The following is a 144,179-nucleotide window of genomic DNA, read 5'->3' as shown; positions in this document are numbered from 1 at the left end:
CAAATTTATCAACCTTTGATCATCATTGATAAATAATCACAATCCATAAATATTACCATTCTAGTCCACTAGCTAATTGTATCTTAACATGGACGAAATCATGCAAAAACCTCAACAAGATCATAATACTAACATGTACACTACATCACCAATTCAATAGAGAGTAGAGAAACAAAGATCACTTACCAATCTCCCTTGCTTTGATCCTCAATGATTAACACACAATTAATTAATAATATAAATATAATGCAGTATCCAAAGAGATTATAACCTAACAAAATCCTACTTCAAATTGCCATAGAATTGAGATCACATTGAAACTACATTAGCAATCTATACAAGATAGAAGAACATAAGTCCATACTACATACTTGTCAACACTTGATCCACATTGGATCCATTACCTCTAATTCATTATCAATATTTCATAATAGGCAATAGATATAAGCAATTCAACATGCTAGATTCGCCAATCAATTATCATATACTCAAGATCACAATGCCCATAACATAGGCTACTTTGAGAATCGGAAGGCACATGGGTTCATCATGTATTTAAATTGAATTCTACTTTGAAATTAGTACATTAGCATCAATTCATAATAGACAAACCTTTGAAAACATTTTGAGAAAGAACCCATTGCTAGATTGAAAGATATAGAGTTTGATGATGAATTTTCTTTGAAAACATTGAAAGGAACTCTCCAGATGAAAGGTTATCTAGATATCACGGATCAACATACCTTTATTAGATGAATAAAACACGAAAACTTGATGAAGAACCCATGGGAATCCAAGCTCCAAGTTGTTCTTGAGCTTCATCTCCAATGGAGGCTACAAGAGAGGATATTTTTTGAGAGGGAAGTCTAATTTTGAATCCCTGATTGGGATTGTGGTTTTAATGTTTTAACCAACTTAATATACCCAAAAATAACCAAATAAAACGCCTATGGTAAGGCTATGACGTGGGGTGAATTTCCCATTCACCCCTTCACTTAATAGTACGCCTGGAAGCATAACACATGTTGCATCGACAGACCCATTGAAGCCCAGTATGTCCAACAACGGAGTGTACTACTGGACGTCATTTGGATCTGAGGCTTGTTAAAAGGCTTGATCCTTCACCAGGATAAGTTCCGAACACCCACAATATACGGGGCATTGGTGCAATGACGATGTGTTATTTGGGCTCATCGATTGACACTGCCAAGACAATGTCTCAACAACCTTTGGGTCCTCATTGATGGCCTCTTGCTGGACCTTTTGGGACTCATATAAAGATGTTTTCCAACATAAATACACACCTTAACATGTTAAAGACCTTCCATACCAGTTTGAGCATCAAAAAAAATACTCTCAACACATCCAAATAGGCTAGGCACGCTCAAGTCACACATGCACGTCTCAAGGGCTAACTTTCGAACGTCTAGGACGTACTTAGACATTTGACTTCCAAATGAATTTAAATCAATTATACATCCTTTCAAACACTTTATAAACATTTTAAAAATATTATTAGGAACATTATAGACTCTAGACACCCTATCTCATTTTGGGGGTCTTACAAATGATATGAAGATAGATATAGCAAATTTTGTGGCTATGTGTCCTAATTATCAACATGTTAAAATAGAACATCAGAAACTATGAGGTATGACTCAAGAGACTAACATTCCTATCTAGAAGTGAAAATCTATAAACGTAGACTTCATTATAGGTTTACCTCGTACTCGAAGACAACATGATTCCATTTGGGTAATAGTAGAAAGAGTTACTAAGTCCTCTCACTTCTTGGCTATCTAGACTACAATTTCAGCGTATTCAGCGGAGGACTACGCTAAACTCTACATTAATAAGATAGTCAGGTTGCATGGGTTTCTTTGTCTATCATCTCAAATAGAGATCCACAATTTACCTCTCAATTCTGGAAATTATTTTAGAAAGGTCTAGGTACTCAAGTAAATATTAGCACAACATTTCATCCAAAGACAGTTAGTCAGGTAGAGCGTGCCATTCATACCTTAGAGGACATGTTGAGAGATAGCGTAATTGATTTCAGGGGAAAATGAGATGACCACCTACCACTTATATAGTTCACCTACAACAATAGTTACAATTTTAGTATAAGATCTCCAATTGGTTGGTTCGAAGTAAGTGAAGTAGCCTTGATTGGGAAAGATTCAGTTCATGGGGCTATCGAAAAATTTTATATCATTAAATATAGACTTAAGACACCTTAGAGTCGTCAGAAGTCTTATAAGAATGTAAGGATAAGGGACTTAGAGTTTGAAATTGATGATTGGAATTTCCTGAAAGTGTCAACTATGAAGGGATGATGAGATTTAGCAAAAAAGGAAAGCTCAGTTCAAGATATGTAGGTCCTTATAAGATTCTAATAAGGGTAGGTAAAGTGGATTATTAGTTAGAGTTGCTAGCAGAACTAGCAGCGGTTCATCCAGTCTTTCACATTTCCTTCTTAAAAAAATGTATGAGTGATCCAACATAGATAGTGCCATTAAAGAGTGTAGTCGTGAAAATAGCCTCACCTATAAAGATGAACCAATTGAGTTCCTTGATTGTTTAATTCTTAGGTTGAGAAATAAAGAAGTCACTTCAGTGACGATTTTGTGGAGGAGTCAGTTTGTAAAGGAGGTACTTAGGAAGCAAAAGAAGCCATGAAGGCCGAGCATCCTCATCTTTTTCCTTCCGATCTTGTTTCAGCTTGAGGTAATAGTTCCTCTCCAGTCTATAAGATTACTCTTGTGAAAATTTCGTCTTAGTATCATATTCCTTAAGTTGTTCTTACATTATTTGCATGTTCTTCGAACTTTGTCTAGTCAAAAAATAGGTTTTAGTTTTTGTGGTAGGGATTTGAGCTCCTTTCCTCCATACCCAACTAGTTTTGCCTTGATTGGAGGATGAATGTTCCAAGGGGGAGATATTGTAACACCTAGGAAATAATACATAGACTTTGCGGTTGAAAACAAAAGAAAAAGGTGAACCATAGCTCGTGAACCATTTAATAAGGTGAACCGCGCCCCGTGAACCACCTCAAAAGGTGAACCAGGATCCATCACCCTAATTATTGTTCACACACTCTAATTAGTTATGGATAATGGAGCCCCCCATGGCCCGTGAACCACCTCACAAGTTGTGGGCTGGCTCATGGAGGATAGACTGGACTCACCAAGCCTATGCATCAGACCTTGGATCTCTCTATGTGTCATGGTCTTGATGATAGGTCGCAGTGGCATCTAACCTCCTCCACCACAACACCTAGCCTAAGAGAAGAACCATAATACCCTTCATGGTCTGTGGTCTTTCACACGGGTCTTGGTAAGGCTCATGGTTGGACCACCCAGAAACCAGCAGCTAGAGGTGAATAGAACAAGACCCAGTTGACCAATCGTGGTCCTAGTGAACGTGCGTCACTGGGGATGTGGTCGACTTCCACAGATTCATAAGTGGGTCATTTTGGTCTTTTCCCTTATGCGTTGGACACCTAAACTACATCATTTATCCCCTAAACTACGTAGTTTTTTCTGTTAATTTAAGCCTGGTAACTTAATCAGAACCTACCAGACTCGATCATTCTCCTTAATTCATGAAAAACTTAGAGTAAGAAAACTAGAGACAACCGACCAAACTTTCTCCAAGAATGGAATACGTTTTCCACAGTTCCAACCATGAAATCAAAAGATTTCTTTATGAATTTTGCCACCAGGTAGGTGGTAATTCACTAATGCGTGCCTTTCATCCACCAGGTCCCTAAAATTCATTTAATTTCTCGATTCCCCATATATTTTTTAGACATAGGGTTTCTAGAACCTTAGATATGGTTGTGATTTTATTGTTATAGTGTTCTTAATCATATTATGCTTAGATGCCACTGCGACCCATCATATTAGTTTCTTGCATTAAACTCATAACCCTAGTTGTGTGGATTCATTTAGGTCATGAATTACACTAGCTAGGTTAGATAAACAAATATTCATGCCTCACATATTGAATATGTCATTATCATTACTTAAATGTCACATTCTAGTTAGCATGTCAGAATATTGAGCTATCTAGTATATTTTAGTTATGTTGTATTGTAAAAATTTCTAGGAGGATTAGTCTTAACACCAAGTTGGACTAGGGTTCAGGGTACCCATATAGTCCCAAAACTACGTGCCCCCATAGGAGTCTCTTTGTTAGGCATCAAATTTAGTGATCACGTCAATCATGTATCTTTACCCTTGGTAAGGTATATTAGGTCATCTCGATGGGGCGTATACATTGGAATCCACGCTTAGCTCACATGGTTTTATATCGGTTATTAGTATCTCCCTCACTCAGACTTTAGTGCATTTGACTAGGTTTTCAGGTTATACTTTGGTATTCAATTAGCATGTCCTATTCATGATTTATTACTTGGTCATTGCATTTAGTTTAGCTTTTTTAGCATATTATAGCATTTACCTTCATATTCAGTTATGTCATTGCTCAGTTACGCTTTGTTCAGTTTATATTTTTTTCAACTATATTTTATATCCTTCATACTCAGTACATTCCAAGTACTCATGCATACTCTGGCCTACATCCTTTAATGATGTAGGTTCAAGTACTCAACATTCAAATTAGACATAGATTGATTCCCGATCTCCATTTCAGTAGTGTCAGTGGTGAGTCCTCATACTTCAAGGACAATAGACTTGTTTTTTGAATTCAGTCTTTTATTTTATGTTTCAGTTTTTGCTAGAGTAAGCTGGGGATATGTCCCAACAACTCTAATCAGTGAGAGGCTTTTTCAAATATAATATTAGTTTCTGTTTTAAATTTGAGTTTAATCTTTCAGTGTTATTGAACTTTTAGTATATTTAATACAGGGATAATGCCCAAGTACCCCCTAACCTATGCCCAAAATCTCAGAGACACACTTATACTATACTAAGGTCCTATTACCCCCCTGAACTTATTTTATTAATAATTTTCTACCCCTTTTTAGCCTACGTGGCACTATCTTGTGGGCCCAATGATGGTTGACTTTTTTTTCAAACTATTGCCACGTAGGCTAAAAAGGGGTAGAAAATTACTTATAAAATAAGTTCAGGGGGGTAATAGGCCCTAAGTATAGTATAAGTGTGTCTCTGGGATTTCGGGCATAGGTTGAGGGGATACTTGTGCATTTTCCCTTTAATATATTCAAACTAGTATTAGGTATTCCCCACTTTCATTTAATTATTGTTTTAAGCTTTTGCATAGTATATCTATATTGTTTAGAATGCTTATGTTATGCCAACTTCAAGGTTATCTTGGGGTCACTCGTAATCCTAGGTTCTGTGTTTACGTCAAGGGAGTAACCTCAGGGCATGACAACAAATATTAAATAATTTTCATTTAAAATAAACACACTTAATTATTATAGATGTTAATTAGATAAGTAAAATAATTATTTCAAATTTAGAGGCTAATAATGATAAAATTATATAAATAATAATAATAACTTAATAATTTATAAATATTAAATGTATATGAAAATTTAAACATGTAACAAAATCAGTTTTAAAATACATATTTAATCACATAACAATTCAAAATGGGTTATACGTCGAAGGATGAATTGATGGGCAAAGACGTTGAATGATTAGCTAATTTTTTCGACTACTAGATGATGTTAGTGTAGCCAGATGGAATGATATGGGATTATGAAAATGGTAGGTCCGATACTTTATTTTCAAGTCACCTACATATCTCTAGTTTTACAAAAATTAGGTCGTGTTTAGTTCTAGATTTAGGAACAGACTAAGCTCCTTAAAGAAAATAATGGCATGAGACTTGAATATAAGAAATAACAACTTAAATATAAGATGGTATTAGAAGTGATAGAATGAATGTTATGAGAGAAAAAGATCATATGAGTAGTGTGAAAAGATGTGAAGTCCTTTATTGCGATAGATATATAAGTATATAAGACATATTTGGAAGTGTAAAACCCCGGAAACTAGTAGATAAACTAGGGATAAGGGTAGGGCAACAATCCAAGGGTGAGGGCAAGAGCCAAGGGAAAGGGCCAAGGCCACTCAAGTTCCCTATGCACTGTCCACCTTTCCATGAGAGCCTTCACGACTTGTGTTGATCACCACATCCTGTGGGACCACCTGTGATGGTGAGGAAGTAGCTCCCTAAGGATTCCCCGAGTTTCCCTCCACCACACGAGACACTTCTCAACTCGTAAAGACTTACACGACTCATAGGAGGGGTCATGGAGATAACTTAGTTTTTAGGGGTTAAGGGGAGGTTTCCTAGCTACTGGATCATGACTACGAGAGGCACCACGACTCGTGGAGTTTCACGTGAAGGTCTTTGCAATAGAATTATATTTTAGGAACAACTTCAATTGATCATATCTATTAGCTCAAAATGAATTAGGTGAGCCATGACCTATAAAATTAAAGGTATCCAAGTCTTCTTTCCAACGCCACTAAGTTAGCCTAATTTCCATCTCAAAATAAAAGTTTATGCCCACAATAGTGAAGAATTATCAGACTAAAATTCACCACGACTCATTTGATGGGACGTGGTGATGATGAAGACCCGTTTCGGCCTCTATCATTCCATTTCAACATTTTCTAGTCAATGCACTTATTGTATCTTTTCCCAAATTTTTAACTCAAAGCTATGTTGGTTTTCCCAAGCCTAGGACCTCTATATAAATTATTCTAACCCCAAACCTCACCCAATTAAGTCGTTTATTCCAAAACCCAAAATAATTTCCAAAGTACATGCTCTCCAAAATATTTCTCTCCATAAATTTGAAGAATAAGAAGAATAAGAAGAATGAGATGGAGATTTAAGCTAGGTTTCAAGAGCAAGCTTTTGTACATTAATTATTTGGTCTTTGATAGTAAGGTATGATAGTTTTCATCCATGGAATCCCTTCGAAATCTCAATTTCAAAAGTGATAGAAATCCCTAATTGTTAGGGTTTGATTCAAAATTCATGGGTCCCTTTCAAACTGGATTCTAATGGTTGAATTATGTTATATTAAGCATGAATTGATAATCTCATATAGGTTTTATGATATATCCCCAAAAATCCATAAATTTCTATATTTTCCAATTATGATGATGTAATGTGGGTTTTGATTATGAAAGAAGCTTTTCATGAAATCAAGCATGAATTGCTGAATTACAATGATTTTATGATGTTTCCTCGTGAACCCATGAAATTTTCATATTTCTCAATTGTGATCTTATGATGTGGGTCTTTTTTGATGAAAGAGAATGTTATGAATTTATGCATGAAGTGACAGAATCACATGAATAATGATGATATCCATGCATAATGTTTTAATTCTAGATGTGTTGATTGAAAGTAACCTTTGAACCTTGAAAGGGCAAAGTAAGAGATTATACATATTTTATGAAATCTATGCAAATGATTTAAGAATACTTTGAGAGTGAAGTGTCAATGATTACTGTATTGTCGTTGTGTTGATTGAAATTTTATTCTCATGAACACATATGAACATGATGTGAAATGTTTACTCACATAATGAAGATTCTTCATTGAAATGCTTTCTCACCCAAATGTAATACTTACATGTAGACATGAACGGTGAAAGGTTTTCTCACACGTGATCTAAGAGCTATACATACATTAATGAAACATGAGTTAAGTCAAGACTTAATAAGTACTCCGTGGGAGTAGTGCCTAGCACTGAGTGAATATTGATTTGATATGGGATCCCTCACATTAGTTGAGGCTGGGTTTCTAAAAGAAAGCTCTTCAGATGGAAGACCACACTTCAGTCAAAGCCAGGTTTCTAGAAACAATACCCTTATCCCATAAACTACGTGCCCCCATAGGATATTTAGCTAGTGGATCCACCTAATATAACAATTCATGGTTCTACCGTCGGCAAATAGGACAACCCTTTTCGGTGTGGGTAACACCGGGTGATCATGTTACAACTCACATTGTCTCATGTATATTAGGATTATTACCGTACAAGAACATGAATAATTAACTATGTTTACTCAAGAATCTTTGTATATGACTTCAATGGTTTTTTAGCATTTTGTATGGGCATCCCAATTTTATTCAATACTGTAATAGATGGATATGTTGAGACAAATTGTCTAGACTTCCGCTTTCTTTTATGAAAATTTTTTAGACTTGAAATGTGCTTTTTTCTTATTATTCTATTTTCTTATGTTATAAGGACTAAGTGGTTTGTATTAAGTCTTTAGAGATTCTATACGCCATGTTACATCTTGGATCATGACAAACTTGGTAATTTGAGTACAAGGTTTAGAACGATCCTAGGATGATGTCTCGTAAGCCACATCTAGTAGAGTATACTTCTTGAGTGTGAAGCACACCATAGTTATGAATGAGAGAATATAAGATGTTAAGGAAAATTCCACTTCTTTTATTACTCTTAAGTCGTGCGATAAGAATTTAACACTATAAGGTCTTTCTCCTAATTCATACCCAGTGGTCTAGAGGACATGACTACAGAAGGAGCTTTCACTAGTGAAATTAAGGGAGACAATGTTATAACATAAGCAGAAGTTGACCTTGTTTGCAATCGACTAGTCTATGCAAACCCGGATCTTTTGACATGACTAAATAAAGTGAATAGGGCATATATAAAAGTTAAATGTAAAATAATTTATAAACATGATGTGATTTTCCATTTAGACAATGGTATTTTTCTTAACACGGTATGGATGACGTCTTAGTCTATGACATCTTAGGGACATAATACACTAGAATTTAATTCTTAGCTCATGGTATGACGTCCCCAAGCCATGTAAGATGATTTCTTTAGACCATGACACCTTCAGAATATGATTAGTAGAAATTAAATTCATAGACCATGAGATGACATCTTTACACCATGAAATGTTGCCTTTAAACTATGACGTCTTCAAGATATTAAATGATAATTACAGCTAATACAAACAAGATAATTTATTAGTCAAATATAGTAGCCAACATAATTTAGAAGGAAAATATATAGGCTATGGTAAGCAACACATTTTAGTAGGCAAATATAATATGTTTGATGAAATGTAAAAGGCATAAATATATTAGGCTCAATAGTAGGTGTCACACCCCGAGCTACCCCTGAGACGCGGACACGTAACCTAGGACCACAAGTGGATAACCCTGCTAGCATGATGATGAGCATACTAAAGATAATAAACTTATGCGGAAGCTAAATCATAATCAAATCTTAAAAGATTGGGAATACCCATATTCTATAACTGAGATATTTGAAAAAAATGAGTTTAATACAAAGGAAATATTAACTAAATACTAAGCTGAATCTAACTATGTCTGAAATAAGCCTTTAAACTAGACTAGAAATATTGGGACAAGCCTCCAGCTAAATCTAGCAAAAATTGAAACTAAATGACTAAAGAATGAAATGACACTCATGACTGTTGTCCTCGAAGAATGAGGACTCACCATTGAATCGGCTGAACAGGAGATCAAAAATCAATCTATGCATGATCTAAATGTTGAGAACCAAATCCTACATCACGAGAAGATGTAGCACACGTATGCGTCAGTATTTGAAAGGTACTGAGCATGTAGGATAGAGTAAAGCTGAAATAAAACATAATTGAACAAGCATAAAAGCAAGTATAATAATTTGACATGATAAACTGAATTATGAGATAACTGGATGCGATGACCAATTTATAACATGCTGAAACTAAATACTGAATAAACTGATAAATGGTCAATGCAGAGAGTCTGAATGAACTGTGGGAGCTACTAATAACCGATAATAAAACCACAAGAGCTAAATGTGTAGTATGATGTATACGCCCCATTGAGAGAACCCAATATACCCTGACAAAGGTATAAAGGTTTGATAGCGTGATCACTTAACTGATTGCCCACAAAAAGGAGTTACAACTTACTTGACTAATAGTTCTTGGACTATTTGGGTTCCTCGTCCAGCTCGATATTATGCTACTCCCAATGAATTTCTGTAAATTTAATGTTTATGTCTTAATATCTGTAAATAGTGGATAGCTCAAAACTGAATATGCAAACTGAGAATACAATAATTAGTTTTGTAATTATGCATTTTATAACTGAGGTATGTATATCTGAAGTGGCTGAAATATCTAATCTAGCATGTGTAATTCAAGAACTAAAGTAATACATAGCTAAGGTTTTGAAATTCATGCGATAATTTGAGTAATAACATGATAATCTGATTTGGAAAATATATTTAACTAAATCATGAAAATCTATCAAAGTTCTAGAAACCCTAGGTTTAATCATGATAAGAAAATCAAGAATGTCACTTAAAACTAGGGATCCAATGGGTGAAAGGAACCCACTAGTGAAATCATACATACATGGTGATGAAATCCATGGAAAAATACTTAAGTTTCGAGGCTGGAACTAGTGGAGCTTGTGGCGTTCTTGAACTAAGGTTCTTGAGCTTTTTCTCTTCTCTTGCTTCTAATTTTCTAAGTTTGATTTAATGATTTGACGTCGATACGTTTTAATTATGTTTTTAGGCTTTAATATGATGATTTAGGGTCAAAACGACGTAACTTAGGGTTTAAACAGAGTGGGAAAGGTCCAAAAGACCATTGGGAAAGCTGCTGTCGGGACAAACGATGGCCAGGACTGACGGTACGTTGTCTGCCTAACGCCCCATCGTTGGGTCCGTCATCAGGGCCTGTTCAACAGACCTTTACTAAAACGGGCATAACTTTTTACTTGGAGGTCTGATTTTATCAAGGTTGGTGGCTATGGAAAGATAATTAAACTATCTATCTGTGGGAATGTAGTGGGACAACTAATTCATTTTGTGATAACAATTATTATCATTTGAAGTTGACCCAACTGCATATTCCCCTTAACTGTCTAGAAATTTTCCACCTTCGGTTAGACCTACGGACCGTAGGTCCACTTACAGACCGTGCTGGTCATCTGTAGCTCTTTTAAGAAAGTGGGTGAAGGGAGTATTGATCGACCGTCACGTACTACGGACCGTCATCTAACCTACGAAGCATAAGTCCGTACGTCATCCAAGACTTAACCAATTTTTCTTGGATGAAATTTTTGGGAGTTTCTGATCCTATCGATGATTGTGTAGGACGGACTGTGGTTTAGGATACGGTCCATCGATGCCACCGTTGGTTGCGCCTGTTTTTTTTGTAAATCTAGTTTTTGGTCTATTTTGGCTATGGGTGTTACATTATCTTCCCCTTGGGAACATTCGTCCTCGAATGAAGACTAAACTAGCTAAATTAGAGGGAAAGAGCTGCAAACCCTACTACTAAACACTGAGAATGGAGTTTCTGACTGAATTGAGTTCCAAGTACATGCAATTACGTTGAAAATGCAAGTACACACTGAGGGAACATTATTATAAAAGTGAATTTATGCATGAATGAATGGAAAACTGAAGAGGAACTATTACCTCAAGCTGGAATGGAATCGGAAGGAAAGGGGTGAGGATCATTGGCTTTTATGGCTGCTTCTGCTTCCCAAGTAGCTCCCGCTACAAACTGACTCTTCCACAAGACCTTGACTGAAGCGACTTCTTTGTTTCTCAACCTTCTGACCTGATGGTCAAGATTCTCGATAAGTACATCCTCATAAGAAAGACTATCTTTCACCGCCACACTCTCTAATGGCATTACAGAGGCTGGATCACCCAGACACTTCTTCAAGAGTGAGATGTGGAAGACCGGATGCACTGCTGCTAATTCTGCTGTTAACTCTAACTCATATGCCACCTTGCTAACCCTTTTCAAGATCTTGTAAGGGCCTACATATCTTGGACTGGGCTTTCCTTCCTTTCCAAATCTCATAACCCCTTTCATAGGTGAGACCTTCAGAAAAACCCAATCATCATTTTGGAAATCTCGTTTCCTTCTCCTTACATCTGCATAAGACTTATGACGACTTTGGGTTGTCTTTAGTCTATCTCTAATGAGTTGCACTTTCTCCATAGCATAAAGGACAAAATATAGCCCTATCAAAGTTGCTTTACCTACTTCAAACCAACCAACAGGAGATCTACATATACACTCATATAAAGCCTCATAAGGGGCCATCTGAATGTTGGAATGGTAGATATTATTGTAGGCAAACTCAATAAAAGGAAGGTGATCATCCCAGCTACCTTTGAAATTGATCACACAAGCTCTCAAGATATCCTCTAAGGTCTGAATGGTACGTCTGCCTACCCATCCGTCTATGGATGAAATGTTGTACTAAGGTTAACTTGAGTACCAAGACCGTTGTGAAATGACTTCAAGAAATGAGAGGGAAATTGAGAACCTCTATCTGAGATGATAGACAAAGAAACCCCATGCACTCTCAGAATTTCAGTAATGTAAAGCTTGACATAGTCCTCTGCCAAATCTATAGTCTTGACCGCCAAAAAGCGAGAAGACTTAGTAATCCTATCAACTATCACTCAAATGGAGCCACGTTGTCTGCGAGTATGCGGTAAATATGTGATGAAGGACATATTGATCACATCCCACTTCCAAGTAGGAATATCTATCTCTTGAGTCATACCCCTTGGTTTTTGATGTTCTACCTTGACTTGCTGGCAATTGGCGCACTTACTCACAAAGTCTGCTATATCCCTCTTCATGCCATTCCACCAATAGACTTCCCGTAGATCGTGGTACATCTTAGTGGAACCTGGATGAATAGAATACCAAGAGTTATGGGCTGCTGCAAGAATATGTTTTCTAAACTCGCCCACATCGGGAACACACAATCTACCCTGGTAGCAAAGTACATCATCTCCTCCTGGGAGAAAACCTCCACTATCTGATAATGAACTACACCCTTAAGTTCAAGCAAGATTGGATCACTGTCTTGCTTTTCCTTAACCTCCACTACCAAAGACGATTCTTCCCCATTCTAAACTGTTACACTATTGTCAGATATGCTCATAAGGCAAACTTCCAAGCGATAAATCCTATGAACATCCTTCACTAGCTCCATCTTTTCGTCCTCAACATGGGCTACACTACCCATAGATAATCTACTAAAAGCATCTTTTACTACATTAGCCTTACCCGAATGATAATGCACACTCAGATTCCTTAAGGAACTCAAGCCTTGTCCTCTGGCAAAGATTCAACTCCTTCTGGGTGAACACATACTGAAGGCTCTTATGGCCAGTGAACACATCTACATGAACACCATACAAGTAGTGTCTCCATATATTGAGTGCAAACACCAGTGCTGCAAGCTCTAGGTCATGAGCGGGATAGTTATTCTCATGAACCTTAAATTGTAGAGGCATAAGTTATCACCTTACCTCACTGCATCAACACATAACCTAGGCCAACTCCGGATGAATCACAATAGATCACATAACCATTTTAACCCTATGGTAGAGTCAAGATAGGAGTTGTAGTCAATCTAGTTTTCAATTCTAAGAAGCTTTTCTCACAATCATCTGACTACAATTGTAACTTGACCATCTTATGAGTCAACTTAGTCAATGGTGAGGCTATGGATGAAAATTCTTCCACGAACCTTCTGTAGTAACCTACTAGACCTAAGAAACTTCTGAGATCTGTAGCAGAGGTAAGTCTGGTCCACCTTTTCACTACTTCTATCTTCTGTTAATCCACTCGGATCCCTTAACTTGATACAATGTGACCAAGAAAAGCAACTAATTTCAACCAAAACTCACATTTGCTGAACTTAGAAAATAATTGGCGATCTTTGAGAGTCTACAGAACAACTCTCAAATGACTTGCATGTTCTTCCTCACTCCAAGAGTAAATGAGGATATCATCAATGAAGACGATAACAAACAAGTCTAAATACTATTTCAACACTCTGTTCATCAAATCCATTAAAGTTGCAGGAGCATTGGTTAGTCCAAATGACATAACTATAAATTCATAATGATCATACTGAGTTGTGAAGGCTATTTTCGGAATGTCACTATCTTTGACTCTGAGCTGATGATAACCCGATCTGAGGTCTATCTTTGAGAAATGACTAGCACCCTGAAGTTGGTCAAACAAGTCATCAATCCACGGGATGGGATACTTATTCTTGATTGTGACCTTGTTCAACTGTCTATGGTCAACGCATATTCTGAGAGAACCATTTTTCTTCTTTATGAATAATACTGGTGCACCCCATGGTGTAATACTAGGTTTGATGAAACCCTTATCTAAAAGGTCTTTCAACTACTCTTTCAATTCCTTAAGCTCTCATGGATCCATTTTGTAATGAGGAATATAAATAGGCTAGGTATCTGGAAGGTTATCGATTCCAAAGACAATTTTGCCTTTCAAGAGGAACTCCGGGAAGATCTTATGGAAATACATCTGTAATCTCACAAACTACTAGAATAGACTCAAGAGTTCGGGTTTCAAGGATAGAATCCTTAACCCGAACTAGATGATAGATATAACCCTTAGATATCATTTTTCATTCCTTGAGGTAAGAAATAAATCGACTCATAGGCGCTAAGTTACTACCCTTCCATTCTAAGATTGGTTCGTTTTAAAACTGAAAAGAACAATTCTAGTACTACAATCGACTAAGGCATAACATGAGTGTAACCAATCAATGCCTAGAATGAAATCGAAGTCTACCATTTCTAACTCTATTAGATCTACTAAGGTGACTTTCTGAGAGACTGTGACAGAGCAATTTTTGTATACCCATCTAGCTATAATTGGTTTACCGAATATAGTAGAGACTGTCACGACCCAAACTTTTGCAAGTCGTGATGGCACCTATGTTCCCAACCAATAGGTAAGCCAACCCAACATATTAACCCGACTAACCAACAAATGAGTAAAAAGACCAACGCTTAGCAAGAATCTCCAATATGAGTTCCTTATAAGTACGAAATGCGGAAGATAAAATATATCACCCCAAGAATTGGTGTCTTAAGTACAAGAGCTTCTAAAATTCGAAGCAAGTCTGAAACTAAATGACAAATCTAACATAAGGGATATCCTGTTTGAATACTAATAAAAGAATAAATAAAAGATAGAGGGAGGTGTGGGCCACGGAATAGCCAAGTAGCTCACCACAACTCCAAGAACTTCAAGCCGGACTCAATTTGCTCTACGAGATGTGCTCCTACTCGGAATCGAATCTGCACCACAAAGAGTGCAACAAGCGTAGTATGAGTACGAAACCACGTGTACCCAGTATGTCTCATTGACCGACAACGAAGAAGTAGTGACGGGAGTTATATAAGAAAATAAATTCTTAGATTGTACAAGTATATATATATATATATATATATATATTACACTTACTATTTAAGTTTCATCAATAAAGGAAATCAACATTTAATATTTTCCAAACACCAAACGAAACATATAGTCATCAAGAATGAATGATGGGATGAAATGCAATGCAATATGATGCCATGTAATGATATGTCTCAGAAAACCCAGTACTCACTCAACCGTATATACATGATACTCCTCGGAAATACATCGAGAGTTCATGACCCATGGGGGACTCGCGAGGTCCATATACCAACACGGACGATCTCCACGTGTCTGTGCGGACGATCTCAACGCACTATCATAATATCAAACAATTTTCGCACGGACGGTCTCCACGTGCCCAAATTACAATCTTAACATCTCATCATCCCTAGCACGGACGATCTCCACGTGCCCAACTTATACTCAGTCTCATGTCTATGCATGTGCACAATATTATTTCAATAGAGGGGATGATGATGCATCTCAATCAATCAATATGAATATAATACATAACCACCTCAATTATCACAACTATACGGGTGAATTAAATAAAACACAATCACACAAGGAATCCAAGTCAATAATATATCAGCTAATGCCCATATGCTTTGGCATTCTCAAATTCTAATCCACATTCTATAATAGAAATTTTCCTTTTTATAACACCGGTACTCGTACCAATGCCCATCACACCATTGATACGAGACCACCACTTTTCCCCCTTACTCCATTGTCTATTTTCATTTTTAATCTTTAATTAGGAAAACGTCCTTCAACAAGTCTAAAAAGTCTTAACATACCTTAGATGCCGAACTTGTGCCACGAATCTTTTAAGATCTTTCCTTTCCTTTTCGCAAGGTTTCAGAACGTTCCCAATCTACCAATTTTGCAATATTCGTAAGTAAGCAATTTTTGTAGACATTCAAATTATTATATGTCTATCATAGACGCTAAGACTCACTCATATTTTCAACCAAACTCCAAATCTTGATACATATTGGTATGACAAATTTTTCAAAATTGCTAAATTTCAAGTCAAGAACTTAACTTTAATCCCTCCAACAAGGTTGAATCATATAATATACACCTAATAATTAATTACCCATCTCAATCTATTAAAAACTAGTATCTTAATTTGTAAACGAATACCGTAAGAACAAATGCCCACCCATTGGAATGTGACCATTCTTTCTAACTATTCTGCAACCTGCCATTCTTTTTCTTTTTCTTTTTTTTTTCCAACTAAATACTCTTAGTCTTCGAATAGTTTAAAAATACCCCTTTTAAATTTTCAAAAGGAGTCAAACTAGTCCTAGTTCTAAAAACGACCTAGCGGGTCGTTACATCACCTACCACTTAAACAAACGTTCGTCCTCGAACGGGAAAATAAAAGAGCTAACCTGAATGATAAAAAAGATGAGGATATTTAATCCTCATGTCTGACTCTGTCTCCCATGTAGCCTCCTCCACTGGACGATGCTTCCACTGAACCTTTACTGAAGCAATCTCCTTGGACCTTAGCTTCCGAATTTGCCTATCCAAAATGGTGATCGGCTCTTCCTCAAAAGTCAAATTCTGATCAAGTAACACTGAATCCCATTGAATCACATGATCACCACCCTGATGATACTTCTTAAGCATTGAAATATGAAATACAGGATGGACACCTGACAACCCAGGTGGCAAAGCCAACGGATATGCCACCTCACCAATACGCTCCACAACCTCGAAAGGACCAATGTACCTTGGACTCAACTTGCCCTTCTTTCCAAATCTCATCACACCCTTCATGGGTGAAACCTTAAGTAAAACCCTCTCTCCAACCATAAACTCCAAATCACGAACCTTCCTATCTGCGTAACTCTTTTGCCTGCTCTGAGCCATGAGAAGTCTATCTTGGATCAACTTGACCTTGTCCAAGGACTCCCTCAACAAATCCGTACCCCATGATCTAACCTCAAATGCATCAAACAAGCCAATTGGAGATCGACATCTCCTGCCATACAGAGCCTCAAATGGTGCCATCTCAATGCTCGAGTGATAACTATTATTATAAGCAAACTCCGCTAGAGGAAAGAACTGGTCCCACTGACCACCAAAGTCAATCACACATGCCCGCAACATATCCTCAAGAACCTGAATAGTTCGCTCAGATTGACCATCAGTCTGAGGGTGAAAGGCTGTACTAAGATCCACTCGAGTGCCCAACTCTTTCTGCATAGACCGCCAGAAATGAGATGTAAATTGGGTTCCACGATCTGAAATAATAGATATAGGAACCTCATGCAAACGAACTATCTCTCGAATATAGATCTTGGCTAACTTCTCTGAGTTATAGGTAGTCTGAACTGGTAGAAAGTGTGCAGACTTAGTCAGTCGATCCACGATGACCCATATAACATCAAACTTACCCACGCTACGTGGCAACCCTACCACAAAGTCCATAGCAATGCGCTCCCACTTCCACTCAGGTATGGGCATCCTCTGAGTCATACCTCCAGGCTTTTGGTGTTCATACTTCACTTGCTGACAATTTAAACATCGAGATACAAAATCTACTATGTCCCTCTTCATACGACACCACCAATAGTGTTGCTTCAAGTCACGATACATCTTAGTAGCCCCCGGATGAATAGAGTACCTCGAACTATGAGCCTCCTCCATGATCAATCTAGTCAAATCACCTGTACGAGGAACACATATACCACCCTTAATCCTCAAAACTCCCTCACTATCAAGAATTGCAGCCTTGGCTTCTCCTTTTAAAACCTTATCCCTAATCTTACATAAATCACCATCATCAAACTGTTGAGCCCGAATCTGCTCCAACAAGGATGACCTAGCCTCCATATAAGCCAACACCTTACCAGATTTTGAAATATCAAGTCTCACAAAGCTATTGGCCAAGGATTGGACATCCCTAGCTAAAGGACGCTCGCCAACCTGTAACATGGATAGACTACCCATACTTACCGCCTTCCGACTCAAGGCATCTGCTACAACATTTGCTTTGCCTGGGTGATAAAGAATAGTCATATCGTAGTCTTTGAGAAACTCCAACCATCTCCTCTGCCTCAAATTTAGATCCCTCTGATTGAATATATACTGGAGACTACGATGATCCGTGAACACCTCACAATGCACACCATAAAGATAATGCCTCCAAATCTTTAATGCAAACACAACAGCCGCCAACTCTAAATCATGAATAGGGTAGTTCTTCTCATGAACCTTTAACTTCCTTGAAGCATAAGCTATCACCCTTCCCTTCTGCATCAACACACAACCAAGACCAATCCGAGAAGCATCACAATATACAACAAAACCCTCTCCCTCCACGGGTAGGGTCAAAATTGGAGCAGTAGTCAATAAAGTCTTGAGCTTTTGGAAACTAACCTCACATTCGTCAGACCACTGAAAAGTCACCTCCTTCTGTGTCAATCTAGTTAATGGAAATGCAATGGATGAGAAACCCTCAACAAACCGTCGATAATAACCTGCAAGGCCCTAGAAACTCCGAATCTCAGTAACTGAAGTAGGTCTGACCCAATCTCTGACCGCCTCAATCTTCTTAGGATCCACCATGATACCCTCCTTGGACACTACATGTCCCAAGAATGCTACCGAACTAAGCCAAAACTCACACTTTGAAAACTTTGCATAAAGCTTCTTCTCCTTTAGAATCCCAAGAACAATCCTCAAATGATGCTCATGTTCCTCCTTAGTGCGTGAGTATATCAATATGTCATCTATGAAGACAATAACAAAGGAATCTAAATACGGTCTGAACACTCCATTCATCAAGTCCATAAAAGCTGCTGGGGCATTAGTCAGTCCGAAGGACATCACCAAAAACTTGTAATGACCATAACGTGTTCGAAAAGCCATCTTAGGGATATCCTCCGCCCTAACCTTCAGCTGATGATAGCCAGATCTCAAGTCAATTTTGGAGAAAACTGAAGCACCCTGCAACTGATCAAATAAATCATCAATACGAGGTATCGGATACTTATTTCTGATGGTTACCTTGTTCAACTGCCGATAGTCAATACACATACGCATAGATCCCTCTTTCTTCTTCACAAATGACACTGGAGCACCCCAAGGAGATACACTTGGTCTGATAAAACCTTTGCTCAACAAATCCTGCAACTGCTCCTTCAACTCTTTCAATTCAGCCGGTGCCATACGATAAAAAGGAATAGAAATAGGCCGAGTGCCTGGCTCTACATCGATACAAAAATCAATATCACGATCTGGTGGAAGACCTGGCAAATCGGTCGGGAATACCTCTGAAAATTCACTCACCACTGGAATAGACTCAAGCATAGGAGTCTCAATACTAGTATCTCGAATATGGGCCAAGTAAGCCAAACATCCTCTCTGTACCAACTGACGAGCCTTAAGGAATGATATCACACCCTTAGAAGGATGACTAAGAGTACCTCTCCATTCTACTATAGGAATTCCAGGCATAGCTAAAGTGATGGTCTTGGCATGACAATTTAAAATTGCGTGGTAAGAAGATAACCAATCCATACCAAGAATCACATCAAAATCTATCATTTCTAAGACCTTTAGATCTGCATGAGTGTCATACCCCATCAAAGTAACAGTACATAAATGATACACTTGATCTACAACTACAGAATCCCCGACAGGAGTAGAAACACGTATGGGCAAATCAAGAGACTCACACCATATATCAAGACTAGGAGCAAAATATGTGGACACATAAGAATAAGTAGAGCCTGGATCAAATAATACAGTAGCTGGTCGATGACAAACCGGAATAATACCTGTGATACCAGCATCTGAGGCTTCAGCCTCTGGCCTACCTGGAAAAGCATAACAGTGAGAACGACTTCCATCAGATTGTGGACCTCCACGACCACCACCTCAACCAGAAGGAGAACCACCTTTACCTGAATGAGAACCACCTCTACCATTCTGTGCACCACCCCTAGCTGGAGGTTGTACAGCCCTGGAAGTCGAAACCTGAGAACCCTGATGTAAGCCACCACGTCTGGTCCTAGGGCAGTCTCTCACAAAGTGTCCCATATCACCACACTCAAAGCAACCCCTACGAGACGCCGGCTGATGAGAGGAACCGGAATGACCAGAATGCCCTCCACGAACAACAGGTCTAGAAGATGAACCCTGCAAAGTATGTACCGAGCTCGAAGAGTTATGCCCAGCGTAACCAGCCTCAGACGCTGGTATGGCAGCATGAATGGGTCTGCTGGACTGAGGGTGATAACCTCTGCCCAAGTAACCCCGACTCCTGGACGGAGCACCACCATAGTAACCTGAATAACGAGTCCTCTTGCCCTCTCGCTGCTCAAATCCCTCACGTCGAATCATCTCCAACTCCTTAGCAGCATCTACCACTTTCTGGAATGGAACACCAAAAGCAGCAACCTGAGAAACTCCTAGACGAATTGAAATAATCAGCCCCTTAACAAACCTCCTCACTCTCTCAGCCTCTGTGGGAAGTATCATCGAAGCATGCCTAGACAAGGCATGAAATTTACCCTCATACTCTGCAACTGACATACCATTTTGCTGCAAACCCTCAAACTCGGCCCTCTTGCGCTCCCTCTCACTGCGTGGAACAAATTTGGATAGAAATACCTGAGTAAACTCAGTCCAGGATAGTGGATGAGATCCAGCTGGCCTACTAGTAATATAATCCCTCCACCACTGCTTAGTAGATCCAGTCATTTGAAACGCTGTGTAGTCAACTCCATGAGACTCCACTAATCCAAGATTATGCAACCTCTCATGACAACTAACTATAAACTCATATGCATCCTCAGCTAAGTCACCAGTATAAGTAGGAGGATTCATTAGTCTGAACCTCCCAAACATCTTTTGCTCATCAAATAGTCATAGAAGGCCTGTTCACCAAAAGTGATGTCATATCTGGAAACTCCATACTATCCAAACGAGGAGCTACAGCGGCAGCTGGCTGAGTCTTGGGAGTCTGAGAATCTGGAGCAACTATCGGATCTGGAGTTTGACCTCCTACACGGGTCTGTGAGACATCAGAAGTGACAGGCAAAGCTCCTGCCTGGGCCATCCCCTCTAGGATTCCTAACATTCGAGCCAGGGTATCTTGAAGCACTGGGGGGACAATAGTACTGGTTGGAGCCTGAGCTGGCCCATCCCCCTCGACACGATCTTGCACATCCCCATGAATAACCTCTGCATCAGGAGGTACAGCCCTATCACGACCCTGGGTAGCTACTGGTACTTGAACATCCACAGGTGCTGCAACACGGCCCCTACCCCGACCTCGAGCTCGTCCCCTACCTCTACCTCAGATAGGGTTCCCAGAAGCAGGCGCAGGATTAGGATCCTGACCACCATTTGCAGACGTACGATTCCTCGCCATCTGAGAGAGAATGAGATATCAAGATTAGAATTTCTACAAGGTCAAGTGTGCACAATAAGGAATAAAAGAACAAAATATTTCCTAAATGTACTATAGCCTCTCGAAGATAGGTATGGACGTCTTCATACCGATCCGCAAGACTCTACTAGACATTGCTCTTGTACTTTTGAGACCGATGAACCTAGCGCTCTGATACCAAATTTGTCACGACCCAAATTTTTGCAAGTCGTGATGGCACCTATGTTCCCAACCAATAGGTAAGCCAACCCAACATATTAACCCGACTAACCAAAAAATGAGTAAAAAGACCAACGCTTAGCAAGAATCTCCAACATGAGTTCCTTATAAGTACGAAATGCGGAAGATAAAATATATCACCCCAAGAATTGGTGTCTTAAGTACAAGAGCTTCTAAAATTCGAAGCAATTCTGAAACTAAATGACAAATCTAACATAAGGGATATCCTGTTTGAATACTAATAACAGAATAAATAAAAGATAGAGGGAGGTGTGGGCCACGGAACAGCCAAGTAGCTCACCACAACTCCAAGAACTTCAAGCCGGACTCAATTTGCTCCACGAGATGTGCTCCTACTCGGAATCGAATCTGCACCACAAAGAGTGCAACAAGCGTAGTATGAGTACGAAACCACGTGTACCCAGTATGTCTCATTGACCGGCAACGAAGAAGTAGTGATGAGAGTTATATAAGAAAATAAATTCTTAGATTGTACAAGTATATATATATATATATATATATTACACTTACTATTTAAGTTTCATCAATGAAGGAAATCAACATTTAATATTTTCCAAACACCAAACGAAACATATAGTCATCAAGAATGAATGATGGGATGAAATGCAATGCAATATGATGCCATGTAATGATATGTCTTAGAATACCCAGTACTCACTCAACCGTATATACATGATACTCCTCGGAAATACATCGAGAGTTCATGACCCATGGGGGACTCGCGAGGTCCATATACCGACACGGACGATCTCCACGTGTCTGTGCGGACGATCTCAACGCACTATCATAATATCAAACAATTTTCGCACGGACGGTCTCCACGTGCCCAAATTAAAATCTTAACATCTCACCATCCCCAGCACGGACGATCTCCACGTGCCCAACTTATACTCAGTCTCATGTCTATGCATGTGCACAATATTATTTCAATAGAGGGGATGATGATGCATCTCAATCAATCAATATGAACATAATACATAACCACCTCAATTATCACAACTATACGGATGAATTAAATAAAACATAATCACACAAGGAATCCAAGTCAATAATATATCAGCTAATGCCCATATGCTTTGGCATTCTCAAATTCTAATCCACATTCTATAATAGAAATTTTCCTTTTTATAACATCAGTACTCGTACCAATGCCCGTCACACCATTGATACGAGACCACCACTTTTTCCCCTTACTCCATTGTCTATTTTCATTTTTAATCTTTAATTAGGAAAACGTCGTTCAACAAGTCTAAAAAGTCTTAACATACCTTAGATGCCGAACTTGTGCCACGAATCTTTTAAGATCTTTCCTTTCCTTTTCGCAAGGTTTCAGAACGTTCCCAATCTACCAATTTTTCAATATTCATAAGTAAGCAATTTTTGTAGACATTCAAATTATTATATGTCTATCATAGACGCTAAAACTTACTCATATTTTCAACCAAACTCCAAATCTTGATACATATTGGTATGCCAAAATTTTCAAAATTGCTACATTTCAAGTCAAGAACTTAACTTTAATCCCTCCAACAAGGTTGAATCATATAATATACACCTAATAATTAATTACCCATCTCAATCTATTAAAAACTAGTATCTTAATTTGTAAACGAATACCGTAAGAACAAATGCCCACCCATTGGAATGTGACCATTCTTTCTAACTATTTTGCAACCTGCCATTCTTTTTCTTTTTCTTTTTTTTTCCAACTAAATACTCTTAGTCTTCGAATAGTTTAAAAATACCCCTTTTAAATTTTCAAAAGGAGTCAAACTAGTCCTAGTTCTAAAAACGACCTAGCGGGTCGTTACATCTGAGAAAGGTTTTGAGAGAGTTCCTGGACTAACACTGAATTGTACTGTTATGCTGAGTTACAAAGGAAAAAGTCATCCCTATTGTCTATCCACTTGGTGAATTTAACCATATGTGAGTCACATCCTTATGCTGGTAGGATGCCAATTTCACCTATGAATAACAGTTACTTGCATCACACCAAATATTTTCTTGACCTCATCAATGAACTTCATGTGTCCTTACCAACTTGTGACCCTAAAAACTTAGGCGGATTCATCCTAAAAAAATCACAAAATCTGGCTGCCACTAATCAGTCATTTCTATTAGTAGGAACTAGAACCTTCTGATTGTTCCACGTTCTCATACTTTGAGCCTACAACTGAATTGACATTCTTAAACTGTGCATTTGAACTTCCTAATTTGGTACTCGAGGAACTACGTTAGCATTGCGTGCATTAGCATTCCATGCCTAAGCTCTATGAGAAGGCATGATCTTAAGCACTCAACGTCGAGTTAGAATGGAATTAGATCATACCTTACGCACGATAAGAGTAACGAGAAAGTGAAGTTTTTCCTAAAAACACTTTGTAGCCTCCTTCTCATTTGATGTAGTGCAGTTCACTCCCATGAAAATGACTCTACTTAGAGCGGCTTTTCAGATATCCTAGGACTCTTGAACCTAGTACTTTGATACCAAGTTTTGTCACGCCCCAGCTATCCCCGAGACGCGAACACCGAACATAGGACCACAAGTGATCCCAAGATAACCCTGTTAGCATGATCATGATCATACTAAAGATAATAAACTGATGCAGAATCTAAATCATAATTGAATATGAAAAGATGGGGAATACCCATATTCTATAACTGAGATATTTAAAAACAATGAGTTTTATACAAAGGAAATATTAACTCAATACTGAGCTGAATCTAACTATGTCTAAATTAAGCCTCTAAATTAAACTAGAAATACTGGGACAAGCCCCCAACTAAATCTAGCAAAAACTGAAACTAAATGACTAAAGAATGAAATGACACTCATGATTGTTGTCCTTGAAGAATGAGGACTCACCACTGAATCTGCTGAACTGGAGATCGGATGTCTATCTATGCGTGATCTAGATGTTGAGAACCAAAACCTACATCACGAGAAGATGTATCACACGTATGCATCAGTACTTGAAAGGTATTGAGTATGTAAGATAGAGTAAAGCTGAAATAAAACATAATTGAACAAGCATAAAAGCAAGTATAATAATTTGACATGATAAACTGAATTATGAGATAACTGAATGAAATGACCAATTTATAACATGTTGAAACTGAATACTTAATATATTGATAAATGGTCAATGTAGAGATCTGATTGAACTGTGGGAGCTACTAATTACCAATAATACAACCACATAAGATAATTGTGGAGTCTGATGTATACGCCTCATCGAGAGGACCTAATATACCTAACCAAAGGTATAAAGGCATGCTGGCGTGATCATTAAACTGATTGCCTATAGAGGGGACTTACAACCTACTCAGATAGTAGTTCTGGGACTATTTGGGTACGCTAAACTCTAGTCCAACTCGGTATTATGGTACTCTCGATGAATTTCATAAAATTATTATTTATGTCTGAATTTTTGTATATACTGGATAGCTCAAAACTGAACATGAAAACTGAGAATTCAACTATTAATCTTGTAATTATGCATTTATAATTGAGGTATGTATATCTGAAGTGTCTGAAATATCTGACCTAGCATGTGTAGTTCAAGAACTAAAGAAATACATTGCTAAGGTTTTGAAATTCATGCGATAATCTGAGTAATAACATGATAATCTCATTTGGAACACTTATTTAACTAAATCATGAAGTTCTATCCAAGTTCTAGAAAACCTAGGTTTAATCATGATAAGAGAATAAAGAATCTGACTGAAAACTAGGGACCCAATGCGTGAAAGGAACCTACTAGTGAAATCCCACATACCTGGTGATGATATCCATGGAAAAATACTTAAATTTTGAGGCTGGAACTGCTGGAGCTTGTGGCATTCTTGAACTAGGGTTTTGAGCTTTTTCTCCTCTCTTGCTTCTAATTTTCTAAGTTTGATTTAATGATTTGACTTGGATATGTTTTAATTATGTTTCTAGGCTTTAAACTGACTAAAATCTGATGATTTAGGGTCAAAACGACATAACTTAGGGTTTAAACAGAGTGGAAAAGGTCCAAAAGACCCCCTGGGAAAGTTGCTGTCGGGCCAAAAAATGGCCAGGACTGACGGTTCGTCGTTTGCCCGACGCCCCATCGTTGGGTCCGTCGTCAGGGCCAGTTCTACAGGCCTTTACTAAAATGGGCATTATGTTTTACTCGGAGGTATGATTTTAGCAAAGTCAGTGGCTATGGAAAGATAATTCAATTATCTATCTATGATTAGGTCATGAGACAACTAATTCATTTTGTGATAAGAGTTATTAACATTTGAAGTTGACCCAACTGCATTTCCCCTTAACTGTCTACAAATTTTCCACCTACGGACCGTGCTGGTCATCCATAGCTCTTGTCAGAGAGTGGGTGAAGGGAGTATTTATCGACGGTCATGAACTACGGACCATCGTCTGACATACGGACCATTAGTCCGTCCGTCATCCAAGACTTAAGCAATTTTTTTGAGCCGAAATTTTTGGGAGTTTCTGATCCCATCGACGGGTGTGCAGGACGGACCGTGGTTCAGGCTACGGTGCGTCGATTCCACCATTGGTTGCATCTATAGATATATTTTCTGTATAGCTAGTTTTTGGTCTATTTTGTCTAGGGGGTGTCACAGTAGGCAACACAATGTCATGGGCAATGCAAATTTTTGTAGAAAATGTAATATAGTAGGTCAAATGCAATATAGCAGGCAATATAATTTCAGTATGTAAATGCAATTTAGCATGCCGAATATTATGCATTAAGCAAATGGAAATCTGAGTAAGTGATGCAACATAATAGACTAAATATAATTTAGTATGAAAGACAATATAAGGGGCAACTATGTAATTTTGAGTAGGCAATGCAATAAAGTAGACAAATAATGTAATTTTTAGAAAAAAAGACGATATAGTAGGAAAATTGTATCTTTAAATAGGCAATGTAATACAGTATAAACCAAACACAATTTGCAAGCAATCCACAATTAATGTATAACTTCAGTAGGCAATGCAAAATTTAGTAGGCAACTGATATTTTTATTAGATAATGCAAATTAATTAGACAGTGAAATTTTCAGTAGATAATACGCTTTTAAAAATATTTGTTAGACCATGCTAATTAGTGAACACTATAATATAATAGGGAAATTCAATATGGTAGGTAAAAAATTTTAGTAAGCTAAATGTATACAACAAGTCAAATACAAATTTTATCAGGCCAAATGTGATATAGTAAGCCAAATGCAATTTAATAGGACAATATATATAGTAGAAAAATGCAATTTTGAGTAGAAAATGCAATTTATTTGGTGAAATGCAATTAATAGGTAATGCAAATTCAGTAGGCCAAAGCCAATTAGTAGGCAATGCAACTTTTAGAAGGCAATGCAATGCAACTTTTAGAAGGCAATGCAATGCAATTTTAAGTAGACAATGCAACATAGTAGGTCAAAATAATTTAGTACACAATGCAGTATAGTAGATCAATAATGCATTTTCTACTATACCAATACAAACTAGTATGCAAACAAGAAATAGTATAAAAATGAAAAGTAGTGGACCGTGCGATCAAAGTTGAGGAGATAAAGTAGCTTAGATCTTCGTCTCACTGAAAGGGGAGGGGAACGGTTACTCATGCAAAGATTTATTTTGACATACATACCTGCATTTTCTACATTTGAAGACAAATTATAAGCTTATAAAAAGGATGGTTGATTTATGTCTATGCTCTGGTCCACATGTTTCATTCTTGATGTATAATTGAAGGTCAATCTTCTATTCTGCAAGTATTTTTGTCAAAATCTATCCCAATGTAGATATTTTGATTCTTTAACCCTTCTTTGTAGAATGAAACAACTTGTCATAATTGTTTGAGGCTCTCTCAGTAATTATGTCCTAGTCTCATGAATGACAAAAGAATGCTTGTTTATTTTTTTGGGTCCTTTTAAAAAATTTTACTCAGTTATATGCTCATAGGGAAAATGAGAATTTTATTATGATAAGATCAAACTCCATATCAGAGCATATATATCCCTCTTAATTGGGAATCATGATAATCATAGTTCTACTACAAAGCAAAAAAATCATAAACAAATACATCATATAAAATACTTCTCAATAGAATTTGAAATGATAAGCTTGGACTAAAATTTGTCATTCATTTTAAAGAATGAAGGAATACACCTTGTAAAAAACTCTCAACTTTCAAATCATTCACTGGTGATTTGAAAGTGGATTATTGGATACATTTGGCATAGGATCCTCCAAGTGTATTGCCTTGGTATTAATAAAGTTTTCAATTTTATCTATAAGAGAATGAAAAGTTTCAATAGTGTTTCCTTTGATCCTTGAATGATAGTCATAAATCTTGTTGGGGTCATACCATTTGGTTTGAGTATCTCTTTAGCAGTAATAAGTGTTACATAGCCAACCACCTTTAGCCTTTCATAGATTTGGACTATAGGGCTATAGTATTGTTCTTGATAGGATTATTTTCAAATTTGGGCCTATTTCGTAGTTTTGTAGTTTGAGTGAAGGAGTTTGAAAATATGCAGGTTGGATGTTATAACAAGGGTATGTATGTCTTGTTTTATTTGAGTAAAGACTTTGTATAAGACTTGTATCTTTCTTTTAATGTAAGGATCGTGACCCTATGATAATGAGATGTGTCGAAGATGGCTTGTGATGAGACTTAGTTCTTCTTATATTTTATAAAAGAGTTTCCTTATTGACTTTATTGCGAAAAGTTATTAATTCCGCACTACTTTTCATACATATGTTATGAATGAATGATAAGAGTATTGTATAAGACCTCTTCGGGGTTATATACTTTAGTTATGACTAGGGGGTTCTCTCGGGTTGTAACACATATAACGAAAAATGGAACATAGATAACTTTCATATTCAAAAACATATTTATAGTCGCCAAAAATGTGTTACGAATGACCATTATCTGTAATTAGTTAGGTCCACTCGATGATCAACCCTTTGGTTAGTTCCATCACCTTTTTGCTTTGTACCTAAGCATCTTCAAGTTCGTAACTTTGGGCGATCTAGCACTGCATCGCGGAACCATTCAGAGACACATCGACTTCTCATTTCAATCACCAACTTCATTTTCTCCTTCAGGCCTAGGCACACTAGAACTTTATGCAAGATCATGGCCATTCAGAGACACGCCCAATGGGTTAGGCGATTATCTGTCCTTCTTTTCTTCGTTCTTTCAGCTTTCTTGATCCTTTTTTCTCATTAGTATCCATGCTTTGTTCCTCATTCCAAATACATGAAAATAAAGGATTTACATTAGTTATTGGCAAAAACATGCATTTCAGGACACTAAATCCATTAAAATGAATCCCTAACTGAGTCCAGATTGTGGACTCATTAAAATCATTACACAAGGCATTGACACCAATGTCAAACAAGACTCCACACTTTTTCTAGTGCGAAATGTTCATCACAAGAGATTCAATTTGATACGTGAATAGTCACAACGAGATACAAGAAGAAGTTCACATATTGTCTATGCAACTTCAGTTGGCCTCATCATAGCCGCAAATTCATTTTTGTTCAATTTTGAGCACTACTCGGGTACTCAGTTTAGATCAAGACTGATACTCAAATTTGCAATATAAAAACCAATTCAAGCACAAGCAAAGGTGGAAATTATTTTTCGAATAAGTACAAAAATCATTTAGAATTTTAGAAAAGGATCCACAAGCTCAATCATCCACAAAAACAGTGCAAAATGCAATTTATAGCTCAAAATCCCAAATAAAATTAAATAATCAAAAGTCACAAAAGGTGTTCCTTACCCCACCTCAAATAAAACAATTTTTGCTCAAATGCAAACAAAATAATATCCACAAGCCAATAAAATAAAGGCAGAGATAGAGGTAAAACGGGTTTATGTCTAATAGTTGCTCCGTATGTCGGGACGGAGTAGTGCTCAAAACATGGGCATCAGTGCCTAGAGTCACCTAAGAAGAAAAAAATCCATTGGACCCACCCATGGATGTCTTATTCAGTGATGTATCGATCCCAGCTGCACAACCTCCTCTACAAGATTCGACAAATCTCCATATATAATCTCCTCCCATATCTCTATCATCTCCTCATCAATCTCTACCTCTGACTCATCAAATGTTGTAACATCCATATGTTCATCTCTGGTAGTATTCGGAGGAATCTCTGAAGTCACAAAAGCGTCCACATCATTAGTAAACTCTAGTAATGAAGTGACGTCACTAGACTTTAGATATTTTACGTTCTTCCTTAAATCTACTACTTCGACTTTCAAAGTCGTCACCTTAGAGGTCTCCCCATGTATTCTCTCCCAAGCCTCAATTCTTGGAGCGAGAGTCTCAATGAAAGTTCTAAGGGGAGTCACTGCAGTAAGAATTGTGCTCAATTACTCTATGGGACTACAGCCTCTAACAGAGTGGCTCTCATATCAGCTGAATAGGTTAGGGGCCCCATCTCCAAGATCATCGCTTGGGTAATCCTGGTAGGCTGGACAGATATGGAGGCACCCAGAGCCTGTGTAGAATAAGAGTTGGAGTAGATATACCTGAAGGCCCGGACGCTAAAGTAGGCAAAGATGCCTCTGTAGGTATAGAATCAACGTCCATATCTGGAGAAGTATCTGTCGGAGTTGGTCTCTTCCCATCAGCCTCTTCTCGTGTGTAATTGGCCTCAATACACAACATATAAGTGGAAGAAGAAATGGTAATCTCAATATCTCTCATACCATCCTAGGGTACTCCAACACACTGGCACAACTCTGTAACCAAAACCGGGAATGGCTAGGAGGTCTGACTCTTCTTAGTCCACATTGACATATCTTTATCTATGAGGAATCCCGGGTTGATTCTCCTCCAGGATATGATAGCTTCAAGGAAATTCGTCTTAGGGAATCGCAAAATGGACTTATTTTGCAATGGCATTATGGTGCTTATAATGAAGTCAAACCAGAACCCAACAGAATACTTCTCTTCTCTATAGTACCTTGCTTCTATCTAACTCGGGGTAGTATCGAAAATTAATGAATCCAACCAGACCTTCAAGTCATCCAAGGATTGCGTAACTACAAACCCTTATATGCCTATGTAGCTCCAACACCCCCAGCCAAGTACAATATAGATGTCATCGCTATTCCATCCAACTTCTTTACACCGGTGAATGACCAACATAACCGGAACTCGTTGGCCTTCTTCTTGTTCTTCAAAACAAATTTACCAAACGCTGAATAGAACTCCTGGATCTATGAAGGAACATAGGGGCCTCGAGGTCTAGTAAACTTCTCAAAGTGGTAAAAATGGAGGGTATCCCTCACCCTAGAGTATCTACCCTCAAGGACCTCTATAGAAAATAGTTTCTCCTCGAGGATAGTTCGCAATCCCTCACCCTTCTACCTATTTAGAAGCCTTGGAGGAGGGGCTATTGGTGGCAATGGAGCCACAGAATGTACCGAAGCTGTCACTGAGTCTGCTGGGTAGAAATTGGAGGGACTCTAGTTGAGTCAGGGAGAGATCTAGCAAGGATCTCAGCCCGCCGAGACTGTAAGGTTTGGTCATCGTCCATCAAAATAGAAAAACCCAGGAGTCAACATCCACTCTTTTGATTGTCCGCCTCATGCCTCTGCTCTGATCTGCAGTTGGAGGATCTTTCCTTCCCTTTTTGGGATTATTTGATCCCTCTTCGTTATTCTTAATGCATGTGCTCTTTTACTGGGTGGCATGTTGATGATAGTCCTTCACATATCTCCAAAACATCAAGAAAAGTTAGAAATAATTCAACCAAATGCATAGAAAATAGTTGCATATAGACTCACTAAACCGATCGACAAGTAACTAAATCACTTTAGTGAGCTAGATCCAGCTCACCGAAAAGATTGGCTCAAAATTCTTAGAAAAATTGGGCATGTCGGTGATGTAACGGACTTGTGGTGAATTGGTGACAACATTCATCGAACAAGGATTATCTCACCAAAAGCTACTATGTAATTACGATTTAGGGGTGCAACTCAAGAAAGACTTTCGACGAGTCGCTGAATGCATTCGAAAAACTCAGGCTTCTCGCTAAAATTCACATTTAGCATGAAATAAAAGGTGAGATGGGGAACTTCGCCGAACCACCGAGTGGTTCAGCGAGCTCGACCCAACTCGCCAAACGACCTAATATGCCTACTTTCAACCCAACTTCTCAAATTAAACCCCAAAACCCTTGGAAAAAATATTAAAACACATATTCTTCTAATTAAGCTCAGACCCAATACATCCATGCTCTCGACATACTCAACTTCTCCCGTTTTGGCCAAATTTGGCCATTGGATGAGTTTTTCCATTGATAATGACATTAACCACTCTATCATTAGACAAAATTCGTCATTTGGCACAAATACGGGCTACTTGGACTTCACCCAACTAGACCCAACAACATGAAAGCACAACTTAACAAATTTTAACCAATTTTAAGGCACAAAATTATGGGAATTCAACAATACAAACATTATGTGTAATATTATCGAATTAATACATGCACGGACATTACAATTAAGATAAGAGAGGCCCAACACATATCACTAAGATCAAATTACTAACAAATGAGTACCAATTGCTAAAAATAAACTTGGGGTTTGTAAAACCAATCTTAGATGATGAATAGTAAAGATTGAAATGATAGATGGAAAAGTAATCCACTCCCAACAAACAATCAACAACTCAAATATAATAAATTTAAGAAATATAGGAAATAATTTGCGAGTGTGAGTTTTGAAAGATAAAAAGTGAGGAAATGTGAAAGAGTTTAAAAGTTTAAACCTTTGGCGTTTAAAAAATATGTCCAGTTCTCGCCCATTCGGTGACATTAGTTTGATCACCGACCCACTTGGCGACATGCCGACTCGGCACTTACCTCGCTGAATTTCATAGGACCTCTAGTTAATATGTGGATCCAAATAATAACTATATTGTGATCGCTGACCTGGTCGGCGATTTTAAAAATTTCTCTTGGGCTTGCCAAATTTTATGAATCAAAATTTCAAATTATCTTGAGTCCAACGGTGGTCTAAGTCAATCTTGCCGACCTCTTCGGTGATGTTACACCAGACTTTTAGCTCGCCAATCTGCACTTTTCAAACACTTTCCACAATTTAACCTGCACACTCAACACACAATTATTTCAAACATAAAAACAAAACTAATAAAAACTTGGGTTGCCTCCCAAGCAATGCCTTAGTTAACATCGTGGCATGACACAAGTCCACACTCAAACCTCATTCTTAGGATTAGGTATAATATCACTAGGGAAATCACCTTTTTGTCTCGACTTCAAATGATAAAAGATATGACCAATTTGGGTCTCCAACTACTTGATTGATATATAATGGGAGGTAACCTTCTTGGCTAAGGGTTGATAAATCTTCCTTCATATCTTTCAAGATCTTTTCCGACTCTTAAACTTTACTGATGATATGAGAAAGCATATCCTCCGACCGACCTCCCTCGAAATCCTTTGGCTTTTGGTGCTCATGGGGATGAACATATATATCCTTCTCCTGATCTCTCTCTTTCCAAGTGGGGTTACTCTCCCTCCACTCTCAATCACGATCCTTCAAACTTTCATCCATGTTCCACCCTTGGTTACTACCCTTCCTCGGATAGTTTGAACGATAACCACCACCTTGGTTGGCTAGGAAATTCACCTCTTCATTGTAGAAATCCTCAAACTTTGCCTTATTAGGATTAGCACACCCGACACCCACATCATAAACACTTTGAGCACCAGCTCCCATGACAATTATGGATTAAATTTCAAGTTGTTTCATGATCTTGTCCAAGTTCTGGTCCCTGTCTTGGTATTTCTCTTTGGTTAGTTTAAACATGAGAGGGGACACTTGATCCTCGCGACTATACCAAGCTCGATTAGTGGTAGTCGTGCCATCCAAAAGTTGAGCTTCTATCACATAAGGTTGATATGTCAAACCTCCAAGAGAAATTTTGTCAGCAAAACCCTTATTTACCAAGTCAAGACTTCAGTAAAATTACTGTTGCAACATGTTGTAAGGCAAGCCATAAGTTGTGAAATATAGCACCAACTCCTTGAACTGTATCCAAGTTTCATGAATTGTATCGCCTTCTAGACGCTTGAAGCTCTGAATGTTGTCCCAAAGAATAATCATCTTTGAAGGAGGGAAAATTGCACTTAAAATGTGGTGACAAAATCCTTCAACGAAGTGACTAATTCAGGTGCCAATTCAGCCAGCCACTTACACATTTCTCCCATTAAGGAGAGCGGTAACACTTTTAGACGTACCGACTCTTAGGATTCTTCTTGAAAGAGAAGTATCCGCGAATATCCACAAAATTTGTAATATGCTCATGGGGATTCTCATGATCCAGATCATCAAAACACTCCTTCAATGGCAATAGCTGAAACATAGTGCTAGTAATATGGAACACAACATTCCCTACAATAGGCGGCAAGCGAATGACACCAATTCCATCCATAAGATGGGGGTCACTAGCATTAGGCTCGTTGATATTGATAAGGTTACCGATGTCATCTTGGTGGCCTACTTGGCTACCATTGCTGCAATTAGAATTCATACTTAATGTTTTAAAACACAAACAAGAAAAACAAATCTAAAATTAGTAAGTTCAACTATGACTAACAAGAACAAAATCCAACTTAACTAAAAATTCTCAAATAACACCATTCCCCGGCAACGACACCATTTTGATTTCACATATCAAGACATTTCATCCAATTCAAAATGCCAATGATTGTTAGTCAGTAATATAACCCAACTAAGTGAGTTGGGTTTGAATCCCACAAGAATTTGTACGCATCTGAGAATCAAGAGCTAAGAATTAATATGCTCAAGTAAACCATAGGATATAGATATTTACAAATAAAAATATACTTCAAATTAAGGGTGACACAAATGTCAAACAACATGGGATTTTAATTTCAACTATCAAGTACAACAGTAAAAAAGACGAAAACAACAACTATAAAGACAGGTTCTTAGGATGTGATTTGATTATGGGATAATGTAGACAAATGGGTGATTGAAATTAATACATAGACGTAAGTCAGTGAATAATGTAGACTTTAGTGGGGATAAACTTTATCTCAAACAATTTACCCCGAATCAAGTTTGTTTCTCTCGAACACCAACTAGAAGCAAATAAGAACAACCTATGCTTTAGTCTATTTACTCTCTCGAGCTCAATGTCTGGAAAAGGGTTAGAATTCACTCTCTCTAGATGAACCCATGATAACCCAATACCCATAGACTATCAATTCAATAATCTTCATTTTAAAACCTCTATCGAGTAATCCAAAAACATCAAGGTAGAGTTACATTTGCAACTACAACCCTTTAGATTAAGCCACAATAACTGAATGAAATCACATGTAAACGGCATTTAAACTATCAATTAGCAATACTCAACAACTAAATCAACCTATCATCACATAATCACACCCTAATAATTTATGATTTGCTAGACATCATAAAAAAATAAAAAAATCATTACCAAATTGTGTTTCCATCAACTAGGTAAGATTAGTTTCGTCTTAACAAAGGTGAACGTTAAAGAATCTCAAAGACCCACTTCTAATTTCTCAAAAATGAAAATCTTCGAATCTTCAAAACGAAGGATAAATTTGTCGCAATACTCCCAATTCTAAAAGTCTAAAACTTAGATTGTAATATGATCGATAGATACAAAGATAGATTCAAAAATGTGTTGCATAGGACCATTCGGCACAGTAAGTTGGGATCACTAGTTCACTCGGTGATTCACCTTTTGGTCCATTTCATCGCCATTTTGCTTTTTCCTTCAGCATCTTCAAGTTCTATAACTTAGGGTGATCTAGCATGCATCGCAGAACCATTCGACGACATGTCGACTACTCCTTTCTATTACCAACTTGATATTCTCCTTTAGGTCTTGGAACAGTAGAACGTTAAGTGAGATCATGTCCATTCAACGATTCGCCGAATGGGTTAAGCGATCATCAGGCCTTCTTTTCTTTGTTTTTTTAGCTACCTTATTATTATTTTTTGTTTATTAGTGTACATGCTTTGTTCCTTAATACAAATACCTGAAAATCAAGGATTTACGTCATTTATTAGCACAATATGAATGCTAAATCTATTAAAATAAATCCCTTACTGAGTCCATATCGTGGACTCATCACTCCTCATAAAAAATTTCATTCTAACTTTGTAGCACCCCATAATTCAATGATTGATATTAGATCCTCGTATGTTGAATAATGATGTTTTAGACCCAAAATAAAACTAATAAACTTAATTTGGATGTTGTAAATTCATAACGTCAAGGGACGACCACGACGTCTGGAGACTAGTGAAATTGGGCTAGTGTGCCTTAGCATGTCAGGGGGTTTGAAGTGTCAGATTTAAGTCAAAATTGGTGAAAATATTGGGGACACATGTTAGAGTGGTTTTAGGATCAAAACTTCCAGGTACAACTCCCCAAGGACAACCCTAAGGGTCCTTGAGGAGGACCCATCCATTGACCCTCAAAATTGCCATTTCGCGGTGTGCAACCATGAGACCAAATGGCGAGCCTTTATTTGAACAATGAGACATCGTTGTGGCTTGTGGGTTGACACTTATAAAATCCACCAAAGTCCCTAAAAATCCATCCTCTGGTTGAAACCACAGTTGACCAGCACGGGCCGTGGTTGGATCGACGGGGCGTAGATGGGGGTTTGTCGATTGGGGGATTGTTTCACTATCCATTTTGGTCAAGGTAGGGCTAGTTAGTTAATTAGTTAATTAATTAAATAGGTTTAAAGGGGTGTTTAATTAAGTTAGAGACGATATAAGGGTTCCAACTCATTAAATTAACCTAAATCCTCTAAATTCCCAAAACCTCTTTAGCTCCTACTTCTCTTTACTTTCTCTCTCCCCAACTCAAACCTCCATTGAAGAAACACTAGAGCTTCAAGAAGGAGCCTAATTCACCAATGAATCTAACCCAAATTCTTGGAAAATCATCACCAAGGTATGGTTTATTTCACTCTTGCTATTCATTTCCCCAAGGGTCCTCGAAAAGATGATTTCTAAATTCCCCAAGACTAGGGTTTCAATCTATACGTGGGTCCTCTTTTCAAAATTAAATTGTAATTCAATTGTGATTAATTAGGATAATTTATTGTTTTTTAACTATGTAATTATGGTTAATTGTTGGTCATCACTTGAGATTTCCCCTTGGACCCTTGTTCTTCCCTATACTTGTTATACCTTGAAAGTTCTATGGTAATTGTGGAAAATGATGAGTTTATACATTGTGTAGAATTATGATTTCTATGTATAAATTATTTAATTTACCTTAATTATGTCTTAGATATCTGTTCTTGGTAATGAAAGTATGAAGGTTTATGAAAGGGAAAGAAGGTATATTGATTGGTTCTTTCTTGAATTCAATTATGCAAGGTGAGTTACTTAGATAGTAATGATCCTATGTCTAATGTGTTGTTGTGGTGTTGATGATAAGTATTCCTCATTCTTAACCCTAGACACATGATTTAATAATGGAATATGTATGCATGTTATGATATGATTATTATATGATTGAAAGTAGTTTCTTATGACTATAATAAAGTGTTAAGTAAAAGGTTTACTCATTTGTGAAGTGGTTTCTAAAGTGAAAGGATTGTTCTCACTTATTATACCTATGAGATAATATGAAAAGGTGTTCACATAGGGGTCTAGAAGAGACTAATGCAAACTTGTATGATGAACTAAGATGCTTACTAAAGGGAATAAATTCTTAGAACAAAAAGGGAATGTAAATGAGATGGAGGTCTCACGTTTAGTAAGTACGGCTTCTTACATGGGTCTCTTCACGTTTAGCAAGTCCGGATTCTCAAGATATGTGTTTTTTCATGGTATGGGAACCCCCATGTTAGTATGTTAGGATTTCTAGTAAAACAATCTCTTTGACCATTAACTATGTGCTCACATAGGACTCTAGCTTAGTGGATCCACCTAGATAGCTATGTATGAAAGGATACAGCTTAGGCAAGTGTTAACCCGCTCTTTTAGGTGTGGGAGTAGAACACGGGATTCCATGTAGCTCACATGGTCTAATGTAGATTATTCCACTTTATTCCCTAATGTAAAAGTAAACGAACAAGTTAGGTATATGAACTCTTATTAGGGCTTTCTTTAAGGTTTCTACATAGTGTGAGGGAGGGTATGTGACTTCTCTTACACATTGCACTTGTGGGATCCTACAGGATGGTTCTAGTAGTGTTGTTTTTTATTATGGGTGTTATGAATATATTGATATGAGATGAGTAATCTTTATGAAACAAGCATGTCAAGATGTGATAACAGAGTATGTTATATGTATGAAGTGGGTTGCTTAATGTGATACTTAGCTTTGAATAGGGTTATGAAAGTTTATTATTGGCATTGCATAAGTGTTGCTTGAGTTGCTTACATGTTGGGTGGATGCTATGATTGAGTTTGGCTTATGATATTACTATATGTGCATGTTGAGTTAAATTGATGGAAAGCATGATTTTGACTAAATGTTCCTTTTTCATACATTGATGATTTTTACGCATAAAAGTCATACTTAGTACGTATGATGTACTAACCCATATTTCTCCCTTTTTCCCAAACAATGTAGGTTCAGTCCGTTGAGGAGTTTTAGGCCATTTGAAAGAAGAGTTGAACATCTTTCTCAAGTTTTTGGTGAGTCCTCAATGTTCGAGGATGGGCCACTTATCTAGCTTAGTAGGATTGTTATTTGGAAAGACATTTGTTGTTTCCTTATTCTTAAGACTATTGTTGTAAACCTATATGTGGCATATTGTACTTGTAAGGGTTATGTCCAAATGTTGTAATTCTCTTTAGATGGTTTATATGTGATACGAAGTATTAGAATACTTAATTGGTGTTACGACCCGAGCGTAAGCCTTAGAAGTTATGGTATCCTCAAATCGTCACACGGCGTACTCAACCTCTTGGAGGTCTTATGCAATCCCTTAGACATCTTTCATTGCATAATCGTAAAAATAGCAGAAAATTTAAAACTTTTCATAGTACTTCATATGCTAGAAAACACTTCTCATATGTGTGTGTGTGTGTATATATATATATATATATATATATATATATATATATATTAATACTTCATAATACATAGTAAAACCCTAAGTTTCTTTTCCATCTTAGACTCAACATTATGAAAGTAGATTAGGGACACTACCCTTACAACATAAAATATTAACTAGGCTAACACATAACTTAAAGAAATATGTTGACATAGGCAACCCTTGAATCATTAGGGTCCCTTTACTTGAAGTTGGTAAATCTATCCAAGCTCTTCACTTAGGAGAAATCCTTTAGCCATCACCACCTACATTTTTCATGTGGGAAGTTGGACTTACTAACGTGAAGGTTCTCTTTGTTGGAAGCCGGACTTACTAACGTAAAGCTCCTACTCTCATTTGTCATGTTCACTTGATGCTAAGCTTAAACTCCCTTTTTAAACATCATTAAGCCTTTATATAACATTAGTTCATAAAGATTAGGCCTTAGGGACTTAGTCCTTCATACGTTATATAGATCAAAGGTTAAAGGTATCTAAGATGAGAATGTTCATTCATTATAGAACCTACATTATGTGAGAATCTCGTTTCACATAATCATATCATATTCATACTATAATCTAGTTTAGAGTACAATTGAGTAATACCTTTCATGAGATTCACTTATTCATTAGACTACCATTAACATACTTCATTCATACATGCATGTGTGTCTATATATATATGTGAGATATACCTTCACATAAACACCTTTAGGCACACATGTTCATAACTTTATTAATCATATACTTTACATGCATAGAAATAGGTAACGATGCATAGGAGAACTATCCTTTACTTAGTCATCATGAATCTACCCTACTCATAGATATGCATGAAGTGTGTGTGTACATTAGTCAACATTATCACATAACGGCTATCACAGAGCATTGAGTAAGCCACCCTCTAAAGATCACAACACATGTACAACATTCTTTCCAGTATTGAGTCAAAAACATCTAGAGTATTTAAGACTATAGACTATACACACTCACATTATATCATAGGAGGCAAGTACATATTTAACAATAGAATAGAAGACTCCTAGCATACTTTGATTACATATTTATATAGGGTTCATATAGGTAAGGGTCATGTTATAAGGATATTCTTCATCATTAGCCATATAGACAACCCTAACCCTAACATAATCATAACACGTATACACATAACATCATCCCCACATCAAAATCATGCAACTAGTGTGGAATGTTATTGATACACTTTACATAACATCAATTCACTTACAACATGACATTTGAATCAAGGATAAATCCTTCAAATTCCTAACAATGGAAATCATCATAATAATTCATCTTATATCTAATGCCTTCCATGATCATAACTCATAAACATGTACAAGAATGTAAACACTGCTACCATAAGTAGACCATATACATTCTAAGATAAGTAGATTAAATAGGTTAACTTACTGAATCCCCAAGCTAATGATCATATTTGATCATTCATACATAATTTATATTCAATTGATATAGATATTAATAGAAATAAGCAATTCAATACAATCTAATCACAATTCTATAAACATGAAATCAAGATCACAAGACCAACATTATAGGACAATTTGAGAAATTAGGATGATCATTGGTTTTTTATAAAATTGGATTGAAATTAATAATTAAAACAACAATTAAACATAAATCCATCATTAAAATGACTTTGAAATCAATTTGACAATGAACCATGGATAGATTGAAATTTGGGAATTTTGGTCTTTGAATCACTTTTGAAAATCATTGATTGAACTCCTTAGATGGAAGATTAACTAAGTATCAACTATTATCAAACCTTATTGATTGAATACCCAAGAAAATTTTGAGAAGAAACTATAGAAATTCAGCCCCTAGCTTGAACTTGTGTTTTGGTCTCCAATGGAGTTTTTGGGGTTTTCGAAGAGAAGAAGTTTTTGGGATTTTTGATTTTCTTGTTGGGTATTAGGGCTTTGACTTGGGAAGGGGTTAAATAGGTCATAGAAATTTTATACCGTCACCCAAAGTTACCAAAACACCCCCATACTTATTTGACACTTTTAGACAAGTCTAACGTAACTTCAATTTTCGAAATTATAGTCGAGGAGCAAGTCCGGGACATGGAGTTGTTCCCGCATTATTTTTGGAAAAAGATTTTCGAACAAGCCATTCTGTGTTGTGTCCGCCAAACAGACCAAAATTTTGGCCATGGGAGACCCTAGTCCGCGACGCTGACCAACTTCATCTATGAACAAGCTTTGAAAAGGTTAAAGTTGGTAAATAGCAGGACCATAGGCCTAAAATAAGTCAAGGACCCTTTACTGAACCCTAACCAACCTATGAAAATGTTGCATTGGCCATTTCGGGTGGTGGTCTAACTGTTAAAGGATTCCAAGAAGCTGAGGGTCTTGGATGATTCCCTAAAGGAGTTGTAAATACCTACACAAACCATTTAAGGGTCCTTCTATAACGCCCATCAACTTTCAAGTAGGGCTATTTCAGATCTTTACCTTGTGTGTTAGGTACCTAAGTTATGTCGTTTTAAGCCTTATATTGAACCCTATATAAGTGAATTAATTCCTAAAACTACTCATTCTAAACCATTCACCTAAATTCCCATTTCGCTTCAAGTTCATCCAAAAAATTCTCTCTTTAAAGCTAAGGAAGAAAAAGCTAGGGTTTCACTTCAAGATTCTCAATTCACCATAGATTTTGTTCATTGATTAATAAGGTATGTCAATATTAACCTATGGATTCATTCCTTCATGGGTGTCACATTCCGAACTTAAAGGGTGCAATTGGCTCTTAAGGCAAGAACAAAGGCCCGAGTCAAGCCTACTGAACCATTTACTTTTAGTGCATGGAAGCCACACTCAATCAAGAAAACAATCAAGTATATTTTTGCTTAAAATTAAGACCTCAGCTAGCAAGGCCACTGTCAACAGATCGATAAAAAAGACAGATACTCCCAAGACTTCATATACAAAAATAGCAAAGAAGCATAAAATTCTTGATTGGGCCGTCGAGGTCACCATGATCTCCATACAGGAACTGGAGGCAGGTATATATCAAGACAATACATTAAATATTTAAGAAGCTTCAACAAACCAACAAACTAGGATATAGTTGCCATAACGTAGTTATAAACCCCAAACATTAGTCTTCAAGCGTCTAAGAGTATTAAATATTGTTGCAAATGAGGTATATTGGGTATCTATTGGGACCTGCACGCATGATGTAGTACCCCCAGGAATAGGGCATCAGTACGAAATAATATACCAACTATAGAAGGAAATAGAATATCAGTTTGTATCTTAACATACCGAGAGTAATCCTATAAATAAATCAAGGATAAGATGAGTGTACTAAACTGCTCCTAAATCTAAAATTATCAAAAACAATAAAACAATAACCTAACAAAGCCCCCATAAGTTTGGCAGGTACAAACAACACCCAAGACCACCTACTTAGGTAACTCATAACCTTCTAAGCATCAATATAGACCCGTAGGAAATTCATAGCCCTTCAAGGCATCAATATAGACCCGTAGGTATAACATAGCCCTTTTAGGCATAGATCACATTCCTACAGCTAACCACAATTGCCCCCAAGGGCTACAATAACAATCCAATAGGCTAAAAGTAAGAAATTTAGATATAAGCAACCAATACAAACACACTCTAAGTCATGTACAACATAGGTACGCTATTAATTGAATAAGAATCCCGACAAGAGAGGATTATATCAACTCGAGTAACGAACAATCAACAGTAATGGAAACAAGGATAACAACCCAATTACATTTCTCCTAAGCTATAAGGAAATATGTCATAATTAGGGAATAGCCTTAACACATCCTTTTCGTTGAATTCACATGGCCTAATGAATTTTACTCACAACCCCTTCGATACTACAACAAGAAAGGACCATAATCAAAACACAAGAATAGGTATACCAGGATAATCCGATAAAAGATATTTATTTTTGTCATAAATTGATATTTGCAGCTTACTAAAGACAAAACATATGAAAGAAAGGTCTTACCTTGACATTAAGTTTGTCATACATCTCAAACTTTCAAATATGTCCAAACCCTTGTTGTTCCAACACCAAATTATGATATGCTACGAAATTGATAAAATAAATTATACCATGTTGATGAGATAATGGATATAGATAGTGATCAAATCTAACAATATAATCCAATCCAAATACAATTCATTAACATAAAATCATATTTACAAAGACTAGCATTATAAGGCCAATTTTGAAAATTAGGAGGATCATGGATTATTTAATAAATTCCATAGGAAATCATCATAAAAACACTAATGCATAATTTATTCATCATTGGAATGACTTAGAAAATTGTTTGACAAGGAAACCATGCTTCGATTGGAAATTGGGAAATTCGATCGTAGAAACGCTTTGAAAATCTTTGATAGAACTCCTTGAATGAAAGGTTATTCAAGAACGAGGGTTACCACACCTTATTGATTGAATATGCGTGAAAATTATAGAATCAGTGGAAACCCATCTCCTAGCTTGGTCTCAAGCTTGGCCTCCGATGTAGTTTCAAGAGAATATATTTTGGGAGGGAAGGGTTCTGCTTTATAGAATGAATTCAAATTTTGGTTTTTCCATGATTTAACCCACTTAAAATACCCTAAAATAGGTATAATAACCGTTTGTAACAAATCCCCAAAGTAACAAAAACACCCCTATACTTAAAATTGAACTTTTAGAAATGTCCAACTTGACTTTTAAATGATGCAACCAAATTCAGGCAGCCACTGCGCGACGCGCTGGCACCTCCCAGATTTGTTACTCAAAACAATTTTGAGGCAAAGGGATAAGTGACAATCCCATGATGTGAGGCCAATTTTTTTCCTTTAAAAGGCAGGCGCACGATGTGCCACCGTCCCTAAAAGCTGCTGGTCACGCTGCCCATGACAGCTTTCTTGGCCGACGTAAGGGTCCTCCTCAAGGACCCCTAGGGTGGTCCTTGGGGAGTTGTACCTATATTTTTTTACTCTAAACATAATAATTAAGACACTAGGTTCACCTCCACTTATTTTAGACTCCAAACGACACTTCAAAACTAGGAAAACATACTAGAACACACGACCACACAAAAGACTAGTTTCCGAACGTCTTGGTCGTCCCTTGAAGTTCGAATTCCACTATTTAAAACTGAACGCAAAGGCTGTATTTCATTATTTTAACAAGTTATTTACTCGTAAAACTCATGTGAGGCTCTAGTTCATCCTATTTCATTTCGAGGGTCATTACAATGCCTAAGACTACCAATTCAAGATACATCAATCAACATTACTTTCATTTACACAACAATAGGATGCCTAAGACTACCAATTCAAGATGTACATTATATTTTTTAAAAAAACCTTAAGAATTTATCATTATGATCATTCATGAGTGTTAATTGAGAACAAGCTTTCAATAGTAACACAAGTACATTATATTCATGATCATAATGCTTTTACTGAAACCACATCCATATACTTTTTATCATGTTCATACATATATATCCTTCATGAAATTGACCTCCAAGGATATGAATCAATATCAATCCAAACCACTAAAACACTACATTACATGAGGGGAATATCATAATTCAATAACTTATTCAATATAGACATAAACAATTCCACATGCATCCTTGATCATTCAATCCAAATCATAACACATAATTTAGTTCTTTGGGGGAATCATGGAATCATAGAGTAAAATCATAATAATTCATCACTAATTCATTAATTCATTCAGTATTCATCAAATATAAATCTTTGAAAACGTTTTGCAAAACACATGCTTAGACTGAATTCTAGCTTTTTGGGGAATTTAGGAAACTTTAAATCATCTTTTGAAAGGGCTCCTTGAATGAAATTTAATCAAGGATGATGACTATCATTCCTTTATTTATGAAACTCTAAGAAAATTGGTGAGAAAGGTGAAATTTTGAGCTTCAATCCTTGACTCCTTCTTCTCTAGTGGTGGTTTGTAGAGATAGAACATTTGGAGAGGAGGGTAATTTCTAATTTTGTGTTTTGAGAATAATGAATTGAAAAAGTATGTTCACTAGTTTTAAAAGCCTTAAATAACTCCAATTAATCAAAATAAACCATCCCCAATACATAACCAATTAATTAGGAATTTACCATTTAACCTCTCACTTGGCCGAGATTGGGCAGATTGCCTATGTGAGACTCACGCCCTAGACGATAATAGATGTAAAGTGAATTGTTATTATGATGAATATAAGTATGAATGTGTTCCATGAAGGTTATGTTTGCAGTCCTCAATGTCAATATCATGACTAAGGTGTATTGATAATGTAAAATATAATGTGTATGAGAATGTTAGGGAAAGGTAAGGTTTACATGCTTGATTGTGATAAGTTCTAGTGTAGAATGACCCCTACCTATATGATCCCTATGTGAATGTGTGATATTATACATGTTAGAAGTTATATATTCAAATGTTGAATGTGCTCTTGTCTTCAATGATGAAATGTGAGTGTGTGGTCAATAATCCCTATAATGCTCTATATGTGAGCTGTTCATGACTTGAGGGATATGGTGAATGTGTTGTGATCCTTGAAGGAAAGTTTTCCTCAATACCAATGTGGTTGTTATTGTGTCATAATAAGGACCAATATGTACACACATACAAACCTCATGCATAATTATGAGTATGGTATATTTAGGGTAATGATTGAAAGAATAATTCTCATATGTACCTTTATATCTTCTTATGCATGAAAATTATATGACCAGTGAAGTATGAACATGTGTTGTATAAAAGGTGTTTATGTGAAAGACGTTTTCTCATGTATGTATACACACATGTATGTATGAATGAATAAGGTTTATGATGATCCAATGAAAGTGAGTCACTTGAAAGGTTTCTCAATTGAACTCTAAACTAGACTATGTTATGAATATGATATGATTATGTGAAGGACATTCTCACATAATTGTAGGTTATATGATGAAAGGTCATTCTCATCTTAGTAACCCTTGAGATATATGATGTATGCGGGAAATAAGTCACTAAAGCATACTTTATGAACAAATGTTAAATAAAGTCTTAAGATATTTAAAAAGAGAGTTTGAGCTTAGCACCGAGTGAAAATGAAATATGAGAATGGGAGCTTCACGTCTAGCGAGTATGGCTTCCCATAAAAGAACCTTCACGTTTAGCAAGTCGGGTTCCCAACATAGATGTTGTCTCATGAGATGAAAACCTCCATGTCTAGGAAGTCAAGGTTTCTAATAGCAATCTTCTTGTTACATAACTACGTGCCCCCGTAGGTCATAGATTAGTAGATCCACTAGATAGATATTATGTATCAAGGTCCTACCTCAACAAGTAGTACCCTCTCTTTTCGGTGTGAGAGTAGGACTCCGAATTCCATGTAGCTCACATGGTCTATGTCGGTTATGGCTATGTCTCTGAAAGTTAAGAAATGAACTAAGATAAGAATATGAACTCTATTCATGATTCCTTGAGAAGTTTACTTAGTATAGGTAGGACTATGGACCCTACCCATGCATTGCACAAGTGGACTTTAAGAGAAGATAGGATTAGAGTCTCTTATGAAAGAAAGACTTATGTTTATATACGATTAGTATGAATGCATGCAAAATTTGACTTTGCTTATGTCAAGATATGAAGTATGATTATGCATGTGAATTACATTTATGACTTCTTAACGGGTTTGCTTAGTATATGTAGAGGAATGTGACTCCGTGTATACATTGCACAAGTGAACTTGTGAAAGGGTTATGAGGGTGGTTTACCTATGATATTAACTATTATGAATAATAGGTAATGAATGAAGGAGTTCTTATGTGAACATTAATGAAGTATATTTGTCTTATGTCTAATGATAAATGAACATGTTTTTACTTGTTGAATATGATGTGACTAGTCTAGGGTGGCTTCCTAGGATCACTTGGTATGAGTAGTATTGTCGGATGCTACTTGCACATTGCACTAGTGTAACTTAGGGGTTGACTTAGGTGATGGTTCTTATGTGAAGATTATGCCTTATGATGTGCTTATGACTTTATGAATATATGTGGTTGGGTTGATGAGGCCTATATGAAAGTTCATCTTTGGTGACCTTAAGGTGATACATTGTACTACGTATTACTTAAGGGTTGCTTAAGGAAATGACTTAAGATAAAAAGGAAGGTAATGTATGGTGTGTATTGAATATCCTCAATGGTGATAAATGGATTCCATGTGTATGATGATGTATGTGGTCTATGTTGTGCCTATTGTATCAAGGTTCATGAAGTTTTCTAGAAAGGCATATTGCATGGTTTCCAACCAAATGTCCCTCTTAAAGAATGTTTTGCATGGTTATCATACTTAGTGCATTCTTATACTAACACCATTCTTCTTCATCTTTTACACAAGTGTAGGTGGTTGTAACTTATGGACCTTTGCTAGAATGAACAATTTGGATTATTATTCCCATGTTCGGGTGTGTCCTTAAAGATTCAAGTATCTTTATGTCAAGAGTTTTCTTTAAGTTCATGTACTAGATAGTAGTTGTTGTCGCATTATAAGGGTCGTGTCCCTATTGTATTGTAGTCGTGTTGTAAGATGGCCACATCAAGACTTAGTACTTCCATTTTTAAAAAGGTTCTAAATGAGATGACTTTAAGTCTTGTGTCATGGTATGAAAAAAAATTTAACTTTCCACTATTTTATGTCTATGTGATGAAAGATGTCTAAGGGCTTGTATAAGACCTTCGAGAGGTCGAGTACTCCGTGTTACGACTAGGGTATGCTCCTGGATCGTTAGATGCATCCTCTTTTTGTATAAATTAAAGTATTTTTGATTGTTTTACCTTGAAATTGTAGGCTTAGGCATCCTCTTCTTATGTAATGAATGTGTATTGACTTAATGAATATGAATCAATAAGTCTTTGACATTCCTGTCATAAATGAACTAATGTAATGTCGACTCTTGAATTGATAGGCCAAGGGCATTTCTTTCATAATGAGTCAATGGAATAATGTCCCACAAATTAATAGGCCAATGATATTCCTATCATATGTATAATAATGTAATGATGAATCTTGAATCGATAGGCCAATGGCATTCCTTTCATGAGGATTCAATGAGCTAACCTAATAATGTAGCATTAATCAATAGTCCAATAATATTCCTTTCGTGTGTGTAATGATGTACTTTGAGTCGATAGGCCAATCGCATTCTTGTCAAGTACAATAACGTAATGTGAATGAACTACTCTGTGGGAGTGTAGGCTAAGTACCGAGTGAATATGGTAAGATGGAAGCTTTCCCTATGTTAGGTTGGTTTCGGTGAACGTACTTCTTATTCCATAATCATGTGCCCACAGAGGTTATGAGCTAGTGGATCCACCTAGGCTAAAATGTTATCGGTTATACCTAAGGCAAGTAGACCACCTCTTTACGATGTGGGGTCAAGACACCGGACTCCATGTTAAGCTCACCATTATTTCCATAATTTGAGATACATACTATGGTTACTTGAGAGGTTCTATGAAGTGTGGATGGTAGTATGGGATGTCATTCATACATTGCACGAGTATGATTTGAAAAGTCTATGGTGTGATTCTCCAATGTCTTATTGTGTAATAAACGAATGTGCTCATAATGAAGCTAATGAAGAATGTTGACTTAAATGCTTAATGTAATAAGTATGCCTTACTCGGATTGTATTAAGAGTTTTTCCTTGTGATGACTTATGAAATGTTTATGTTCCTTGTGTATCATTATTGTCTATATATGAAAAGGAAGCATGATAAGTTCACGTTGGATTGCCTCAAAGTGGTACTTAGTATGGATGGTGGTACGGGACACTATTTATACATTGCACAAGTATAGCTTGGGATTACTTAAGGTGAATGTTCTAATGTGATTAAATGACTTGTATGTTAGTTATGTTTGTATGTTATGCCTCTTATACTTATGTTCATGATGTTTCTCCAGATTGACATATAGCATAAACCCATGCATAACCCTATGTTTTCTAAGCAATGTTGATATAATGTGGGTCTTGAACCATGAAAGATGAATTTATGAAAATATGCATGTCCTCTCTTTATGAAATAGATGTAAATGAATTTAAAGATGCACTGACTTTGAATACATGATGAAGTTTATGAATTATTGAAAAGAATGCATGTTCATAAAAGTATCTATGACTCAAGAAAGCTTATAGATGAGATTGTTAATATGTTCTATGAATCTTAGCCACACGACATGAATGAAATCTAAATTTCTCTCAACAGATATCGGGTTATTTTTCTAAATTAGGTATTAATTAGTATGATATCCGAATATTCCATTAATGGTTAGAGTACTACAATTTCAAAACTAATTCTATTAGTATGAGGGGCATATCTAGCATGAAGTGAATGACTATGGGCCTTAAAAGGTATTATGAAAGATCATGGAGGGTGAAAAGTTTTTCACACATGTCCTAAGTAGTTATTCTATGATAAGACAAGTGGAGGTACCCAAGTCTTTTAAAGATAAGACAAGTTAAGATTAAAAATTACTTTGTGGGATTTATGCTTTGTACTTAGAGGATATTGAGATGAAAGTTTCTCGTGTTGAGGTCAGGTTTCTAGTAGCAATCTCATTATCTCTTACCTATGTGTCCCCATAGAATAATGGTATAGATAGACATTAGCTAGTGGATCCATTTTATCTCATATTCATGGTTCTACCTTCGAAAGTAGGGCAACCCTTTTCAATGTGAGAGACATCGAGGATCATGTTATAGCTCACATGGTCTTTATATAGATTAAGGCTAATTTTCACAATAATAATGAACTAAGGTTACTTCAAGAAGCATTTTACATGTGTCTAAAGACTGTTTTACTTGCATAAATCATAATTACATTTTATGTTTTCTAACCCTTTTGTCATATGTTTTAACTTGGTCTTCACATATCACAAAAATATCATTTTTAGCATGATTTGATATTTTTATGCATGGCAATCATATTTAGTGCATTTTTTATCAACACATAATCTTGGCTACATTTTCCCAAATGTAGGGTCCAACAATTCCAGTTCACACTTCCGTGGCTAGATATCTTAGTAGTTGAAGACTAAAGATTGGTGAGGCCTTATGCTTTGACAACCAAACCTTTATTTCGTTGTGTCTTTTCATTTTGGTTTTAAACTAAATACACGTGCTACGGCAGATAAACTCTTATGTACTAGATGACTTTGAGACAATGTTTAGATTTTTTGACTTTCTTTATAAAACTTCCATATGTTGAAATTGTCTTTTTTAATTTTTTAAACTCTATCATCTTGTATGATATATGATAAGTGTCTTATATGGGACTTTTCGGGGTCTTGTATTCCATGTTACACTTAGGAACACCCACAACATTAATTTTTTGAACTCTATTTTTTTCTTATAATTATTTTATAGGTTCAAGAAAACAGAATTTTGAGGCACTTTTCAAATATCAAATTTTGATACTCCCTCCGTTTCAAAAAGAATGACCTCCTTTCCTTTTTAGTATGTTTAAAAAAGAATGACTTTTTTCTTCTTATGGTAACAACTTTCCACGTGGCATATTTAAGGCCACAAGATCAAATGGCAATTTTGTACATTTAACCTAACTTTAATTTAAGACCACAAGATTCAAAGTCTTTTTTATACTCTTAAACTCCCTGCCAAGTCAAACTAGGTTATTCTTTGTAAAATGGGAGTAATAAAAACTGATATTATTTCCCATTTTAAATAAGTGTGGTCATCAAACTGCAAATAAAAGAGATTAGTTGATAGTTGAAGAGTCCAATTTTTTTGTTTTAAAAAAAATTGAAATGTGAGAGTAGTTGAGCATTAGTATGGGAGGTTTCAATTTGTGAAATTGAATACTATCCTGCCCTTTAATTCTCATTTACTTATATATACATACAGTAATAATATATGTCAACATTCATGGGATTTTTAAAAAATGGTGACGTTAAGGTTTCAAGATAAATGGATGGTGACATAAGTCTTAAGTATTGGGTGTAGGTGAAAATTATGTGATTAATGATTAAGGATTATGGAGTTGTCCTCAAGTTTATAAGTTGACATTTTGGTCCACTTAATTAAATGAAGGGTAAAAGGGTAATTTCATAATAATTTGACCAACTTTTGTGGGAATTAAATGAGGGGTAAAAGGGTAAATTGACTACACCAAACCTACTTTAACCAATTTTGTTGGAAAATATCGATCCAAAAAGGGAAATAAAAGATCCCCCCCGCCTCCAGCCGTTATATTCTTCCTCTTTTTCTTCTTATTCTTCTTCGTCGTCTTCTTCTTCTACTGTCGTCTTTACTTGTTTGCTTGCTTTTATTCCCGCTCTCTTCATCTTATTTTTCTTGTTCTTCTTTTCGTATATTGTGGGTCTTGGTCCTAGTGCTTGAATCAGATTACCTAATCTGTAATTTGTGGACCAAATTTCATTTTATTTTGATTGGAATTACTTCATAAGAGATTGGGTCACACGCCATTTTTTCTGGTATGTAAAATTAATAGTTATTAAATCAATTCATTATCATCTGATCTGGGTACCTACAATTTTTTTAATAATTTGCATTCGCGTTTACAACATATTGTTATATATGTTGTGACAGTTTACTATTATAAATAATTATAGTCATATGTTGCAACATAAATGTTATTTCAGTCGCAACTGAACAGTAATATGTAGCAACATATGACTTACATTTCGCAAATGAAAAGTCATATGTGGCAACATATGATATAACATAAAAATGTTGTGATATGTGATTTGTCTGTCACAACAGAACAGTCATGTGTAGCAATATATTAATTACATACCACAACAGAAAAACCATATTGTGGTAACATATTATATAACATAAAAATGTTGTCACATGTGATTTATTTTTCACAATAAAACAGTCATATGTAGCAACATATGACTTACATCTCAACACAGAATAGTCATATGTTGCAACATATAATAAAATATAAACATGTTGGCACATGTGATTTATAGTCACAACATAACAGTCATATGTAGCAACATATAAGTTACATTTCACAATAGAAAATCCATAAGTTACAACATATGATATAGCATAAAAATGTTGCCACATGTGATTTATTTTTCACAATAGAACAGTCAACATATAACTTACATCTCGCGACAGAATAGTCATATGTTGCGACATATACTTATTCTTCATAATTACTAATTGGTTTTTTAATTAATTTCTACAGGTACAATGTCATTATTTATAGGGATTGATTGTCGTGGTGAATGGGTTGAGAAGTAAAATCAATTCATATGGCGTTGGGAGGATTGTAAAAAATGAGGAGCCGGTTCAGTAGGGATGTATGTCAAAAAAAACATTTTGTATGATGATTTATTCAATTTAGTCATGCGAAATATTAGATACAATTGTAAACCGCAAGATCTTGTTATGAGTTACATTCCCCATTTTTTTCATAATGAGAAGGTTTTACCTTTTAGAATAACTTATCAATCCAGTTAGCTTGTTTTTTTGGGAGGATCATAGAAACCGACCATATTAAGAGTCAACGTGGAAGAAAATCCTATCGAAGAGGATCATAATGTAGACGAAAGGGCAACAAGATATGTTTAATGAAGAATTTCATCCTGCGGACATGAATAATCCTGATGATGGAATTGGAATAGGTGAAGGTGAAGGTGGAGGTGAAGATCAAGATAAAGGGCCGGACCTTGAGAGCAAGTTTCCTCCTACACCTTTAGTTGGCAGCAACAATCCATGTGCTTCTCAAACTTCACGTGTGAATAATGTTCGAGATGATGAAACGGGTTTTTATAAGGGAATGACATTGAAGAACAAGCTAGAAACTGACAAATTTATTGAAAATTACTTGCTTGAAAAAAGATTTTAGACTAAAAAAGGTTATCAAATCTCGTAATATTTTTTCCTTTAAATGTCCATATCCGGATTGCAATTGGTGGCTGAGGGCTGTGAAATTTACAAGTAGTGAAAGGTTTACCATTAGAATTTATGAAAAGTACCATACGTGTGGTTCAGAGCATCGTATAGGCCATAATCCCAACGCCACGGAAAAAGTCATAGATAAGTACTTTGAAAATAGGTATCCCAATGGTAAAGGCCCATCCACAAGAGACATGTCAAATCAACTTCGTACAGAATTGGGTTGTAAGGTAAGCTATTGGAAGATTTTTAAGGGCATGGAGCATGCTAAGTCTAATGTTAGGGGAACATATGCAATGCTTAATGCATACCATTATATGCTTCAAGTTGTGAATCCAGGAAGCAAGACGACATTGTCGCTCGATGAAAATGGGAGGTTCTAGTACTTCTTTGTATCATATGATGCCTGGATGATTGATTTTCAAGAAATGAGAAATGTAATAGTTGTTGATGGCACATTCCCAAGGAGCAAGTATGGAGGAGTTTTGCTATCAGCAATGGCACAAGATGCCGAGAATCATATATTTCCAGTGCTTTTCTATGTCGTAGAAATTTGGTGCCTCGTATGAATATTTTATTCAAAATATGAGAAGCTTTGTAAATTATACCGATGAGTTGTGCATTATCTATGATAGGCATTCAAGCATTGGAAAGATGGTTTCGAGAATTGATGTTGCATCTCATTATGGTTGTTGCATAAGACACCTTGGGGAAAATATTTGAAATATATTTCACAATTCGAAGGTAGTGTCCCATTTTTATAAAGCATCAAAGGCGTACGATATATGTGAGTAAAATTACCATTTCAATCAAATAAGAGATTTGGTACAAAAGGCAGTTGAAGCTCTTGAACTTATTGGATTCCACACATGGAGTAGGGCATTTTACCCAGGAAATAGGTACCATCTCATTTGAGTTTATTTTTACTTTATATGATTTGTTTGATTTTTATCTTTTGTTATGTAGATATAACATTATGACGTCAAACATTGATGAATCGGTGAATGCTATGTTTGATGTTGAAAGAGAATTTCCCATTGTCACTCTATTTGATGAAATAAACATGAGATTTGCATTGTTATTTCACCAGAGGTGTATGGAACTGGTGCACTCTGAAAATAGATTTGTTCCTTCAATTGAAAAAGACATATCGGAGTATGTCAACGTGGGCAACAAGTTGTTGGATCATCAAATCGCTAACTACAAGTTTAATGTCACTGGGCATGGAGATGTTGCTACTGTGGATCTACAAAGAAGAACTTGTACTTGTAGAATTTTTTACTTGGACAAAATACGTTGTCCACATGCCAAGGTAGCGCTTCGATCCCAACATGGTGTCGATTTTGGAATCAGATTTACCGGTACTCCTCTCCATATTATTCGATGGAAAAATACATATGACATATTGTCAGAAAATTCACCCGATGCCACCTGAAGATTCTAGGATTATCCCTTTGGATAGCATACCGAGAGAAATACTTCCTCCATATGTTGATCCAAGTAAAGCTAGAAGAAGGACATATAAGAGATGGCGTAGAGTTGGTTAATCATTTTCAACAAGAAAAAATAAGTGTTCCGCATGTAGGGACTTTGGACACAAAATAACTACATGCCCAAATCGAAATGCCCCATAATAAGTGTTGTGTTGTTTAATTTTAATGAATGTTCTTTCTTATTTGAGGATGATCCATATTATATAATCTTATTTATAATCAATTTATATGATTTTATTTATATATAATGCGTGATTTATTTAATTATGTATTGTTAATTATAACAAAATATGCATAATAGTGTATCTGTGGCAACATATGCCGATTATATGTCAGAATAGTGCATATGTGGCAACATATGCCACTTATGTGTTAGATCTTACAAAATAAAATTGTATATGTTCCAACATATGTCAATTATGTCTAACAAGTACCAAAAAAATAAATATGTGGAAACATATGCCACTTATGTGTTAGATGTTACAATATAAAATTGCAAATGTGCCAACATATGTCAATTATGTCCAACAAGTGTGTATGTGATGATATCATTACTGTTATTGGATCAACTTTCAAGAAAAAAACTTTAATGATGTGACTCTTCAATTTTTACCGTTTTTCAAAAAAAAATATACATGCATTTGAAGTCAACTTTTACTTGTCTATTTATCTTCTCTTCCAACATTTCATATTTCACAGAATTCTCAATATGAATAACAAATCTTCCAAAAACAATATGATTAAAAAAAATTCATTGAATCCTTCCGAGTGTCACGACCAAAACCGGGTTGCGACTGGCACCCACACTTACCCTCCTATGTGAGCGAACCAACCAATCTAAACCTTAACATTTCAACGTATATCAACAGAAAGTAATGCGGAAGACTTAAACTCATTAATAAAAACAATTCAAAACTATTATTATCATCCCCAAAATCTGGAAGTCATCATCACAAGAACATCTACAATCAAATGACTAAACTAAGAGTATTCTAAAAGCTAAAAATACATAAGAAGCTAGTCCATGCCGGAAGTTCAAGGCATCAAGACTTGAAGAAGAAGATCCAGTCCAAGCTAGAAGCATTAGCTCACCCTGAATTTCCGATGTAGTAAGACTGGCTTGAATTACTGTTGAGTTGAAGACGATGGCACGTTTGTTGTACTCCACAAATAAACAAGAAGAAAACATAAAAGTAGGGGTCAGTACAAAACACGGGTACTGAGTATATATCATCGGCCAACTCAAAATAGGGAACAGTATATATCAATATTATCGTAAATCAACTATAAAACTCAACATGTAGCCACAACAAGTATTATAATCATCAATAAGTACCATCAAGTTCACCCATGAGGGCTCAAGCCTCAACACCATACTCATTTGGGAATTATGTTCGTTAGATTGAGTATATTAACATCTTTCAAGATTCATTATCTTTAATTCTCTGGTGTCGGTATGTGACACTCCGATCCCTCATATTCATTATTCCTCTTGTGTCGGTACGTGACACTCCGATCCCCTATATCTATGTGTCGGTTCGTGACACCCGATCCCCTAATTCTACGTGTCGGTTCGTGACACCCGATCCCCTAATTCTACGTGTCGGTTCGTGACACCCGATCCCCTAATTCTACGTGTCGGTTCATGACACCCGATCCCCTAATTCTACGTGTCGGTTTGTGACACCCAATCCCCTAATTCTACGTGTCGGTTCGTGACACCCGATCCCCTACATGTGTCGGTACGTGACACTCCGATCCACTAATATCATTCTGTAAATCATCAGGCCTTCTCTATACCAAGGCATCATCAATCCCATTACTTTAATTCATCAAGTCTTCTTCTATACCAAGGCATCATCATTAATAATGTATATTAAAGTTTCCTTTCAAGATTTGGGATTCAATATTTTCATCATGCTTATCTTATCACAATCACATAATCATATTCACGCAAACATACAATTAAGCATATAGTAGGGTTTACAATACTACCAATACATATCATTCTCTATTAAGAGTTTACTATGAAAGCATGAAAACCATAACCTACCTCCACCGAAGAATTGGAATCAACAAGCAATCTCCCAAGCTTTGATATTCTTCTTCCTCGTTCGACTCTTTCTCTCTCAATCGATCAATCTATCTCTCGCTTTTCTTTTCTCTTTTCTTATTCAAAACCCTCTTTCTTTTACCCCAAATTAACATATAATTAAGAATAAAAGATGGTAATAATACCCCACTAATTAACTTAGGGTTACCTCTTTTAACCCCCAAGAATTTGAGTTATTAATATAAACCCACGAAATCTATAATTAAGGAAAGAATAGTACCAAACGTCCCTTAAAACGTGTAAGAAAATCCGATTCTGCCTGGGATTTGCGCAACCTGTGACGGGCCGTCGTGCCTGCGACGGTCCGTCCTGCAGGTCGTCACAGAGTTCAGAGACCCAAATTTCCACCAAGGGTCTGTGACGGTCCGTCACACCTGTGACGGTCCGTCCTGCCATTCCGTCACAAAGTTCAGAGAGTCGATTTTTAGTACCCAATTTCAGATTTTCTAAGTGTTTTGAAACGAGACCCTGCGACGGTCCGTCGTGCCCATGACGGTCCGTCGTGGGGTCCGTCGCTTCTGCCAGTTTTTCCAGAAATAAAGTCTGCTGCTCAAAACAACTAAACGGGTCGTTACACAGAGGGAACTAGTAATTCTCATAGTTGAGAGGGTTCCTTCCTACTCCCTACAAGATTTAATGAGTGTTAAATTTTGGTATGTATTAATCAATTTTCCGCTACTTAATTTCATTTTCTAATCATTTTGTTTCATTTCTCTGCTCCAGATTTCTCATTGAAGTAGCTAATGAACATTCTGTATATCAAAAGGTAAATTTGTTCATGTTTCATTATCGTTGATGATCAATTGTTCAACAAGTCATTTATTTCCTAGATTTCTGCAGAAGCCTTATATAGAAAAGGCGTGGTAATTTTTAATATTTTTTTATTTTCTTCACTTTTTTTTTTAATTTTGCATTTTAAATGTTATATTTGTTTTGTAGTATGATGTTTTCAATTGTAGAGATCCAATTGCATTGGAAATGATTATTCAAGCAGCAGACGATGGTCACACGGGATTGAGTATCTGCTTTCCATTATATCAATCTTCAAATGGTGGTGAAAACAATGAGTGAAGGCTTAATGTTCATTTCCAACATGAAAAAAACTAAGCCAGATGTAGTGAGAAAATGTCGAAATCATCTGCGAAATATTTTAAGTGGAATATATGTCCAGGACCTCGTTTGTTGGGAGGAAGACCCATTTGTTGCACTGTTCATCAATATGAGCGAATCGGTCGCACGATTGATTATCGCTGGAGACGACACCCAAGACAGTACAACAAAGATAATATTCATTGTGATTTATGCAGGTGCGATATAAAACTAGATTATCTAGTCAATTTTCTACCTCATACAAGGGATTAATTAAATTGTCATATGTGGCAACATAAGTAACAAACTTGCAAATTAATGGTGAAAAATATTGGCCTTCTTTGTTTTGTATATGTTGAGACATATGTCAATTATGTGTTGGATATTACAACAAAATATTTTAGATTTGGCAACATATGTCAATTAAGTGATTTATAATACACCATAACGTATCTATGTCAAATATGTTTTAGATATTACAACAGAATATTTTAGATGTGGCAACATATATAAATCATGACTTATGTATTACAATATAAAGTATCTATTTCAACATATGTCAATTATGTGTTGGCTATTATAATAGAATATTTTAGATGTGGCAACATATGTCAATTACACATTTAAAACCTAATTACGAATATGTTCCAATATACTTTTAAATAATGATTACGTGTAAGTGTTGTGTGGTGATCAATAAAATCTAATAATTATTTATATATTGAAACATGTTTGGTTTAATAATTACAACTCTTCAATTATTTTACTTTGTTGAAACGTCATGTTTTACAACTTTTCAAATTTCTTGGCCTTTTATAAGAACATAATAAAAGGGAGGGATAAGTCAAAAGTTGTCTTCTATTCGTCTTCATTCTCAAAAATGGTTTCAACTAGGAAAAACTTCATTGAATCCCTCCCGATTGAACTAGTAATTTTCATCGTTTAAAGGGTTGTTTTCTACTCCCTACAAGATTTAGTGAGTGTTAAATTATGTTCCAGGTTCCTCAATGAAGTCGCTAATAAACGTTCTCTATATCAGAAGGTTACATTGGCAAGATTTCCCCCTGAAACTTCATGGACGATGAATCAACATGCCATCTCTTTCATGAAAATTTGCATAGCATCGGAGAACTTAGAAGTATTATACAAAAAAGGCGTGGTAATTTTAATATTTTTCATTTTTCACGTTTTCATCAATGTATTTTGTATTCTTAATGTGTTGTTTCTTTTATAGTTTGATTTTTTCAATCGTAATGATCCAGCTGCATTAGGAATGGTTAAAAAAGCAGTAGAAGGTGGCCATCGTGGTGCAGAGTATGTGTTTTTCATAAGTTCAATCTTTGAAGGCGGTATATCCATGAGAGAAGGATTGATGTGCATTGCCAACATGAAAAAAAAAACATGTCAGTAATAGTGAGAAGATGTCGACACCAGTTGCGATACATTTTAAATAAAATGTCGGTGCGAGAACCTACTATTTTGGTAAAAAGACTCATTTGTTGCATTGTGCATCAACCCTATCAAATCGCCCGCAGGAATGGTTGGCCCAGCAGAAGTGACGATGAAGACGATATTCGCTGCGAATTGTGTAGTTGTGATTTAGAACTAAATTATCTAGTTAAATTTCTTCTTCATACGAATCTGTGGGATTAATTTAATTTGTACCAATATATGTCATATGGTGGAAATCTTGTCTTTTTTGTTTTTTGTACTTATTTTGAAATTAAATATGTGGCAACACATGCCATCTAGTGAAAATATTGCCTTTTTGTTTTTTGTACTTATTTTCGAATTATGATATAACATATGTACTTATACCTTATTTTTATTGCTTAATTATGGTCTAAATTACTAAAAGGTCCAACTTTTCATTTTTCCAATCCTAAATCGGTCAATTTGTCTATTAGTGCCTCCTTGATGTTTCATCTGTACCAATATATGAAGAATATGTTGTTGAAAATGCAACATATAGTGAACTTGTGTCAACATATAACTATAAAAAAATAGGACTTTGGGGATTAATTCAATTAAATTGTCACCTAATTAAATATGTAACACCAATATATCGTCCAACGACATGTCTAAGTAACAAATTATGCTCCTATACAACACCCTTCATTAAATTCTAGCAATTATATTTAGAAAGATTATCATCCCACTAGTTCATCATTCAATGACTTAGTAAATCCATATGATAGTTATATAACACCCTTCTATATCGATGTTCCAAATGTTACACCTTATTTTTATCGCTTAATTATAGTCTAAATCACTAAGATTTGGTCCAACTTTTTATTTTTCAATTCCTAAATCAATCAATTCATCGATTAGTGCCTCCTTGATGTTTCATCTGTGCCAACATATGAAGAATCTATTGTTGAAAATGCAACATGTATTGAATCTGTGTCAACATATAACTATAAAAATTGGGTACTTTTTAAAACTAGCCAATGATAGGCAAAGCCCATTCTGTTAAACTAAAATTAAAATTGAATCCTATATATATATATATATATGATTTTCATTTTCATTTCAAGAATAGGATTTTCAAAAAATTTCATCAATGAGCTTCGGTTTTGGCGCTTTTTCCCCCAAACTTTATCTATCAGTCTTTTCTATTCATTTTTAAAGACGCAACTTAATTTGATTGGCTTTTCATTAAATCAAATTTCGGGACTCACATATGCAATACTAAATTGATATGCAATACTAAATCGAATTTGAGATGATGAAAATGATACCATGTTTGGTGTGAAAATCTATTGCAAACATGGACACTTACTTTCAATGCAAACTTCATGGTCAAAGGATACTCCAGGTCAAAAAATTTGGTCTTGTCCGTGCTATCGTGTATCTTCATTTCTACAGTCTTTGGAGATTTCAGATCTTTTTATTTTCTATTTTTTAAAATTTAAATTTCTTCTTTGTGGTGTATATTTTAGGAGAATGCATGCAACTTCTCTAGATGGAGGGATCGTGAATATGTAGATATACGATCCAAGTTCGTTATTCTCATATTTGCGAACAAAAAATGAGTTGAAAATTGTTGATGAAATTCATATTAAAAGAAGTACCGAATATGGGATGAAGGATAAGAACAAGATCAAATATTGTAGCATGTGAAAGTTAATTTTGGTGTTGTTTTTTTTTCTTGTATTATTATGCATTACCAAAAAGAATATTATAGTGGATAGAAAATTCTTATGTAGTTGTGTACAACCATTAAAACTATCATAGTTGTGAAAATAAATAAACGTAGTTCTGCACTCGTGATCAAATGTTTGTTTGACAGCTGACACTTTGAGGCTAATGTTCGATCATTTGAGGCGTATGTTGCTATATATGGGTCCTATAAAATAGCAATTGAACACATATATGTCATTTGTTGCTACATATGCCTCAAATGCTGTCACATATGTGTCATATGTTGTTGAAGATGTGTGATAGGTTGAGACATCTGTTGCAACATTTGTGTCACATATTCCGACAGACGAATCATTTATAGCAACATATGCATCAAATGTTGCTACAGATGACCATATGTGGCAGGATCTAGGATTTTCCAAGAAAGGGTTCAAAATTTAAAAAACTAGACATAGGAAATAATCAAAAGAGTTCAACATCTAGTTTATAAGATAAAATAAAACAACATAATTGATAAAATAAAATATTATCTATAATTACAAATACATTGTCAAGGCTTCAAGCTCCGAGATATTTCGCATAAGACCAAACATATTGCATCCGTTCAACTAGATTGTAACACAACATGGTATTGGGAGGTTTGATTTCTGTCCCGCTAACCAAATGCTCAATGAATGCAAGGGAATATGACCCGCATGCCGCTCCAGTTAGAATTTTTACCATGGGTTCTATTCAACCTGTAAATTCCCATGGTTCATTGAGCAACTTTTCTGGCAAATGTTCCATTAGTCCACTCTACTTCAACAATTTAGGCAGCAACCCGAAGACATGTTGTATGTATGTCAAAAACTTGGCATGTTCTGTAAACATCAGGTTGCAGTCATAAACATTCATGCGACCCTCGTGCAAGAGAATCTCGAGAGTGACCAAATGGATATTGTCCATGTTCATGATAGTCACAATTCTTTTTGCATCAATCCAGTACATTCCTACAGGATATGGCCTAGTACCCCTGACATAGTCAATCATATCTTCATCACATACAAATTCATCTACTAACTGTTTAATGCTTCTGCCACCAATAGTTGTTGCATCATCACTCATTTCATTATATATTTTTTGGAAGTTGGTATAGAAGTTGAGATCCAGGATTCTATCTCTGGGATCATAGTAATTCGAGTATGTCACATGCCTCTAACGCATGAGGTTAAGGATTTTGTCAATATACTAAAATAAAAAATAAGATTAAAGAAGAGTAGTCATTGAAAATATAGGAGAAACGCGCATTATAAATTGTAGGATTACCCAGTCTTCCCATAAAACTTTTCTGTTTGTCAAGTTCCTGAAATCTTGTCCTTAAAAAATATGCATGTCGTATTCTATTCGAATATCCTTTGCACTTATCAGACTCAATACTTCGATTTTTTCCGCTACAGTCGCACGCTTATAAATATTCAAGTTTTTGTACTCCTTTACTTTCTCTATTACGACCCTTGGAATTTCTCCAAACATCTTCTTCTTCAAATTTTGTATTTCCTTGGCAAATAATTCGTTCCTCCTCTTGGCCTGTGGAGTATATGGATGCCAAACATTCTTTGATAGAATGCCCTTGAACCCCCCCCCCCCTCTTGTTTTTGAACTCATTGATAGCTTGACTCAAAGTTTGAAGATACATAATAGAATCTTCATCATGTTTTTTGCACTTCTCATAAAGAAAGCCACAACATCTTCTACAAGAGGTAGTCCCTTGGTCTTGCCCAGCACCTGCGGCAGCAGCAACACTAGCAGCAACACCAACACCAGCACTAGCACCGACACCATAAAAAATAGCTACTTTATTAAAGACTTCATTAACAACTCTGTCTCTTTTGATGGTTGTTGCTCCAATCAACTCCATTTTAACTCTATTCACAACAAGATCAAAAACTGTTTCAACCAACCCTAGAGTAATTAGATATGGCTTTTGTAATTCCTCTTTTGTTGGGGTAATCCATGGATACACAACCTAAAATTATAAAAATGAGTCATCAGTAAGAATATTTGGGTCATATGTTGCCACAGAAATGTCATTTGTTGCTACAGATGGGTAGTATGTTAAGGCGAATAAAGACTCATCTTCTTTCATATCATATGTGTTAGAAGCATCAAATGATGGCCACATATGTTTCATATGTTGCTACAGATGTGTGATAAATTGACACATATGGGCATCTGTAGCAATATATGTGTCACATGTTGCAACAGACGGTTCATTTGTTGTGTAACATATTGCAACAGACGAATCATTTGTAGCAATATATGTGTCACATGTTGCAACAGACGAATCATATGTAGCATTATTTGTGTCACATGTTGCAACATATGAATCATCTGTAGTAACATAAGAGTCATTTATAGTAATATAAGAGCGTAATATACTAATAATAACTTACTGCATCAAGAGGAGGGTTAAAAAGATCTACAATATGCCCTTCCTTGGTAGTTTTTGTTCTTGGTCTCAACCATCTTAAATATCCTTGGAGATGATTTTTGTTCTTCTGCAATTACTTGATGGGTTAAATAAGGAATGACTTCAAATGCCCACGCCTGTAAAAATGAAAAATATGTCACTAATCAAATTTTGAATTACTTAATATAAAATAAAAATATTAAGAACATTTAGTTTTACCATGAAAGCCCATAAAAAGCCAAAGAATTTATTGGTCTTTTCTCCTAAAGGTTGTAACATATATTTGAGAGTTAATTCAAAGTTGTCATGTCCCCAAGGGTAGTTGTTGAATGCCTCAATATCCTGATAGAAATTCACCCATTTAAATTGTATGTTGTTGTAGAGATCTTTCGGCAAAAGTATATTATGTATAAACAAAAGTAAGTACAATGGCTCTTTGTGCTTCCTTGGTGTATCCTCGTGTTCCAACAAATTTACTAAGTCAGAATTTTTGAATCTTTCGCCAACAAGGGACATCAAGTCCTGCTTCTCAGATGGCAGTCACTGTTGTCCTGCTTCTGCTACTTCTTTAACTCCTTTCTTTCTTCTTCGTGGTTCTTTTTTGACAATGTATTCAGGGAAGAACTCAAGAGAAGGATGACATTTTAACCCTGTAACTATGACAAACTCTCTTTTGCCAAAGAAAACTAGCATGCCATAATAATTTATTACAATCTCATTCTTCTTTTTGAGATTTTCAAGAATAAACATTCTTTTCAGAAGTTCATACACAATGGTCATTTGAAAACGTGTAGTTGTATCGATGGGTAAATCAAGAAAATGACCGAAACAACTATATCTGAAAAAATCTTCCAAATGATTTCTCTTGAGGAAATCCCTGAATATTATGAAAGGTTTTCTAGGACTGGCCTAATAATGCTATCACCATTAGCATTAGGCTATAGATGCACAGGAAAAGTGCCTACATGGATGATATTAATCCCATCATCACCAGTAGCATTGAAAACTTCATGAAGTTTTTGTTCTTCTTAATCTACTTCATTTAATTTTTGTTCTTGTGCCTGAACTACTACTCTATTAACTACTTCTATATTTCCCCTTGTTCTTCCTCAACTTCATTTATTTTTTCTTCTTGTGGCTGAACTACTTCTCTATTAACTACTTCTATATCTTTCCCTTGTTCTTCCTCAACTTCTTTTTGTTTTTCCTCTTCTTCCTCCACTTCTTCTCTTTCTTCATATTCTTTTTGACAAAATTCTACTTTTACTTAAGAAGAAGAAACTGCTTCAGATGCAAGATCTTCTAAAAGAGTGGTACTTTCATTCCTCTTCCTAGCAATTTTAGAACTAGCCTTCTTCTTGATCTTTGTTGTGTCAGATGTATCAAATTTTCTTTTGATAGGAGCCATTATATTTGTATATGCAACCACAAAAATAAAATATTTGAATGCCACACATGACCTACAAATGAAGTTTTATGAAATACACAACACAATACACAACAAACAAAAAAAATCCTCCCTAAACAATATACAACGTACTACAATGAAGTTTTTTGAAATCAGAAAATATTCAAAAAAATAACAACTACAAAATCAACCAAAAAATTGATAAAACAAGTCAAAACAGTGCATTAGGTAAGCAATATAAGCACATGCATTTCAAACCCTAATAAAATAATATCTGAGAAGATATATCAACGATAAAATAGAAAGATAAGGACAACATTGCCTTGGTGTAGAAGAGGATCGCAACAGATGACGACTAATGTTTTAGAAAATATCACCAGAGCAATAATCTGTGAAGGCAGGAACAATGAAACTATAGAAAAGAAAACTGAAATTAATTAGTAAAAGTAAATAAAATTTAGATTATGAAACGACTTTTACAGAAGAGAAGAGAGAGGAGAGAGAGGAGAGGAGAGAGGGAAAATAAAAATGAAAATTCAAGTCATTTTAATTTTATTTTAATTATGACAATTCAAACTGACATATGTTGTCACATAATACTTTTTGTTGGGACACACATATGCTATATATATAGTACAATGTTGCAACATATTTCATTTATGTGTCATATCTTACCACATATCTCTTTTCTATGTTATATTTTGCCACATGACCCCTTTCTGTTGGTACACATGCGGAGAAGCAATGATTAATATTATCACCAAGCAAATTGAAATTAGTAAAAATAAATAAAATTGAAATATGAAACTACTTTTATAGGAGCGAGGAGAAAAGGAAAATGAAGGGAGGATTATATTAAAACCATTTAATTTTTTTTTATAATTTTGAGCATTAAAACTTTGACATATGTTGCCACATATATACATTCTTTTTCGTCACTTAACACCTTTTCTGTGACATGTTATATAGTATAATATTGCCACATATATTTTTTCTGTGACATATCTTACTATATATCACCATTCTGTGAAATATGTTACAACATGTATCCATTCTGTTTGTACACATGCAGATAATTATGTGGTGTTTTTTACAACAGAAGTTACATATGTTGCCACAGACAATACCTTTGATCCTTTCCATCATAATTGTTTGTTCCAATAAAATTGAAATAATCATAAAAAAACATTTATATTAACACTTCATTAATTGTTTTATACAACTTATCAACAAAAAGGTAATTCACAATGATATGATATACATAACCACCTATCTAATCAATGGTTGTAAACACAACATTTTCATCGATCTTTGCTTTTTTAGGTTTAGGCATCTTTGGGTCTTCTTTATTACTAACATAACCATTTCGAGCCTTTATAATTCCATGCTTCCATAGGAGTGAAGCATATCTCAAGCGAAGGGTGTCAGCACTAATTTTACATGATGATACTTGTAATCTTTCACTCAAAAACTCAGTCTATGCATCAACAAAAAGTCCACAATCTTTGCATGGTATATCATCAATCAGAAAATATAATAACATCGCATTTCGATAGTCGTAAAACAAAAAAAATAATGTGATAGTTACAATCTACTGCTTTCTTGTTGGGCAATACCAGTGATATATCTTATTGCCACAGATTAATCATATGTTGACACAGATAAATCTTATATTGCCACAGGTGAATCTTATGTTGCCACAGATGAATCATAAATTGTCACAGATGAATCTTATGTTGCCTTAGATGAATCCTAAGATGCCACAGGTGAATCTTATGTTGCCACAGATGAATCTTAAGTTGCCACAAATGAATCTTATGTCGCCATAGATTACCATTTTGTTGCCTAACGCATAAGTGAGATGTTACAACGTACGATGAATGTTGGAATATGCACCAATATATTACTAAAATGTGGCAACATACGATACATCTTCAACCAATGAAATATATATTGGACAACTCAGCAAGACTATATTTCTAAAATCATATCAACAAAATGGACACAAAAAGAACAAGAAAAGCAAAAAAAACGACTTTTCATTGAAAAGTTAACAATATAATACATATACATTTCCTCAAAATTAGGATTTTTTAGGGTTGATTGATTTTCTTTCAAAAAAAATAAATAATAGGCACCATACATCATTATTCAATTTTTACATCTATAGAACGTTTTATTGTTCATTAATCTAAGAAAAAAACTTCAAAAATTATAAAAACTTTCAAAATAATAATTTACTCATTTTAAGACGAACACGATTTCAGTTCAAAAAGAGGACCGAGTAGCGACTCGAGATGAGGAGGAAAAAAATGAAGATCGAGATAGTCGGAGAGGAATATAGTGGAGGAGAGATAGTCGGATTTTCGGATTTCTAAGGAAAAAGAAGAAGAACAATCTCAAAGGAGAAGAGAGAGAACGCTGGGAGAAGAAGATGAAAAGATTTTTTTTAAAAAAAATAATTTGATTTGAAATGCTTTTTGGTATTTTATAAACAGAAAAGGGTCAAAATTGCCCCTGAACTATGCAAATAGACCACGTATACCTTTTATTACATTTTGGGATAAAAAATACCCCCGTTGTTATCCTGAGACCACAAATACCTTCAAGAGTTAACACCCCAATTTTTTAGTGACATGGCATGCCACATTGGACTAATCCCTCCACCTAAGCGTTGTCAACTAAGATTCACTACAAAAGAACTTGATCTTCAATGGCGATAAAGTTGCCACAAAATCTCAAAATATTGCCACTAAAGGTTATGAGTTATTTTTAGCGAAGACTAATAATAAAATCTATTTTTCAACAAAAAATATGATAATTAATTTTCGATTGCAACCTAATTTTCTAAAATAAATTACTTGCATTATTAATATTAAAAACACCTAATATTATTACAAAAAAATCATGAAAATTACTTCTCGATTCACCTCTCCTACTATATAATGCATCATTGTACATTTTATACATTTTCATATAACATAAAAATAAAACAATGTCTTCAAACTCCTACTGAATCGATATTCATTTTCGTTTTTTAAAAACTAATGAAGAAAAAAAACACAAAATTAGAATTTAATGTTAAAAACTTTTAGTGACGATTTTTGGGTTCTTGTGGCGACTATTGTCACCACTAAAGGTCTAATTCTTTTGTAATGAATCCTAGTTGACAATGCTTAGAAGGAAGGATTAGTCCCACATAGCTTGCCAAGTCAATAAAAATATGAAGTGTCAATTTTTGAGGGTAAATGTGGTCTCTTAGGATAATAACATGGATATTTTTTATCCCAAAATATAACGAGAGTATAAATGATCTATTTTAGATAGTTCAGACACAATTTTGATCCTTTTTCATTTTACAAAAATTAAAAAAAAATTAAAAATGTTAATTTTGATAGCATATTTACTTAATTATATTTAAGAAAAATTGATCCAACTCTTGGTTATGTGTCACCAAAAACAAAAACAAACTTCCTTTCCCTTAATTTTCTCAACATTCTTTCAATGGCAATGACATCTGAGATCTCAATCGCTGGAATCCTCGCTAGTAGCGCTATCTCTGCTTGTTTTGCTGAGGTATTTTCTGTGAAGTGAAGTGATTGATATTGTTAATTTAGAAGATAGTTGATTAGATCTTGAATTTGCAGTTGTGTACTTTACCTCTAGACACCGCTAAAGTTAGACTACAGTTACAAAAGAGAGCAGCGGAAGGTTCCGGCAAGTACAAGGGATTATTAGGTACAGTTGCTACAATTGCTAGGGAAGAAGGTTTATTAGCTCTTTGGAAAGGCATTATACCCGGCTTACATCGACAATGTATATATGGAGGCCTAAGGATTGGGTTGTATGAGCCTGTTAGTATTCATTTGGAATTTATGCTCCTATTTCCTTAAAATTGAAACAGTTTTTGATTCATCCCAATTCCATCAGGTCAAGGCCTTCCTTGCACGTAGCTATTATGTTGAAGATGGTTCCTTATTCACTAAAGTGTTTGCTGCTCTTGTTACTGGTGAGATAAACTTCATATTAGCATCTTCATCACACTTATGATGATTGTATTGACGTCCACGTCTTCTTTCCAAATTTGCAAAGGTGCAATCGCAATTGCTCTGGCTAATCCAACTGATCTTGTAAAAGTTCGGCTCCAGGCTGAAGGTAAAGCTGGTACACTTAGGCGTTATGATGGTGCTTTCAATGCATACTATACCATAGTGAAACAGGTGATTGAGGATCTAACATGCACAACAAATTTATTCATGCACAATCATTTAATATTTTAGTTGATCAAATTATAGGAAGGGCTGGCAGCTTTGTGGACAGGAATTGTGCCAAATATTGCACGGAATGCTATTATTAATGCTGCTGAACTGGCCAGTTATGATCATCTCAAAGAGGTACATTCTAATCATATTTTGATTCACCTGATGTTCGCCTACTTTTCTGCAACTATTTCATACACTGTTTCTCTGAAATTATATCATGTGCAGATAATTTTAAAACTTCCAGGATTTACCGACACTGTTTTAACTCATCTCATAGCTGGTTTAGGTGCTGGATTCTTTGCAGTTTCTATTGGTTCTCCAGTTGATGTGGTAAAATTCCCTGTTCCTCAGTATGTTAAATGTGTTGTTAAGTGAATTAAAAATAACAGATTATCTATCTATGGGACCTGCATTTTCTTTTTGGCTTTATCTGTTTTAAATTGTTGAACCTGCATTTTCTATTTGATTCTATCTGTTTTAAATTGTTTTTTCGGAGAAATTACTCTTTTTTCTAATCATGGAAATTCTTATCATTTTGAGACCAGAATTTTTTTAGATAAGATATAGGAAATGCACCAAAATGTGGCATAGCTGGTGCTTGCGTTCCACTATTGTAAAAGAAAAGAAAAGAAGGTTTAAAGGACTGGTGTCGCAACTTAATTATCTATACCTTTTCGTTCCTAGCTAGTTACAGTCAGTTTACATATTCTCAATATTCAGTTCGCTCTAGTGGGTCTCAATTTGAGTTTGGTGACTAAAGGATTTATCAATACTAGACTATGTTTATGTTGATTGTTAAACTACTACAAGCTCCGCCTTTATCCGAACGTCAGACCAGCTATGTTTTTTGTAGCTCATATAGGCAGAGTTGATATAAACCCTTGGGCACTGTTAGTATGGAAGAATAAAGGAAACCATAAAGTACGGTAGAACTGATACAAGTGTTTGTGTTGTATATTGCCTAGCTAGATATCAGTGCATTTTATCTTTCAAGCAATTGATTTTAGAAGAAAGTGAGTGACTAAGTAAGTTGTAGTTGAGATCATGTGTCTATTGCTATCATACTCTTAGGGCTTAGCTATATCTATCATATTTAGTTGCATGTTCGAATTCCATTAGGTTCTCGTAAACCATACCAAAAGTTTTTGTTTGAATCAGAGAGTGGAAATCCCCTTCGAACTGACTTAAAATCCAATCAAGCTTAATTCCATGTTATTGTTGATATTTATGTTATTCTTACTCTTTGTTTTTCGAAAAAATGAAGTTCTTGCTGAAATTTTTTAGTATGGAGGTATGGAAAACATCATAGAGAAATTTGAGAAGAAGTTGGCTTTATGGCAGATGCAATACCTTTCTTGAGGGGGCAGGCTTACAGTCACAAGCAATGTCCTAGATAATATTCCCTCACACTACATGTCTCTCGACCCTATGCCAGACATAGCTACAGCTAGACACAATTAGAAGGAACTTCCTATGCAAAGGAAACACCAAGTTCCATAAATTCTATTTGGTCAAGTGGCCCAAAAGTCATACTCCTACCTAAGCACCTAGGTGGTTTAGGCATCAAGAACTTGACTATCCAAAACAGATGTCTGATTATGAAATGGTTATGGAGGTTCAATAGGGACATAGCATTATGGAACAGGTGGTCTCTGAAAAACATGGAATCCAGTCACACTGGTGCACCAAAATCTCCAGAGCAGCATTTGGTTGGCCCTTGGAAGTACATTGCTAAACTCTGGGAAGAATTCAACCAGCATCGTAAATACCAAGCTGGCTGTGGTTACATGTTAAGTTCTGGAAAGACAGATGGATTGGTAACACCACTCTCCAGAATGATCCAGCTCTCTACTCTATATCAAGCAACCTCAATTCCTTATCTCCCAGAGCAGAGACAACAACAGTTGAGCTCCAATCTCCAGAAGACACTTCGAAGACTAGGAACTTGAAGACTTATTAACATGCTTTCTAGATTGGAGAATTGCAACAATGAGCAAGATGCAGACAAAATCAGATAGGAAGGAAAGTCAGATGCCAAATATACAGTGAAGGCAGGATATACAACTTTGTGTGCCCAAAATCAAATGGACACTTGGCCATGGAAACTGATCTGGAAAAATTAAAGCAACCCCAAAGTGTTAAGTTTTAGCTGGATAGTACTGCATGAGGCCTGGCTGACTCAAGAAATCTTAGTAGGAAGATAATCACTGTTAAGCTATGTGTGTAACAGAACATAGAAACCAATAGACATCTCCTCCAACTGTCATGCCCCAAAATGGATCGTGACTTGGCCGACACCCAGTGCCTATTAGCTTGCATCAAGAGAACCATTATAATGTATTACATACTCAACTCATATCCATGTAGCTCAATACATTGTGCAATGGTTGCTTATATTTGGAACATGTTCATGACAATCTTATGCTTAAGATGGGTCATGCCTGACAGTATCAAGAATGTTACACTGGTCGGATTTCATGGCAAGTTGATAAATCCATAGGAGAAGTCTGGAAAATGATTCCTGCTTGAATTTTCTTTGGTGTGTTTAGATGAGAGGAACAAAAGATGTTCTGAAGGAATATCAACTCCAAACCATTCCCTTAAGGCTAGATGTCTTTTAGATTTGTTTAGCTGGGATAGTTTATTTCCCGTAGAATCTCATTTGAAGTTGTTGGACTTCGTAAGCTGTTTATCCTTAGCATAGATCTCAATTCTCATTGTAACAGAGCTATCAATCTCACTCTTTTGTAACTATTTTTCCATATGCACCGTCTTGATGCCATTTATAAAACTACTTACTTCATCAAAATATAACTTCTAAAACTGTGTTGCTTATTAAATATTTTTTTATAAATGAAAAGGTTTTTGCTTGCTGTCTTTTAGGTCAAGTCAAGAATGATGGGAGATTCAGTATACAGGAACACCTTCGATTGCTTTTTCAGAACATTGAAGTACGAGGTAATTTTGTTAAGTCATTCATTTTCTGTTTCAGAACGCATGGTCATTTGTCAGCATAACATATTTATTGTAGGTAGAAAAGTATTAGTAAGACGTACTTCAGTAGTTTGACACAGAATTGTCGCAAGTCTAAATTAAAGTGTTCCATTCAGTAATTGTATTTTGAATATACGTCAAAGTATGAAACAATACTCATGCTTGAAATAGCTGAAAACGTCGAATTTCAGCTTGAACATCACACATAAGATTGTTTTATTTTTATTTGGAGAATCCAGAAGTTGAAGTTGAAATCACTCATTTGTATTTTTGCCATGCATCTTCTTGATGCTTTTTAGTGAAAGAATCGTATTTCATAAAAAATAATCAGAAGTTGAAATATGCTTCTGCAAGCAATGAGAAGTGGATTCCTCCCACTGATCATAAAGAAAAAGAAAGAAAGAAAAGAAGAAAAAAAGTGGTAGGAGTAGGTAGCGAGAGAGATAACAAATAGCGGATGACCGATACGACCTATTTTTGTCTAATTGCTAAATTATGTATGAGGAAAAATATTGCTATAGATGAACTGTTTTTTATAACACAGAAAACAGCTATACAATCAACCAAATATTTTGCTCCTATTTCTATCTTCTTTCTATGAATTCCTCCTGTCTAGACCTATACTTCTTAATCCCTTGGTGTATCAACTGGTATCAATGGGGAGCTTAGAGCAGTGGATACCCTTTAGTTACTAGTTGACAAACTGCTTGCTGGGGATCCTGTATTTTCAACTTGCATTGTGTTGCATCACTGATCTCAAATTTACCCTGATAATATCAAGAAAAGTTGGTTTTCGGATTAGTAGATATTAATATAAAATGCTTATGTAGCTTAACATGGCTAATGCAGGGACCACTTGCTTTTTATAAGGGTTTCCTCCCCAATTTTTTTCGACTAGGATCGTGGAACGTTATCATGTTTTTGACTCTTGAGCAAGTAAGTACAACTCCTACTCTGGAGCTAAAACTATGACTATAGATGTTGAGCATAATACTTACATTCCGATGAGTTTTGAGAAAATAATTTGTCCATTATTGTTATATATGTTGAGCTGAACCAACTCTCATTTAACCAATACACCTCTTTATCCTTTATATAGTTTGTTTTTACCATGGAAGGCAATTATTGCGAGAGTAGAGATTGTGCATTGTCAAGTATTTGTGAGGGAACCAACATTTGCATGCTAACTTTTATGTTTTTAGATGATAAAGGAACGGAAAAGTGGTGTCAAGATTCAAGAAAAGTGAGAGTATCCCTGATAACATTTTTTGTGGTATAGATTGACCGTAAAAGAGTTTAAATTGCCATGAACGTATTGAAAATTGATTAAAAAAATAACCTCCCTTCGACCTAATGAGCCATAATTCCCTTTAACGTTATCTCTAAGCACCAAATTGCCCCTCATTTTAACCGGATATAGAATATGTGGGCCTATTAGTTAAACACGTGACACAATTTATTGGTCCACATGGCAAAAAGACCAGTCCAAAACCCATGCTCGTATATACGGTAAACCTAACCCCCAATTTCACCATTGGAAATAATCACACAAAACTTTTGTTCTGCTTTCATTTCTTCTTTCCAAAGGGATTACCTATTGATTTGATATCATCCATGGCCAATGCCAAGTTATATTGCAGAGATTCTTGGATTTTTCTTGTGATATCATAAACTTCACGTGCTAGACCACTTCTTTCATGATGGCTTTTTATCACGTGAATCTTCTTATAGTATTGTTGATAAGAAATAAGAATCAGGTAATTTGAATAGAAAGAAGAAAATAGTGTAGAAGCAAAGATACAAAGATTAAAGACAATTTTTTGAAGTATTCAAAATTTGAGAATAAAATTCCTAAATTTCAAGATTAACAACTCTAACTGATCTTAGTAGTGAAAATTAGCGGATTAAAACTAAATATGATATAAATAGAGTCAATCAAGAACTTAGATACAAAAGTAATCTAGACCCCTATTTGGACGAAATTAGAGAGAATAATTAGTATACAACTAATAACCATTCTTGATTTATGAATAAGAACCAAATATATCAAGTTAAGATTACTCTTAATTCTTAAAAAATTGTTCGTATAAGGTTGTAAAATAAATCTATAATCACATCCCACAAAGGTGTAAAAAAGAGAAATCTCTCAAATAATATGTATCATGCCTAATGAAATATAACAAAGTCCAACCATAATATAGGAAAAGCCTATCCAAAATTGCAAGAGATTTGAATCCTAGTTTATGGAAATAGTAAATACTAAAACCAAACTAGACAACTTTTAATTAGGAAATTTTCAACTAGGAAAGCATGTAAAAAATAATACCAAACTTCTTCCTAAAATTAGCGTAAAAATGAAAGAAAAGAGTGGCCAAATTTCCTCCAATTCACATGCCTAAATTCAGCCCTACTTTGGGCGTGAATTTCAACCATTTTGGGGGCTTTAACTTTCAGCACTTCAGGGATGCAATAACCCCCTTGTTGGGCACTCCTTTGGGCCCATGTGGGCCCTTTCTCTTGGGCTTCATGTGACTCCAATCTTTCTCTTCTTGGACTTGGATCATGAAGTACGTGTTGCACTTAGTCTCATCTCTTTATAATTCTTGAGTTCTTGTGCCACGATAAACATCTTCTTGCTTCCCATTGAAATCTATCAACTTAAATGGAGGTATACTACCGTGGATGCTAAAAAATAATTCTTCCTCGAATTTGAATCTTGCAAAATAAGAAGACATGCATTAGTAAACAACATCCATTAATTGAAAGTAACAATGGTAGGAAAAGCAAGATAGTGACCACATGCCCACTTGACCAAATTAAGCCTAGCATGTATAAATACATCCTTATAAAGCACGAGGACATCATCATCCGAGTAGAAAATTCTCTTCCTTATATAAGCACAACAAAATTCCCGTCTAGATGCAATGATACATGGAACTCCAATTTAGTTCTATCAATTAAGTATTTCAATGGGCATGCAAAAAACGGCACAAGATCCCTAAAACAATCATCAAATTGAACACTTTAATGATATAGCCAAGTATCCTTTATTACACTACTCACATACTCTTCCACATAAAAACTATTCATATAAGCACATGAGTTTTCAAGAAGGTTAAAAGAATTTTTGAATTTTCAAATAGAAACTCACAATTTCTAAGTAATTACTCTTAAAACAAGGTCCGACAAAAGTATTTGATCACTAGTATCATAGTAGCCATGTATCTCTCATCACTAGTTATCAACCTTTTAAGCTCACAATCATCAAGACTTGAAGAATAATGTCTTATCCCACGGAAATAATCATATTTCAAGAAGTTATCACACAAAAACTCAATTCAACTAGTGAAGAATAAGAGAGGAGGAAATAGGAATCATCTAACTCATTCACATGTCCCCTCCCACAAACATCATGCCTAATCAAAATGATGTCATGCTCAATTTTTAAAAGGAAAAAATTACTCTTATGCTTGAACTTACAGGTAATAGGTAATGACTTATTTTATAGTGAAATATCATCATCCTCAAAATTAATATAATCACCAATATAAGAAAATAAAAGTGTAGTCCATTACTTCCAGAAAAACTTAGGTATTTTAGGAATACCAAAAATATGAATAAATTAATTATAGATATTGTACTTGGTCTTGTTTAGCAAAGGAACACCATCACCTTGTTTTTTCTTGTTCATTAGTGTTAGGTCCACATCTATCTTGTTGGACTTCTTGTCACGAGTCTTATTTTGGACAAATCCAAAATAATTCTCTTTACCTTTATCCTTCTCATCAACATGCACTTGCGCAATGGTGTATCTAGTTTTGACCCTCTTAGGATTAAGTTTATCTAATGATGGTTCTTCAATGCAAACTTTCCCATGAGTACCTACAAGAGAGTCGAAACAACTAGAAAGAGAGCAAGAATGTTGGATTTAGTATAAGAAATAGCCTCACTCAAGCTCTTGTTTTTCTCTCTTTATCTCACGACCTTCCCCCTCTTATTTTACTCTTGTGATCATGATCTCAGTTTTCTTTTCTCTTGATATCACTTTTTTCCTCATTTGACATCCCATTCTCTTCACACAACACATCCTCTCATTTTTCCTCTTTTGGAATGTTAACATGCACTCCCTTACTCCTCTAATCTTTTCTCTCTCATCATCATCTATCATCTATAAAAAAATTATATCCTCATGAATTTGTAAAAAGGAGTCAAAGATGCGAGACCAAATCTCTCCCTATTCATCTTGAGGGAATATTTATTATTTTCTTTGTAGTATGAAGCTCTGCTATTAGCATACCATACCATGATTTTCCCATTTAGATATGACAAATTATACATGAGAACAACATCATTCCAAACCTTGTCGTCATAACTTCCAATAGTGAACGACAATAACACCCTTTTATTTTTCTTTACTCCTTTCCACTTGCAGGGTGCAATAATCTCCATACAAGGTAAGTTCAATCTCTCAACCATATAAGTGCTAATTAAGTCATATCCAAACTCTGTCATTTCTCATGGCACATAGCTTAGACAACATATTAACTCTAGTTAGAAAAATAACTCTACCCTTGGTCCACCTCATTCTTGCCAAGTTGTACATTCATTTGGGTTGTCCTTCTTTACTTAACTATGATGGTGGCATCTATCGCACCAAATCAGACAATACTCATTCAGAACACCTTGGCTAGGATTTTGTTGTTTTGAGTTCCTTACCTATTTGAGAAATCTCAAGAAAATATCAAAGAAACAAGTATGTCTCACCCCCCCCCCCCTTTTGATCTTGTACTCTCTAGCCTTTTTTCACTCAAATTACTACCTTTAACTGAATCCTTTAGAGATTATATATAAACCCTAATAATAACAACCATTTAGAAGTAAGATGTAGAAAGCAAAATAATTTACCAAAACTCAAATGAATTGGGTGATGAAAGAAGAAAAAATCAATAATTTGTGTGACAGAATTATTTTTAATTTTCCCCCTCTTCTTGATTTGGCTCGAGTCTTACGAAACCAAGAATCAGAACAAATCTGAATTGTCTTGAAACTATCTTAATTCTCAAGCAATTTCTTTTGGCTATATATGTAGCTTACCCTTTTTTTGGTGGATCAAGAACCTCCCAAGATTATTCAATTGATAAGAACCATTGTAATGCCACTTCATAAAAATCGAGTTTACTTGAATAAAAACAAAAAATAATACGATACAAAGATTAAAGACAAAATTTAAAGATATGTGAAAATCGAGAATAAAATCCTCAAATTTCAAGATTAAGTGCTAAGAACTCTAATTGATCTTAATATTCAAATTAGTGCATCAAAAACAACTATTGATACTAATAAAGTCAATTCAAGAAGATCAAAAGGTAATCTAAACCCATATATTAAAGAAATTAAAGACAATAAATAGTTTGAGACTGATTACCTTCTTTAATTTGTACTAATAAAAACCAAAGATATCAAATTAAGAATTAAGCTTATCTCTTAAAAAAATCATTCTTATAGGGTTGTAAGATAAATTTATATCCACCATACAGAATGTTATGGTTCCCTGATATGGATCTGGTTATGGGGCTTGTAGTGTGAAATCGAATGTTTTCTTCCTACGACCTATGATGTTGATTCGTTAAGACAGAACCTGCAATCTCTTGAGTTGAAGTACTCAAAGACTTAGTAATTTTCTGCATAACAGTTCACTATATTCAAATACATCACCGAAACAAAGAAACAGTTTCCCATGATGCAGTGGAGGAATGAGACAGTGGAGGAATAACCTCCTTACTGCAATAGCTGCTACACAAAAAATGAAAACATAAACACTTAAAAGCTTTACTACAGTGATCAACTAAATAACTTATAAGCTGAAGTAATCTACTTTTTAAATTTCCTTAAATCTCCCATGTGTAAACCGTTGGTAGACTAAAGGGGTGCTAACATTACTCCCCCTTTTCAAATCACGCTTGTCCTCAAGCGGGAAGTGTGGAAAGCTGTGCTGCATAGAAGAAACAGTTTCCCATCATGTCTCAGCTGGAGAAGTATGCTGCCAATGTATCAAGACTTCATGTCCATTACGAACAACCCGATGTTCAAGCACAGTTATAGGATGGGGTGAGAGAGTTTCTGGCGAACTTGAAGGAAGAGTAGCAGCTGCTGGAAAGTCCCCTTTCATGAAAAAGCTTCAATTTAGAGACATGAAAACCGGATGAAGTTTTATACCCTATGGAAACTCTAGTTTATAAGCCACAGGCCCAATACGCTGCTCAATTTTGTAAGGACCATAAAACTTGGGCAACAATTTCTGGTGACGACGAGTACCCACAGAAAGCTGTTTATATGGTTGTAGCTTCAACAAAAGTCTATCCTTCACCTGATACTCAACATGTGGATGTTTGGAATAAAAAATAACCTTCATTCTCTGTTGAGCATCCAATAAATTCAGTCTTAAGGACTGCAGAATTTGATCCCGAGGACGTAACGCTATATCCACTGCATCCCGGGGAATAAGGCAAAAGACGTGGTGGACGCCCAGACACCACTTCAAAGAGTGTCGTTTTCAAGGAAGAAAGAAAACTGGTGTTGTATGAATATTCTCCCCGGACAACCAGTCCATCCATTTGGTAGGATGTGCACTGGTAAAACACCTCAAGTACATCTCCACATACCGGTTGACAACTTCAGTTTGGCCATCAGATTGAGGGTGATACGTTGAACTTAAACACAACTTTGTACACTCAGGCGGAAGAGTTCTCTCCAAAAAGCACTTGTGAAAGTTACATCCCGATCTTTAACCATGCTTACTGGTAAGCCATGTGATTTGAAAATTGTTAAAGAAGAGTCGGGCAATACTTACTGCAGAGTATAGATGAACAGTAATTTCTTGAAAGTAGTAATTTGACTGCGGGAAGGCCTACTAAGGTCCGCTGTGACAATAAGTGGCAATATTTAGAGAAACGATCTACCACCACTAAGATTACATTTTTCCCACGTGAAGTAGGTAAGCCTTTCACAAAATCCAATGGAATATTTGACTATATTTTCTAGGGAACTGATAGAGGATGAAGAAGACCAGCAGGTTGCAAAGTTTCTGTTTATGTCACTGGCAAACACCACAAGCACGAACAAAGTCCCGAATATGACGCTTCATACCTATCTAATGGGAAATCCTTGCAATCTGAAAAAGTGTTTTTTGGTACCCCTTAGGAAGTCATGACTGTCTGAATGGAAGGAGAGTTTGATGCCAAGAATGTTTGGTGTTTATACAGAAGCAACCCATTCTTGACGCTCCACTGTTCTGATGCAGTACCATCATGGACAGCAGATATTAACTGCTGGACATCAGGAGAGTTTTGTTGTTCATTTCTGATGTCATAAAAAAGGCTTAATTAAGGCATGAAAATGGCAAGAAGCATAGCCCTGTCAAGTTGGAAGAAAGACTTGACAGATTTCTTGTGGAAAGGGAATAAAGAAGGGAAGGGTTTGCATTTAGTCAAATGACAGACTGCAGAGTTACATAAACAATCTGGTAGACTTGGAATCAGAAACTTGGGGTTGCGGAATAGATGTCTTTTGTCAAAATGTCTATATGGAGGTTCAACACTGAGGAAGAAGCACTGTGGAGGGAGGTGATAGTCAACAAGTATGGGTTGAATGGATATTGGGTCTGCAACTCTTGAATAGCACTTATGGGGTGTTACCTTGGAGAACAATAAGAAATTTGTGGCCTGATCTAAGTAGAAACATAGTCTACAAGGTGGGAATGGGACGAAAAAACCTATTCTGGAAAGAGAATTGGAATGGAAATGAAGCACTGATGGTCTTATTTCCTGATCTATTCTCCTTGTGTACCAATCCGAAAGAAACAGTGGCTGAGGTATGGTCTATTCATGGATGGAATATTGTGTTTAGAAGGTATTCAAATGACTGGGAGATTGGCAGAGTGGCTGAGCTATTACATGTTCTCAATGGGTTATCGACAGAAATAGATTCTATCATATGAAACACTCTAGAGATGGTAGCCTTTCTATTAATAAGTTATATATTAAGGAGGTGAAAGAGCATCCAGGTGGTAAAATTGGCCTCTGGAAGCAGATTTGGAGGATCAAGGTGCCAACCAAGGTAAAGTGTTTCTCTTGGTTGGTTTCCAGAAGAGCATGCTCCACACATGAGAAATTGAAAAGGAGGGGTTTCTATATTGCCTCTTGGTGCTCTCTCTGTAATGAGACTGAGGAAACCAACAACCATTTGTTCCTCCATTGCAAAATGACAATACAATTGTGGAACCTCTTTTTGGGACTAACACATACAGAATGGATTATGCCTTAGCATACAACAAATCTACTTAGTTGCTGAATCAGCAGAGGGGGGAGAAAATCTAAGAAAAAGTGGTGGAGTATAATACCATCATGCATTTGGTGGTGTATTTGGAAAGAAAGAAATAGCAGATGCTATGATAACAAATTCAATAGAGAGTCAAATGGAACTGCTTGACTACTTTTTATTTTTGGTGTAAAGAGGAAGGAATAGAAGAAGCTGCACAAATTTTGGATTTTATAGGCACATTGTAATCTATTAGCCTTTTTGTTTTCTCTCTTGTTGGAAACCAATTTTTGGAGGTCTCCAGCATATCCTTAATGCTGATTGAATACACCATTACCTTTATTAAAAAAAAAGATAAGTCATCAGAGACGCAGTGTTTAAACAACCAGCGTTGTATTCAACCTTGGCCAACCTGCAGAGGAGTTGGTGCCTTTTGTTCCAACAAAAACTTCAAATTGTAGTGATTAGTATGAACTATGAAGTGTTGCCCCCACAAATAAGAATGCCAATGTCTAATAGCTTTCGCTAGACCTAGCAATTCTTTTTAGTAAGCAGGCAGTGGCTGGTGTCTTCAGCCAATACTCTGCTAAAAAAGGCAAATTATGCAATAAAACAACCCCAATACCTAGATCTGAGGCATCACATTCAATAACAAAAGGTTGAGAAATATCTGGAAGTGCCAATACATGTGTAGTTATCATAGCAACCTTGAGTTTTTTTCGTAAGCTTGTGTGGATTGATCTGTCCATATAAATGAATTCATGCGGAGCATGGCTGTTAATGGTTCAGCTATGGATCCATAATTTTCCACAAACTTACGGTAACATCCTCTGAGGCCTAGGAAACCTCGCAACCCCCTTAAGAGTTATAGGTTTGGACCATTTAGTCATGGTTGAAATTTTGTTGGAATCTGCCGAAACTCCATCAACAGCAATGAAGTGGCCCAAATAAGCAATTTCAGTTTGGGCAAATGAACACTTTGATTGCTTAAGAAAAATATGATGATTGGAGAGTAACTTGAAGACAAGTTGCAGATGATACATATGTTCGACAAGAGTGTGACTATACACAAGAATATCATCAAAAACACCAAAATAAATTTTCTCAAGTGAAGCTGAAATACCTCATTCATTAATGATTGAAAGGTAGATGGATCGTTGGTTAGGCCAAAGGGCATGACCAAAAACTCAAAGTGCCCATGGTGAGTACGAAAACCAGTTTTCTCCACATCATCCTCTTTCATCCAAACTTGATTATAACCTTTGCGTAAGTCTAATTTAGAGAAATATTTAGCCCCAAACAACTCCAACAATTCTTTAGTTACTGGAATAAGAAATTTATCTTTGATTGTTTTTGCATTTAACTCACGCTAATCAATGCACATATGCCAAAAACCATCAGATTTAAGAACAAAAGCACTGGGGAAGAGAATGGAGACTGACTTGGCTAAATTATTCCCTTCTTCAACATCTCTGAGCATTGTCTTTCAATTTAATCCTTTTTATTATGTGGATATCTGTATGGTCGAACTACAACATGTTTTGTTCCTGGTTTCATAACAATTTTGTGGTCGCAATCACGTTTAGCAGGGAACCCTACTGGTTCATGAAAGAGGCAAGCAAAATCTTTTACCTGATTATCTTTGTCAGCCAGCATAACATGAGTTGTTGCTCCTTGAGTTTGATCAGACCGGCAAAACACCATTAGCTACAGAAATGATTTTGAGATTATTCAGGAATACACATTGAATGCTAAAATTACGCATTGAATTTCTGGTAGTAGATCCATAATAAAAAAAGTGTTTGTGATTGTTCCAGAAGAAATGAAATGTCCAATCCATTTATTTTTCTGGTATTCAAGTAGGTTAGCATATGTATTAGCATAATAATGGTAGAAATGGAATCATTTTTCTTTTTATATTCTATGCAAAATCTTATAACTTCATTAATTAGTCTAAGAAGCAGAAGTAGGTTTCTAAGGATGTTTTATCAATTTCTTTCCATTTGTATATGTTAACACCTTGTAACTCCACTTGTTTTCCATTTTTGAAGAATGACATCCACATATCTGTAAAGTCCCACGGTACGGGTCCTAAAGTTTTAAGCCAATTCACACCTAAAACCACGTCAAATCCACTTAGGTTGAGGACATATAAATCAATACGGAAAGCATAATTACCAAACCATATCGAAACTCTTCGCATTTTCCCGGACTTCTGACTCGCTCTCCATTTGCCACCACTACTCGTAACCCTTCCTGCCTCTCAACTTGAAGGTTGAATTATGACACGAATTTAGAGGTCACAAAGCTATGAGTACTTCCAGAATTGTAACCGTGTATTTTGTTGAGCTGTGACACCAATGATGGCTTGCAAAGAAATTCAGGTTGATCTATATTAGGATTTGTCTCCTGTTTCAGAGATTCTTCCTCTTCGTCTATGGAATCAATCCAGAATAATTTCTTGCACTGATGGCCCCGAGTGAAGACTTCATCACAGTTGAAGCAGAGATCCTTAAGTCTCCTTTCATCGATCTCAAATCTTATTAATTTCCTTACAAATTTGATGTGCTCTGGAGGTGATAAATCATATGTTTTGGATATGCGATCATCTAACAGTTGGAAATGGAAAGGTTGTCCCTTGCGTTCATAAAATCGGGATAAACTCATCGCCGTAGACAAATCTTGAAGAATTATGCAACTCAACCTCAATTGCTATGTAATCCACAAGACCACTAATATAAAGTTATTTTTTTTGCACCTTGTGTGAGTGTGCCAGCCCGGGAAACTAACTGCTCAAACTTTTCTTGGTAATCTTCCACGGACCCATCCCAAGACAGTTTAGGCAAATCTGTCTCTAGTTGAAGAAACCAAAGTTGGCATTTCCTCTAAATGAAAAGAAGCAAGACTAACTTTTTCTTCATTTGGAGTTTGTTGGTGTCGAAAAAAGTGATCACATCTTCTTAGCCATCCCAAAGGGTCCCCTTGGCCAATAACAGTGGAAAATCCAACTTTATATACCTGTGAATGAAAGAACTTCCTCCTGCATCTGATTTTGACCCTCCTGCCACTACGTTTTTACCCTTTGTTGATTAAAAATCAACCTTAAAAATTCGTGAGATCCTTTGTGAGCGCATCTAAGCGAGAATTTATTGCTTCCTGTCTCGCTATATTGGCTGCACGTTCTTCTTGAAATAAGTTTACTAATTGTGCCAGTTGATGTTGAATTTGATATCCCATAATACCCGTCTCTAATACCAAGTTGTTATGGTCCCTTGATATGGATCTAGTTATGGGGCGTTGTAGTGTGAAATCAAATGTTTTCTCCCTACGACCTATGATGCTGGTTCGTTAAGAGAGAACCTGCAATCACTTGAGTTTAAGTACTCAAAGGCTTAGTAATTTTCTGCATAACATTTCACTGAATTCAAATACATTGAATACAATACTATCAAATACAACACTACAACAACGAAAGTAACCGCCTACTGCCCATTGCAACTGAATGAGAAAGTGGAGGAATAATCTCCTTACTGCAACTACTACACAGGAAATGAAAACATAAATACTTAAAAGTTGTAGTAATCTACTACGAACAACTAAATAACTTATAAGCTAAAGTAATCTACTTCCTAATTTCTTTAAAAATCTCCTGTGTAAGCCGTTAGTAGACTAAAGGGGTGCAAACACAGAATGGTGGAAATGAGATAAACCACTCAAATGTTCATCACGTCTACTAAAAAATATTGAAATTCATCCCTATATGTATAGAAGAAACCTACCCCAAATAGCATGAGATTCATCAAATCCTATTTCTATGGAAATAATAAATACTAAAACCAAACTAGGAAACTTTTAAATTAGAAAATTCTAAACTAGAAAAGCATGTAAACTTTCAACATTTTACTAAACTTCTGCCTAGAATAACCTAATAAAATGAAAGGAAAGTGGCCAAATTCCCTCCATTTCACACGCCTAATTTCAGCCCTACTTTGGGCATGATTTCAGGGTTTTAACTTTCAACATTTTAGGCATGCCAATAAGCCTCTTGTTGGGCACTCCTTTGGGCTTCTCTTGGGGTCCATGTGGGCCTTCTCTTGGGCTTAATGCGACCCCAATCTTCCTCCTCTTGGACTTGAATCATGAAATACATGTAGCACGTAGTTCATTCTCTTTATAATTCTTGGGTTCTTCATCCATGATAAGCATCTCCTTGATTTTCCATTGAAACCCATCAAACTTTCATTGAGGTAAGCCACCGTGGATACTATCAATCGTACTTCTAGCTGAGGCCAATTTCGTTCACCAATTTTCAGTTGGAACATGAGAAATTTTCTTGTATAAGATGACATCTGAGAGTTATGTTTATTTGTTCATGATATATACAAGCATTGGTCTTTTACAATGGGGTCAGAGCACAATAGGGTCAGGTAGTTTTGGGCTGGGTCTTATAGCCATTAGGATCAATAAATTTGTGCCATGTGTTCAATTAAAAGCTCCACATATTCCATACCAGCTTCTGTCAAAACGAGGGGCAATTTTGTGCTTAAAATGACGGGAAGGGAAATTATGGTCCAATAGGTGAAAGTAAAGTATTTTGATCCATTTTCAATACGCTCAGGGAAATTGTGTCCCTTTTCTGTAAAATGATCAATACCTTCCTTTCAAAGGAACATGGACACCGTTTTGGTATTGAGCAAAATGGGAAGTTGGACTACTTTTTCAAACAGAGGAAGTAGGATTCAGGAACCTGTTAAATTTTGTTGTGTTCCTAGGATGCCACCTAATATTCAGTTTTGTTCTGTTTTGGGGCTAGCTTTACACTCCACCCATTTGAACATCAAGGGTGTGTTTGGTTTGAAGGAAAATATTTTATCATACAAAATATTTCAATTGAAAATGTTCTCCTGCAAAATACATGGCTTTCTTACTTATTTCTTGTGTACTATTTTCTCAAGTGTACTATTATCTCAAAAGTATTTGTGTGTAATATAGAAAAATATTATGGGAGGTGAGGGTGGAAATATAGGGGTAGGGGTAGGGCGCGGTGGGCTACTGAAGTGTGGGGATGAGGTGTGTTTATTGTGGAATGTCACTTCTGGAATTTGTTTTCCCTATTTTTATCAGGAAAGTCATTTTCCTCATTTTAAGGAACTTGCTTTTATTCAGAAACATTTTCCAAAGGTTTTGACCAACCAGACATGGAAATATTGAAAAATTTCCTCCATCCCTAAGCACTCTTCGACCTTGAACTTTAGCTTGACTTCAGCCATGTGAAAATCCATGTTTGATAGTAATGGAAACCCAAAATTAACTGTTCTGCCCTGATTACTTTGCTAGCCTCTCTCAGGTCCCTTAGACCATCCTTTCAGATCCCTTCCCCAGTCTGCTTTTCTCTCCGCCTGCCTTCCCTTCCAGTTGGGCATCTTCCCCCATTCCTACCTTGGTAAAGACACCGTTTCTTTTGTATATATCTGCAGTTCGTACCTTGCAGAACCGTGTTATGTTACACATGGTTAATTATTTTACTTACATTCTTTTGTTTTATGCGTTAAATTTCTTAATTAAAGGAAAATAGCTGCATCTTTTTTTAAAAATAGATTATTGTGTTGTTCTTATAATTGAACTTTCTTATTGACTAAGCAAACAAAATCACAATTCTTTCAACAAATCATCTGGGTTTGATTCTAGAATTTGTAAAAGTTCAATTGCTGTGGTGCTTGAAATTTGACAAAAAGATGTGTCCTTCAAGTATCGCAACTCTTCACTTTTCTATTCTAAGATTGGGATTCAATGTTTTAATGGATGAGGGGTATATTTGGCTCAAAGTACAACGGTAAGGGTGTAATGGCCCAAAAGTATACCGAAGGGCATATTTAAAGTATTTCTGATAGTATAGGGGTAAATATGACCCTTTGCCCCTTTATCTTTTCAAACTAGAGCTAGCTCTGTTTATGGTGCTGACTTGAGTGCTTTGAGGCTGAGATGATTTTGTTGGTCTCATCTAACCTAAACACAAAATATCAAGTTGATACACTATTTCTTACGTTGTGTAATATTTGTGTGATAGGTCAAGAGATGGTTGGGATGATAAATAAATTTAATTGGCCATTGAGTATCTGCCAGCAGAAAGTGTTATTGAATTTGTGCATCTGCAATTGCTTTCTGAAGAGGTAAGAGGTAACCAGTGTGATGCGGTTGTTTCGATCCAGATATCACACAAGTAACATGGGAGTTCTACTTATTCTGAGGGTCTTTATTGTGGCCAAGGGTTGCCTTTGTCTTCTCTCCAGTTACTAGTGGAAAAAATGGCATGCTATATAAACTTATACATGAAATTTATACTAAATAGCCCTATTATACCTTCTCCTGATTTCCTTATTTATGTGTATATATCTCTTTGAAATAATAATTCTGATTTTGAAGAATCTCCCCGCCAACAACACGTGCAATTTCACTTTTGTATTAAAGTCTATGAAAAGTTTGATTCTTATTTAATGTGAAACATCAACTTGATTGAGGCATAACTCTGTAGTACTTTGATGTATACGTTTTCAAATAATGTATATGCAATCAATGGCGGATCCATGTTGCGCATGCTCATTTAGCTACCAATCACAAACTATAAGTGTACAAATTTAGCACTAGCACTTGTCATAAGAAAGACAATCATACATAAATTCAATAAAAATTATTTTGGGGTAAAAAAATGAAGATGACAGTTTTTTTCTATAAAATTTTGTTATGGAATATTCAACAAAAGACAAATTTGTGAGACGAAAAAGAAAAGCATAACCCAAGTAATTTTTTTATTGTACTCTTCATCTTCACCAGTTCCTTTTTATTTGGAAGTTTTGAGTTTTTTTGTTTCAAATAGTCAAATCACAATATCGTTGATTTACGAAACGGAATATCAAAACTATAGAATTGATGGAATACTTTTGAGAGATAATGCAACGTACAATAATCTAGTAGAAGGTTTCTCAACTTTAGGATACATGTATCTCGCTATTAATCGTATATGTATATCAGAGCCTAATTTGTAAAATAGTTACGGAAAAGGGTCAAAAATACCCTTAGACTATTTGAAAAGGTTCAAAAATATCTCTCATCCACCTATTGGGTTAAAATACCCCTCAATTCACTTTTTTGGTCTATTTTTACCCTTAAAACTAACAATCTTTTAAATATGTATATATTATTATTATCACTTATTAGGTGTCAATTTCTTATTGGATAAATTGAATCCAACCTATTTAATGTTTTTCTACCCACTCATTTTAGTGTCCATGACTCAAACTCAATTTAAATATTCATTAAATATTTCTCTGTTCTTATTTAAAAAAATTCAAGACTTTTTCCAGTCAAATGTTACAATTTTCAGCGCAAAACAATTTCGTGTGTGCTGTTTTTGCACTGATGTGAAGAAAATCTTACTTGAAATTATATTTAGTTTGCAAAAAACTAAAAAAAAAACAATCTAGATCTCTCTAAGTGCAATTAACTCAGAAGAACTCCAAACTTCAATCGTTCACCAAGTATTTATACTTCGCAGCTAGGTGGACGTAAATCCATAAGTTAATAGGAAATTTGGACAGGCTAATTGATCTACATTTGCATGGTCTCAAAAGGCTTATGGGTCTTTTGCTAAAATCTCTTAAATTAGGAGTTAATTTTCAATATAAACACTACGAATTGCCCTCGGAGATATGCGGAATGTACTTGCATGAGTATGAAATAATGGTTGTACCTATTGAAAAGCTAAGACATAGAAATTTTGAATAGGGCATTTTTTCGAAATTCCGTCATTTGCAATACAAATTTGATAAGCAATTTTGATAAAGGAACTTATCAGATTCATACGAATATAAGAAGTATAGTACTGAAAATTGCATCATTTGACTGAAAATCATTTTGAAAGTATTGGATAATAAAAGAAGAAAGAAGAAAGAGACTTAGAGTTAGAGGGAGAAAAAATCAATCAATCAATTTATTTTTGGAAAAATTAGTAAATTAGTCAAAATAAATAACATATTTAGTAAAAATATCCATACTTTATAAATATTAGCAATAATGTCAAAAATGTCATTATTTTAAAAAAAATTATGTGTCCCAATTTTCTTCCTATTTTATCTCTCTTTTTCAATTAATTCTATATATCTTTTTTTTTAAAAAAAAATCATTCTCTCTCATATTTATCTTTTCAAATTGTAATTTTTTTTCTCTCTCATGGTTATCTTTTCTGATTTTCCTCCAACATTCAAGTTGCAAATATTTTTTTGCCATATATTTTGGTTGTTTTTTAATCCAAAATTGAATCAACAAAAATCTCTTTGATTAAGGTATCTCTAATCTTTATCCTATTTTCAGATTTCTTTTCTAATTTTATTTTTGTTTAAATTTTAAAAAAATGTTGTTTGTATTTTGTAATTTCCGTTATGATTTACTCTCCAATGGCTGAATCCAAGAGGTTTACTAGAGGTATTCATCTTAATCAACCAATTTCTGGTGATTTTTCATCCTTTAATTTATTTATTACTTAACAAATAGTGTATAATGTATGATCCGCTGCTAAAATGAGGGAAGAAAGAGGATAAGAACATTTACAAGACTCATTGGTGTGCAAAACCTTCCTCAAATTTAGAACGGAAATGTGGAATCTTTGTCTACTCGTGAAGATCTTGAAAAAGACGACGAAGATCGGATAGTTGTCGAACAATTTTCTATTAGTTTGTTTTGTATTTATAGTTCTTTTTTAGAATTTGGTATGCTTTCTTAATTTGTATTCAAATCACTATGTATACTATCAATATTTGTATTTATTAAAAATTTCATGTTGCATGGTTTATGAATCTTGTATTTGTCCCTAATTTGTATTCATCCAAATGTATGTCAACTAGTTATGTATTTTATTTATAAGAAGAACAACTTTCTATTAGTTTATTTATATTCGAATACAAATACAAATAATAGACATATTGGAATGAATACGACTTAGAAAAGGAAACAAGATTTTGAAAAGAAAAATAAATACACAATGAAAAATATATACGAATACAAATGTATTGATTAAATAGCTACATTTTATTCGACATACATATTGGAATGAATACAAACTAATAAAGGTATGTCAACTGAATTTGACATTTTTTTCTAATTTGTATTTATTATAAAGGTATGTCAACTAGTTATGTATTTTATTTAAGAATGAATACACCAAATATTCAATTATTTCTTTTCAAATTTTATATTTCATTCACTTTTTCATCTTACTAATTTTTTGTATTTTATATATTATTATACAAAATTCTAAATAAAAACTAGAATAAATAGAAATACAAATAAAATACATATTGAAATGAATACATATAAGATTTTTGAAGAAGAAAAAACTATATAGGGAAAAAATATATGAAAATAAAAATATATTTCTTAAATGACTATATAGATAAATTCGGCATTCCTATTGGAATGAATACAAACTAATAAAAAACTATAATAAATATAAATAGAATATATTGTGGAATGAATATAATTTTAAAAAGGTAAAAATTTTGGAGAAAAGAAACAAAATTTAAATTTTATTTGAAATTGTAACTGATGAGAAAATTAAGGATGCTTGCCTTTTTTGAAATATTCCCCCCTTAATTTTCTCCTTTTTGTTATTAAATAATTATATTCTTTAAATAAAAATAAATAATAAAAACATAAATAAGGTACATAACAAACTAAATGACATTTTTACTAAATATTGAAATTGTTGCTAATGAGTCCTCTTAAATGCTAAAATATTGACATTTTGAAAAATTTTCCTTTATTTTTTTAATGGGTCCTCTAAAGAGTTTAGGTCATGGACACTAAAATGGGTGGGTAGAAAAAATGGATTGGGGTTCAATTTGTTCAATAAGAAATTGACACCTAATAAGTGATAATAATAATATATACATATTTACAAAATTGTTAGTTTTAAGGGTATAAATAGACCAAATAGGTGGATTGAGGGGTATTTTTAATCCAATAGGTGGATTGAGGGGTATTTTATTCCAATAGGTGGATGAGGGGTAGTTTTGAACCTTTTCATATATTATAAGGGTATTTCTGGCCCCTTTCCCTTTTATACAATCAAACCTTAGAGAAACATGAACTTTATCTCACATACATGAATTGGACGTAAATAAAAAAAATTATGATTATCAAGATTTAATTTTGTATTTCGGACATGCAAACAAGTATTGAGAGGATTAAGAAAGAAGTATTTGAGAGGATTAAGAAAGGAAGATGATAAAGATGTTTAAAGATGGTGGGGGTGGGGGTGAGAGAACCAAAAGTTAATTGAATTGGGGGAGGGGAAGGACAGAGGTGAGGAAAAAGAATTTGAATTGATATAATTAACTAAGGATTTTAAATTTTAACATAATTATTCAATATCATATTTAAGGAATTTGTGGATCTGATTAAGTATTTTAAAATATATGGTATAAATATTAAAAGTGGTATTGTGTGTAATCATAGTACTAAAGTATGTCTAATTGAGTAGTTTTTTCAGAATTAATCAACATAGGAAGAGGAAAAAATAAACAATAAGTAATGCCCCTAGGGGGAATCGATGTCTGACATACAATCAAGATACGACCTTGAACGTCCACCTATAACCATCAGACCAACCAAACCATTTGTTTCATGGATCCTCACCTTTAAATTTTATGCGATTCTTCTTGGGGAAACTTGCATAAATGTGTTATAATAAAAAAATATTTACCATTTATAGCAATACCATTTTTTTCACTTGATCATTTTCAATTCATTTATAATACAAGTTTAATACATATTACAAAGAACAATTTATTATTCACATATAATACAAGTTTTAATGATGGATAATACATTTATGCATTTTAATACACTTATAATACAATGTCACCATTTTTTACCAAACAAACACAATATATTTCATAAACAATTATAATTCAAATATATTGCATAAATAATTCACTTTTAATACATATTATAGATTTATCACAATATTGCTATAAATGGTAATAAACAAAAAGTAAGTAATTATTTTTTAAAATGTATTAATTCATGTAATTTTTCCTTCTTCTTAATTTCTACATAAATATATAGTTCAATACGAAATTAATGGGTAGTCGAGCACCCGAAAGGTACAGGTGGATTCGCCCTAGTATGTAATGAGTATTATGTATACATATTTGGTTGTATATGCAAAATTGATTATATGTATCAAAATTTACTGAAAGAAGTAATATATCTATCATTAATTGCACAATATATTTATGTATACTAATAATATTATGTACAAAATGTATGTAGTATATACATATGACATTTATCATGTCACAATCAATCTATACAATAAATTTGAATGAAATAAAAAAAGTATACATTAAATTTTCAACACGTTAAATAAATGTATACAATGATAATTTGTAATATAGTTTAATGTGTGTGTGTGCATATATATATATATATATATATATATATATATATATATATATATATATATATATATATATACGTCAAATTTTCATTAAATAAATGTATTCAATGATAATTTGTAATATAGTTTAATGTGTGTGTGTGTGTATATATATATATATATATATAGACACAGAGAGAGAGAGAGAGAGTGTGTTTCATTCATTAAAAAGTAATCTTAGGAATCTCATAATGTATGTAGCAAATTACATTATATTTCTATTTTTTTAATTTACAAAAATCTCTTAACATTGTTATCATTCGGATACAACACATTTGATACATTATTCAATTAGTTTATTGAGATTATAAAGGAAATCAAATATAATATTTATTGTCAGTTCCCTAAATTATGCAAATCAAACTGATCTAATCTCTCCCAAATAACAACTCCAAATAATTCAAATTTCAAAATTTTCTCTCTGAAATCTTTCCAAAATCGTTATAGATTACAAAAAGCCTCTACAATTTTACATAGTTATGTATCATATTAAAAAAAATTATGAATATGATACACATTGATGTTGTTATAAAATAGTGTTGCGATACTTAACAACATGTGATACATTACAACATCAAATACTTATGTGTCATAATATGATACAAACTGATTTTGTTATAAAACATTAGTGTTTATGTATGAACAACAATATTTTGATAGCGTCTACATATACATAGCCTTCTAGTTGAGTAATGTTGGTATATGAATCTGGTAGTAAAAGATAAAAAAAATTATAATAGTTGTGTATCCAATACATAACTATGAACATGATACACACTAGTTTATATTATGTATCAAAACTAATATTCAAAAACGATATATTGTACAAGATAAAATTGTTATGTATCATAAAGGTGAAACGAACGAATGATTCATTAATTTAAGAATCAAAATCAACTAAATATACTAAAAGATCTGATGAAAGCAACAAAAAGTCAAATAAAAATACAACAATTTGATCTGCTAAAAGCAAAAAGAAAAAAAAATGATGAAATCCTTCCACACTTTCTTATTTGCTCTATATCAACTCTTGTAATTTGTTTTTTCACTTTCAACAATGGCGTTACCACGGATCTCGACCCGAAGCCCTTATGGGATCCTGCAACAACTCTTGATAAAACTGTAATATATAATAATATTGAAACGAATGAATTACATATTAATTTAAGAAACAAAAACAACTAGATATATTAAAAAACTAAACCCATTGTGTTACAAAAAGATGAACCAAAAATTGAAAAAAAAATCAACAATTTGATCTACTGAAAGCAAAAAAAAAATAAAATGATGAAGATATCCTTCTACACTTTCTCTTTTGATTTGTATCAACTCGCGTAGCTTTTTTTAACTTTCAACAATGACATCACCCATGAATCTCGACCCATAGCTCTTACCAGAAACACCATCAACTTGACTTTCCCCCATTTTTGAAAATTTTTTCCACAATCAATTTTGAAGTTGAAATGCATCCTTCTTCAACTAAATTTATAGATGAAAAAGCTAAGAGAATAAAAATAAATCGATACCTGATGAAATGGAGAGAAAAAAATGAGAGATGAAGAACTACCTCTCAATAACTTGCAATCGATAAATCGGAAAGAGAGAAAAAAATGAAATTGAAAATAGAGTGATGGAGATAATTGGTGATACCATTGAGTGGTTTTAGGTGTGAATAAAATAGGAAAAAAATCGTGGCGGGTGATAGTATATAGTGATATATCCAGAAAATTGTAAAAACGAGGGATTTTTGTATTTCTTTAAATGGTAGGTAATAATAAAAAATAAGGTAAAAAGGATGTATAGCTAGTTAATTTTCCTTAAAAAGGGGAAAACTTCACAAATTAGGCGCATTATGCAAAATATTTATCCAAATTGGACCGAATCGAATATATTCACCCTAATTGGATCCACAACCTAAACTATTTACGTGACTACCCCATTATATATATACACGCACACACACACTCTAATGGTAGCAAGGAGTAATTGAGAGATTTTTTCACTGAAGTATTTTCCTCTTTGATATCATTGGAACATACATATATTTTGATAGTGTCGAGAGTAAATGCAAATTAGTAGTTAAAATAAGGGGTATGCAAATAAGGGATAGCTACTTGTACATAGTTTTCCTTTTGAGGTTTAAATGCTCTTTTATTTATTTTATTTTTTACAAAAGGATCATATATGTCCCTGAACTTTACCTAAATGTCTAATATATTGTTTAAAGTTAGTTTCAATTGTTGTCCCCGTCCAAATTGAATATATATGCAATAGGTATTATTTACACTAATTTGATCGTATGTATGCAAACTTGATTATATGCATCATATTTTGACGGAATGTAGTATATCTATAGATAGCTACACAAATTGTTTATGTATACTAAAAATGTATACAAATAAAATATAAGTAATATATACGTACTGCATTTATCATGTCATAATCAATATATACAATAATTTTGAATGAAATAAAAAAAGTATACATCAAATAATCAACACGTTAAATAAATGTATACAACGATAATTTGCAATATACTTTAATGTATATATAAAAAAAGTTTAATATGCCACATATATCCATTACATTTCATTCATTAAAAAAAAGGATCATATATGCCCATAAACTTTGTCAAATTGTTTAGATGTATCATCTATTTGAAGTTTGTCTCACATGTTTTCTCGTTGTCTAACTTCTTGCATATTAATACCCTTGTATATGTTAGTTTGCTAGAATTAACTATCCTTTTCTTCTTCTTATTCCTCTTCTTTTCTCTAAATAATTGGAGTTGTCACATCTTCTTTTAATTGCCACATCATGTTACATTAAAATTTGAATACAATTTTTATAATACTCGAGTAATACTCAATCCACAAATTTTACCTGACTTAAAATTCATCTCTTTAAACTCATTGTTGAAGCCTAAACAATGACATGAACCTCTTTCCTTACGATAAAAAAACACGTCACTAGGTTTTATTTTTCTTTGAAGATTTATAGCCTGAAGGAAGACTGATCTCATTTATACAAGGTAGGTATTGATTTATTCGGCGAAGGTAAGTCTCATATATTCAACTAGATAACTTATACACACTTCGCGCGATAATTTATTACCTCATTAAGATTTTGAATGATTATTTTCTGATATCTAAATGTTGGAAATCTAGTATTGTCACATATGTTAAGAACTTGAAAGATTGTAAATTCTTATTCTTTAATGAATTTTATCTTCTATATATTTTCAATTATATATCTGTTCTTTGATATAATTGACAAAAGAAGGTCTTATATCTAAGCTCCATTTTAAAATCAAAATTCTACTAGGGGGCTCAAAATTGACCAAACGCTCAGGGATTCGCGCAAAATGGCATTCTAGACCAAACTCCACATTTCAGAGCTAACATCATTATCAAAATCATATTCAGATATTGTTTTTCTATTTCACTGAAGTCAACTATTCAAATTTTAGGAGCTTGAAAACAAAGAAACTTTCACAAAAAAAAAAACAAATGAAGGACTAGGTGACTGACCTATCAGTCCCAACAAGTCATAAATGACTCAGATCGCTACACAATTGCTCTAAATGATAAAAAGAAGGACTCTTTCACAAAAAAAAAAAGACAAATGAAGGACTAGGTAACCAAACTATCAGTCCCAACAAGTCATAAATGACTTGGGGTCGCTATAGAATTTCTCTAAATGATTAAAAAAATGCATTTATAGTGAAATAACATGAAGGGTTATTAACAACATACACTGCTAAAAACGATTTTCATCCACAAAAGTAAGAATTAGGAATTAGCTTGAGTCTCTGACAAGTCGGGAAACTAATGATGCGTCTCATGCTTGGTCGCCCAAGTAGCCTACTTAATCGGATGATGCTTCCAATGGACCTTAACCAAAGGAATGACTCTCAAGCACAATCATTATACATATTTGGCTAGAATAGGAATTGGTTCCTCCACAAAGGTAAAATTGACATCTAACTCAACTGAGTCATACCAAAGCAAATGAAACTTATAAAAAAAACATAACAGTGCAACATCGAAACATAAAAAACCAGGTGAAAAATTCAAAATGCAAGAGGTAGAGCCAACTCAAAAGCGACATTGTCACATCCCGAGAGCATACCCTTAAAGATATGGCACTCTCGGAGTGCAACCGGCGTACTTGACCTCTCGGAAGTCTTGTACAAACCCTTTCACATCATTCATCACATATACATATATGAAAAATAGTGCGGAATTAAAACTTTTCACAAACACTCGAATAGTCTTTCAAAATATTTTTCATAAAACCAAAGGAAATACTAAGTCTCATTTCATCAAATCTTAGACTCACGAATACTTGGGACATGGCCCATACAATAGAAATATAGTACTATCAAGTCTATTACAATGCATTAATAAAAGAACTCTAAAGACATCTATGCCCTCGAGTCAAATGAGTACATACTTCAAACTTGCTTGAACGATACTATAATCCAAGCTTCGCTTCCAATAGCATCTTCACCTATGAATCACTTTAGAGATAGATAAAGATATAGAATTAGTACAAACACATGTACTAAGTATGACTTAAATGCATAAAAGTCATGATAACAAACATTTAATAAAAATATGCTCTTTTTGATTCAAACATCATAGTACAGCATAAGAACAACATTTAACACACATAAAAAATCACATAAAAATTTTATCCCATTTTAAGAGATATTACAGTAAGCTAAGCCAATATTACAGTGAACTACTTTAAGCTTCACAGTGAACAAATTCCAACATTACAATGTACTAACTTTGCATGCAACATTTTCACTAAAGTCTATTCTAAGACTCACTTAAGTAAGACAAAGAAAGACTGCCCATACACCCTCTCTAAGCACACCTAAATGATCCTTGGGATACCTATAATGAGATATATATGCTTACAACACACCAAAACACTTAACACATAATATGACATTCTCCTCACTAAGGTTGTCAAAAGACTTACTTAAGTAATTCTAGAAGAGAACACTCATACACCCTCTTCAAGTTTATCTAAATAATCCTTATGACTTCCTAAGTTCAGATCATGCCTAAACTTATCAACCAACTTTCAACTAGGAAATTCTTAGTGTTACTCTAGATTAGGTATTCATTCATTCACAAGCTTTCTAACATAAGTCATTACTTCCTTAGTTCATTAAGATACATTTATCACATAAGGATATTCAAGTAATGGTCTTGGACAAGACCTAGGGACTCACTAACTAACATCTTTAAAACATAAGGGTGCAATGTCAAGGTAGCGTATCATACCATCATCTAAACTTCATAGACTTCTCAAATACTGGTAGGTATCCCATATGATGAGAATAGGCAATAACTGGCATATTCCATGGTAGCTCAGCATGGAATTCGGAGTTGTAACCTACTTTGATGGAAGGTGTTCTACTTGCCAATGCTAGAACTTGGACACATTCCATGTAGGCACATGATTAAGTAATATGATGGTTTTCTTTGTCCTCTATTATCATATTAAAAATAGAGCTACTTCCCATACCATACTCACTCGGTGCTATCCTTTGTTCTCATAGAGTAATTCACATAAAGGATCACATGAAGGGGTTCTATATCTAGTTCATAACCCAATCACATTTACCCTACCAAAAAAGTCCTCTAGGGCTGCCTTTCAATGGAGATGAGGATAACTTAATGACTTTCCTAAGGATGATTTCATGCCGTTCCACTCAACTAACCTTAATTCCATCATTCAGACAAGAAGGATACCATTACGACTTTTGACTTCAAGGTTATCATAACATCTCAACTAGGTTGAGGGCTCCACATAATTTGACCTTCTCACTATGTTCAAGGCAACATATAATTCATACACAAAATATTAAGGTGTTTTATCATCCTAAGTCGAGACATCTCATATATATATTCCATAGGTATCAAGCAAGAGACACAAGTCTATCAAACAAGACACACACATACTTCACTTTACCACATATAACATATCATTCTAGAAGCACATAGGCATAACCTTCATCATCTTTAGGTCACCGTATACACTACTATAACATCATAAATATAACCATCATAGACTCATATAGTCAAGTAGGAAGAATCTTGCATCAACTCTAAGACTACACACACACATAAGGACATAGTCATAGTCTAACATGATCTCCTAAAAACATCAATAGAAAAACACATACATTCATCTTAATCACAAGTAGATAAATATGCTTATACTTCACATAATTCAACTATACCAATCATCATAATATATATCAAGTAGTTCCAACAAGGTCATGATCATCATAATACATAAGGTAACGCTGACAAGGCCACATCATTCACAATTATAACACATAACACTACCATCATAAGTGGAACATTACAATCACAACAAAATTCAAGACATACATTACTTAAAATAAAGAGAATTAGGGAAGTGTACCACCAATCCATTCTCACCACTTCAATCCATAGCTAGATCATCCAATACAATACCAATAGGCTCTTACCCATGGCCATGATCATCAGTTCAATACATAAATAAAAATACTCAATGAATATAAGTTAATTCAGTATAGATTTATCAATCTAAGAAATCCTATGCATCAATTCAATTCAATTCTTACATCATTCAATAGCTCATAGATTACTACACTAGAATTCATAAACATTGAGACAAGATCATAACATCCTAAATATAGACAATTTGAAGAAATTATGTTTTGCATGGGCTCAAGAATATTTTAGGTTAGAATCACCTAATTAACATCAATTCAACCAATAATCAATGAATCAAAAATTTTTATGCAATAACCCATGGCTAGATCATAAAATTGGACAAGTTAATCTTAGAGAACTTCAGAAAATCACTTCGAAGTTGACTCCTTGATGAATAGAGTTTCAGGGATGAAGAATCCAATACCTCACTGATGTTAATCCACTGAATTGATGAAGAATCACCAATCAAATCTTCAATCCAAGTTCTTCCTTGAGTTTTGGCTCCAATGGAGTTCTAGAGAATTTCTTAGAGAATTTGGATTTTGATTTGAAAGAATGAATTCATCTAGGTTTTAGGACTTATATAACCACTTAAAATACCCCTAAGTAACCTCCCAAACTATTATTTGGACATGGGGTGAATTTACCGATTTCACTCCTTCACTTAACAGTGAAGCAGGAGAATTGGAGACACAAACCATGCCTGGCCATTGACGGTCCGTTTCCCAACCAACAGACCGTCCTACTGGTCCGTGGTTTGGGACTGAGACTGGACATTGGGAGATTAAGCTCCCTAGGCTATGTCTTGACCCACGCCTTCCAGCGACGAGGCGTTAACCAGCCTACATGTTGTCGATTGCCTTAGTCGATTGGGGCTGGTCTTGATAACCTTTCGCTCAAAGATGAGCCTTTCCTCAAGGATCCTTGGTTGGTCCTTGGGGACTTTTTTCCCAGATGTTTTTAACCTGAATATGATCATATACAATTTTAGGACCTCCCGTATCAATTTCATCCAAAACTAACACATAAAACTTGACGAAACATGCCAAGACACACAAGGTCGTTTCAAGGCAAACCTTTCGAACGTCATGGACGTTCTTGGATGTTTGACCTCCAAACTTCATGAAACTTGACACACTGACTATAAACACAATTATAACTCATATAGGGACCTCATAAGATTATGAGAGATACATATAAGCATATATAGACACATGAGGCACATAGGTGACTAGTCGTCAAACGTCATAGACGTCCCTTGACATTTGACTTCCAATTCACCTAAACCTTTAGACACTACCTCACAACCACATTATAAACCATTTTAGGACCTTAGACCCTCATGATAACCATGTTAGTCTCTAGTTTCACCTAAGTCATTTTAGAGGTTTCATAGACATCACCGACTGTATAAATGATATCAAAAGGCCCAATATACCTAGGTTAAGCTTGCCCTGTCTTCCAAACCTCATCATTACCTTCATGGATGACACAGTAAGGAATACCCTGTCATCAACTCCAAACCACAATGTTGACGCTTACGGTCGACATAACTCTAGTGCCTACTCTGAGCTGTCTTGGGCGTATCCTGAATCACATACACATGATCTAAAGCCTCATGAAGTAAATTAGTACCACACAGACTAGGCTATGATGATTCACACCAACCAACTGAAGAACGAGAAAACCTACCATATAAGTTCTCGAACGAGCTCCATCTATATAGTAGAGTAGTAATTGTTGCTGTACATAAACTCCACCAAAGAAATATCCATTCCGGCTAAGCATTTCCTCAGGTGACTCTTGTCGCTCTTTTGGAAAGCAAGAAGAGAAGATCCTCTGCCACAACCTCCTTTAGTCTTAGGGTTTGGCACCCTATCTTTGTTAAATTTTTGAGACAAAAAGTTTGAGGAATTTTGACTAGAGAACTTTTGTCGGAACTAAAAACATCCATGTCCATCGGACCTAGAATGAGAGAAGTCACAAACACCCATCCTTTCCCTCTTTCACTCTCTATCCTTCTACTTTAGCTTTTCATCTTTGATTTATTGGGAACGTATCATTAAATGAGAGATATCCATCTCCTTGATAAACAAGGTGGTTCGACATTCTTTGACCACCATCTCGGACACACCCAATACAAACTTACTCATCCTTGCCCAAGATTCAACAAATATAGTAGGAGCATACATTGACAATTGAGTGAACTTCAATGCATACTCGTTCACACTCATGTTCCGTTGTTGAAGATTGACGAAATCAAGTCTCGGGGGGAAAGAAACTATCAAGAAAATCCCCTCTGAACTTTTCCCAATCAATATTACCTACATCAATTACCTTATCTTCTTTCTATTGATTGAACCATACTTGAGAAACACTCTTAAGTTCATAGCGTCCAAGTACTCATTTTCCTTCGGTGTAAATACCATAATCTCTACGATCTTGTGGATTTCCTTAATGAAATCTTGAGGCTTTTCCTCAACTTTTGACCCATGAAACTCTAGGGATTCATCGTGAAATCCTATACCCTTGTTGATGCCATGCCCACATTCGGGTTCAAGCGAGAAATAACCTTTTTATAAGCTTAAGCGGTTATAGATTGAGCCAACACTTCAAAAATGACTCAAAACTTACCATGTGACACTTGTTCGACCAAGGGATTGACCACCACTTAAGGAACCTCGAGTTTTACATTGTTACCGTATTCCTTATTGTGTTAGTTCTTTGAGGAGGCTTGTCCTGAAAAGCATCAAACTAGAGTTAGAAGAAATACCTTTATAGAGTTAAACTTTGTGGTATGACTTAAGAGTAATTAAAGAAGTGAAGTTTCCTAAACACATGTACCCTTCTATTTATAAATGTAACACATTTCACACTCATGAAAAAGACTCTACTCGACGCGGCTTGTTAGACATCCTAAACCTTTATAAACCTCATATTATGAATACTAAGTTTGTAACATCCAAAGTACACCCTAAATGACATGGAGAATGACCCCGAGAAATTCTAAACAAGTCAGTTAACAAAACTTGATGTATTGAAATAAAACAAATGAGAAATATCAACAATATAAGTCTCAACTCATACGATAACATAAAAGATACCAACAGAGTAAATAAAAGAATGTGTAGAATAATACTAAGTCTGACATAAGTCTTCTACTATCATATGACTAGGACAAACCCCTATGTCACGAACAAATTGAAAACTATAAAGACGTCAAGCAATAAAACTTTCCATAGCCTTTCCCTCGAATCATGAGGATTGACTAATCAAATTTGTAGTGGAGTAATCCTGATCTAGCCAAGTCAGGGACGAGGAGTGTCAGACCCTATATCATGAAATAATATAGGCATAATATGCATTAGTACTTTGAATGTAGTGAGTACAGGAAAGTGCATAAAAACACAAGCATTACAATATGATGAACTTAAACATAATATGGATGACCAAACAAAACGTAGTAAAAAACCTTTAAAGAGAAATCATAAATCATGAACAAGGTCAATGCATATTGAAAGTCATAGAAAATCTTTGAAAAGACTTTTGAAGAAAACATAATTTATTTGTGGGATGTTTACTATCAACTCACAATAAGATCATGTGAGTTATAACATGGAATCTAATGTAACCTCACATTAAGATCATTTAAGACAATCCTACTGGAGCACGTAGTTTGGGACAATGGAATTGCCGCTAAAGACCAAACCTCGTCCAATGGTAAAACCTTCATTCCAAAGTCTTCTTGGTGCTAAGTAAATCCCAATTGAAAGATATCATTATATTCGTATCGAAATACTTGAACATGTTACAACTTAAAGACTACCAATCCAATCATAAGTCATATTAGAGTAGTTCCTTTCAAACTACACTTACCTTCGTAAAAGTCTAAACCATGATTTCGTTCAAATGTGAGAAAACCTTACAGAAATCATTACCACGTTATCTTAAAAACATCCTTCACTCATAAATAATTAATTTCATGAAACAAGCATAAATCCAAAATCATAATTATATGTTCATGGTCATCATAAAAGTAATAATGCATGAGTTCATATGAAATCAGTTGAAAACATGTAATTTAATTAAATCATGTATAATAAGATCAAGTAATAATAATTGAATCAAAATAAATTGGACCCATGGAGAATCACATGAAAACCCTAGAAAATTGGGTAGAATTCAAAGGAGAATTTGAGTTTTTTTTGGAATCTAATAGATGAAAGAGATTCATTGTGAAGTTCTCATAGACCTTGAAAACAAATCTAGCTTTAGAATTGAATTAGCAGACTTGGAGCTTGAAGATCCCATGAATCTCTTGAAGCCTTCAAAGAGAACTTGGAGAAGAATATTGGAGATCTTTTGGGATAGCCTTCAAAGAGAACTTGGAGAAGAATATTGGAGATCTTTTGGGATATTTTTGAGCGAATGAGAGGGAATAAGTGTATTGGGGCCTTCAAAAATCATTTATATTATTTAGAATAGGTAAAAATGACATCGTGTAAGGCACAAAATAATGGGAAAAGACCCAAATAGCCCTAACTTAAAATTGTTGAAATACCCTATAAGAAATGCCTTCCACGGACCATTAATCGTTTTACCGTCCGTAGACTCTTGCCTTAGAATATTTTTCACAAGGCTCAGGTCCAGGATGACTTGAATGACTGTGGTATCTCCCAATGTCCGTGAACTCATCCGTAGACCCCTCCTTAGAATATTTTTCACATAAATCAGGTTCAAGGATGGTTTCACTGACCGTGGACCTTCCACCATCCGGGAACTCATACCATGTCTTAGAATATTTTCATAGGGTCCAGGTCCAAGGATGACTCCACTGACCGTAGATCGTTCCACCGACTGTGAACCCGTTTCTAGACCCTTGCCTTAGAATATTTTTACATATTTCAACTGTATCTTCGCATCCCAACTTCCTACTAACTTTACACACTTTTGAGAAGTTACATTCTACTTTAGGATCCTCACAACAATCACATCTTGATGGAAATTGTATTGCACACTTGTTTACAATGTCACCTAGAGGTAGTTCGGGTTTTCATTATCTCCACGTGAAAAAAAAAGAGATTTTGATTAGAATACCTTTGATCCACATTAGCTTGTGCACCTTATTGCTCTCTCGTTTTTGTCTCATCAATTGATACAGATCCCACTATGAAATCTTTCCTTGGTTCCTGTCTCTAGTATTGTCTGTTCATCCTCCTTTTTACGTGGGCTAACCTTTCCTAGAATATATTTTGCTAATTACTGAGGAAGAATTCTTCTCTGAGTCAATATATGCCACTACCCTTCTTCAACTGTTTCCTTAACTAGTACAATTGTCTTGTCATAATCAAAACATATGGGAATGATATTAACCAGAACCCAGAGCTTTCACTTCTATCCAATTGTCTAGCCACAACAAGTATGAGTTATCCTTTTTGGCTAGCTATACCACGTCTCTTTCAATTTTCTCCCTGCATTTTACCATCTTCTTCAGGATATATGTTGCTGCTACTGCATGATGCTACTTTAGGTATTTGTTGCTTAAAAATAGATTCTCCCACAAAAATTACTTGGTTCTTAAGTTCGACCAAAGCTTTACAAACAAAGCTTTTGATATTTCATGTAGACTTTCAAATCCCATTCTTGTTTCTTCGTGTGGGTGAAATAAGGAGGGGTGGACTAATGTTTTTTGAGTTCCCTATAGAGGTTGCTCCAAAAGTATCCTGTAAACATTTTGTAAAGCTATGCTAGGATAGGTTACACCACTTCCAATAACAAATTCAATTCTTCAACAATCTAAAAATATTTTTGATGTAATAAGATTGATCTATAACATCCAATTAGAAAATGTCATTTGGACTCTTCAACTCTATTTTCACTTCCACATGCAATTATAGGATTGATTGAACTTTTTTCGCCACATCAAATCATCACAGGGGTACTAATTTACATTTCCAGGCAAGTTTAGTGGTGAATTCCCAACTTGTAAAATTAAAAACAACACTATCGTCAGATATCTCATAGAACTTGACTATATTTACATCGTTATAATGGAGAACAAGGACTACGGTCCTTGCATTTCTCTTTTGAGAAAGAAACTTTTAAGGCTATAATACACCTATCCATCCTTTTGGACTGATGAAGTAAACAGGAAAACAAACCATCAAAAAATTAATCTAAAGTGGAATCATCAAACTTTACTCTCTCCCCGGTGGAAAATACATTCCAGAAGACAGCAGCAGAAAAGTACAAGACTGATGTAAGCACCAAAAATCCCTTGAAAGATCCCACCAGTTCAACAAAGAATCCAGCACCAACAGTTCCAATTATCGCAGCCAAAGTACCAGCGGTGTTCGATATACCTATACACAAAGAATATGTTATTCAGTTAGCTCACTGAAACAGCATCAATAATAATATGAATACAGATTGAGCTGCTAACACAACATGCAATTTTCTACAATACAAATTGCCTTCATTGGAAACCATGCATGTAAGAACATATCAAAACCCAAAATGGTATACTAACACAAGTGCAATACCACACAAATTAGGCCAACTTACTTTCAAATAATACCCTAAATAACATATCAGGCCTCTGACCAATACCACCAGGTTGAGTATTGATTAATTCAGTAATACACCATCTCAAAGACCTAACGTCAAGCCCAAAAAGAGTCCTCTAACCTCCACGGTTAACACCTTCAAAACAATGATAGTTTGACAACCCTTAGGGATGGCAATGGGTAATCCTTAGGGATGGCAATGGGGCGGGCGGATGCAAGGTAGGGAGGGTTTAAGGCTATGTGAGGTGGGTGGGATTTGAGGTGAGGCGGGGCGGGGGTATGTGTGCTTTTATGTGGGTTTAAATTTAACTTAATTTTTACATGTTATAAGAGTGATATATCATTATTTATTAAGATAATTACTTTAAAGCTACTAAACTATTTAAGATAACAAATGAAAATGATTTAATAAAAAAAATTCAATTCTTACATGTTTTTCAATTGACCTCTAAAAACAAAATTTTAAGTCACAATCCGATTAAATTCATACAACTTAATGATAACATAAATTTATTGTTATAAATTTTATTTTTAGTGTCAAACTTAACTAGAAAAAGAAAATATTAAAAAAGTATGCGGGCCGGGCGGGTTGATAAAAATAAAAGTTAGGCGGGGCGGATTAAAAATTTTGCACACCCATCCCCCCCCCCAATTGCCATCCCTAGTTAACCTCTCCTCATGAGCTAAATGTTGTGATTTCCTTGTATAGACTTTGACAATCCCCCCCCCCCCCCCCCCCCCCAAATGAGCTAACTTTAGGAGATGAGTTAGACCTAGGGATAGCAATGGGACAATGTGGGTGCGGGGCAATGCAGGACGGTATGGGGTGGAACCTTAGTTTTTTAAAATTGTGCACACGGGTGAAAACCAATGGGCAACCGAGGGCGGAGGAAAAATAAAGTGGAACAAGGAAATGAGGAATCATCGTCAAAATATCAAGGTAAATTTATTTGAGTTTTTTTTCCAGTGACAATAGAAACGCTTCTTCCTTTTTACATTGTTTTGACTTAAAAGGACAAGGAATCATCATCAGTAATAGAATTGGTTCTTCTCTTTTACATGTGTTTGCCTTAAAATACTGTTGAGTATAACATATGGTTAATGTTCAAGAGTACTTGTTTTTTTTTTATATCACATGCGAGATTAAAAAAAAAGTAAATAAAATGTAGCAATATGATCTTTTTCTAGGCGACAACTCTATTTCAAATCATTTGTAGAAGACCAAACAAAAAGTCATATGAAATGAAAGTGCTGGAGCAAAAATCAGAATTGTCTTTATTTTGAGATACAAAGCTTATGAATTTTATTTGTATACATACATAACATAAAGAAGAAGAAAAGCTGCAACAGTGAATTTACCGACAGTTACTTACTCTATGCATAATGCAGTAAAAACATAAGTGGGGTGGGTTTATGCGGGGCGGAGCAGGTTAACAATAGAAAAAAAAAGGGGTATGCGGGGCAAGGCAGGTTGAGAATTTTGTCGGTTTGACTAAACCTGCCCCACACCGCCCCATTGTCATCCCTAGTTAGACTCCAATTCATTTTTTCAATTGGTATCAGAGCAAAAATCGTTAACTTATTGGTGTGTTTCAATGTTGGGCCCATGTTCTGTTATCCATACTCCAGTTACAGTTCTGGCATAGGGGAGTGTCATGTTCCATATGGATTAAGGGAATGAGTTACAATATTTTTATATGAACTTAGGCATTCTCCTTCCTAAACTAATTTTTGGGGTTAACCCCAGGAGCAATTTCTACATAAAAAAGAATGAAGGAACGAAGAGATAAAATGACCCGAGGAAAGCAAAAGTATTACTTATAAATTATATGTTCCTTCATCTCCTTGTGAAATGTACATTGCCTATCAAATTTGAATGTTTTGCTCTGATTTTCCAATGCCTAAAGTATGTAGTTGATGTGATCACTTCAGCAATGACATAAATTGCACTACTGAGGTGTATTAATTTGCATATAGGTGCAGTTCCACTGCCACACCAACCCCAACTATAAATATAAGGCTCCAAAAAAATATTTGCACCTGACGAAAACAAAAGGGAAAAACAAGGAAAGAAACAAAGGAAGGAAATAGGAAATTATGTTATGGTTGTTTTAGAAGAGATTTTTATGAAGGTGCAAGCAGGGTGCTTCAATAGAAGTATGTTTTAGAGGGGTAGGGCCATTGTGCTTTTCATGATAAAATAGACTGACAATGACTTGGGTGATTGTGATATTGGCTAAGTTGTTCGGACTCTTCACTTTCAATGTCACATTCATGTTGACACGACGTGGGTGTAAGTGTGGAATCCATACCAAATATGGTCAATGATTTTGGGTACTTTGCCTAAAATCGATAGAGAAACCCGAAACACATACAATGATTTCTGAGTTATGAAGAATGAGTAATGGGTCGGGGAATCAAGCCTCGTCCTCTTAGATGTGGTACAAGCAAGAGTAGGTAAGTTAGTATCGATCTGGTGAAGAAAAGACATGTTCTTATTTGAACATCTTGTTTGGACTTTGGACTACTGGATTTATGTTAATTTCTCGGTGTGGATATTGTCAGGAATTGATTGAAACTTTAGCATGTTCATGAACGCACAACTTTGGCCAATTTAACTCGCCGGAGAGATAAATCAGTGACCTTTTTCATTGTACAAGCAAAATTGGTTGGATTAGCTTACTTTCTGTAGGTTATATATCCACTTATGCATCTTTCTTGATTGTCTTTAGGAGTGTCAAAAATGAACTCAAACATAGCTAACCCGCTCAACCCGCCCATAATTTTAAGGGGTGCTAATCTCCACAGTGCTTCCAGACTATACAGGTTTATGTACTCAACGAAATAGGAAGAAGCTTTCAGGAATATCAGACAATTGATCATTCCCAGAGTGACTTCTGACCACTGCCCTATCATGTTGCAATCTGAAGACTGGGACCACAGGAAGTCATATTTCAAGTTTGAGAACTGTTAGACAATTGGCATTTTTTCAGCTTATTATTATTTTTACTGTTTTTTACTTATTTTAATTTAGTGCTTCCTATTTCTAGCTAGACTTAGTCAACTTTAGTTGCTCAACTTTCTGAAGTTAGTGGTCCCATAATGGCTGTTAGTGGCCCCCTTTTATGGTAGTTAGTGGCACATGTTCTTATTTTAGTTTTAATGTTTATGTTTTTTCTTTGTATAAATTTAGACTTTCTGCATATTAATATACACAAGGAATTTCATAAGTTCACTCTATTTTTACTTTTTCAAATCAGTTTCTTGAGTATTTTTGTTCTAATAGTGGTATTAGAGCCTCTAGATGATCTTACAGGACAAAAAAAAAGTTTTAACCTACAACACAAATGGCATCCAACAACCTACCTTTAAATCCACCATTCACTTTCACTGGTGAAAATTACCAAATCTGGTCTATGAAGATGCAAGCTTTTTTGGAAGCCTATGAACTTAGGGAAACTGTGACGGAAGATAAACCACTTGCTGCTCTACCAGCAAATCCTACCTTGGCTCATATCAAATCCAACAATGAAGAGAAGGCAAAGAAATCTAAAGCCAAGTCGCTTATGCAGAATGTTGTGGCAGATACTGTGCTTTACAAAATCATGACTTGCAAAACTGCGAAAGAGGCTTGGGATAGGTTGAAAGAAGAATATCAAGGCAGTGATAGAACACGTCAAATGCAAGTGTTGAACCTGAAAAGAGAGTTTGAGTTCTTGAATATGCAGGTTGATGAAACTATCAGTAAGTATGTTGATTGAATCTCCTTAATTATTAATAACATTAGACTTCTTGGTGAAGAATTTACAGATAAACGAATTGTGGAGAAAGTTCTTGTGACTCTTCCTGAGAGATTTGAATCTAAGATTTCCTCTCTTGAAGAATCCAAGGACCTGACCAAACTTTCATTAGGTGAACTAATGAGTGCTCTTCAAGCACAAGAGCAAAGGAGGACTATGAGACGGGAAAAGTTCATTGAAGGAGCTTTCTCTGTACAAAAGCAAAAAGGAAAGCAACAATTCCACCAAAAGAATAAGGGCAAGCATGATGGAGGAAACAATAGTGGAGATGTGAAGCAGAAGTTCCCTCCTTGCAAACATTGTAAAAGAAATACAGATCTGGAGAAGTATTGTTGGTGGAGAGTTGATGCTATATGTGGCAACTGTAAGCAGACGGGACACGTATCCAAGGTTTGCAAATCAAGAGCAAAGGCCTCTAGGGCTTTGCAAGCACAAGCAGCAAAAGTTGACGATGCACATGAAGAGCAACTATTTGCAGTTTCATACTTTTCAATCAGTGAATCCTCTGATTCATGGCTTCTTGATAATGGTTGCATACATCACTTGTGCAATAATGTTGAAATGTTCAAATTCCTAGATGATACTTACAAATCTAAAGTAAAAGTGGAAAACGGTGAGGCAGTAGAAGTCAAAGGCAGAGGTACAGTGTCTATCTCAACAATATCAGGTATCAAAACTATTACTGATGTTTTGTACACACCTGATATGAGTCAAAATTTGTTGAGTGTTGGACAAATGCTTGAAAATAATTATTCTCTGCATTTTAAAAATCGTGAATGTGTTGTTTCTGACCCTTCTGAAGTAGAGTTATTTTATGTCAAGATGAGCAACAGAATGTTTTCAGTTGATTGGGAGAAAATAACTGAGCAGGCTTACACTATTACTTCACAAACATGTACAAACCTATGGCACAAAAGGTTTGGTCACTTCAATCTGAGAAGCATCGCCGAGATTAAAAAAAAGGAGCTAGTGGAAAATATGCCTGAATTTCTTTCTAATGCTCAAGTTTGTGAAACTTGCCAACAGGGAAAGCAAACAAAATTGCCATTTCAAGCAGATCAAGTACGAAGAGTTAACCAGAAACTTCAGCTCATTCATATGGATGTTTGCGGCCCAATAAAAACAGATTCGCTGAGTGGTAACAGATACTTTTCAGCTCATTCATACGGATGTTTGCGGCCCAATGAAAACAGATTCGCTGAGTGGTAACAGATACTTTCTCCTCTTTATTGATGACTACACCAGAATGTGCTGGGTTTATTTCATAAGAGTGAAGAGTGAAGTCTTTGATGTTTTTAAACAATTTAAAGCTTTAGTAGAAAATCAATGTAATCTTAGTATTAAGGCTTTAAGGTCTGACAATGGAGGAGAATACACTTCTTCTCAATTTGTGGAATTTTGTGATAGCACAGGTATTGAACGCCAGTTGACATTACCATACACTCCACAACAAAATGGCGTGTCTGAAAGGAAGAACAGGACTGTAATGGAGATGGCCAGATGTCTTTTGCTCAAAAAAAAGATCCCAAATCAGTTTTGGGCTGAGGCAGTCAATACCTCTGTATATTTGCTGAACAAATTGCCTATTAAGGCCTTGTAGGACATGACTCCATATGAAGCTTGGTGTGGGAACAAACCATCAATACACCATCTCAGAATCTTTGGGTGTATATTTTATTATCAAGTTCCAAAAACAAAAAGGAGTAAGCTGGATAACAAGGCTCATAAAGGCATATTTATGGGCTATAGTTCATCTAAAGGTTACAGGATTTTCTGTTTGAAATCAGACAAACTAATTCTCAGCCGAGAAGTGAAGTTTGATGAAGCAGCTGGTTGGGATTGGAAAAATCAGAAGACGTCTTATTCTGATTCATTTTCAATAGAGCAGCCTCAACTTTCAGAAGATGAACTAGTGGATGATGTACCAGTAAGGGGAACTCGATCCTTAAAAGATGTCTATCAGCGGTGTAACTTGGTTAGCTCTGAACCAACAAGCTATGTTGAAGCACAAGACTCTCAGGCATGGAGAAGAGCTACGCAAGAAGAACTAGACATGATTGAGAAGAATGGAACCTGGCAGCTTGTTGACAGACCTATAAATCGCAAGGTAATTGGTGTAAAATGGATTTTCAAGACAAAACTCAATCCTGATGGAACAATTTGCAAATATAAGGCTAGATTTGTGGTGAAGGGATACGCACAACAATATGGTGTGGATTACCAGGAAACATTTGCTCCTATAGCAAGGTATGACACAATCAAGCTTATTCTTGCATTTGCATCTCATAGTTCCTGGCAGATTCATCAACTTGATGTCAAATCGGCTTTCTTGAATGGTTTGCTTGCTGAAGAGATCTATGTAGAGCAACCTGATGGCTTCTCAACTCCTGGAATAGAGGATCAAGTTTATCTCTTAACAAAGGCCTTATGGCCTAAAACAAGCCCCAAGGGCATGGTATGAGAGGATGGTCAACCATCTCATCCAACTTGGCTTTAGTAGAATTCAAAGTGAAGATACTTTGTATGTGAAAGTCAATGCTGCAGGCGAGTCCTTAATTGTCTCAATTTATGTGGAAGACATGCTCGTGACAGGAAGCAAAATTGAACTAATCCAAAGGTTCAAGGATGAAATAGAGAAAATCTTTGAAATGACTGATCTTAGAGTCATGAAGTACTTTCTCGGCATGCAAGTGTTGCAGTCCAGTAATGGAATTTTCATATGCCAGCAGAAATACATTTCAGATATTCTAAATAGGTTCAAAATGCAAGACTGCAAACCTGTGAGTACTCCAATATCTACTGGTGTGAAGCTTGGCAAGGATGAGGATTTCGAAAAAGTGGATGATAGTATGTATAGAAGCTTAATTGGCAGTCTTCTATATCTAACCGCAAGCAGGCCTGACATTCTATTTGTTGTTAGTTTGCTCTCTAGGTTCATGCATTCGCCTAGAGACACCCTCACAACTGCTAAAAGAGTGTTAAGGTATATTAAAGGAACTAGCAAGTTTGAAATTTTTTTCCCAACATCTGCCATAGTAACTATGAACCTGATCGGGTACTCTGATAGTGATTGGGGTGGTGGAGTTGATGATTCTAGAAGCACATCTGGATATCTTTTCTGTTTGGGGACAAGTTGTTTTAGTTGGAGCTCTAGAAAACAAGAAACTACAGCTCAATCAACAGCAGAAGCTGAGTACATAGTTGCTGCATCTGCTGTGAATCAAGTTATCTGGCTAAGGAAGATGATGAAGGACTTAGGCCATGAACAAACAGGAGCTACCCAGATCATGTGTGACAACAGTTCAGTAGTTTCAATCTCAAAAAATCCAGTGTTTCATGGTCGAACTAAACATATCACGATCAAGTTTCATTTTATCAGAGAAGTCCAACAATCTAATGAAGTGTTGCTTGTTCATTGTTCATCTGAGAACCAGCTAGCTAACATTTTCACCAAGTCATTGCCAAAGGAAAGGTTTGAAGATTTGAGGCAAAGAATTGGTGTTTGCCACAAAAAAGACAAGGAGGAGCGTTAGACAATTGGCATTTTTTTCAGCTTATTATTATTTTTACTGTTTTTTACTTATTTCAATTTAGTGCTTTCTATTTTCTAGCTAGACTTAGTCAACTTTAGTTGCTCAACTTTTTGAAGTTAGTGGTCCCATTATGGCTGTTAGTGGCCCCCTTTTATGGTAGTTAGTGGCACATGTTCTTATTTTAGTTTTAACGTTTATGTTTTTTCTTTGTATAAATTCAGACTTTTTGCAGATTAATATACACAGGGAATTTCATAAGTTCACTCTATTTTTATTTTTTCAAATCAGTTTCTTGAGTATTTTTGTTCTAACAAGAACTGATGGCTCAATGTTGATGGTTTAAAGGGGCTTGTCCACAGTTGGTGGAACGAATTTGAAGTGGAGGGCTGCCCTGACTACAAGCTTAGTGTGAAGCTAAAAATGTTGAAGCAAAAACTCAAAGATTGGAGCAAATCAGTATGGGGAGTTATGCGACAAGAAAGATAGTCTTCTCAAAGAATCAGTTGATACTGATCTAGCTCAAACATTCGAACTTTATCTGAGGATGAACTACTGGTGAGGGCAGCAATCCTGGTGGAGTTGGAGGATTTGGCAAAAAATGAGGAATCTAGATGGACACAAAAGTCTTGTGTTTTCTGGCTAAAACAAGGGGATTATAACACTAGGTTTTTCCAGAAAATGGCAACCTCCCAGAAGATATACAATAACATTGATAGATTGAAATGTTTCCATCAAAATGAAATGTTTGAGAAATCTTTCAACCACTTTTATAACACTAATTCCCAAGAAACATGCAGCTGAAGAATTGAAGGACTTCAGACCAATAAGTCTGATTGGTGGAGTATACAAAATCATAGCCAAGCTCCTTACGTAAAGAATGAAGACTGTCATGGGAGAATTGGTAGATGAACACCAAATGACATTCTTGAAAGGAAGACAGATCATGGATGCAACATTATTGGCCAATGAATTGGTGGACAGTAGGGTGAAGCAGAAGCTAGTTGGAGTCCTATGTAAACTTGATAAGGAAAAGGCCTATGACCATGTCAACTGGTCATTCCTTCTAAAAATTTTGAGAGACATGTGCTGTTGGGAGCAAATGAACAATTGGATCAAAACTTGTATATCTACGTGAAATTCTCTCTTATCATCAACTGTAGCCCAGAAGGTTTCTTCCAATCACAAAGGGGTTTAAGGCAAGGTGATCCATTATCACCCTTCCTGTTCATCTTAGCAATGGAAGACCTCAATTCTATGATCAGAAGAGCAAGTGAGATTGGGTAGATAACACGCTTCCCTGCAAATGCTATAAGGGGAAATACTATGGAAATCACACATCTGTAATATGCAGAGAAGTAATGCAAATCAGACATTTGAGGGCCATCCTAACCATTTTTTAGGGCATCTCAGGTTTACATGTTAACTGGCATAAGAGTTGCTTGTACCTGTTAACCAAGTTACCGGTATGCAGATACTTGCTGAGAACCTAGGATGCCAAATGGATTCCTTACCAACTAAATATCTTGGAATGACTCTTGGTGCAAAAAATAAAGAAGTGGAAGTATGGAGTGAAGTGTTGGAAAGAAGTGAGAGAAAGCTGACAAGATGGAAGAGCCAATACCTATCTATGGGAGACAAATTAACTTTCATAAAGTCAGTAATGGATGCCCCCCCAACTTACATGATGAGTCTATTCCCAATCCCAGAAAACATACAAAAGAAAATCAACAAACTAAGGAGAGTCTTCTTGTGGCATGGGAACAAAGAAAAGCTTGGGTACAACCTAGTCAAATGGGATGAGGTGACCCTCAACAAAATACAAGGGGGTATGGGGATAAAAAGTTGAAAGTACAGAATGTTAGTTTGTTGAAATAGTGGCTTTGGAGGTTCTGACTGTTCTGTATTAAAGAATTGGCATTATGGAGAAGATTCATCTCACGTAAATATGGTCTTCAAAATTATTGGATCACTGATGAAGTAACAGGTGTTTTTGGATGCTCCGTTTGGAAAACTATTAGAAGGCTGTGGCCTTCTTTCACCTCCAATGTATCATTCAAAATTGGAGATGGGTTAAAACTGATTTTCGGAATGAGATTTGGATAGGGGATAGGGACATGAAAACCGTATTCCCAGATCTATTTATTTAAGTCTACAACAGATGGCTACAGTGGCACAGGTATGGACTCCTCAAGGGTGGGACTTGATTTTTAGAAGGGCTATAAATGACTGGGAGATTAGTAGAGTATTTGAAGTGTTGCATGTGCTGAATCCATTCCAGTGTCACAGAAGGAGCTAACCGTCCAATATAGAAGTTGCACAATAAAGGGAGTTTATATGAATCATAACCGGAGAATGAGAATGGAGTGGCCATGAGAGCTAATCTGGAAGATTAAAATTCCACTAAAGGTGTCATGTTTATCATGGCTGGTGATCAGAAAAGCATGTTTAACTCACGAAAGGTTACAGAGAAGACGTATACAGGTTTTCTCAAGGTGTCATATGTGTGATAAAGAGCAGAGAGATTAACAGCCACTTATTTCTACATTGCAAAACAGTTGTATATCTGTGGCACATGTTCTTATGTATAGTTGGAGTTAGCTGGATAATGCCAGAAACCTCTTTAGACATACTGAAACACTGGGAAAGAATGAGCAGAAGAAGAAGATCAAAAAGGGACTGGTGGAGATATATTCCAGCTTGCATCTGGTGGACATTTTGGAAGGAAAGGAATGAAAGATCCCATGACGGGCAAGCTAGCAGCATTCAGAAGATCAAGATGAAGAGTCTGAGTTTGTTGTATTTCTGGTGTTAACAGGATATGGTGGGGGAGGAAGTAAGTCTAGTGGACTTCATAGGACAATTGTTAAGTTCTTTTTTGGGTTCTTGGTTATCAGGGTGCCCTCTGGGGTTGTAAATCCCACCTCATCAGTTGTTACTTGATGAGTTTATTTTGGTGTGAATACAAAGTTACCTTATCAAAAAAAAAGTGGAGATACCCACTGACGTATGTGACAGTTACATACCCATTTTAATGAAGGAGATGCTTTAGGCCTCAATTAAAGGCCTGAATTTTTAAATGAAGGAACCAGTGGGCTCAAGTCTGGTCATTTTTAACAAAATAACAATCTCAACACAGCCCATCTACAGAGAGGACTGTCTCTTAAAGATACAGAAAGCCAATTTTGTATGCAGCATAGAAAAGAATAGAGTAACGTGCAGGAGATGTCAATAATTTGTTCAAGCGATATTTTGATAGATGCAGTCTTGCAAACCACAGATTCAAAGTCGCAAATCCTGATTAGGGACGGGATGGAGAAGGGGGTAGAAGAAGTTGCATGCAATACACTAGAGCACAGATTAGTGTTCTCCATTGAAGAATGGGAGATTGAATAGGTTGAGTCATTGTGCACACAACAACATCTAACTACAGAAAAGAGAAAGAGATGTCTGTTTGGGTAACACAAAATCTGATCAGACTGGGGAAATTATTGGGTGCCGACTTCCAAGGCCATGAACAAGAAGCTTTGGAACTTCTATTACACGTGGATAGTGCCAGACAAGCCACACATCAGGATGCTGCAGTGGTTTGTCAGAAGACAAGGTTCAAAGGTTCTAAAGAATTGAAAAGTTAGTAGCATTTGATGTGAAATTCAAGAGTGGTAGGGGTAGAGAAAAGGGGAGAAATTTCCTTACAATTTCATGATGCAATTCAAACAAGTATCGTGGAATGTAAGGGGTTTGAATAATAGAGATAAGAGGGTTATCAAGAACATTATGGACGATGGAAAGCTGACATCATTTGTCTACAAGAAACCAAATTACAGGGGGATATGTAAGGCAGATTTGGGGGGATAGGTAGGTCAAAATGGAATGTTTGGAGGCGAGTGGGACAAGAGGAGGGATAATGATGTTGTAGGATAGTAGAATATGGAAGGGGGAGGTACTAGAGACATGGACATATACTCTCACCTTTAAATTTGAATCACAATTGCAGGACTTTTCCTGCCACATTACAGGAGTTTATGCACCCAATTGCTATGTGGAAAGAAGACTAGTATGGGAAGAAATTGGCTTTATTGGAGGATTAATGGAAGGTCCATGGGCAATATGTGGGGATTTCAATGTGGCAACATACGCTTCAGAAAAGAAAAATTGTACTAGAAGAACATTAGGAATGAGAGTGTTTTCTGATCTGATTGAGGATTTGAATCTAATTGATCTCCAATTGGAAAATGCTAAGTTCACTTGGTTTAAAGGGGACAACCATCAAATAGCTTCAAGAATTGACAGGATCCTGGTATCTCAAGAATGGGATGATGTTCTAAGTAATCTGAAACAATATACCACGCAGAGAATAATCTCAGATCACTCCCCAGTCACACTTCAAGGTGGTTCTTGGAAGAAGAACAAAAGTTATTTTAAATTTGAGAATTGGTGGTTAAGAACAGATGGTTTCACAGATAGAATTATGAAGTGGTGGGACTCTATCGATTACATTGGGAGACCTGACTACATCTTGGCATATAAATTAAAAGCTTTGAAACATAAATTGAAGGAATGGAATAGAAGTGAGCAAGGAAGTCTTGGCCAACAGAGAAAGAATGTTCGTTGAAAAGATGGCTGTTGTGGAACTATTGCCACGGATAGAGCATTGACAGAAGATGAAGCAACGAGAAAGGCAACTTTACTTCTGAATTTGGAGGGTTTAATATAAAATGAAGAGATTTACTTGAGACAAAGGTCAAGATTTGTTTGATTAAAGGAAGGGGACAAGAATACCAAGTTCTTCCACAAAATGGCTACTGCACACAAGAGGTATAACAACTTAGATCAACTGCTCATTCTGGGGAATATTGTCCAAGATCCAGAAAGGATCCAAGGGGAAATAGTGGAGTTCTACCATGAAAATGTTCAATGGAGACCCGGCAACAAATTCTTAAACTGTCCAAGGCTAACAGGGGAGGAAATAGAGGAACAAGAAAGAAATTTTGATAAGGAGATTCTGAGAAGTTTAAAGCAATGTGCAGTGGATAAGCACCAGGACCAGATGGTTTTACAATGGTGTTCTACATCAAATGTTGGGAAGTGGTCAAGGGTGATATCATGAAGACCTTTCAACATTTCTATGACCAATGGAGGTTTGAAAGAAGTTTTAATGCTACCTTCATAGCCTTGATTCCAAAGAAAAAGGGTGCTATAGAACTAAGGGACTTAAGACCTATCAGTTTGATAGGAAGCATCTATAAAATTCTCTCAGAAATGCTCATTGAAAGGCTAAAACGAGTGATGGCCAAACTTGTTAATTCACAACAGCTGGCTTTTATTAAGGGGAGGCAGATCATGGATGATGTTCTAATGGCTAATGAAGTTATAGATTCCAAGTCAAGTTTAAAAAAACCAGGCATCTTATGCAAATTAGATATTGAGAAAGCATACGACCATGTCAACTGGGATTGTCTAATGGGTATGCTAGAGAAGATTGGTTTTGGTCTCAAATGGAGACAATGGATTAAATTCTGCATATCTTCAGTAAGCTTCTCAGGGTTGATAAATGGTTGTCCATCAGGGTTTTTCTGTTCACAAAGGGACTTAAGGTAAGGTGATCCCATATAACCTTTCCTTTTCCTATTAGTCATCGAGGGACTCAACAATATGATTATGAATGCAAACATAGAAGGATGGCTAAGAGGTTTTGAAGTGGCTAGAGCCGGAAGGGAAAGCCTAAAGATAACTCATCTACAATATGTTGATGATACCCTGATATTCTGTGATGCTGAAGAGGAACACCTCAAAATTTTGAGACTAATTCTAGTTTTGTTTGAAGGAATGTCTGGACTTCATGTTACCTGGAGAAAAAGCTTCTTGTATCCAATTAATGAAGTGCCAAATATGGAAAATTTGAAGTTAATTCTTGGTGGTGAAGTGGGTGCTCTTCCAACTACTTATTTGGGTATGCCTTTAGGGGCCAAATCCACGTCTTTGGAAATTTGGAATGGGGTGATAGAGAAGTGTGAGATGAAACTAGCAAGGTGGAAGTCTTAGTACCTCTCACTTGGAGGAAGACTAACTTTGATCATTTTTTTGATTGATGCACTTCCAACATATATGATTGTTTTATTTCTTATTCCTCCAGGTGTCGTTAATAGGTTGGATAGCATCAGGACAAAGTTTTTGTGGCAAGGAAACAAGGAAAGCAAGGGGTACCACTTAGTCAAATGGAAAAAGTGATCAATGATAAGAGAGTTGGGGGTTTAGGGATCAAGAACCTTAAAAATCAAAGCAATGCTTTGAGAATGAAGTGGCTTTGGAGGTATTCCAACGATGATCAGAATTTATGGGGCTCGTCATGAAAGCAAAATATGAACAAAGTGACAATTAAGATGACAAAGGAAGTTATCACTCCCTATGGTGTTAGTTTATGGGAATCCATCCGATTCACTATGGGATGAATTCAAACAAAACACCAAGATTAAAGTAGTAGATGGTGATAAAACTAGATTCTGGAAGGAGATTGGCATGAAACAGGAAATCTGGAGACACTTTTCCCGGACATAAATACTCTGGTTCTTCGGCAACAAAATACAATAGTTGAACTATGGACATCTCATGGGTGGAATAACATATTTAGAAGGCACCTCAATGATTGGGCAATTCCAAGAGTTACAGAATTCTTCAGCGTCATTGAACAATTCAGTGGCTTGGAGACAGGGAAAGACATATTGCAGTGGTTGAGGGAACAGTACTGGGACTGTTAAAGTAAGTGCAGCATATAGGATGTTGAACCACCCAATCATGCAGGCATGCGAATGGTCTTGGAAACACATTTGGAAGGCCAAGATCCCACTGAAACACCCCGAAAATGAACTAGGATGAACTAGAGTTTCACACGAGTTTCTTGAGTTAATAACTTGTTAAAGTAATGAGAAAGAGTATCCAAGGGCAGGCTTGAGTAGTTTTGAGGTCAAACGTCAAGGAACGACCAAGACGTTTGGAGACTAGTCGTTTGTATGTTAGTGTGTTGTTCATGTTTTGGTGTGTCGTTTGGAGTCTAAAATGATTGGTGGTGACCCTAGTATCTAAATGGTCGTGTTTAGGGTCGAAACATCTGGGTATGACTCCCCAAGGACCACCCTAAGGGTCCTTGAGGAGGACCCAAATGTTTGCCAAAAAGCTGTCAAGACAGCCTTGATCGACGCCCCTAAACAACGCCTAGTCAATTGGTTGACGCCCCGTAGGGCGGGGGCGGGGCTCCACACTTTGTCGTGGGAGCTTAGCCCCCAACTTGAGGGGTTTCAGTCACCATTGACTGACAGCCAGGACGGGCCGTCAATGGGTTGACGCGTCGCCAATGGTGGCCGTCAATGGCCACCTGCAATTTCATCAAGTTCCAGCCAAGCTAAGGGTGGTTTGGTAAATTCCACCCTTGGCTAAATAAATGGGGGAACGGTTACTTTATGTTATTTAGGGTATTTTAAGTTGGTTAAAACACTAAAACCTAGAATTAGAATTCATTATTTACTTTTCCTAAAATCAGAACTCTTCCCTCCTAAAAGAGTTCTCTCAAAACTCCACGGAAGCTCAAGGTCAAGGATGGAGCTAGGGTTGTAGATTTCTATGGCTTTCTTCTTCAATTCTCTAAGGGATTTCATCTAATAAGGTATGAGAGTTTTTTTATCTAAGGTTAGCTATCACCTTAGAGCCAATTTCAATTGATTTCAAAGTTTATGTAAAAGTTCTATTTTCACTCTACCACAACGGTTCTTGCATGAAACGATTTCAAATGATTGGATATGATATTATTGATGTTAAATTGATATTTTACAATGAAAATCTCCATGAACTCTTGATCTTCTCGAAACTCCTAAATTTGGATTATGAATTGGATTTGTTACTTATGATCTAATGTTAATAGAATTGGATTTAGTTTATGTTGTATTGTTGATTTCTATGGTTATCTATGCTATTGTATTGTGAATTCATGGAGGATTAAGGAATGGTGATTGTGGCTATTGGAAAAGGGTAAGTTGACCTAATGTCCTTACTAATGTAGAATTGATATAGAATTGCTCGTGTTGTATGGTCCACTTATGGTGACGGTGTTTACTTCTTGTTCTTATTGTGACCATGCACTTGTCAGCATAATTATGTGAATTGTAGTAGTATCATATTATGGTATATATGAAGGTACAATGTGAAGTTGGTTATGTGAAGTAATGTGACTATGTACAAGGTGTTATGGCACACATGAACGTATAAGGTGAAGTTATTAGGTGATATATATATATATATATATATATATATATATATATATATATATATATATATATATATATATATATATATATATTAATGTGAAGGTGTTCATGTGATCTTGAGGAGATATTGTATAAAGCTATGTGATATTGTCAATGAAAGCATATTCCTCTAAATATTGGTATGTGATTATGATAGACTATGAAGAGTCTTTACATGTTGATATGGTGTCTTGATTAGGTAGACCTAGTTGCCCCTACTTGATACATGAAAGTTATGTTGAATGTGATCTCTTGACTTGGTAAACATCCTTTCTTGAGAATGAATGAATGAAAGAAAGTCTAGGATCGGTAGACCTAAGTTGGTGCCCTTCCTTGAATGATAAATGAGGTATTCTAGAGTATGTCTTGAACCAGTAGACCTAAGAATGGTGCCCCTTCTTGATAAGTCTAGAACCTAAGTGAATGTGCAAACCTTGAATATGAAAAGAAGGTTTATAATGAAGTGAATCAGATAGACCTGGCATGGTATTTTTTTCATGAATGAGACATCCTAATGAACCTTGATCAGCAGCCCTTGTGGACCCCTTCTCAGAAATGGTATTATGAGTTGGTAAGCTTAGTGACGGTACCTTCTCTAATACTCTTATGTGAATGAACTTACTCTATGAGAACCAAGGCAAATCACCGAGTGGATATGCTTAAGGTAGTATCTCTACTTGAAGTATGAGACTAGAGTACAAAGAAGCCTTTTGATAACCATGTGCCTACACGGGATGTGTCCTAGTTCTACCTTTGGCAAGTAGAACACCTTCCACGGTGTCGGATCTTATGACACCGGATTTCATACCTAGCTAGTATGGTCTAGGGGGTTAATGCCTATTCTCATCATGTGGGATGTGCACTCTAGTTATTGGATAGGTTCTACGACGTGTAGGTAGTAGTATGGGATGCTATCTACACATGGCACGAGTAGGCTTGAAGATGCTAAAGTGAGTTCCCTAGGTCTTCCAAGGCCATTATGTGAAGTCCTCTGATTGTATGATTGAGTCCTAAATGACCTAAGTAATGTATGTTCTCCTAATGATAGTATGTTGAATAGAAAGGTTCTTATCTAGGGTGACTTTGAGGAACACTTAGGTATGCTATGGATGATGCATAAGCTTCTAAGGTTTGAAGATGAAGTTGGTGAGTCCTCATAGATTCGAGGACAAGACCCCCATGTTCCTTTTTATGGTCTTTTAGTCTTCATTTTAAGTCTTGTATGGGCTTAGTCCCAAATGTTGTACTCCAAAGGTTATTAGATGGTTTTGAGACACGTCGTATAAAGTTTAGAAAATCTTCCGCTTGCTTATTAATGAAAGTATTCTTTGTATGTGAAGAAAGTTGTAAATTCTTATCTATTTTTAAGTATCGTATGCAATGAATGATCCATGTGGCTTGTATGAGACCTCCGAGAGGTTGAATACGCCGGTTACAACTAGGGGGTGCTCTTGTGTCGTGACACCCACACAAAGTGGCCTGTTTTGTGTGGTTACTGGCAAAGGAAGTGGTGTTGACAAAGGAGAATTTGATGAAAAGAGGGATACATTGTGTTCAAGATGGTTTTATTTTTTTTTGTGGGGGGGGGGGGGGGGGGGGGGATGCATAAACAGTCAATCACTTGTTCCTCCAGTGCAAGGTCACTGGCCAATTGTAGAGTCTATTCCTAAGGCTCAAAAACATTTCATAGGTCATGCCTGGTAGAATTGCAGAGGCCTTATACAGTTGGGAAGAAGCAGGATTACAAGCAAAGAACAGAAGCAACTGGAGAATCATTCCTGCTACTATTTGGTGGACTGTCTGGAAAGAGAGAAATCTTAAGAGTTTTTGAGAATAGGGAGAGCAATGTGCTGCAAGTAAAATTGAATTGTATTCTAACTTTGTGTTTTTGGTGTAATCGGATCTACTCTATTGACAGTCTCTATCATTGATGTTTTAGACTCATTATAGGGATAGGACAGCGCCTTTAGAGTTCATTATGTAAATATGGTTTCAGTACAACCCATGCACTAATTTTAAAGAAATAGAAACAGTTACCAATCTCAAAAAAAAATATGGGGAGGATAGATTCTGGTGTAGTAACATAAGCACGAATGCTTATGGAGCAGGAGTTTGGGGAGCTCTCAGAAACTTATGGCCCAAGTTAGAAGCAAATTTACATATCAAGGTGGGGGATGGAAGGAGACCTATATTCTGGTGGGACTTATGGTTCAAACAACCCCCCCCCCCCAAGACATGTTTCCGGACCTATTTATTTTGTGCACCAATTCCGAGGCAATGATCAGTGATTGCTGGACAGAACTAGGTTGGAATAGCCAAATTGTTGGAGGAAGTGGGGGATTTTGTAGGCACCAATATTGTCAATGATGTTGTTAGATGGTCTCACAGTAAGGATGGTATCTTCACAGTTGGCAGGGCATATAAAAAGGAGTGCAACTCGCAAAGTAGCAGATACCGGAGTTCATGGAAAAATATGTAAAGGACTGCAGCACCAACAAAAGTTAAAGTGTTTTACTTGGTTGATCATTAGAAAGGCATGCTTGAGTAAAAAAATAAAGACCATACTTCCTTGGCGCTCTTTATGTGGGAAGACAGGGGAAACTAACAAATAACCTATTCTACATTGTACTTTCACAGCACAAATATGGTCCATGTTTCTCAACTTTTCAGAAGAGAAATGAACTATGCCAGAGCATGCAGCTGATTTACTTAGTTGTTGGATCAGGAGAGGAGGTAGCAAGAGACAGAAGGCCTGGTGGAATTTGATTCCACATTGCATTTAGTGGATAGAGTGGAAGGAGAGGAATAGTAGGAATTAGTAGGAATTTTACAGATACATCCAATTCCATTCACTTGGTTAAATGGAATTGTCTTGTATCTCTATATTTTTGGTGTAAAGAAATAGGATTAGAGGATTCAGATCAACTTTTGGAATTCTTAGGACCCTTGTAAGTATTATGTTTTTTGTTCTTTTCTGATTTTCTGAAGGTCCCCCGCATATCCATAATGTTGAAGAATACAATGTTACCAATTCTCAAAAAAAAAAAAAAAAAAAATATGGCATTGTTATATACTTATTATATTATATAATGAAAGAACTGAAATTTCAAATGATAAAAGTAGTGTGTACCTAATATTTGAAAAAGAAGATTTTTCTTGCGCAGTTAGAGATTTATGTGTATATATATATATATATATATATATATATATATATATATATAGAGAGAGAGAGAGAGAGAGAGATAAACTAAATTTATGTAACTACCTGAAGTGTCCAAAATAGCTAGTGGTTCAACATGCCATGTCAATTTATATAAGAGCATATCTCTAGGGATAAATGGAAATCTTGGATCGAAGAGTTCTCAAATATAGAAAGGTGTTCAGACTTTTCGAACCAAAAAGGAAACAGTGCCATATAAGATGGTACTAAAGAAGCAATGCATTAGCTGCTGTACAGATAATGCCAAGGAAGCAAACTTTCATATTGAAATGATAAAATCAAATCAGAGTTCCTCATCTAATGTAGACTTATTTGCTTATAAGTTGTTCAAAGTTAACCCAGTAAAAAGATATACCAAAAAGAAAGCCTGAAAAAAGGAGTAAGAAGATCACAGCAGCATTGGCAGTGGTGCCATGAACTCTTGACTGGTCGTGCAGCTTTATAGCCTTTAATGGGAAAAATACAAGTAATCCAAAAAATAAAAAATTGAGAGCAGAAAGAAACTACTATGAGGATGTTGTGGGAGTCTCTTTTGAGAATACTTTGTGCAAGGTGACCAAGAAAAAGAAGTTCTGAAAGATATAGGGGCCTGTTTTTCTTACTTATTTTCTAGTAAACACTTCAAAAATGTTCCCCTTTCTTTCAGTATGCATCAAATGAGAAGTGGATGCAGACAGACAGAATAAATGGAATAAGCCTCTCAACAAAATAAACTAAACATTAAACAATAACCACAAAATGCTATTTCATGTTTGCCAGATAAATAGAGACATGGGAACAAGTAACTAACATCAGGATCAGGACTAGCCTATTCCAACAAGTGGAAAAAGTTCGAGAAAATGGACAAGAATTACCATGGAGAACGCCAGAATACTGCGGGGCAATCTCCTGTCAATATATATAAATGGAAGATCAGTTCCCACAAATGAAAACTTTTGCTTCACTGTTTCATGAAGTATATATCTTTAAATGCTAACCTGAAGGTTGACAAGGAAGCCACAATGACTAAATGCTTTCAGTCCTACAGCTAAAGTAAGCCAAGCAGATGCTATGGATGGACTTGGTGCTGTGGTTAAACCAATGAGAGAAAAACCGGGGCCGAAAAAACCAACTGACTGTAAAAGGAACAAACAAGTTGTGTTTGATACAGTCTTACCGAGTGTGGCATAAAAAAAAAAGATCAGAAAAAGAAGAAACAATAATTAAATATTCCATTATATCAATGATATTCAACAAGATTTAACTGACCATTGAACAAAAATAATTTGAAAGAAAGTAGATCAACAGTTCCACTACTGAATAAGGCTGCTTTAATCTTGTACTTTGACCAGACTATCCCGTAGAACCAGTGGCTTCTGATGACAGCCCATCTCTATCACATGCTATTAAAAATATTCAACTTTTAACACGTAAAGAGATGTGGACTGTTACAACTGCGATAGTCCATGTTTAAAGGCATAGATACAAGGGAAAGGCCATTTTCCCAAACATTGGGGCTGGACGTCCCCAAGATGAAATGTAGACCTCATTTTATGTAAATTCAGCTTTATTAAAGAATAAAATTTGAAAATGTATAAACTATGAAAAAAAATATGGAATACATTAAAAATTGGATAAAATTCAAAAGCCAAAAGTATATAAAGTTAATTTATAAGTACATGTAGTATAAAATGGATACAACTTACTGTATACAACATACCAGTGAAATCCCACAAGTGAGATCTAATACAACTTACTAAATACTAAGCTACAAATCCTATGTTAAGAGTGAAAAAACACATTATTCAAAATTCTAATCAAATACATTAAAGAAACTAAAAAGCAATTAGCTCTTAAGAGTAAGGGACACTCATCATTAGCCATAAAGCATGCGTGAACCTTTACATGTATATAGGGCATACAACCCAGGGTAAAGCATGCACGGGAAAACAGAAGGTGATGCTCCACCTAGAAAGATGTTAGTCCCTGTAAAACATTAGCTCCACATGCGATAGCATCCATAGAAGCTCTACTCCTTGAAGGACAACTGTGAAGCTTAGGAAGTTTCAATGAGGCCCTTGACAAGATCTCAAACCAAGGAGTTGAAAGGCAAGATCATTTGTGATATTGATGTCACATGAAAAGAATTGGACACCCTTATACCCATATATAGCATACAGGAAGGAGGAGCAATCCTAGTGCCATTCTCTTCTTCTTACTAAATTCTCTAGTAAATTACATACCAATTGTTTGTTTAAATTCCCTAGTCAAGTTCTAGTTTTCTTGAGCTATAATCCCTACAAGTAATTGCAAAGCCAACTTTGTTGCAAGGATTACTTTAAGAAAAGTGAATTCTCACCTACACTTCTCTCCCATGGGATGACCCCAACCTTGTCGGCTTTATATATTTCATATGACCTTACTACTCTTCAAGTCGAGGAGAAGGATTGAACATGGTCAGTTATCAAAACAACGATCCAGATGACAACAAAAACAAAGGGATATGGAGAAAATTTACCTGCATAACTTTCCGGGTTAGGGTCACACTTATGCCTCTTTGGATCATCATGTCTGACAGAAACCCAGCAAAATAGCCAGTCAACGCCATCATACTCCACGGAACAGCACTAAACCATGCTGCTTGTCTAAGATCAACATGATATATCTAAAAGGACAGATACAGCTATATCACTACAATCATCTTATCATCACAAAAATATATATTAAAGTCACTTAGAGGTTATAATAATGACACCAATCTGCAATAGTTACTCACTGTTTTGAAGTAAATGGGCATCCATGATAATATAACAAAGAATCCCTGCATCAAGAACAAAGAATTACCAGCTAAGACTGAATAATTTAGAAACTAAGTATAAGGTAGGCGAAATACATAGACAGCTCCTTAAAGTTGTCACAAAATTTTCAGTTAGACACTTTCACAAAGCCTGTAATCTATACGACACCTAACTTAATACAAAATATATATTATAAGCACCTCCTGCAAATTGGCACAATCACTGGCTCTTACTACGATGTAGGCAAGTGAACCACTGAATTTCTTCTCTTTTCTCCTATTTCTTCTTCCATAGAGAACCCATACATCATCTATTTCACTGTCATAACAGCTCACTGAGCATCCACATACTTATGTATCCCAAGCAAGAATCTATCATCAAATTCTAGGGTTTCTAAGAGAACACATCTCAAGGTTCAAGAATAGACTTTTGGGACTCTTCTTCAACATTAGGATTTCAATTGGAGCAATCTAAGGAGTGTAAGGCTAACTCTAATTGTGGGAGCATCATTGTTCCTCCCTACAATCCATTTTTTCCATGTCTATGTAATTGCATTCATGAACTATGTGGTGACTTTAATGTCTGTAGATTTCCTTCTGAAAACAAAAAGGAATGCAACAGGTTAAACTCAGCAATGACAGAGTTCTCAGAATGCATTGAAGACATGGAACTCATTGATCTACAATTAAGTGGTGGAAGGTATACCTGGTACAAGGGTGATAACCATATCACGGCATCCAGGATAGACAGGAGTATGGTATCAACAGAATGGAATAATCTTTTCTCCAACATAAAGCAAACTACTATGCAAAGAGTGACTTCTGATCATGTTCCTATAGCCTTGCTATGTGGGCATTGGGAACAATCTAAATCCTATTTTAAGTTTGAAATTGGTGGCTGACCCAAGAAGGATTTGTTGATAGAATCAAGGTTTGGTGGAATGATTTTGAGTTCTATGGGAAGCCAGATTACATCTTAGCATGCAAACTCAAAGCCCTCGAAGGGAAATTGAAAGAATGGAGCAGAAATGAACAAGGTAATCTGAAATTGCAATAGAACAACCTTCTCAATCAGATGGTTGAGTTAGAATCATATCAGAGCAACAGAATGTTAACTGAGGAGGAGATAGAAAAAAAAGCCACACTTTTCATAGAGTATGAGGGGTGTTTGAAGAAGGAGGAAGTGGCCTGGAGACAGAGATCAAGGGCTTTGTGGCCAAGGAGGGGGATAGGAATACAAAGTTCTTCCACCAAACAGCTAATGCCCACAAGAGATGCAACAATATTGATCAACTGGAAGTTCAGGGAGAGACTATAACAGAGCCAAACAGAATTAAAGAAGAAATTATTTCTTTCTACAAAAAATTGTATATAGAATCTGAAGATTGGAGACCCTCTGGAAATATCAGCAACCATCCTACCATTACAGAGGGTAAACATGAAGCATTTCAGGCAGATTTTGAGGAACAAGAAGTACTTGAGTGTTTAAAATAAGTGCTATAGACAGACCCTGGTCCTGACCGATACACAATGGGGTTCTTTCTAAAATGTTGGGAGATCATTAAGCATGACATTATGGGGGCTTTCCACAATTTTCACTCAACAGGGATGTTTGAGAAGAGCTATAATGCAACCTACATAGCACTGATTCCTAAGAAGATCGGAGCGAAGGAACTCAAGGACTTCAGACCCATCAGCTTAATTGGAAGCTTTCATAAGCTAATGTACAAGGTTTCGACAGAAAGGTTGAAGAGAGTTGTGGTAGTCAAACAACAAATGACTTTTATCAGAGGCAGACAGATCATGGATGCAGTGCTCATTGCTAACGAAGCAATTGATTCTAGAGTGTCCCAGAAGAAACCTGGTATACTATGCAAACTTGATATTGAGAAAGCATATGACCATGTGAATTGGGATTTCATTCTAAGTATGCTGAGACAAATGGGATTTTGTAGCAGATGGATCGGTTGGATCAAGTTTTGTATTTCAACTGTTAAGTTTTCAGTACTCATTAATGGGTCTCCTGAAGGCTTTTTCAATGCACACAGAGGAGTCCGGCAAGGGGATCCTTTATCACCCTTCTTGTTCATCATAGCTATGGAGGGGCTTAACAATATGTTGAAGATAGCCAAGACAACTGGAAGAATACAGGGATTTGAAGTCAGTAAGGTTGCTGGGAATAGCATGGAGATCACACACCTACAGTATGCTGATGATACACTAATATTTTGTGGAGCTGAGGAGGAGCAATTGTTGATTTTGAGACTTATACTAGTCTACTTTGAAGCCATATCAGGACTACATATAAGCTGGAACAAAAGCCATTTGTATCCAATTAATGTGGTTCCGGATATGGAACACCTCTCACAAACCTTGGGAGGAGTGATAGGTACTTTGCCATCAGTATACTTGGGCATGCCTTTGGGGGCAAAGTCTGGAGACACAGACATTTGGAACCCAATAGTGGAGAAATGTGAAAAGAAACTAGCCTGATGGAGATCACAATACCTCTCCTTGGGAGGTAGATTAACACTGATAAACTCTGTTCTGGATGCTCTACCTACATATATGTTATCTATCTTCCATATTCCGTAGTTAGTAGTTCAGAGGTTGGACAAAATTAGAAGAAACTTCTTGTGGCAAGGAAATAAGGAAAGAAAAGGCTTTCACTTAGTCAAGTGGAAGAACATCATCATAAGTAAGATGCAAGGTGGAATAGGTATCAAGAATCTCAAAAAACCATCGCAAAGCTCTTAAGGTGAAATGGTTATGGAGGTATCATCAAGAGGGCCAAGCACTATGGTATAGGGTGATCAACCACAAGTATGAGGATCTAAATAAATCGGTAACCAAAGAGGTAAATAACTCTTATGGGATTAGCCTTTGGAATTCCATCAGAATATTTTGGCCCTTTCTCATTAACCAGTCAACTGTCAAGGTACAAAATGGCAGAAAAACCAGTTTCTGGTTTGATAAATAGTTGGATGGTATGAGCCTCAAAGATCGTTTCCCTGACATCTTTACACTGGCTAAACACCAACAAAAGGCTGTCGCTGAAATGTGGACACAACAAGGCTGGGATTTGATTTTCTGAAGAAATTTGAATGACTGGGAAATTCCCAGAATACTTGAATTGTTTAAGGTTCTGGAGAGTTGTCAAGGTATACAAACAGGCGAGGATTATTTATGGTGGCAGGGGCACAACAAAGGTAGTTACAAGGTGAAAGAAGGATACAAACAGATAATTACCGGTGGCATTCAAGACTTCAAATGGCCTTGGAAGCAAATCTGGAGGATCAAAGTGCCACACAAAGTGGCATGCTTTACATGGCTACTAGCCAAGGAGGCAGTCTTGACATTGGATAATGAGGCTAAGAGAGGAATCTCTCTATGTAATAGATGTTGCTTGAGTGGGAAGGCTAATGAGACAGTGAGACATCTCTTCTTACATTGTAACTTTACTGGGCAACTGTGGCTGATTTTCCTTAATCTCAGAGGCATATCTTGGTGTATGCCTAGCAAGATTGATGAGACTCTATTCGGTTGGGAGATGGCTGGAGTTGGGGCTACAAACAGAGAAAGATGGCGGATGATCCCTACTAGTATTTGGTGGATTATATGGAGGGAGAGAAACGAGAGATGTTTTGAGAATAGGAACAACAACCTGCAGGAAGTTAAGCTTAAGCGTATTTTGTTGTTCTGCTTTTGGTGTACAAATGTCTACTCCAATGAAACTGAGGCAATCATAGATGTTTTAGGATCCATTTAGATTTGGTTCAGTTTTTGGATAGATTATACTTCCTTTCTGCTTTTGTAAATATGGTTTTTCAGTATTACCTAAGTACTATGTGAAATACAAATGTTACAGTTTCAAAAAAAATAAGTTATTTACTCCCTCCGTTTCAAAAAGGATGACCTAGTTTGACTTGGAACGGAGTTTAAGAAAAGAAAGAATACTTTTTAATCATGTGGTTCTAAATTAAAGTTATGTCAAAGTACCAAAATGTCCTTTGATCTTGTGGTCTTAAACATGCCACGTGGAAATTTAAAGTTTAAGTGTTGCCAAAAAAGGAAAGGGGACATTCTTTTTGAAACAAACTAAAACGGAAATAGGGACATTCTTTTTGAAACAAAGGGAGTACAAAAATTCATGTTTTCCATGAATTCCCATTCATGAACCAATAAGGGATATCCTATGAATTCAGTGATGTCCGTTCATGTAAATTTAATTTGAACTCATGTATGAATTATATGTATATGCTCATAATTATTCGATTCAATGAACTCCACAATTTTGATACTAAGTATGGTTTATGAAAATTGAAAATATGATTTTTTTCCTTCAAAGACAATTTTAATGATTTATGTTAGAATGAGAAAGGTTTACACAACCTTACACAGAATAGGAATAGTTTATAGTATCCTACATGGTAAGAATCTTATTATAGTGTCTATAAATAGGGTTCTCTATGTAATAATGAAAATTCACAATCAATAATATTTTCTTCAAATTTCTCACAATTTCTTTCAAGAAGTTGCTTATAAAAGAAAAATCTATACGATTTGACCCAAGTCTTCACAATATGATTTATGAACTATGATTTGAGCCAAGGCTCCAACAATATGATTTATGAACTGTGATTTAAGTCTAGGCTCAACAATATGATTTATGAACTGACTTATGGGATTTTAGGCCAAACATGTATCTCTCATAATCCCTACAATATATACACATGATTCACGTCATGACTTATGGGGTTTCCAAGCTAAACATTTTTTTAATGGGCATTTCACCAAATTATGATATATGAGCTTAAAGCTATTCAGGGCAAGTTTTAGTAATGGTTAACATTGAGAAGGATGAGTTCAAATAATGAATGCCCAAAACTACATTTTCCGTGGTAGGTTTAGGAACGTTTCGTTGATTTGGGTAAATCCTCATGTTTTCCGAAGAGCATCTATGGATCCTTTGCTAGCAAATCATTTATGTATGTTTTATATCCAACAAGGTATGAGGCAACTTAGTTAATCAGGCCGAGATCAGACTCCATGTATTTCCATGGTGGTTATGTCGGGTTAACCTAAGAAGTAGAGTTAATTATGATAAGAAAAGACTTCTTTTTGAGTTATGATCCGTTTACTCTATGTTTTACTGATGATCTTCAATCATGCAGTTCACATCACGTTTCATTAAGCCATCTTACATACAGTTCAATTCCATATGTACTTACCTATTGTCGAGGGTGTTGCATTTGAAAGATGTAGAATCAGGTATTCAAGATGGTCGAGCAGAATGTTAAGTTTTATGTTCCAGCTCTTGGTGCGCTCCATTAGTTCTTAGACTATATAGTAAGTCCATTCGGTTGGTTAAGCGTATGGCTAGGGTGGGAGCCTCATCCCGATAAACAGTTTATTCAGTCATTTTAGAGGCTTATAGATGGTCATCTAGTATACTCTTATGACCTGTATTGCAGTTTTGACCTACGTGCTGCTTCACGAACTTAAACAATGATTTATGAAAAATATTTTATTTACAAGACTTATTCCCTTATGTTAAACGAATCACTCCAGTTCTTTTAAATAATGCATTCTGCTCATGTCTAGATGTATGTTCTATGTTTATGCCATGATATGGGTTTGTTCTGGCCAGCGAAGGCATCGAGTATCGGTGACGCCTAGTGTCTAGGCTAGAGGCATGAGACTTGCTCACAATTTTTAAAATTTAGCAAACCAAAAGACGTCGACAGATATTTAGAAATAGAAGAGGCAGCTCAGCTCACTAAAGCTCTAGCTATGTGTGGGGTCCGGGGAAAGGCTTGACTGCAAGGGTCTATTGTAAATATGTATTGCACTAAGAGGAGACATATAAGTACCTTCAGCATGTTATGAAACTCAATAATTTGAAACAAAGTGAATTTCCTTCAGGATATCAATAACTTGTAATATTTACACGTAATATGACGGTGCTTTACAAATCCTTGATCCAATAAGATGTGGATTTCTTGATAAGGCAATGTAGACTAGCACCTCTATAAAATTAAGCAAGCTAGCACAGAAGTAGACAATTTTGCATTCATAGAGTTATAATTATACTATTAGAGATAAATATGTGTACCCAGCTATGCATGGCATTTGCAACAATTATAGACCATGTCGGTAGTTTGGAGAGTAAACGCCTGAAAGGAGGGATCCCTTTACTTGATTTTGATTTACCCTCAACGATATTGTGTATCTGCCCTTTGTTCTGTATATACCTCAATTCATGAATGGATATTTGCCGACTATGTTCAGGAGTACTAGAGGTAGCAGAAACCCACACTAAAACCCATAGGAATCCGGACAAGCCAAATATCACAAATGGTCCAAATAGGCCACCTTGTGACATAAGTATAGGAGAAAAGGTAAGTCCAATAGCACTTCCAAGCTGAAAACCAGCCATGGCAAGTCCGACAGCCCTTGAGCGCTCAGTAGGAGGAAACCATCTACAGGGAAAAGCACCAGTTTTAAAGCAACATGTTAAACCAGATCTTTCAGTTCTACAGACTACTATTAGAACTATTTAGTATATCATAGAGACCATATTATAAATTCAAAAGTTTCTCGACTTCAATACCTTGCAATCATATTATTCATGCAAGGAAGAGCAACCCCTTCGGCAATTCCTAGCAGCATCCTCATGGCAAGTAATGCCCATAATGATACTTCTGCTGCCCAAGGAGTTAGAAGTGTGGCCATGGACCATAAAGCCACACCCCATGCCATCACTAACTTACCTCCGTAGTAATCCACCAGAGTCCCCCCGGCTATTGGCGAGATCAGGTATCCCCAGAGAAATGATGACTGCCATTAGTAACTATTTATCAATCAGAACACTAAATATCAAATGCAAGGTCAGTACAGAAGTGGAAACATGATTTTTAGTCGATTTCTTTCATTTCAAGTCAAAGATTTTTTTCCGTATGTTACTATAGCTACTGTAGTAACACATGAATTCAGAAATCGGTCAGTACCTTGAAAATCTAGTTCTTTGGCTCAATTCAAGAAATGCATATTTATCCGGAAAATGCTTTACCATAAAAGACTCACACAATCAAATTCAAACTGCATTTAGATGTCCAACATCAGGTTTTTGGGAGAGAAAATAGTTTAGTTTTCAAATTTTTACATCAGAAAATAAGAGCACCGAAAAAAATAACAATTTTCAGCAACTGTCCAACCCAAATGAGTTTGAATGGTCGGGATTTATTGCCCTTTTCTACCTAACAATTTATAAGAAGTTTTTTCGCACTTATAGCGCGTACGTCAAAAGTGTTCAATATAAGTCTATGAAAAGTTTTTGGCATTTACCACATGTTGGTTGCCCAATGAGAGGTGCCGCTGCATGTGAGCCATTGGACCTTGAGAAGGAAATTAAGAAAGCTCTCCCCCACACCCTCCATGGATTATAGATGGTATGGTGGGCCATGGGGAAGGTGTTCGTTTTAATTTGATTTATGAGTTATTAGCTTTCATAGATTGTTAAAACAGACCGTGTGAATATCAGATTTGTACCCTTAGATTTGTCACATTTAATTCCTCCCATTCACACCCCCACCCTACCCAGAATAAAAGAAAGGAAAGAAGTGAACAGAAAACATAAAATGTTAGATGACAATCTAATACGAGGGTTCTGATAAACCTAGACTAAAACAGAGGACATCACCTTTTTTCCTTTTAGAAAATTAACTTTGGAACTAAAATTAATGAAATCAGCTTATCATATAAGACAAGCATTTCCACACCTTGATAATAATTTATTTTACTTTTGAGAATGGTAAAGCTGTACTCATCCGCAATGAGGGAACCTCGCAACCAAACAAAAATTACAAGGCAAGTAATCATGAATACAAAGAGCCTAGGAAATCTACTAACTGATCTACTTCATATAAACCCTCCCTCTTCTTTACACCTTGACAATACTTTCACAAGAGCTCTGACTTGAATCCTAACTAGGTAGACGCCTAGGATCTGAGGTAAAAATTGACTTTATGAATCAAAGCGAACTTACAGCATATCCACCCTATAATATTTCAGAGAAAAAGATAGCAACATAAAAGATGAGTGACTTGATATCATCGAAAAGGTCACATAATAATTCATTTTAAGCTTGGATCTCTTCAAGAAATCAAGGAGACGAAAAACCATGTTAAGTAAAAGGAGAAAAGGTTGATTGACTTGCATTGCTGATGAAAATCAAAGAAAGTCAGCTTTGACACTAGCCAATGTAGACAGAATTATCGTAGTTGACTTATTTCTTTCTTTCTTTTAGTCAAGAGAATGCTTCTTCAGCTTGGCCAATGAACTTCATTTTCCAAGCCAGAATTTTGAACTTGCAAGTTTATATACAAGCAGTCTAACATATTCACACTTGGAGCGGTCATGAATTTAAGATGTGATGTTCTTGTAAGTTTGATGTAAGATATAAGAGATAAACTGTTACACTAATCAGCTAATTAGACTTAGTGTTGGTCATGTCAGTAGATTACAATTACTGTTGATTATTGTTCCATTGAACTACTGCTCATAGAGTTAGTTGAGAATTAGGCTGAATAAGTCACTACTATAGTTATATATAAACACATCTCATATGTACACTTCAGATCAATCAATATACAAATCATTGTTCTCATTCTCTAAATCTCTCTTCTTCTCTAATTCTTCTAATTGTTCTTAAGCTGTTCTTCTGCAGTTCATCTCAATCCAAATATCTTCACTGATTCTTGCAATTGAGCTAACATAAACTTTTTACCTATATTCATAAAAATATGTATATTTACCCTAACTAAATCCACAACCATCCATGTGAGCAATTTCCAAATTTATTTACTATAATGCAATTAATTTAATTGGTGTGTGGAGTAGAAAAAAATGAATGAAAGTACCTGAACAACGCCAGCGAAAGATTGACGCCAACCATGAGAAAGAGATAGGGGAACTATAGCCACTGACATAACAACTCTATCTGCGTTACATAAAGCCAAAGATAAGGCTAACATTGCCACAACTTTCACTCTCTCGGAAGTGATGAACTCCACAAAGCTCCCTTGTTGCTGTACTGATTGAGAATCATTGGAAGAAGTTCGTATTCGATTACTCCGAACCGGAATCTTGGTTCTGAAGAAAGTGTTAGCAGTAATCAATTTGAAAGACTTGTGATTGGGCGGAAATTTGCAGCTTGAAGGCAACTTGTCATTGAATACTAACTGTTTAGCAAAGAAATTAGGTTTCCTAAAGCTCGAACTAGTGCTGAGATATCGGAGAGTCGCCGGAGAATTCATCTGTGCTGTGGTATTATTGAAAATGATTTGCATTGAATTAGGATGAATTGATACCTCGTTTAAGGCATTTAATTTCGTTCCCGAATGTCACACTGTTATAAAACGGTGGCTTCAACTTGATGATGAATAAATAGCCTATGTGATTTTCAGTTTTCGCAAATGCCGTTACGGAGTCCGTTTGTTCCACTTCCGCTCCACGGATCCGACAATTGCTATTTACTGGCGTCCTTCAAAAAAATTTCTTATATTTTGGACCGATAAAATTATCCATAAGAAATTTATAAAATAATATATAAAATATAATATATCGATGAGCTAAAAATTATATTATCTTACATATAAGATTACATAATAATAATCATTAATAATATAAAAAAAATAAAAATTATAATATTTTATCATTTATCTTTAAAAATATAAGTAAAAATTAATGAGCGTAAGACCATCTCCAATCTACATCTATTTTATTCTTCATTCTCTATATTTGAAGACTAAAATAGAGAATGTTCTCTCCAACCCACCTCCAAATCACCCTCTATTTTCTATTTATAAAGAGGTGAATAGTAGTTCTCCAAACTCTATTAACACTCTCTATTCACTTTTTCGTTATTTTATTATTATTTCTATTACTTTCTAATTAACATATTATTTTACATATAATTTCATTATTTAAATATTTAATATTCATAATTCTTTTTTAAATGTAATATAATATTTTAAGAAATATTTTTTTAATTTATACTACTTTAATTCAAATTAATTTTATTTTATTTTTTTTCTTAATTTTATTTTATTATTAATTTTTGTCATAAAGAATACACAACATTAAAATGACAAGATGAAAAGTTTAATTAAAAATACAATACGTGATATGATAATTTCAATAAAAGAAAACAATACAACACATAACATAATAATTTGAATACAAGATAACAATACAATATAATGCATAACACATACATAACATAACATAATAATTAATTGGTCACAACAATAATTTAGTAATTCCATTTCCAGATCTAACACTATTCGGAAAAAAACATAGGATATGACTCCAAAAGTTGTTGCGATTGTGGTTGTGATTGCGATTGTCACTGACGATTTCTTTTTTCAAGTATTCGTTGTTGTTCTCGTTGCAGGTAATCACAAACATTTGGATCACTAATAATTTCTAAAAATTTTAATAAAATTTTAGTTTTGTCTCAAAATTCCTTGGTTGATATATCTATATAGTCTACTAACATGCTTATTTTGGTTTGTCTCACCAACAACGATATTAATGTTTAATAGTAATCACATTTATTTTCCAAATTTGCTAGCGGTGTTGCTTCTCCCGCCCATTATGTTATTCAAGTAAAAGAATACAGTATGAGTTATTACTTAGCTGATGGTATATATCATAAATGGTCTACAATAGTTCAAACTATTTGTGATCCTCATTCCCAAAAGAAGAAATATCTCGCGATGAAACAAGAATCGTGCCTAAAAAATGTTGAACGTGCATTCAGAGTTTTGCAATCATATTTTGCAATTATTGCAGGACCGTCACATTTTTTGAGAAAGAATTTGCTACATGATATAATGACTACATGTATTATACTGCTCAACATTATAATTGAGGATGAACGTGATCTCAATACACCAATTCAAGATGTCGTAGAGGCTTCAACTCCTACTATAGAAATTGTGGTAGATGAAAATCTTTGATTTGAACGATGTTTAGCTAGACATAAAAAAATTAAGGACAAAAATGCTCATATTGAACTCCTTGATGCATTAATAGAGCATTTATGGGAGCAACATAATGATTTTGAAAATTGAGTGTTTATGTAATTATATGTCACTTTATTTGAATTTGTCCCTTAATTTATGTATTATATTATATTTTCTTGCAATTTATGTTATTGAAAAATTTAGAAAAAAAATATAATTTTATATCACATTAAAAAATAAATAAAGTAATTATTTGGAAATAAAATAAAGGATTTATATTATGAAATAAGAAAATAAAAGTGAAATAGAAATAATAATATAATATTAAGGACAGAGAAAAAGATTCTTTTTTAAATCAATAGTAAAATAGAGAATTGGGTTGAAGTTGGTTGTCTCGAAAAATAGAAAACTCTATATTTGGAGAGTCAACTAGAGGATTGGGTTGGAGATGCCCTAAAAAAATATCAAGATCTGTAACAATAGAATAAATAGACAGAAAAAAATCGGTCTCACTGAATGCAAATATCCCTTTGTCGAAAATATTACCCTTATAGTACTCCATATTCAAAGAAATAGATTCTCTTAGAATTGAACGACTCTATTTACCAATGGTTTGATACAAAAACAATGGTGTCAGTGAGCCACTCAACAAGAGCGGAGTACACAAATATTTAATTGTACAGAGAAAATAGTAGTTCATAATTTTCGTTGCGTTAAAATGAGAGAAAATCTATCTATTATTGGAAAGGTCACAATTATTAAAAAGTTGCAACCCTTCGAAATGTCACAACCTTTCGCACAAGTCGCAATTTTTTTTATAAAAACCGCAACAACTGTTCATAAAAGTCATAACTTTACATCAAAAATCTTGGTTTATAGTGGCGCCACATAAGCGGATCTAGGGTTTTTTATTTTATATATATGATAGTCTTGGTCAAGTGCGTTGCACGTGTGTCCCATGTTAAATTGTGTGGAGGTGTTATATATATATATATATATATGTATATATATATATATGTATGTATATGTGTGTGTATGTATATGTATATATATGTATATGTATATATATATATATTAGTTTCTACGCACGTGTGTTGCACGTGAAAATCAAAGCATGTACCACACTATTGTTAAATAATATTATGAATATTTTTAATTAAAAAATAACTTTAAAAAATCGTAGTAAAATTGTGAGAAAACCTCTCCATTTATAGTTTAAACTGTGTAGTATTAGTATGTGCATATTATTTCTTATCGTAGAAATATAAAAGATATACTAAATTGAGTGTTTCAAGAATAATAGCAATAGTTATAATAATAATAATAATAATAATGATAATAATAATAATAATAATAATAATAATAATAATACTTCTTAAATGTAGTTTAAAAATTTGATGAAGTCCCTCTTTTTACAACCAACTAAGGGTAGTGTACGAAAAACAACTTGTGGTGCCTTATCAAAAAGAAGTCACAACCCTTTAGAAGTCACGACCCTTTAGAAAGGTCAAAACTCATCGTAAAAGTCATAAATCTTCAAAAAAGTCAAAATCCTTCAAAAATCAAAACTCTTTGGAGTTACAATCCCTCGGAAAAGTCAAAACTCTTCAAAAAAGTCGCAACCCTACAGAAAAGTCACAACTCATCATTTTAGTTATAACTCTTAAAAAATATAACAACCCTTCAATGGTAAGTTTTTCTACGTTTATTATAATATAATACACATAAATAAATATAATACAATATAAAATATAGAAGATATACTATATTTGGTGTTTTAAGTTGAGGGTATTATAATAATTAAACGTTTAAGTTATTAGTTTATTCTTTTGAGATAGTATAAAATAAAAAAAAGATCGATATAGATTGGTCTAATTTTAATTTGAGACAAAATTTTAAAAATTAAAGAAGACTTTTAATTCAAGGATCATATGTAAATAAAATATATAAATATGTTATATAACTTTGTGGTCTTAAATATGCGTCCTCACTCCCAACAAAAAGAACATTCTATATTAAACTGAATAAAAACAGAAGTACAACAAATAAATTGAAAAAATAAGAGTATTTATTATTGTATAACTTACATAAACTCATAGTGTAAGACCTAAATTACATTTTATCCTTATTTTTTCTTTTTTCACAAAAATCTCTTAAAATATCATTCATTCGGGTACATAAGTTTCATCCGGATACATTAATTGTGATACATTATAAAACAATGTCTATTGCGCTTAATATGGAACAATAACATAAAATTAATTTTTTCCCAACAAATCACGCAGAATTGATTTTCTTTCCCACAAATTATGCATTAATAATTGATATCAATCCATTCCAATCCGTAACAATTTCACAAAATTCAAAAATCAGATTATCATCTTCTCTATCAATTTTAAATCTTGAATCTCAAATCCATCATTGTTGATGATTGGACATACGATTCACGATTTCAAATCATCAGTTCAAAATTGTCGAGTATAAAAAATCGTTCAAAGCATAACAAAGAGATAAGAACTTGTTTTGGTGGATTTAGCAGTGGGTCAAATCAATTTTCAAGGAACAATTTTGTAAATTTAATTGTTGATGAAAGAGAGGGAAATACTGCTACAATTGGAATTCAATAATAAAGTCAACTTTTTGTGCAGATGAAGAATACACTAGGTGTTCCAGTTACCAAATTTCATGAAGTGAAGTTTAAGAAAGAACCATTGATACAATAAATATGGAGAGACGAATTGGGTCCTACAAAATCAACACATTAATATTCAAATTTCTTCTCCTTGTTCATCGAAGAATCTTTTAAACTTATTGACAAATTGTACTGATACAACATAAACCTATCGATCTTGTTGAGACATTACACAATATGAGAATGTGAAGTGAGGTATGAACGATACAAAAGTGACAATATTATTGTTGGCTAAAATATTAATTTTGTGAATCTCAAACCAGTCATTGCAGACGAGTTAGAGATCGATGAATTGAGGAAAAAATTGAAGATCTGATACATCTTTGATGTGAAGAAACAAAAGATTAAATTTTCAATGAATCTGTCACGCCCCGAGCTGCCCCCCGGACGCGGACACGGAACTTAGAACCGTAAGTGATCCCAAGATAACCCTACTGGCATGATCATGAGCATACTAAAGATAATAAACTGATGCGAAAGCTAAATCAAAATTTATAATAAAAAGATAGGGAATACCCTTATGCTAAAACTGATATAATATGAAGATTGGTGAGTTTAATACGATGAAGTTACTAACTCAACACTAAGCTGAAACTATGTCTGTAATAAGCCTCTAAACTAGACTAGAAATACTAGGACAAGCCCCAGCTAAATCTAGCAAAAACTGAAACTAAAAGACTAAATACTGAAAAGAAACTCATGACTTTTGTCCTCGAAAAATGAGGACTCACCACTGAGTCTGCTGAACTGGAGATCAAAAAATTAATCTATGCATGATCTGGATGTTGAGAACCTGAACCTACATCACGAGAAGATGTAGCGCACGTATGTGTTAGTACTTGAAAGGTACTGAGCATGTAGGATAAAGTAAAGATGAAATAAAACATAACTAAACAAGCATAAAAGCAAGTATAATAATTTGACATGATAAACTGAATTCTGAACTAATTGGATAAAATGACCAATTTATATTATGTTGAAACTGAATATAGTGATAAATGGTCAATGCAGTGAGTCTAACTGATATGTGGGATCTACTAATAACCGATAATAAAACCACATGAGCTAAATATGGAGTCTGATGTATACACCCCATTGAGAGGACCCAATATACCCTACCAAAGGTATAAAGGCATGCTGGCATGATCGCTAAACTGATTGCCCACAGAGGAGACTTACAATCTACTTGGCTAGTAGTTCTGGGACTATTGTGTACGCTAAACCCTAGTCCAACTCGTTATTATGCTACTCCCAATGAATTCTGTAGATTTACTGATTATGTCTGAGTTTCTGTAAATACTGGATAGCTCATGCAAACTGTGAATGGAACAATTAATCTGGTAATTATGCATTTATAACCGAGGCATGTATATCTGAAGTATCTGAAATATCTGACCTAACATGTGTTATTCAAGAACTAAAGGAATACAAAGTTAGGGTCCTAAAATTCATGCGATAATCTGAGTAATAACATGATAATATTATTTGGAACATATAACTAATAAGTTCATGAAGTTCTATCAAAGTTCTAGAAACCCTAGGTTTAATCATGATAAGAGAATCAAGAATCTGACTGAAACTAGGTACTCAATGGGTGACAGGAACCCACTAGTGAAATCCCACATACCTGGTGATGAAATCCACGAAAAAATACTTACATTTCGGGGCTTGAACTGCTTGAACTAGGGTTCTTGAGCTTTTTCTCCTCTCTTGCTTCTAATTTTCTAAGTTTTGATTTAATGATTTGACTGTGATATGTTTTAGTTATGTTTCTACGCTTAAACTGACTAAAATCTGATGATTTAGGGTCAAAACAATGTAACTTTGGGTTTAAACGAAGTCAGAAAGATCCAAAAGACCCCTGGGAAAGTTGTTGTCGGACCAATCGACGGCCAAGACTGACGGTTTGTCGATTGACCGACGCCCAGTTGGTTGGTCCGTCAGTTGGGGCTATTCGACAGACCTTTACTAAAATGGGCAAAACTTTTTACCCGCAGGTCTGGTTTTATCAAGGTTGGTGGCTATGGAAAGCTAATTAAATTGTGTATCTGTGGGTAGGTTATGGGACACCTAATTCATTTTGTTCTATGACTTATGGCCATTTGAAGTTGATCCAACTGCATTTCTCCTTAACTGTCTGCTAATTTCCCACCTACGAACCATGCTGGTCATCTGTAGCTCTTGTCAGAGAGTGGGTGGAGGGAGTCTTGATCAATGGTCATGGACTACGGACAGTAAGTCTGTTCGTCGACCAAAACCAATTTTCCTAGGCCAAGATTTTTGGGAATTTTTGATCCCATTAACGGTTGTGCAGGACGGACCGTGGGTCAGGCTACGGTCCGTCGATGGTCACATCAGTTGCACTTGTAGATTTTTCTGAAAAACTGATTTTTGGTCTATTTTGGATATAGGGTGTTACATTATCTCTCCCTTGGGAATATTTGTCCTCGAATGAAGACTAAACTAGATAGAATAGAGGTAGAGATCTACAAACCCTACTACTAAGCACTAAGAACTGAGTTTCTGACTGAATTGAGTTCTGATAACATGCAAATACGCTGAAAATGCAAGTAAAAACTGGAACATGATTCTAAGACTGAATTCACGCATGAATGACTGGAAAATTGAAGAGGAACTATTACCTCAAGCGGAGTTGAATCGGAAGGAAAGAGGTGAGAATACTTGGCTTTCATGGCTGCTTATGCTTCCTAAGTAACTCCCTTACGGACTGACTCCTCCACAAAACCTTGACTGAAGCGACTTCTTTGTTTCTCAACCTTCTAACCTGATGGTCAAGAATATCAACTGGTACATCCTCATAAGAAAGACTATCTTTCACCGCCACACTCTCTAATGGCACTATAGAGGCCGAGTCACCCACACGCTTCTTCAAGAGTGAGATGTGGAAGACCGGATGCAATGCTGCTAATTCTGCTGGCAACTCTAACTCATATGCCACCTTTCCAACCCTTTTCAAGATCTTGTAAGGGCCTACATATCTAGGACTGAGCTTCCCTTTCTTTCCAAATCTCATCACCCCTTTCATAGGTGAGACCTTCATAAAAACCCAATCATCAACTTAGAACTCTAGCTCCCTTCTCCTTTCATCTGCATAAGATTTCAGACGACTTTGGACTGTCTTAAGTCTATCTCTAATGAGTTGAACTTTCTCCATAGCATAAAGGACTGAATCTGGCCCTATCAAAGTTGTTTCACCTACTTCAAACCAACCAACATGAGATATACATCTACGCCCATATAAAGCCTCATAAGGGGCCATCTGAATGCTGGAATGATAGCTTTTATTGTAGGCAAACTCAATAAGAGGAAGATGATCATCCAAACTACATTTGAAATCGATCACACAAGCTCTCAACATATCCTCTAAGGTCTGAATGGTACTCTCTGCCTGCTCATCCATCTATGGATGAAATGTTGTACTTAGGTTAATTTGAGTACCAAGACCTTTCTGAAATGACTTCTAGAAATGAGAGATAAACTAAGGACCTCTATCTGAGATGATAGACAAAGGAACCCCATGCAACCTCACAATTTCATTGATGTAAAGGTTGGCAGTCCTCCGCCGAATATGTAGTCTTAATCGTTAAAAAGCGAGAAGACTTGGTTATCTAAACTATCACCCAAATTGAGTCATGATGTCTGCGAGTACGAGGTAACCCTATGATGAAATCCATATAGATAATATCCCACTTCCAAGTAAGAATATTGATCTCTTGAGTCATACCTCCTGATTTATGATGTTCTACCTTGACTTGCTGGCAATTGGGGCACGTACTCACAAAGTTTGTGATATCCCTCTTCATGCCATTCCACCATTAGACTTCCTGCAGATTGCGGTACTTCTTAGTGGCACTGGATGAATAGAATACATGGAGTTATGGGATTCTGCAAGAATATGCTGCCTCAACTCGCCCACGTCAGGAACACACAATCTAAACTGGTAGCGAAATACACCA

The 144,179-nt window shown here is 35.4% G+C and overlaps 3 protein-coding genes across 4 annotated transcripts; 1 reads left to right on the top strand and 2 right to left on the bottom strand.

The window, feature by feature from the left end:
* Positions 1-11,450: 11,450 nt before the first annotated feature.
* On the bottom strand, positions 11,451-17,166 carry LOC138338451 (uncharacterized). The gene is made up of 2 exons (XM_069289415.1): positions 16,652-17,166; positions 11,451-11,677 (listed from the first exon to the last, which is right to left on the bottom strand). Exons 1-2 carry the CDS (start codon positions 17,133-17,135, stop codon positions 11,451-11,453), a joined length of 711 nt encoding a protein of 236 aa, XP_069145516.1. The 5' UTR covers positions 17,136-17,166.
* A 50,972-nt stretch (positions 17,167-68,138) lies between these two features.
* On the top strand, positions 68,139-86,815 carry LOC101266260 (mitochondrial uncoupling protein 2). Its single transcript, XM_004246913.5, has 9 exons — positions 68,139-68,295; positions 68,367-68,573; positions 68,650-68,728; positions 68,812-68,939; positions 69,015-69,113; positions 69,207-69,311; positions 71,865-71,939; positions 72,825-72,911; positions 86,359-86,815. The coding sequence occupies exons 1-9, from the start codon at positions 68,224-68,226 to the stop codon at positions 86,377-86,379; spliced, it is 873 nt and encodes a 290-aa protein (XP_004246961.1). The 5' UTR covers positions 68,139-68,223; the 3' UTR covers positions 86,380-86,815.
* A 17,439-nt stretch (positions 86,816-104,254) lies between these two features.
* LOC101266556 (probable anion transporter 4, chloroplastic) lies at positions 104,255-136,015 on the bottom strand. 2 transcript variants are annotated; one of them, XM_004246914.5, is made up of 8 exons: positions 135,402-136,015; positions 133,094-133,320; positions 132,596-132,962; positions 126,460-126,504; positions 126,202-126,348; positions 124,682-124,819; positions 124,559-124,592; positions 104,255-104,653 (listed from the first exon to the last, which is right to left on the bottom strand). In XM_004246914.5, exons 1-8 carry the CDS (start codon positions 135,828-135,830, stop codon positions 104,463-104,465), a joined length of 1,578 nt encoding a protein of 525 aa, XP_004246962.1. In that variant the 5' UTR covers positions 135,831-136,015; the 3' UTR covers positions 104,255-104,462. The 2 variants fall into 2 exon arrangements, with proteins under 2 accessions (XP_004246962.1, XP_010326196.1); XM_010327894.4 differs by having other exon boundaries at positions 133,094-133,333; positions 135,402-135,896.
* Between the last annotated feature and the right edge of the window lie 8,164 nt (positions 136,016-144,179).

The sequence above is a fragment of the Solanum lycopersicum genome, chromosome 9, assembly GCF_036512215.1.
Source record: "Solanum lycopersicum chromosome 9, SLM_r2.1".
In the NCBI taxonomy this organism is placed as follows: Eukaryota; Viridiplantae; Streptophyta; class Magnoliopsida; order Solanales; family Solanaceae; genus Solanum; species Solanum lycopersicum.
Note: the sequence above shows the minus strand (reverse complement) of the source record. Positions and strands in the feature narration are given on the sequence as shown.

What these genes read in the sequence shown, in the direction of transcription:
- LOC138338451 (XM_069289415.1), bottom strand. Translation starts at nt 17,135, where the DNA reads ATGGCTCAGAGCAGGCAAAAGAGTTACGCAGATAGGAAGGTTCGTGAT. An exon ending in TCATCTTTTTTATCATTCAG is followed by an intron (nt 11,678 to 16,651) that starts GTTAGCTCTTTT and finishes TGGGTGATCCAG; the next exon opens with CCTCTGTAATGCCATTAGAG.
- LOC101266260 (XM_004246913.5), top strand. Translation starts at nt 68,224, where the DNA reads ATGGCAATGACATCTGAGATCTCAATCGCTGGAATCCTCGCTAGTAGC. An exon ending in GGATTGGGTTGTATGAGCCT is followed by an intron (nt 68,574 to 68,649) that starts GTTAGTATTCAT and finishes CAATTCCATCAG; the next exon opens with GTCAAGGCCTTCCTTGCACG. An exon ending in TTGGTTCTCCAGTTGATGTG is followed by an intron (nt 69,312 to 71,864) that starts GTAAAATTCCCT and finishes GCTGTCTTTTAG; the next exon opens with GTCAAGTCAAGAATGATGGG.
- LOC101266556 (XM_004246914.5), bottom strand. Translation starts at nt 135,830, where the DNA reads ATGCAAATCATTTTCAATAATACCACAGCACAGATGAATTCTCCGGCG. An exon ending in CAAATGCCATGCATAGCTGG is followed by an intron (nt 126,505 to 132,595) that starts GTACACATATTT and finishes TTCTTGATGCAG; the next exon opens with GGATTCTTTGTTATATTATC. An exon ending in GTATTCTGGCGTTCTCCATG is followed by an intron (nt 104,654 to 124,558) that starts GTAATTCTTGTC and finishes CTTTGTGTATAG; the next exon opens with GTATATCGAACACCGCTGGT.